General features: G+C 37.7%; 1 protein-coding gene and 1 long non-coding RNA gene across 3 annotated transcripts; both read left to right on the forward strand.

Annotated features, from left to right (window-relative positions):
• Positions 1-7,029: 7,029 nt before the first annotated feature.
• On the forward strand, positions 7,030-65,101 carry BBOX1 (gamma-butyrobetaine hydroxylase 1). Of its 2 annotated transcripts, none has more exons than XM_004607961.2 (9): positions 7,030-7,234; positions 7,367-7,683; positions 9,854-10,109; positions 12,003-12,117; positions 26,518-26,716; positions 44,129-44,234; positions 51,425-51,621; positions 58,725-58,891; positions 64,718-65,101. In XM_004607961.2, exons 3-9 carry the CDS (start codon positions 9,891-9,893, stop codon positions 64,876-64,878), a joined length of 1,164 nt encoding a protein of 387 aa, XP_004608018.2. In that variant the 5' UTR covers positions 7,030-7,234; positions 7,367-7,683; positions 9,854-9,890; the 3' UTR covers positions 64,879-65,101. The 2 variants fall into 2 exon arrangements, with proteins under 2 accessions (XP_004608018.2, XP_054997897.1); XM_055141922.1 differs by having other exon boundaries at positions 7,032-7,234; positions 9,857-10,109.
• An 18,974-nt stretch (positions 65,102-84,075) lies between these two features.
• LOC129405601 (uncharacterized) lies at positions 84,076-93,966 on the forward strand. Its single transcript, XR_008630682.1, has 4 exons — positions 84,076-84,169; positions 88,214-88,336; positions 92,168-92,269; positions 93,108-93,966. It is a non-coding gene; the product is annotated as an uncharacterized LOC129405601 (long non-coding RNA).
• The last annotated feature ends 50,213 nt before the right edge of the window (positions 93,967-144,179 follow it).

A 144,179-nucleotide genomic window follows, 5' to 3' on the forward strand; every position in this document is an offset into this window, starting at 1 on the left:
GGGCTGAGCAGTTATACAGTCAGTAGGGATCTTTTCTTTCATAGGGCAACCCGGGTTCAATACCCGATCCCCTGCACCCCACATGGTCCCTCAAGCCCAACCAGGAATGACCCTTGAGTGCAGAACCAATAGTAAGCCCTGAGCACCTCTGGGTATGACCCCAAAACCAAAAAAAAAAAAAAACTAGACAATATACAAAATACTGCTCTAAATGAGGTGGAGGTACTGGGACTTTATTATTTGTGATAATGTGTGCTTAACCTAACAGCACTTTACTGTAATCTTTTGTCTTGTGTTCAACAGTATTTGAATGAATGTGTTGGTTTGCAAATGTAAAGCTAAATCAGGTATCACTAGAGAGGTGCAGGAATTACTAAGAGTTAAGAAAACCTGGGAGGTGAGCTGTTCCCTGGACATGAAAAATGAAGGGGAAAAGAAGTTGGTTTCTTCCTTAACTTTTCCCTCTTGTATATTTGACTTGCATTCAAGAGTAGATGTTGCACTGCTGTTCCTGTACCACCACAAATAATTAAAAACGTGACTCCTGTTATCTACGGCCATCTACCCCCACTCTTCTTTTCACTAACTGCACCCCAGTGATGTATACTTCAACTTCAGTCATTGGATTCTCATTTCACCTTGGGATTTCTCATCTTCCTGCCTACTATATTTTCAGTACTTTGTTTTCCCTGCCTGCAGTGTTTTCACATTGTCTAAAAGTCTAACTCAGTCTTAATTCAGATCTTAGTTTAAACATTTTCTCCATAATGCTTTTAAAAAAAAAAAGCTTTCACTGACCGGTATGACTGATATCTGCTTATTCAAATTCTTCCTACCCTATTTTCCCTGGAAAATATTTTTACATCACTTATTACCATCTGAAATTATAATTTATGTATTGTCCCTAATATCAATGGAATCATTGCCCATTGAGAAGCATCTGTAAACCTTATAGCAGGATCTTAAATATGTATATATTGACTGAATAAATCAATAATACAGACACTTTCAGGTTTTAAAATCAGAGCTACATTTGAATTTCAATTTTGCTAATTACTGTCACTGTATCACTGTCATCCCGCTGCTCATAGATTTGCTCAGGTGGGCACCAGTAACGTCTCGATTCCTAGATTTGCTCAGGTGGGCACCAGTAACGTCTCGATTCCGAGACTCGTTGTTAGTAGCTCAGTAAAATTGGGCATGTTATCTAATTTGACTGAACTTTATTTCCTCAACTGTAAGGTAGGAATATAGAGTTTACTTCATTCATTTCTGTGAAAATTTATTAAAATAAGAAATAAATCTCATTTCAAAGTGTCTGTTCTTTGAGAAATGCCCAATAAACGTTAGTGGAAAAGTAATGTATACTAAGAGATTTCTTTCAAAATGCTTCTCTCAATGTCATTTGCATTTGAAAATGTATTAGGAAGAAATAGAGTCTTTTTTTATAGATATATTACAACTTTGTTTTTAAGGAGTAAAATTGCATTATAAGGCTACATAAGTTTCATGTATGTGTTATCCTACTCATTCCTATCCATTCTGGTAACCACTAAATGATCTCATATTTCAAATGTTTATTAATGTTGTGTATAGTTTTTTCTAGATATAAATAAAAGCATGCATTTTCATTGTCTGACTTATTTAACTAAGCATAACATCTTGTAGATCCTACATGGTATTGAAAATGGCAGTATTTTTCTTTATCATTGAATAATATTTCATTGTGTATATATACCACAACTCTCATACAGTACTTGGATTGTTTCCAACTCTTAGCTATCACAAATATTGGTACAATAAGTTTGAAAGTTCATATATATTTGATTTTTTGTTTTTATAATTTTTGGACAAACACAACACAAAATGTTATATGAATCATGGAATTCCTATTTCTAGATTTTTGAGTAAACCCCACATAACTTTCCATACAGATAGTGCAAATTTTTATTCTCATAAATAGTATATCAGATTTCCCTTCATTCCACCACCTCTCTAATACATATTGTCCAAGGAGTACATAGAAGCTATATTAAAACAGTTCATAAAAAATTGTCTTTAGAACAAAATATCTGCTCTTAGGATTTGTGGGGGTGGGAGAATGCTTTTACGACTTATCAATTACCAAACTATGAAGTAATTCATAGATGACTTCAATCTCAAATATAAATAAATAGCTGCCCATACTTAAGCTTTATTCAATTAGCCAACAACTGTGGATAATATCACTGATAAAACTTTACGCCCCCTTATTTCACAAATATTCATCTTGAAATGTAATATATTGCTTACTAATGCATATGGAATGACTAAATCTCAACTATCAATTCAATGACATTTTTCTCCTTATTATCCCTAGATAAAAAAATATAACTGAGAACAAAGTTGAAGCATTAAACACAGTCTTTCTTTCCCTAGACTCAGATAACAGAACAGCAGCCAAATGGAATTCTATCAAATTTTCTAAACTGAGTTACATTGTGTGAGCTCTATTCCCTTGGGAACTGTATGAAAGTGAGAGGTTTCTTCAAGAAAAACAAAGGTTTCTTCAAGAAAAACCCTAAAAGAAATGAGCATTTTGCGTGACTTGAAGACAACTGCAGTAAATAACAAGCACCTAAGAAAAATTTTAACTAAAAAATTGAGTTTTCCCAAATACAATAATGAAAATATATTAAAAAGTACTGAATGTCTATTACTCATTATTTCAACATTTCTTGATTCTGTATAATGTGCCAAGAAATGTGTGCGAGATGCTTTCATAGGAACTGTATCACTTGGTCTAGAATTCTGTAGAGATTAATTTGGAAATACTTGTCTTACCTAATGATATGAAGCTAAGAAGGCCTTTTTAAAAATTATTTTTAATCTTTTGTTATTGTTTTATTTGGGGCCATGTCCAGCAGTGCTCAGGGCTTACTCCTGGCCTTGCACTTAGGGATCACTCCTAGTGGAGAGACAAATGGTCTTCCTCCTGTACTATCTCTTTCGACCCAGAAGGCCTTTTATTCAGAACATATTTATTAGGAGTCTATTAAATGAAAGTTTTTTTCTATGCAGAAGAGTGTATCATTTACATTTGGGATGTTTTGGGTTCAAAATGCTTATAAAATTTAGGCATATGATATAGCATTTCTAAACACTTAAAATTATAAATATTAGATTGCGGCTTCAGAAGAAGCTGTTATTAGCTTAGGAGGGCCATGTTTTCCTTTCTAAAAGTCCATCTTTGTCTCTTGCTATCTTTTTTTGGCCAGAAGTCTATTTTATTATAGATGGTATTTTTCTTTTTTTGTTGTTATTATTTTGTTTACAGAAAGTTTAATACATGTAAAATATAATTATTGGATTGGCAGCCTGAAATTGCAATGATACATAGGTAACATAAAATTTTCTATAGTTGGAGCATTTGCACAGTAGCAAATGGCCAGCAATATGGCTTGGGTTGCTCTTCTCACTTCCAGAGAACCTATTTTTAAAACATTGTTAGCATACCATTACTTATAAACAACCTAGTTATTAAGTTAAATATGCTCTATCTTCAATATCAAACACTACACCATCGCAGGAACCTAGAAGGCAAAGTTTTAATTTAGACTCCTCAAATTCCTTATAGTTTCACACCAGAATTTGTTAGAAAATGGAGATCTAGAGCCTATATGATAACTATAGCCTAGAACTGAACTCCACAGTCTTCTCCATGTTTTTAACTGATCCCAAGTTTTATCAGCGCAAGGAAAGAAATCACGTGAGCACATATGGATCTAGCACACATACACAGCTAGGCATAATCCATCTATATATTCCTCAGACATATAATGCTTACCTGAACCACTTCTTGAGTTCAGCGTCTGGATGCATAAACAAGTCTTTAGAGATTTCAAGGTCCAGGCTACAGACAATCACTTTCCAGAATGGAGGGATGATGTACGCTCCAGATGGATCCTTTAGCATCTATGTAAGGGTATAAATGAAGGAGTGTCAAAGTAGAGTACTCTAAAGCACAGGGCCACAGTAATGGTCTCTAAGGTCTATTTGTTTTTTTTTTTTTGCTTTTTGGGTCACACCCGACAATGCACAGGGGTTAGTCTTGGGTCTGAACTCAGGAATTACTCCTGGTGGTGTCCGGGGACCATATCAGATGCTGGGAATCGAACCCAGGTCAGCCATGTGCAAGGCAAATGCTCTACCCGCTGGACTATCGTTCCAGCCCCTCTATCTATTTTAAGGAAAGAAGTAAGTACAAAGCTCCAAAGTCCTGACAGAATCCATGTTCTGCTTAAATGAAATATCACAGTTTAAATATTAAAAACCAATGTTTTCAGGATCAGTTTGATTATATCACCTCTCTTTTTTAGTTTAAGTAAAACAATATTAATAATCACTATTTATTGACTGTGTATAATTTATTATCTATTCAAAATTACTGAGACTGATAACTGAAAATTTAGAGCTTACCATTGATTTTAGTTAGAAAGATGATTATTGATATTTTTTGTTGTAGTATTTGTCATTGGAAGGACTCAGTTCGGCTTCCCACTTACTGTAAGTGAAACTTCTACACACTCAAATGAATCATGCTGCAGATTCTGGACTAGACTTACTCTTTTCATATTGGTCCTATCAAAGTTGTTAATAAATGCTTTATGAGTTTTTGCCTGAGGATTAGAAACACGTGTGCACAGAGAGCTGATTGTTCAATGTTTACCAGAAGACCAATGGATTACACATATGTATAGTAAATACTTTGGTATGGGCCCAAAAAATCATTAACAGTAATTACCTTTGGGAAAATAAATTTGAAAGAGAGAGAAGAAATATTTTTTACTTTACACACACACACACACACACACACACACACACACACACAGATATGCTCAAGGCTTACTTCTGGCTCTGTGCTCAGGGATCACTTTAGAGGCTCAGAGGACCATATATCTTAGTAGAGATTGAACCAGGGTTGGCCACATGTAAGACAAGCACCTTACCCACTATCTTTCCAGCCCCTGTATTCTCCTTAATAATACAAGAGCAGTCAAATTGTGGACCTCTCGTTCTTTTTTTTTTTATGTAGAAGTATAGAGAGATCAGTCTTTTTAATATTAAAATACTTTTTGTATTTTTAAAACTTTTATAAAGTGAATAAAAATTCAAGAGGATATTCTGTCTTCTGTACTGTTGCTCTGGCCCCTATTTTTTCCCTCTTTCTGCAAAGAGTAAGGGCCCTAAAGCCTGAACACTGTCACATGTCTGAAAATACATATCTGCCTCCTTGTTCCTGCACGCTGCCATCCGGTTTGACACATGCTGTGCCACCAAGATAGTGAAATACATGCTCCTTTTTTTACAGAAATTTATTATTCTTTTCTTTTTTGCTTATGGGTCATACTTGGCAGTGCTCAGGGCTTATTCCTGGCAGGCTACGAAGTACCAGGGTTTTGACCCAGGCTAGCCAAGTGTCTTGCCTGCTATACTATCTCTCCAGCCCCTACTAATATTTTTAATTTTACAAGCATGTTGAGTACCCTGAGTACTCAGATTCTACTTTATTACTAATTATTATGGGCTGGAGCCATAGCACAGCGGGTCGGCCTTGCACATAGCCGACAGGGGTTTGATTCCTCCGTCCCTCTCGGTAGCCCAGGAAGCTACCGAGGGTATCCTGCTCGTGTGGCAGAGCCTGGGAAGCTACCCATGGCGTATTCGATATGCCAAAAATAGTAACAACAAGTCTCACAATGGAAACGCTACTGATGCCCGCTCGAGCAAATCAATGAACAACAGGAGGACAGTGCTACATTCTGTCTGCCAACTGGTAGTATTGGACGGAACCTGCAGACCTCACAATTTTCCTCCTTCAAAATAAGAAACGGTGTATGATGTACATAATAGAATTCATTGGTAATAGCTTTACTACTGTTTGTTTTCAATGTGAGAATTGTTTCTTATGTGTAGTTTTATAATTTTAATTACTAACACTTTTTTACTTTCTTATTTTGTGTAATTCTATTATTAGCAACTATTGCACACATTACAATTTTTTCCAATAATGCTCTCAAAAGTAGAACATATTTTAACTCATTTATTCTAGCCATTGTTAGTAAAAGATGAGGTCTGAAAAATTAGTGGACTGCATTTCGGTTATGTCATCTGAATTTTCTAAACGTCATTCTAGCACACCTAGTTGCTCAGTTGCTATGGGTTCACAATGCTGACCTCATGGATGACTGCCCCCCCCCCCCAGCCCACACATCCTACTCCCATACCCGGAAAACAAAGTACACCATTGTTTTCACTAGACGCTGGGAGTCAGTAATTTGACCAGGAGACTAGGGACAGGAAGTAGACAGGAGGAGAGCACAGACTACAAGGGCACAATTTAAATTTTACTCTGAAGGGCACTGACAGGAAGCACTTCTGGAGGGTAGATTGTCCTGAGCAAGAAACCATAACTCCTTGTTTTCTTTTGCCCCTAGTTTCAGACCCCTGGAGAGTAGTAGTTCTGCCTTTTCTCTTCTCTTTTGTTCCCGCCTATCTGAGCCTCTGAGCTGTGGGAGCCCTTCCAGGCAAGAAGCAACAAGTTGCAGGTTGGGGCTGCTTCAAGTCTTCCTGGGAAGGGAGGTGCAGGTGGGAGGGAGGCGCATGACACATGAATCTCTTTCCTGGACTTCAGTTGATACCGTCAGGTTTGCTTTAAATAGACTGATCTCTGCGAGGAAACTGGCCTGAGGCTTGTCCAGCCCGCCTGTGTGCTGGGCTCTCTCCAGCTGAATGCCTGAAAGCCAAGCTCTGGGTCCCTGGCATGCTGCCCACCTTGGACTTTTTTTTTCTTTTTATTGCCCTAAGGGCTGTGTGTTGTTAGTCAAGTCACTGGGCAACCAGGTACCTTCAGAGAAACACTCGTGTGCTACTCTTTGTGTATTCCAGTCGAAGCTGTAGAGAAAGAAAGGCACTGACTCAGGGAAACATAGTCCAGCATATTCCAGTATTCCTACAGGCCTCTGACATCTCTTCTCTCCCTTCTAAGAAGCTCAAGTGGAATATTCTTTGAGCAAGTAGTTGCCCACCTGGCTTTATACTCAGATGGGAGCTGGTACAGGTCTCAATGTCTTTTCTCCAAATGAACGTTTCAATAAAAGATCTGTCACTGTGAACAGGTGTGACAGGAGTGAGCCTATCCCTGTCCTTGTTTCTGTTGCTGCTGGTGGTGGTTCAGGCCTTAGAGACTGGACAGGTGGGAACTGCTCTTGCTTTTGTCAAGAAAGATTCTAAATGAGGGAATTTTTTTTTTCTGCATTGAATCCCTGGGTTTTGTGGTTTCAGACACTTGTAGTAATGAAAGCATTTCTTTCTGCTTCCTCTCTAGGCTTTGAAAGCTCTTTATTTTTATTTTAATCTTCCAAACTGCCTTCAGGAGTTGCTACACCTTTAGATTGAGACATCCTTCCTCATTTGCAAACCTCAGCTGTGTCTGGGGGCAGGGCACAGTGGAGCTGCCAGGAGTAGAAAGAAACGCTTCTAAATAGCCTTGCAACAGACATGGGGAAAACAGGAGCAGATCAATCTGGGATATTACAGGCTCCAGGAAGCTCCTTACCCAGAAGAAATTGAAGACCAAAGCTGATCTTTCCTTGCCTTGGTAAATAGCGCATGGTTTGGCACCCAAATCACATCTGAGAACAGGTATGATTGAACTCAGCCTTCTTTTATTAGAAGAGTTTGTGGATTCCAGCCTATGGTTTTGGGGTGGGGGTAGGGAACATCCATTGGAAAAAATCAGTCATATATCAGACTTGTGGGCTGTGTGCAATGAGGATACTCTATCGGGCTTTGGAATGGGATTGATTTAGTAATGCAACGGATATGATTGTGCCTTGGCAACTTCCTTTTCCCAATATTGTTTGGCCTTAGTTTTATTGTCAAATTATTTTGAAGTCCCTAAGGTGATCTCTAGATCATAGAGAGGGGACAGAGTGGAGTACTGTCTGGGTGGTGAGGAAGGAAGGGCTCTGACTGGATTTTGGAAATGTTTTCTAAATAATTCATAAGCCAGTCCAAAAATACATGATCACTTATTATTATACCATAGTTCTTTTGTAACACCCTTCAAAAGCTGAATGCATCCTGCTTGCTCAGAATACTGATCACTTAATTCCATTTGCATGCTTTTAGTTGCTTTGCTCCCTGAATGTAGCCCAAGAAGAGATATGACAAGTATTTTTAATTGATTTTATTTCAAGCATAATATTGCTCAATATTATTCCAAGTTATTTTTTCAATATTCCTAAAACCTAGTTAGTTTCACTACTCTACACCTCACCAGTGACTTAATATTTTGAGTTTTGATCTGACAGTGGTAATTCCACCAGAAGCAAGCAAAAATGTTCTTTTATAAGTTAGCAAGTATTTGTACAAAATTTTGTTCTTTAAACAATTAGAGGGTTGAATATGAAACTACTCAAGAGAGTGAAAAGGGGATCAGTTCTTCTAAGAATTTTATAGACTTTATTGTTCATATGAGGATATATAGATGAATTATTAGTTCAGTCATTTATTAAATTAAAGTTTTTAAAAATATCTTCTAAATTGAAGGGCCTTGGCAATGAGTGTAATGAGTATGCATACATTCAAGCTATATTGTTTCACATATTACAAATGTAGTCTTGTCAACATGCTATATTACTATTATAGTATATTTTTCTTGCTAAGTTGAAATTAATTTTGTGATTTGAAGATAAAATTATTAAAAAATAGTAATATTTTAAATCTTTATGGCATAAAGTCTGGAAAGCTTTTTCTAATATTTGCTGTCCAAAGAATAAAATGTCACCTGGCATGGTCAATTCACATTTTTGAGATTTATTCTTTTAATAATGTGTTTTTGGCATATAAAAATTATTACTAGAAAAATATCCAGACTTAGATTCTTCACAATGTAGTATTGTGCAGTGGTCATTTTCCCTCCATTTTCCTCTTAGTTTCTTTACAGGCACAAAATCATCTGTGAAATGGAATTGATGGCACCAATGTAACAGGGTTTTCTGGAGAACAAGATTAATGTGATAGAAAGCATCTGCTAAGTGGCAAGGACATAAATGCTGAATAAACAATCACACATATGACTCACATTCCTATACCCGTACAATTGCTTGTTTTTTACATTTTCTGATTCCATCACCTAAAAGCAGGGATCAAAAATAGTAGAATATTGTGTTATATGACAGTAGTTTTGATTATTTGACTGGAAGAAGAGAATTAATTTATAATTAATCAATTTAATTTATATTAAATTAACAGATACTAACATTTGAGACGTTTGAGGAGGATTAGTATTGGGGTATTTGGGAGAAGGGTGGGTACACTGGTGATGGGTGTGGTGTTGGAATTATGTGTGTGAGAAATCAGATTAATAGTATTATAAACCATGAAATATCAATCAGTTAAAAACCATTTTTAAAAGAAAAACAAACAGATACTGACATTTAGTACCACAAACCCATTCTACTATTGTTCCCATTGCAAAAAAATATCCTTCTAGATCTTTTGCACAGTTGTCACTGTAAGGTTGTGTACATGATTAGTCCAGCATTTATTGTCTAAAATTTCTGTGAGAAAAACAAAGGATTCTATTCATCTGGATCCTGATTCGGCATTTATTTACTTTTTGGTCACTATGTTTCTGTTCACAGGGTATGCAGTGCTCCCACCAGAACAAAGCTCCCAGCTCTGATAAGTCAAACCACATTGGCATCTGAGAGAATAGCAGAAGCCAGAGTCCACTTGATTGCTAGCACTCTTAGAGTTAAGGTCAGATCCAGTCTGCTGACCGTCAACTAACACTGATTTGTCCTAGCAGGTAGCTGACAAGATTTACCCCAAGGATCGGGAAAATGCACTGTGCCATACAAAAGGCAGACGTTGTTGATGGGGCTCATTTGATGCGAATCATCTGGGACGATGGTGTGGAGTCTCTGTACCCGTCTGTCTGGCTGAGAGACAATTGTCAGTGCCCAGACTGCTATCTAGACTCTGCAAAAGCGCGGAAACTTCTCGTTGAAGCTCTTGATGTGAACATTGGTATTAAGGACTTGACCTTTGACAGAAACCAGGTAATTATCTTTGAATGAACTCTTTCTCCTTCTGATTTAAGTAGAAGGGGAATTCTTTTTTTTTTTTTTTGCTTTTTGGGTCACACCCAACAATGCTCAGGGGTTACTCCTGGCTCTGCACTCAGAAATCACACCTGGCGGTGCTTGGGGGACCATATGGGATGCTGGGAATCAAACCCGGGTCGGCCGCATGCAAGGCAAACGCCCTACCCACTGTGCTATCCTCCAGCCCCTAGAAGGGGAATTCTTAATAATGAAAAGAATTCATGATGCATGCCGAAAGTAGATAATGGACCAAACATGATGACCTCTCAGTGTCTGTGTTGCAAGCCATGATGCCCAAAAGAAGGGAAAGAATATGAGGAATATTGTCTGCCATGGAGGCAGGGGGAGGGTGGGAAAGGGGAGGGTATACCTGGGATATTGGTGGTGGGGAATGTGCACTGGTGGAGGGATGGTGTTTGATCACTGTGTGATTATAACCCAAACATGAAAGCTTGTAACTATCTCACAGTGATTCAATAAAATTTAAAAAATTTTTTAAAAAAAGAAAAAAATAATTCATGAATGTCTATTCAATTACACATAAAACTATGTTTGATAGTACTTATGAAAAGTAAGTTATTCAGTTAATTAAAACTTCCTTATTATTACAATTTTTATTACTACTACTGATATGTTTTAAATAAATTTCCAATTTTCCCAATATTCCCTCATGAAGTGGCAGCTTTGAAGACATAAACTTTTCTATCATAAAAGAAATTCTTCTAGGCCTCAGTTTAGTCATCTGTAAAATAGGTATACTGACAGAATTTTTTCACAGAAATAATGTGATGATTTAATGAGATTATATTGGTTGAAATGTTTAACATAGTGCCTGGCATAAAATCAGTGCACTCAAAAACTTGTGTTGACTGACATTATTTTTGGTGAGACTACTGAGCAGATGGTTATTTGGAGATGTTTACCAGGTTTATTTGGAGATTCCCAAAAGCATAGCTGTCAAAACCACGAAACCAATATTTTTCGCATTCAAGTTTATAAGGATCGTGTTCAGAAAATTCAATGCAAACAGAAAGATCATTTCCCACTGTTTTTTTGTTTGTTTATTGGTTTGTTTGTTTTTTCAGTCAGGTGTGAGCCACACCTGAGTGTGCTTAGGTCTTGCTCCAGGCTCTATCCTCAGAGATCACTTCTAGAGGGATTCAAGGGGCTCTCTCCGGGGTCAGGGATTGAACCCAAGCAGGATGCAGCAAGACAAGTTCCCTATCTACTGCGTGATTGCTTCAACTCATCTCTACTCTTCATCTTAGCTTGAGAACTCACTCTCAGGATTTACTGCTTACTAGAAATGTGCCCTAAGATTTGTTGTTTTCTCTTGTAGTCCCTACATTTCAAGTGTGATTGTCAGTAGTATTTTCTCCTTAGAATTGTATGAGGAAAAAAAGTGAGTTATGTATGTTGTGCTAATTATCTAATAGACATTCGACTGGTGTTATTGTTAATACTATGATTATTCTGCCTCATCATCATTATTATATTAACATTTTGGACAGGAATTTAGATTGACATCTAACTTCAAATCATCAAAAATTTGGGGGAATCCAAATTTAGAGGACATAAAACAAGAACTTCAGATATCTTAAGGGTATTAATTTCTTGTGTGGTATTTAAGGGAGTTAAGACCTCAAATGTGTCACTTTGACTTTTCATTTTCTAGTTTTTCAAAGGTTTTATCTACCACTGTGAGTACATTATTTAGAAACAGGTGAGGCAGTATTAGTTGCAATAGTAATTATTTTTAAATAGCATTTGGAAGCAGGGCAATAGAGGGACTAGAAGTATATAGTAGCATAATTTACAAATAGATAATATTTGCTTTCTTTGTACAAGGTTCATATCACGTGGCCAAATGAACACTTTAGTGATTTTGAAGCTGACTGGCTGAAGAAAAGATGCTTTTCACAGAAGGCCAGAGAAAAACTTCAAAAAGAATTGTTTTTGCCAGGTAATGCTGACATTGTCTTCAGTATCTTTTTAAATCCTTATAGTAAGAAATTCTAAAAAGAATAGAAGCAAATTTAGTCCCCTATACTTTGAATAAATATTATTGTGATTTATGTAGAATGTTCAAAGATTTATCAATACTTATCATTTGAGTAGAGATGAAGTGAAGTATAGATATTGAGACATTCTAAAGAGGTGAAGGAAAGTTGTATATTAAATAATTTATCTTAATCTAATTGCAAAACCTGGCATTTATGGAAGGTGATCCCATAAGTGTTTGCTACAAAGGTACAACACAATAAAGTACAGGTTGACTGGCCGTTCTTAAAAATTGTTAACTAAGGCAAGAAACAGAAACTTAATCAAGTAGGAATTATCATGGCATCAGATATAAAAGTATGTGTCCCATGAATGCACTGAAAGGAAATACACATATTGAGAGATGAGTACATGAGAGTACATGAGTGTGTGAGTGTGTGTGTGTGTGTGTGTGTGTGTGTGTGTGACCACATGTGGCCACAAAAACATTGGTTTGGGAAAAGTTCATATAAGTCTTGAGGAAATTTGCGACCAAAAATTTTTTTTACAAAATCTTTAAAGACAAATTGAATGAAAATATTAATGTGCTCTTGAGCCAAGAGACCAGTTACTTAATACAAATAGAAATTTAATTTTTTAAGTGTGGCTTTTAGGAGAAACACTTTAATAAAAATCAAAGCAGTTGGGAGTAGTGGGAAGGGTCAGTAATTGGCTTACAGCCTGTTTTGAAATTTTGTTACGAAAGATTATGTTGGTCAAAGGCAGATTCTTTCAAAAAAGATAATTTGTCTTTGCCAGAATCTTGACTTCTGCAAACACATGAGCCAGGGCAAGTTTCTTTGAACTTTCTTTGCTGCTGTCCTTTGAACAGCTGGACAACCTGATAACTTTATAACACCTCTTATGAGCCTTCTGGGTCATGTGTCAAGATAAAGATTTTACCTGACACCTTTCAAACATGAAATGCTCTAGGATGAGTGATAATTCTTTGTGATTTTAACTAGCAGACTTTTAACAGTTTACTGTGCTAGAGATGTTTCTAATACATTAACTTACCTGTTAACCTTCAATCTGTCCAATGATTATCAGTAGTGTATGCTGTTATTTCTTCTTTTCAATGTACGCCAGTAAACAAGGGTTCTTCAGTTCCTTACTCTCATCACTTTTAGAGCTGACACAGTTCTGCTCTAGTGCCTTCTTTCTGAACCACTTTGGATACATTTTCAGTTTTATCCAGCTACCTAGTGGAATCCAGATGAGTGCCCATGGGGGAATGTTTTTCTGCCTCTTGCAGTAAGTGAATCAGGCAGTAGCAGAATGAAAATGATACTATAGTCAGCTAAATGGTGGGAAAAACTAGTCACACTGAGAGACTGTGATCATGAATGTGAAGAACTGATTGATACTTAGACACTAGAAAAAATATATATACATATATAGAATCACCATGTAAAGAGTTACAAAGATTTCAGGTTTAAGTCTCAGACATACAATGCTCAACCCCCCATCCCTTCACCAGTGCACATGTTTCACCACCAAGAACCCCAGTACACCTCTCATCCCACCCACCCCCACCTCTGTGGCTAATGATCTTCTCTTTACTCTCTCTATACTTTGATTACATTCAATATTTCAACAGAAAACTCTCTATTATTATTTGAAATTTTCCCCCAACAATCAAACCTGCTGAAAAGGCATCATTTGATAATTGCTTTCCATTGCTGAGAATGAAGAGTATATGAGGTTGTGCGGCCACTCCTGCGGCCACACGGTTTTGGATTTCTGGTATTTTAGTAATTAAGTCCAGAGAAATTTCTTCCAGAAATTGCATCACTGCAAGCTTGTACCTCCGGTTACTGGGCTCTATAAGATGACACTAGAAAATATTTCAATGGTTTAAGGGAGGAATGTATTTTTTACATATAGAAATAATGCTATTTGTTCAGTCTCTGATTAAGCAGATTGAAGCAGGCATGAATTTTGTAAAATTATTTTTCACAAAAGTTGTTCACAATTGTTTGCATTCAATATCTCAATACCAGTCCCACCATCATTGAACCTTCCCACCACCATTACTTTGAATCTTCCCACCACCACCCCAGCCAACCCCTTAGGCAGATGCTAAATAATTTATTTATATTTCTTGCTTCTTCCGCCCAGTTTCCCCATTTTCCAATAGCTAGGCGGTCACACCCAGGGACTGCCCCTGGCACCCAGTAATCCCACCAATGACCCACATCCAGAGACTTAAAACCAAGCTCCTGGAAGTAGGCAGCCGCTTCTCGGCTGCACGACATCTTATAGCCTAGTTCTCCCTGTGGGAGAACCTGGCTAGCTTCCAAGAACTTCCTGCCCACATGGGAGAGCCTCGCAAACTCCCCATGGTGTATTCATATGCCAAAACCAGTAACAATGTTGGGTCTCATTCCCCTGACCCTGAAAGAGCCTCCAATGTGGCATCGTTGGGAAGGATGAGTAAAGAGAGGCTTCTAAAATCTCAGGGTTAGAATGAATGGAGACATTACTGAGACCACTCAAAGAATTCGACGATCAATGGGATGATGATGATGATGATGATGATGATGATGATGATGATGATGATGATGATGATGGTGATGATGATGATGATGATAATTGCCATGAGTAGTACGAGGTATCACATGACTGTGAGAGTGGCCATGGGCTCCTGGAATTCTAAAATTTTTAAATATTTGGAGTCCAGAGACATATCCATGGCACGTTGTTCTCTTCCAAGATTCATTTGTGAGTCTCTGAATCCTGGCTTATAATATCCTTAAATGGCACCCAGAGGCAGTTTTTGAGCATGACTGTGAGGAAACTGGAAAGGCAGGGATATGGGGGAGGTTACCCATCCCCAACTCTGTGAAGCCTGGAGTTTTCAGTCACTAGTCCCACATACCTGGGTTTTTCAGAGGGTTCATTCTCATGAAGGTTGGCCGTTAACATGGTGGCGATTGGGTTCTGGAGGTTTGCAACTGCCAGTGTTCATTTGGGGCAGACAGAGGGACACATCTGCCCCCTTCCAAGGTGCCCTGGTAAAATCTGCCTGGCACAGGGTGAGGAGACATCTCTGCAGTGTTCTGTTCTCCTCTGAGATTCATTTATGAGTCTCCGAATCATGGCCATTAATGCACTTGAATGGCCTGCTCTGGATTTCTTTCAAGATTTCTTTATGTGTCTCTGAAGCAAGTCAGATACATGAGCTTGTATAGCTGAGCCAGCGGTGGTCTGTGGAATTGACACCCACATACCTAACTTTTTGCCCTTTAATTTCTTGAGAAACTTGGTCTCAAGTTGCTGGGGTCTTACCATAGGCTCAGAGGCAATTTTGGGGATATCAAAAAGCCTGAAGGCATCATCAGGCTGCTGATTCACTTGCCTCACAGGTACAGGTTGACCTATTGGGCAGCACTGTACTCCCAAGAGGAATATTTATTAAAAATATGCTCTCAAGTAGTACAGTTGGTAAATTAAGAAAGAAATTAATGAGTTATGGTTTGAATCCTATTTCTATATCCCTTTGCCTGTCTACTCTGGTAGCTTATTTCACTGCCACTGCAAATTTGTAAGCATTCATGCTCCAGAGCATGTAAATAAACTGAGTTATGTTATGAAAAAAATTGTTTTTCCTCAGTAGTATAGTTTTATCTTCTGCTCTTTTTTTCTTCCTTAGAATGAAAACTGAGACTTTTAAACTCTAGTATCAAAATGCAGAATACGTTTCCTTCATCTCCTCCTGGCACTAAATGTTTAATTCAAAATGAAAAGAAATTATAATTCTTAAATAAATCACTTTCATACCCTGGGGACATTCACATATGAAAGAAAGACATGGAAAAAACTCACTCCCTCATAAATTTTTATTCAATCACACATATATGGACACTTATTTTATGGTATAAGCTCTTCAAGAACATATTAAATTTAAAAACACACAGATTCTCTGAGTACTTATCAAGTTTAGGAAGGGATATTATTAATGAAACAAACAGGTTTAATAATAGACTGTATGAATTAAATTAGAATTAGAAGGTTTGTCATAAAAAAAGCAATTTGGAGAGAGAAAATGCTTCACAGAAGGGAGCTGTTTGAGAATGATTTTAAAGAATTATTTGGGTCAGGCAAAGATAAGATAGTAAGGAAATTCTTGACAGAGGAAAAGAGATTGTCAGAATTGTTATAAGTGTAAAATCACAGAAAAGATTTAGGAAAAAGTCAAAATTATTAAGGAAAAGAGAGGAGGTACCTTGACCAAGTGGTTCAAGGGCTCTCCTTACAGGCTCACATCTAAATGCTTAGACAAGAAAACATTTTTTCAATATAAATCTCAGGTTTACTTTACCCTTCCACTCTTTGTTTCCCAAACTTATATTTCCTATTGTGAATCCAACAAAATGAGCATAGAAGGGCCTAGGACTTTTCTATAAAAGACTGAGAAGATAACACTTTGAAAGTGGTAGAGAAGAAGGCAGTAGAATCTGTATGCCAATTGACCTAGAGACAAGGGTTTGCTGGCAATGTTCTTTTACCTCCAGATGAAAATCTGATTGCTGAAGTCCAGCTTGTGGACATCTCCAAACACGCAATGAAAGCTGATAACTTTCATCACAAATCACACGAATCACGAAATCCCATTAATCGTCGATTTCTCAAGCGGGCTCAGTAACCTCTCCATTTGTCCTTTCCCTGAGATATTAGAAGTCTCTCTCGACTCGGCCTTCCCAAAGATGTCACACTGGAGGCTCTTTCAGGGTCAGGGGAATGAGATTCAGCTGGTTACTGGCTTTGGCATATAGATACACCATGGGAAGCTTGCGAGGCTGTCCCATGTGGGCAGGAAGCTCTCAGTAGCTTGCGAGTTTCTCCCAGAGGGAAAAGTAGGTCATATGATATCTGGGAGCTGGCTTTTAAGTCACTGGCTGTTGGCCTTGATGGGATTACACACACCTGGGTTCCTCTGCCGGTACCTTTATGAGTGAGGCCTGTCCGATCATGTGGAGAGGGGCCTCGAGCATGGCTGTAGCTAGGTTCCGGTGGTCTTCAGCTACTGGGAGCTCTGCTCAGGGTGGGGAGGGAAGCTGGAGCTCATCCCCCTCTGAGGGGCCCCGGGGAAGACAGCCAGGCATGTGGGCAAGAGATTCTGTGACAACTTTCATATAACTTTAAAAATATAATGATCTTTAAGTAAATGTATTTTGAGCATCGCTGGGTGTGACCCAAAAAGCAAAAAGAAAAATGAAAATTTTTTAAAATTTTTTTAAAAATTAAAAAAAAATCAAAAACCTAGAACAGACTAATAAAGCAACCTAGTCATGTACCAAGACGCATCCCCTTCCCAGGAAAAACAAATAAAAATCCCTTCCCAGAAGCCACTGAGGTTTTTTTCTCTGATGCACAAATGAAAAAATAATAGTCTTCATAAAATTAAGGAGCAAGTCATCTTTAATCTGTTTTGTCTACCATATGACTACCATACTACCAATTTACTTTCAGAGAAATGTCTTTGGGGTTTTGACAAAATGAATACAGGTATCTTAAATATTAGTTTATTAATGTGTATTTTACTTCATTTTTTCACTTTGTGCCATATTGATATCTTCCCAGTGTTTTATTTATTTTTTATTAATTATCATTTATCATCCCACTCAGTTTTTACATTGTATTTGGTAAATATGTGCATCCTAACCGAAAAAGTGTGGGGCCTTTGTTCTGTCAGTGAGTCTAATATGACAGACTTAGACCCTGAGAAATGCTCCACATATTCTACAGCTGAGGTGGATCCTATAGCAATCAATCTTACTAAGTCTTTCATTTGCAATGTAGGTTAGAATTTCTTTCTTTTTGTGTTTTCTTCTCTCTTGCAACTGGACATGTTATAAAAACAGGAAAAAGTCCTATATGCTACACTGTCACTTTAATTTTTTTCTCAAGTAAGAGAAGTTAATTGTCTTATTTAAAAAAAATTAATTATTTAACAATTTGCTAAAAGTTCAAACATTATCCAATATTAGTGTTAAAGAGAATTTTGAAACGTAATGTCCTTTAAAAGCTAGTGTCTTTAAAAGTATTGTAAAACTTTAAGGATATTTTTAAGAAGCTAAAGTAAATCTGTTTCAAGGAAGATTTATTTCTTCTCTTATGTTCATTATCTTTTCACATTTTTTTCAGCATATTTGCAACAAAGGAACTCAAGGAAAATATTGTACATTTTTATGTTAAAAATGTATGATTTTCTCTAGTTACTCTAAAATAAGTTTCTTTTCTTTTTCTTTTGTAACAGAGCTTTTTTTTAAATGAGTGAAAAGCTTCCACTTCTCACAAACAAGGCTTACATTTTCTTGTAGCCCAAGAATGAGTCTTATAACACTGCCAGTTAGATTGTAAATTTTAAATTCATAAATCTAGAAAACCTCAAAACGTGGCAATTTCGAGATGGATTGCAGGATTTCGAGATGGATATGCAGGCCTCGTTTGTACCAAATGTACACGAGTTAAAATTTCATCTACCATTTTTTTCTAGTGCCTACACATAATTTAATTCATCAACAAAATAAACAAAATTAAAACAATAACCTCACTGATTAAAAAGCTCTTATTTCTCACATCTTGTTCCTCATTGATTGAAAAAACAACCAAAACCCTAATATTTCTTATTTTAAAAGCCATGATTTCACGGGGGCCAGAGATAGGATTGCATGCAACCAGTCTGGTATCCATCTGTGGCATCCATATCAATCCCTGAGCCCTCCAAGAGTGATCCTTACGTTCAGAGCCAAGAGTAAGCCCTGATTATTGTCATGTATAGCCCAAAACTACTATAGCAAAAGCCTTGATTTCTCATATCTGATAGCTTATTTGAGTTTTTAAGTTAATACAGAAAATATTAAGTTAATATTTTAAATTAAATATACATTCTCTTGATTTGTCTAATTTCTTGTAAAGGAAATTAGGTGGAAAATTTGATCATCGAGAATATGAGAAATAACTGGAAAAGCATCAAATAGAGTTAGTGAGAGATCAGAGGTCATGCAAGACTAGTCATTATGGCAACTTTTTCTCCTGCCACATTCAGCTTTTCTGGTTCAACGGTAGATTTTATCATGTACCCTAGGCTAAGTACTTTATGCTAAGGACCTTACAGATGAGTGATTTAAATTATACACCAAACCAGCAGGTTCTTCATTCTTTATTTTCCATATGAAGAAACAGAACTGAGAATGACTACTTTCTGAAGGACATTCAGAATTGAGATTCAAGACTAGTTTGTGACCTTCAAACCTTGAGTTATTAATGTTAGCAAATGTGCTACCAAATCTTAGCTTCTCATCACACTTGCCAAGTATACATCCACTCTGCAGGGAGCTTTTTCTGCTTAGCAAAGTACGGTTGGCTGGCTTGGGGAAGGCCAGAAGGAGCCAATGCTCAGAGAAGCAGCATTCAAAGTAGGTGTGCATGCCCTGTGCCAATCAGATGCCATGCACCAGGATGGGACAACTCTGAAGCTAGTTCAACAGTGTTGCCTTGAACTCCAGTGGTCTCAGCCCTTGTTGCCAAATGCAGTAGCCCACTCACTCAAGTATCTTCAAGAGACTCTCTTCCCCATCTAGTAACTCTAGCAGGGATGAATAAATTGTTACAAATTTTCATCTCAGTTCAGCTTCTGAAAGATTTCTTTTTAGGAGAGGACAATGACCAGAATCTTGAAAGATAAAATGTGAAAAACATCCAAAGACCATAAGTCCCCTTGAGTCAGAGAAGAGAACCAATGTCCTATTTCTATTTAGGTCTCTTTGCTCAAGTAAGGGTCAGATTTGGGGTTTGGCTGGTTGGTGCAAAGTATTTATAGGAAAAGATATTAAGAGTTTGGCTGATAGTCAGCACATGAGGTTTACTATTTTAGTGCCAACAGTGCATTGCAGGTGGACAGAAGGTTCCAACTCTTGAAATAATACATTGCAATCCAGCATGCTGCGCTCATGCATGAATCTTTAGCTAAAAGGCTTCTTTGTGTCGTTTTCCTTTTTTGAAATATAACTCATGATGCAGGAATGTCATATTTAACCCCAAAAAGGAAACAGTGTACAAATGGTTCCTTGAAAGCCAGCATGTAGCCTGTTCACAAAGTTTATGATGTGTGAAGCACATGTTCATGGAAGGATTTATTAGGAAAATTGTAAGTTAAATTAGAAAGGATACTTCATGACTTAAATATTCCATCGTTTTCATACTGTTTATGTATCGAGACCCGAGGGTGAACTTTAAATTTCTATAACATATTCAACTGAAAATGAATTTACCCTTGTGATATGTGTTTTATTTGGGTCCACATTCATTATGAATTGCAGTTGGGGCAATGCTGGAATAATTCTTTTAATTACTTTTCCAAGGGAAAAGTTTCTGGACAGATATCCTAGAATTATTTTTCTGGTGAATTTGATTTTCTGCCTGAAGAAGAAAGTGTTTACATTCTAGGCATTGGTGAATTTGGAAACTTGTTGGTCATGGTGCTGTCTCTGAAAGTCACACTTAGAAGAATAAGCAGATGGGCAGCTCAGATTAGGACATAGTTTTTATACTGGTCTCTGGTTTGGGGTCACTAATTTCTGCCAAAATGAAAGCTAAAATTGGGGGGCAAAATGTAAGTCTTGAAGAATTTAAAAAGCCATTTTAAGCACACTCTGGTTGTAAAACACTGTACATGTGAAATTATGTATAGTACCAACCACACTTTCTAGAGAACTTATAGCCTAGTTTTACCCTGGAATTTCTTTTTGTGAACTTGACTAATTTTACACATGCTCAGAGGAATGCAACTGTGGAAAAATATCAATTTCATTCTGTATTTTTAAAACAACAATGTATCTGTTAGATGGAAAAAATAATTGGTGAAGAAACAAAAAATTATTAAAATACACAATATACTTATAGAGCCGATTCTAATACTTTAATCAAATCCTTCTTGAGTCACAAAGCAGTCAAAACACAAAGTCGGACATTTTAAGACATTTAGAGCATGTGAAAATGATTTTTTATTTTCTATGTGTTAATATTTCCTTACATGTGGTCGACCCGGTTCCATTCCTCCGTCCCTCTCGGAGAGCCCGGCAAGCTACCGAGAGTATCTCACCCGCACATTAGAGCCTGGCAAGCTACCCATGGCGTATTCAATATGACAAAAACAGTAACAACAAGTCTCACAATGGAGACGTTGCTGATACCCACTCTAGCAAATTTATGAACAATGGGATGACAATGATACAGTGAATATTTCCTTACCAAATAGCTGCAAGAACAATATAAAAACAGATAGCACCCTTAGGTAAAACCAAACTTGCCAGGATGCTAACATTATTCGAATAAATTAGAGAGGCTAGCTGACTTTTATTTATTTTTTATTTTTTTTTGGGGGGGGTCACACCTGGCGATGCACAGGGGTTACTCCTGGCTCTGCACTCAGGAATTACTCCTGGCGGTGCTCAGGGGACCATATGGGATGCTGGGATTTGAACCCGGGTTGGCCGCGTGCAAGGCAAACACCCTACCCGCTGTGCTATCACTCCAGCCCCAAGAGGCTAGCTGACTTTTAAATCTTAGTTATTTCCACAAAAGGTTAATGATAATAATGTTGCACTGTTGTGCAACAAAACCTGCTCCTAATGTTTCTGCCTTTAAACTTTCTGACAGGAAGCCAAGGTTTATCTATAAACATCCAGGCTTGAGCAAGTTCAAACAAAGTGTTTCTAATTGTAACTCGCCCTGGTTTTTTATTTAATAGAGTTCCTTTGTAAGGGTCCAGATAAGTATGGATATTCAAACATATGGCATAAAAATACACATGTCAACAATATTTCAAGATATCGTACCTTTATTTTATGTATAGGTCTTAAAATTACAGAATTTGCAATTGGTTACCTGAATCTGACCAACCAGCTCTGCAGCTCATTAGCTGCGTGTCTGCATGTTTTTTTTACCCTTTTATCTACATGGGAAGACTGAAGGCATGTTCCCATATCTATCTCATTGTGGGCATTTAAAAAATATTCTCCACCACATACACACATAAACACACACAAACACACACACAGAACCATTGTTAATATATATTTTGTCCTCACTAAAGAGTGGCTTAAAATGCAATCTGTTATATCTAGGGGTGAAAATCATGCCAGAACTATGCTAAGTATCAAACAATAATACTGATATTATTATAAATCATTATATTTCTGGGCTGGAGCAATAGCACAGCGGTAAGGCACTTGCCTTGCACGCAGCCGACCCAAGTTTGATTCCTCCGCCCCTCTTGGAGAGCCCAGCAAGCTACTGAAAATATCTTGCCCGCATGGCAGAGCCTGGCAAGCTACCCATGGCGTATTCGATATGCCAAAAAAAGTAACAACAAGTCTCAAAATGGAGATGTTACTGGTGCCCGCTTGAGCAAATCGATGAGCAACGGGATGACAGTGACAGTGACATTATATTTCTATTCAAATTAATATATATATTCCGTGTAAAACACCTAACACTGTGTCTGACTCCTAGAAAGTACCCGTCAAATATTGTCTACCACTATTATTGTTGATGTTGCTATGGATCTATTGCTCATCACACACTACCAACTCCTTGCATAATCAAAGATGGCCAATGAGGTAAATATAACTCTGCTCCTTCAGAAATTATGAGAAGAGACTTAGAAATGAGTTGGGAAAAAGCTCAATGATTCCAACCCAAGACATTGGCCTAAATGATTTTTTATCCATGCCTGGTATCATATAGTACCAAAGATGTGTGACTATTTAAATTTTAAGTTAAAATTCAATAAAATTTGATAAATTTTACAAGTAACTCTCTAGTTCTGTCCCACATTAATTTAACACATCATGTTGTTAGTAGCTACATAGTACTGAATAGTGCAAACAATATTTTTGTCTTCTCAAGTATTTTTACTTGAAAGTAATGCAGTTTATGTCATAATTTATTTTCAAGGACTGTTTGCATCAATAGTACACAATATTTTCTACACATGATAAAAATAGTTAATAAACAAATTATCTTTTATAATAAAGATAACATACTTACAATGGATGGCAACATAGACAATAGCTGATCCATCTAATTGTCTATACAGGAATAGAAACCATGTCATTGGTAATATCACAACACAATGATCAAGAACATGGAGAATGCTCACTGATAATTTAGCAACTTTTTTCCCAATAAAAAGTTAGTGCTGGTATGGGAAATTCCTAATCAATGTGGAAATGCCAGGTAAGTCTCTAATATCATAGTCATCTCTATCAGGACTCAGATTTCCCTTTGGATATCAATAAGTTCATAACTTTTAAAATATTCTTTAATTATTTGTGGACCAGTTTTCTTACTGATCATCTTTGGAAAAAGAAAATGGCAGATTCTTGTTTGTATTTTTAACAATTGTGTCTTTTGCCCATGGACTGGAGCAATAGCACAGTGGTAGGATGTTTGCCTTGCACACGGCTGACCCAGGTTCGATTCCTTCATCTTTCTCGGAGAGCCCGGCAAGCTACCTCTATAGTATCCCACCTGCACAGCAGAGCCTGGCAAGCTACCCTCGGTATATTTGATATGCCAAAAACAGTAACAATAAGTCTCACAATGGAGACTTTACTGGTGCCCGCTCAAGCAAATTGATGAACAACGGGAAGACAGTGTTATAATGCTACAGGTTTGTCCATGAAATTTTTCTCTACACTGGAAGCCAAACGATTTTTCTTGTTTGTAAACTTATTATAAACTTCATAATAAGCAGTATTATGAAGTTTCTCACCTTTATTGGTATCAGATATTAGGTAAGGGATAGGGAGTAGGGTGGAGTAGGAGTGAAGGGGAAGAATGGGAACCCTGGAGGAAGGGAGAAGACACTGGTGGTGGGACTGGTGCCGAAACAGAGTAGGTCTAACAACTATGAAAACTTTGTAAGTCATGATGCCTTTTTTATTTAAAAATAAAAGTAAAATAATTTGTAAAAATCTAAAGAATTTAAATGTAGTGAGAAAACAGGAGTGGCAAAGAAAATAACCATATAACCTATTATTCAAAATTAAGCTAAATAGATTAATTTGGCAGATAGCCTCTTTGAGAAGACACTCTTTCATAGAAAACCAACCCTGCTTTATTGCAGAAGTAGGAAACGTCTGCATATAAAGGAATTCTGGGCATCAAAGAAAGAAGTTTAAGTAAGGGATCAGAAGATCTGATGCCTCATGGTCTCCTGAGCATACTCAAATTCCAGCTTCTATTATACTATGTTTACTGAGCTTTGATGTCCAATTTTCCCATTAAACTCTGAGCTCTTTAAAACCTATTGCATATCACAGTGCCTTGTGAAATGGTAAAATACTAGGGTTATTAAGGAAGTAAACCAAAACAAAATCATTGAGATATGTAATATAAATTTTAAAATATCAAAGTTTGTATAATGAAGCACTAAAGAGCTCCCTGAAAAAAATGTAAATCATTATCCCCACCCTCTCACGCCTCTTTCCTATAGTTTTAGTCAGTACGATATGATATGACATAACAGTTTAGCTTCTGTAGTTAGCTTTTTTTTGTTAGCCAAATCAACTTGATTAATACTTAATTCAACTTTTTTTTCAAATGTAAGCAGCACTTGTTAATTCTTTTCTAAAAAATCACAATGAGAAATTAAGACATTAACTGTATAGGAGTTCAACTTCCTGAGAAGATACAATAAGTTATTTAAATTTTCTGTAATATATTGAATTCTTAAAAATAAGAATCAAGTCAGTTTAAAAGAATTAATATAGCTACCGGGAAAACCTAATTTTCTAGGGAGCCCTGAAAATTCTGCCTCATTATGTAAGATATTATGCTTAATAACCTAGATGATTTGGCAATATATGCATTCACTTTATGATTAAGTCTCCCTATATACACACACTCCCACAGATATCCTTACGCAATGGCCTGATTGAAGAATAGAAAGTGGCTCCCTGTTCCTCCAAGTATCTTTTCACTACTAAAGCCATGACCTGACTCTTAAGAAATTCTTTTCTGCAATAACAAACACTTGACCATCACAGAGGAAATAATTTCCAGTGCATCTAACTACAGTGGTCACTGACCTTTTGATGGGTGGGTGAGTAGTACTGGGGTCACACCTGGCATTACTTAGCACTACTTCCAGCTTTAGTTATAGGGCTAGTGGGGAGAAGGTCACTTGTTGGTGCCTGGGAGAACATTGCGAACCAATGATCGAATTAGAGTCTGTCACATATCTGCCACCCATTCTTCATTTTTAGTTTTCTTGATACTTAATTTTGGATCACTCCCAATGGTCCTAGGGGATCTGGGTCATAGTTGTCGCTTACCTGAGATCAAACACAGGGTCTCACACAACAAGGCATATTCTCTATTATTGATCTATTTCTGTACCTCACATGTGCATGTATTTTTTAGAGGGGCCACACATTATAGATCTTAGTGAGTCACGCCTAGCAAGGATTGAGGGAAGCATGTTAGGCATGAGTTTGATCACTGAGCTTTCTCTATTGCCTCCATTCTTCATCTGAAACTCGATTTTTGTTGGTTTTTTTTTTTTCATACAATAGACTCCAGTTAAAACAAAGTGAAGCATTGCTCAGGATGATATTGATACCTTAACTTCTCATTGTGTCAATTGTTAAAAAAAAAATGTGTTCCCCCCAAGTCAAAATTTTTCCTAGAGATGAAGAAATCAAATAAAATAGCTAACCTGTCTTTCTGAGGTAGCATTTATTAATATTTGAGTATTTTTTCTCAGCAAAACTAAATTTCCTCTCTATTACTCTTCCTTTGGTAAGAGACTTGTTTTGTTAGAAAATGTTTTTTTTATATTTATTTTACTTTCTGTTTTTAATAGTTATAAATATTTTTATAAGCATTTAATCATCTAGAGCCAGAGAGTTAAGGAGGATATTTGAGTTTATAGCTAATAGATACCGAAGGTGTTGGGCATTTCTAATCTTTACTAAAATCTAGTCAAATGGCTTGCTCTTCAAGTCTGTGTTCTTTCTTGTACATGATTCTTCCTTGCTTGTCTCTACGTCTCTTCTTGTTTTTTCCACACTGGGGAAATCCAGGGTATTGTCTCTTCAGTATGTGCTTCTCTTCTTTCTTTCCCCTCATATCTTTCTAATTTTTATTCAATTAAAAACTATCTTTCTTCTCTAAATAAATAGTAACATAAAGTTCAGTTAACTTCATGACAAATCAAAGGTCATTTCCAATTGAAATAGTCCCCCTCTGACTTGAACCTCTTTGTTACAAACAATGTTATTCCATGTTTTCTTTAATTAATTTACAGAATGTCAGTACTGGGGCTCAGAGCTCCAGCTACCTACACTGAATTTTGAAGATGTTTTAAAAAGTGATGAGCATGCCTACAAGTGGCTCTTCAACCTCAAGAAAGTGGGCATAGTGAGACTCAGAGGAGCTTCTGACAAACGAGGAGAAATTTTAAAACTTGGAAAAAGGATCGGTTTTCTTTATCTCACATTTTATGGGTGAGTCACCAAGTAGTTTATGTCATTATAAATAAAAGCTTGATATATTTCATTTTACAGGAAGGGCATTCTTTTGATTAGATATGCCAAACTTTCCATGATGTCTTGAGCACGAAGTCATACAGGATGATATACATAAAAGTGTGATTTCTTAAACAAGAAATCCCAAGAAATGGCTTTTATTGGAGGGTAGAGGCTGCGGGTTAGTTATTGGACCATGCCTGGTACTTGGTTATGCTCAGGACTCATTCCTGGCTTTATACTTAGGACACTCCTGATGATGCTCAGGATACCATATGCTGTGTGAGGATTTGAACCAAGGTTAGCCACATGCAAAGCAAGTGACTTAACTCCTGAGTAATTTCTCCCCCTGTAGACGGAAAAATTTTAAAGATTATAAAATATTGAAGACATTAAATATTTGGGGAGTTGGGATATGGGATTGGGGACTTATAGGTGACACCTGACTGTGCTCAGTGATCATATACAGAAGCAAGGATTGAGTCAGATTTGGCTGCTTGCAGGGCAAGTGCCTAAAAACCCTGCACTTACTCTCCAGGCCCCAGGCCAGATTATATTAGTTACTAGGACTCTCTTAACAGAAATACTAAGTACCTTTAACAACAAAAACTTATTTCCTCACAGTTCTGAATGCAGTGAAGTTCAGAATGAAGTTTACAGGTCAGAATGCAGTAAAGTTTGATCAATGGGCAACTAGGTTTGGTTTCTGATGGTCACTAGTTTGTTCTGGTTTGCGATGGCCACTCATTTTTTGTTCACTTAGCCTTTCCACTGTGCTCCAGTATGCCCGGTGTCTTTTTCTCTTCTTAGAGGAACAAATCAGAATCCCACATTTATGACTTTAACTTTAAAGTATCACCAGAAAGACCCAATTTTCCACCTATAATTATATTTCTGTTAATGCTTCATGATATAACTTTGGGGGAACAAAATTCTGTCCCTAATTGGTAAGATGGAAGTTTGTTTCTCCAAGATATTTATAAAATACTCAGCTTTACCAGTGTTTGCATTTATTAAAGTTTTACCTTTCGTGAAATTGGTGCAAAATAAAGTCAGACATTAGGAGAAATTTAACACTTGCCATTAGATATGTAAAACCAAACCAGAAGTTACAACTAACATGCAGTGACAGAGTGATAGAATAGTGGGTAAGTCACTTGCTTTGCGACCTGTCATCTCAAGTTTAATCTCTGGCAACACATATATTATCTCCTGAACCCCACCAAGAGTGATCCCTGAGCACACTGTCACCCCAAACCATTTTCATCCTCTTAAAAAAGAAAATTAACATACTGAAAATTAAGTCTATGCATTTTAGCAAATAACATGAAATGTAATTAACACTTTCAAGTTAAAACATTGTTTTCATAAAAATTGCTTGTAAAGTAGCATTAATTATTTTAATTATGGATACTGAAACATGAATAATTGGAACCTTTGCTCTGGAAATAAGGATTTGAATAAATTTTTAGTTTTTATGGGAAGACCCTTTATTGAGATGTATATTATTATTTTTGGCTTCATAGAGTAGAAGACTTTGGAAGTGAAACATTCTTCAAAGTTCAAAGTTTGAAAACTGGTAGCACACTGGTTGTAGCCAGATATATTTTATTTGGCCCATCTTGTGTTGAAAGAAAATGGAATTAGTCATTGACACTTTAAAACTAGAACATTTTACACTAAATATATCATGTCTTTAATATCCAATGTGGTAATAACTGAGACTAAGTCCAACAAGAAGATAGAGATACATAAATATCATCCCCTGGATAGAGCATTTTCTCATTCTTCAGTTTGCCAAATCAGTTCACCACTTACATGTTTTCCTCAGACCTGCAAGGGTCTTGATAGTTTCTGGGTTTGCCACCCATAAATACAGTAAGAACAGATTTGTTTATATTAGATCAAAAATGTTGTTGTTTCACTTGTCCCCAGTAAGTTTAATTTTTAGAAAAAAAATAATAAAATTTGTGTTTCAACACAGCACAGAAGACTGATTGCACCATATTTAGGCTTAAACAACAAAACCCCAGCCCAAGGACTTTGAACCATTTAAAATTTATGTTGTATAAAATTTCAATTTCCCCTTCTTCCATGAGAATTTGAACTGCCTCAACTGAGAGGCATGGGGGGTGATGAAAAATGATAAAGTGTTATGTATGAAACTCTATCAGTAGCAGTGTTATAAATCACTGCCAAAAGTTTATTTTAAAAGTGTCTGTCATACATACAGATTGGTGGGTGAGAGGGAAATCATAGACATTGGTGGCAGGAAGTGAACATTGGCGAAGGGATTGGTGTTGCAACAAAGTATGCCTGAAACCCATTCACAAATAACTTTGTAATCTATTGGAACTAAATGAAAATTTTAAAAAATGTAAAAGAATTTGAGCTGCTTAAGAAAACACAGAAATAACAAGCAAATAAAATAGGTGGGAAAACCTTGAAATTTTTAAGAAACTAAATAGTAGTATTTGTTCTTTATTTAACTTCTACAACACTCTAAAATATTTACTATCACCCCTGTTCACTGATAAGGAATCTGAAGATTCATATTATACCATCACACAAGATCATTCTGGTAGTTTTTTTAAAAAGCAGGGCACAGTGATTAAATGAAATTTTAAAAATAAACTAAAATATTCTCATATTTTGGGGAATCTCTCTTTCTCTCTCTCTTTCACCCACACACACCACACCACACATCTCTCTTTTTCTCTCTCTCACACACATACACCAAATCCATCTCTTTCTACATCCATTTCTCTCTCTCTCTCTCTCTCTCACACACACACACACACACTCACACACACCATAAACCTGTGAATTTGTGGGGAAAGATCTGTGCATTGAAAATTATAGAACACTTTAGAAGAAATAGAAAACACAAAAGAATGGAAAGCTGTTATGTACCCATGCATTGAAAAACAGAACTGACATTACAATGAATATCTTACCAGGGTCAAGTATATAACCAAGTAGTTGGATGTTTTCTTCATAAAAATGAGAACCTGAGTTTAATTTTCAGTACCCACTGTATCACTGTAGTACTGTGATTGTTGTTCAACGATTTACTGGAGCTGGCGCCAGTAATGTCTTCATTCATCCCAGCCCTGAGATTTTAGCAGCCTCTCCTTACTCATCTTTCCCAATGATTGGAGGAAATTTTCTTGCCAGGCTCTGCCGTGCCAGGTTTGCCAGGCTCTGCCGTGTGGGAGGGATACTCTAGGTAGCTTGCCGGACTCTACGAGAGGCATATATATATATGATATGTATATGTATATACATTTCTCTTTATGATATCCAGCACCCATCTTCAAATAATCATCCTACCTAAAGTAATATATACATTTAATACATTAATTAATAATATGGATTTAAGGTGAGCATCAATTATAATTGCATTTTTCAAAGAAATAGAATAAACATTACTAAAATCTGTATGAAAGCACAAAATACCCCCCCAAAACTCAATTCATCTTAAGAAGAGGAAGAATGGTGATAAAGCATTCCCTGATTTCAAAGTCAGGGAGTAATTAGAACAGTAATTAGTAATTAGAGTCAGTAGTAATTAGAACAGAACAGTACTGGGGCCAGTAAGATAGTACAGGGTTTGGGGCACCTGCAGGCTGGCCCCGTCCATCTATAGTATTTCATATGGTCCCCCAACCACCATTAGGAGTCACACCTGAGCACAGACACAGGATAGATCCTGAGTTCTAATGGATGTGGACGAACGCCATATAAAACAGCAACTAAAGCAGAATAATACTAGAATGAAAATAGATACACAGATCAGTTGAATATCAATGAAAGCTTAGAAATAAACCTACGTTTATATGAACTGTTAATTAAGGCAACTAAATAAGGGGAATATAACGAAGAAAGAAAACTCTTCAGTGAGTGAGTTAGAAAGTTGGGAAGACTAAACAGACACAGTATGAAAGTAGACTACTAATTCATATCATATACAAAATTCAGTTTAGAATGGATCAAGGACTTGGATAAAAGTCTGAAACTATTGCAAAAAAATAGAGAAATCATAGGTAATATACTCTGTGACAGTGGCCTCAGTGATGTCTTTGGGGTCTCTATTCCACTAGCCAGAGAAACAAAAGATATTGTAACAGCCTAAATGCCTAACAACAGGTGACTGGATAAAGATGTGGCATATATCCATAGTGGAATGCTAGTAAACCATTAAAAATATGAAATTCTACTATTTGTAAGAACATAGATGTAGAAGAATATGTGAAGCAATGTGAGGAGAAAAAATAGTACTGGAGTATTCACCTCAAAATGTGGAAGATAAAGAATACAGCGAAGGAACACACAAAACCAAACCAGATCAAATTTTGTGATTCTGAGTGTAGAACTAAAGTGAACAGAGTGAGAGAGAACAAAGGGTTGGACCCATATTTTGAAGAGTATTTTGATGATGAGCATGCTGTTTTAACATACATTTGAGGAGATATAAACTTCTACTCTAAAAACATATATGTGGTCAGAGAGATAATACAGCAGATAGCTTGCTTGCCTGGCACATAGATGACCTAGGTTTGATCCCTGACACCATATATGGTCCCCCAATTCCCGCAAGTAATGATCCTTGAGCACAGAGTCAGGAGTAATCCCTGAACACCACTGGGGGTGGCCCCAAAACATTTTTTAATTCTTTAAACAAACAAAAACATACATAATTGTAAGCCATGTTGCTCAAATTAAGAACATATACATTCTGTAAAAATAAATTAAAAGTTATCACTCTTGTTAATATATTTTTAAAATAAAATGTGTATATAAATACCAAAAAAGTAATTGTGTAATAAGATTTATTTAGATATGTACCACTTACATTCCTGTTCTTCATTTTCAGTTTTTGTGGCTATAAGTATTCATTTTCATTATATCTAGAAAAATACACTGCTTCCCTTATTGCTTCTTTACATTCTTACTATTAGCTTTCTCAGAAAATAGAAGGCATAATTAGAATCTGGTCTGTTCCATTCATTGGCTTCCTAATATATCTATCAAGAACATAATGGAAAGCCATGGAAAAGATGCTTGTAGACACCACTTTAAAATGAACCTCTGTCACTTACCAACAGTCCACTTTTTGTATCCATTGCCTCATATTTCACTATTTCCTAACAGTGGTCAGACTTTAGATCTCTTTGTTGGAGTTCCATAACTTCCACCCCCCCCATACAACACATTAAGTCAAAATATTAATCCTGATTTACAACTTGTGTGTTGTTTTGTTTTACAAGTTCTAAAAAGGATTTATAATTTGGCCAACAATCTAATATTGTGAAATTCATTGGAATGAATACTAAAGTTTTATTGTCAAAACAAACCAGATTTCCTACTACTATTGCATTTTCTTTGTCCAAAGTCTCCGCATCTAACCAGATACGTTTAAAGTAACCTGTCAGAGATTGTTCTGTTTCTTCCCCGAATCTCTCAACCTATATCAAATATCAGCAACTGCCTTCATTTTCACCTTACCGCTAAGTCAGCCAAAGATTACTAAGCGCCCTTCATTATAAACCTACCTTAAACTACAGATGAAACGAGTTGGTTTTGCTTTGTATGGGGGCCACACCCAGCTAGCTGTGCTTAGAGCTTCTCCTGGCTCTATGCTAAGAATCTGTCCTGGCAGAGCTCAGGAGATCACATGTGGTACAACAAATGGAGCTCAGTAAGGCAAGTTGCTCACATGCTGAACTATCTCTCCAGCCCAAGAACAGTTGTTTTGTTGCCGTTGTTGCTTTGTTTCTATTTTTTAGTTTGCTTGTTTCTTAGGATTATTATTTTAAAATATATTTAAAAAATTAATATTTTGCTAAAACTACTTCCATTTTATGCTCCCCTTCATAGTAATGTGGAAAACTATTGTTAAATTTGGGTTATTGAAAATAACGCTGCAATGGTCGTAAGGGTTCATGGATTTTCAAATCACTGTTTTTTGTATTCTTTGGCTAGGTATCTTGGATTACAGTTTCTAGATCATACAGGAGTTACATTTAAAAAAAATTTTTTGAAAACTCTCTATACCTTTTCCTGTAGAAACATAACTGGTTTACATTCCCACCAACAGAAAATCAGGATCCCTTTATTTTGTAGATATTTTCACCAATATTTACTGAATCTTATCTTTTGATACAGGGGTTCTCATAGACATGAGGTGATATCTCATTGCTGTGTTGCTTAATATTTCTCTGACAGTAAGTGATGATGAGTGTGTCTTTCATGTGCTTGTTGGCCTTCTGTATGTCTTCAAGAAGGAATACTTAGAGCACTGGTGATCACCTTAGGCTACATATAAGAAGGGTCAAAGTTTAAAAATTACTTACATATGGAACCATCTTCAGAGATTTTTCATCAGTACTGAGTTTGGTCTGAATATCAGGATTTTATAAAACTCTTTAGGTAGGGACTGGATCGACAGTGCGGTGGATAGGTTGCTTGCTTTGAACATAACTGATTCAGGTTCAATCACTGGCACCACATGTGGACCCCGGAACCCAGCCAAAAGTGATCCCTGAGCCCTACCAGCAGTAACCCACAAATAAACAAAACAAAACTCTATAGATAGTATTTATGTGCAGCAAATATTTAGAACCTCTAGCTGAGAGGATGGGGGTACTTCTTAACGACAAAACACATCTCAACTGGACTGAGACTTGAATGTTGTACATCATCTAAACTCCCACAATTATGTACACAGAATGGCATTGATCATGTTCCTCATTTTGTTGCTGAACATGATTCAGCGTCCTACGGAATCAGAAGCTGCTTTAGCCAGGAAACTCTCTTACCTGCCTTTGCTTCTCCACTGGTAAAGTGCTCTAATCTTGTTTGAAATAAGGTTGGTTAGTGAGTGAAATGATAAAATAAATAAATGAAAACAATAAATAATCAAGAATAGACTTTTAAAATAGGAAATAAAGAATGTAATGAGGGGTAAATCAAAGTTATGATTGCCTTCATGTAAATAATTTCAAGGAGTTCATTTCTATTCCTTATTTCTATTTAGAAACCAGAAACAATAAGAGTGTTGCTTCAGCTATATCTCCTTTGGAAAACAAATGCCTAACTATCATTTTTTCATTCAAATAATATTATATATACATCAGAAATTTTAATTAAAATTGTCTAAAATTAGAATGATAACATCAGACTTTGGTTATTGGCTGTCATCTCCATTATTAAATGGTTAATGGGATAAATAAAATTAGTAGATTTCAGAATTTTATGTAATAGCAAAGACTATTTCATGAATAGTTTAATGCATACAGGAATTATTTTATAGATTTTAAAAGCAAACCTAAATGATTTTAAAAGACATAAAGAAACAAATGAATGCAATCATTAGCAAAAATATACAATACAAAATTATAAATCAACTACTAAATCAATCTGGTAAAACCTTTGAAGACAAAGTATGTCATCCCCACATCTGTATTTTCTCAGATGCATGTGATTGTTTTGTCAATACATAATATGTATGATTTTATTGTTTAATATTGTGAAGGGCTGGAGTGATAGCACAGCTGGTAGGGTGTTTGCCTTGCAGTGGCTGGCCTGGGTTCGATTCCTCAATCCCTCTTGGAGAGCCCAGCAAGCTACCGAGAGTATCCCACCCGCACAGCAGAACCTGGCAAGCTACTCGTGGCATATTTGACATGCCAAAATCAGTAACATCAAGTATCACAATGAAGATGTTACTGGTGCCCGCTCGAGCAAATCAATGAACTACAGGATGACATTGCTACAGTGCTACCATATTGTGAAATGTTCAGTACCTTAGCTGGATTAATGGTGAAGGCTTTCATTAATTAGGGAGAAAAATCTTGAAAAATAAAGAAAATCTTTCTTTTGGCATATGAAAAGATGTTATCTACATTATTATCAGGGAGATTAAAATGACAGTAAGACACAACCTCACACCGATAAAAATTGTTTATATCAACACTAATAATAATTGTTGGATAGATAACAATTGTTCGACAGATTGTGGAATCAAAGGAACTCTTACTATTGAGGAGAATGAAATTGGTGCAACTACTTTAGAAAGTGATATAGAGCATCTTCAAAACTCTATAGATCGGACTACTATATGTTCCAGCAATGTCACTACCGGATATCTAAAGAATGTAAAATTATAAACACAAAAAGTCACATCTTCCCCAATATTTATTGCAGTTTTATGGATGATAAAATAAAGAAGCATATTTTTACTATTGTAATGATTTACTATATATATGATTGGAAAAAAGAAGGGCTACTTTTATATACTATTTTACTATTTTTTTTTTCGGCCGCGTGCAAGGCAAACGCCTTACCCACTGTGCTATCACTCCAGCTCTAGATCAGTTTATAGTGCATTATTTCTAACTCTTTTTTATTTATTTATTTATTTATTTATTTATTTATTTTTATTGAATCACCAAGTGGAGGGTTACAAAGTTCTCAGGATTATGTCAGTTATACAATATTCAAACACCCCTCCCTTCACCAGTGCCCATCTTCCATCCCCAACCCCCCCAGTATATCTGCCGCCCCCTCCCACCTCCCTAGTCCCCACCCTTGTACGTGATAAATTTCACTTCATTTGCGCTTATCTCGATTACATTCCATGTTTCAACACACAACTCACTACCGTTGCTGGGGTTTCCCCCCAAAAAGAAAAAGACAGTCCTATTGCCAATGATAATTCTCCATTACTAAGCATATAGAGATATTAAGTCCTGCTGTTTGTTACATAACTTTTCTTTTTCCCCCTTGCCCCGCGCCACCGAGTTCACGCCTGTTTAGTAATCGCCACGCTGTCTGACAAAGGGAAAAAAACCGAAGAGGATGGTTATTTCCCGTCATCAGCCGGCGTGGGGCTCTGGCTTAGTTGATAGTCTAGTAGAGTGTCTGCAAGCAGTTTCTGGAACCAAAGCTCTTGCGCTGATATCAGCTCCGGCTCGAGATACCACCAGCGTCCCGCTGGTCCATGTACCTAATTTTTCCCCTTATTTCCCATTCCCACGCCACCAGGTCTGTTTGCTTAATGGATATCACACTATGTTTGACACCATGCCACGTTTCTTCCCGAGAAAGAAGGATATTTCTTCTCAGCCGGCGTGGGGATATAGCTTAGTTCAGTCTAGAGAGATGGCTACCACTTTGATTGCCTTCAATATTTCAACAAAATACTTACTATTCTTGTTAGGATCACCCACAAAAGTCTGACCTATTAAGAAGGAACCATTACATACTGCTGATACTAAGATGACATTAGGTCGCACGGCCGCGGCAGCGGCCGCGCGGTTCTGGGTTTCTGTCTAAAGTCCAGGGAAAAAGTTGAAGGAGAGAGAGAGAGATTTCCGCACGGGGGACCTGGCGGAAACTCTCAAGTCACATACTGCAGGTTGCTGGTGGGCTGCCGGTGTCCCAAGCAGCTCCATCCTCTTCGTCAGTCATTCTGGGGGTGCGGGCGCGGAGAAATGGTATTTTACTATTTTTTAAAAGATAAAATTTTACCAGTCACAATAAAATGGAAGAAGATTAAGGGGATTATGTGAAGTAAATTAAATCAAATGAAAAAGGCAAGCATTGTATTATTTTGCCTTAGTGTGTAATGTAAGCAATCAATATATATTGATATATATATATCAATACATGTTGATAATATAAGCAATGCAGAGTCTTTTGACCCCTGCGCCTGGCTGTCTTCACCTAGGCCCCTTGGAGGGGACGAGTTGCCATTCCCTCCCTGACCCAAGCAGAGCCTTGACAGTTGAGGACCTCTGGAACCCAACCACAGCCATGCTCAAGGCCACTCTCCACACATTGGATGAGCCTCAAGCACGAAGGGACTGGCAGAGGAACCCAGGTGTGGGGGACCCAGGGCTCAGATTTTCAAGCCTGCTCAGATCAGGACTAAACCTCCTCCACCCAGTCCCCCATTTTCCAGTAGCTAGGCAGTCACACCCACAAACTGCCCCCGGTGCCGTGTAATCCCATCAATGGCCAAGATCTAGACACTATAGAACAAGCTTCTAAAAGCAAATGACCACATTTGTGGCCAAGCAATTTCTTGTAGTCTAGTTCTCCCTCTCTGAGAACTTGGCAAACTACCGAGAGTATCCTGCTCCCACGGCAGAGCCTGACAAGCTTCTGTGGTGTATTCGATTAGCCAGAAACAGTAACAATGAAGAGTTTCATTTCCCTGGCCCTCAAAGAGCCTCTAATGCAGCACCCTCAAAGCTCCCAAGTAAACCTGCTATACATAAAAAGATTATTCATTAGTCTTGTCAATCAGTTTAGGCTAGAAAATCAACCTTGTGAGCAATTCTAGGTGATCTTTCTTCATCAGAAAGTTTCGCAGGAAAAATTGCAAATCTCAATTTTAGCTAGCTACAGTGCCTTCCTATCAGAAGAGATCTCAGAAATTCAGATGTTTTTCTAAGAATGCTTTATTTTCAGGCATATGCAAACTGAATTAATAGATGCCGCAAAGACTTGACTAACAGGAACAGTGATGTGAAAAATTTTTTAAAATATCTGAACATCAGGATCAGAACTATTATTAAGATGATGAGAGGTATTGAGGAAAAGCAATGTAACAGCAACTTGGTGGCAGTTAAATTTTATGTTAAAGAGACAAAGTGGAAATTATATAGTTGCTAAATAAAACATGAAACCACAAACTGAAATATAAATAAGTACATTGTAAATACATTGTAAAGCTTTATTCTGGGCTGGAGCAATAGCGCAGCAGGCGGAGCATTTGCCTTCCATGCAGCGGATCCGGGTTCGATTCCTCTGCCCCTCTCAGAGAGCCTGGCAAGCTACCGAGAGTAAGTCACCTGCATGGCAGAGCCTGGCAAGCTACCCATGGCATATTCAATATGCCAAAACCAGTAACAAGTCTCACAATGGAGACGTTACTGGTGCCCACTCGAGCAAATCAATGAGCAATGGGATGACAGTGACAGTGACAAAGTTTTATTCTAAAACGTTTGGGAAAGAATTAAGTACTCAATCCCCAAAATTATATGTCTTGTTTACAGCTAGAAGTTTCTCATAGCACCAATCAGGAAACAGAATTCAATCATCATTTTATCTCAGACTATTCACAGGTGTGAAGGTATAATCTGTTTTCAATGAAGTTGTTCAAAATTCTGTAACTCTTGTCTACTGAAAACTTGCTTCTCTCTTTGCGGAGAAAAAATATTAATACTTATAATACTCCATGAGGTCTTTGAATGAAAGTTTATTGAAAGATTGGAAAATGCTATCACCTCTGTTCACTTTTGCATCATCATGAGTGCCTTCCATGCAGGTTCCACAGATTTGTGAAATAAAGCTTAACAGAAAAGGATTCTAGTTTGTCAGATATGCTATCCAGGGCAGTTAAGAATTAGCAATATTGAAACGACCTCTAGGGAATATGCCAGATTTCTGCTAATGTTTCTGTAAACCAGTCCATCAGCATTTCACACATTTGGTTGTACTAGAGATTAAGAGGGTATGAGTTGAAAATTTTTTGACACCTAGCCCATTTGAAGTTTTTCCTACCATTAACACTACCTCCAAATCTGACTTTGAAACAGTTACTTGCTTGATATACATGTTACTGGGAACATTTGTAAAATGTTGACACTGAACAGCAAAAGGAATTCAAATTTATCCATTTTGTTGTGGACTGTTCCTAAACGTTGTATAGGAAATACAACGTTTGAGAAAACCAGATAGCCCTTCTTGAATAAAAATGACTTCTGGATTATAAAAATCAAACCTAGACGTAATAATTCATACTATAGAAGCAAACCAAAAGAATTGCCTGAACTATAAATTTGTAGTAATTCCTTCTGCCTAAAATTCACATAGTGATTCATTGTTTTAGATTTAGTACTGACCATAGTTTGTTGGGAGAACAAGTAGGAAGAGACTTTAAAAGGTGGATTCCTGTGAGTAATAGGGTTTTCTAAGTAACAAGTCATGAGCTTTTGGTCATTGTGAACCTTAGCTTATTATATCAGTTAAGTTTCACAGTAATTAAATGCTGCCAATAAAACCACTTGAGCATGAGATCATCTCATAAATGAAAGAAAAACAATTTGAGTTGCCTGCTCCTTTAGAAGTCAATTTAGGAAATTTTCAAGTACATTAATACACAGTTGTTCCTCTTTGGCCCTTTGACCACTGCCTCCTTGGTTTTTACTCAGTAGTCACAACAGACAGCTATTACTAGTTTAACACCTATAATAAAAAATAACATTAGACATCAGAAAGATTACTTTCATGCTATTAGTTTGTGTTCAAAAAATATTAATTCTCACCTAAAATCAGTATGAAAACGTTCAGAAATTTGTGCAATTAAATGTCCATAATATTAAGAGAACTTTTAAAAATAAATTATAGCAATTTGTCAAGTACTCTAATATTGCCTTTGAAATAAGACAAAAGCCAATGATTGGCAGCTAAAGTACTCATGACTGAAAGAAGCCTTACCTGTTGTTTCTCTCCAGAATTCTATATTCTATCTTTTAAAATAAAAATAACATGTAAACATTATATTTTGGATGCAATGGAATAGATACAGATCATCAAAAGAAAGCATTCTTTCATAATCTGAGAAAAAGTTTACAACACTTTAAAAATGGAAGATTGTCCCCAAATGTTCAATAATACATGAATAGATAATTATGTTGTGGTACATACACAATGGAATACTACACAGCTATAAGACATGATAAATAAAATCTTTCAGTTCTCTGCAATGTGGATGCAGGGTACAATGCTAAAAAAAATAAATTAAATAGAGTAAGAAAAATACTAAATGATCTCACGAATCACTGATATGTATCGAAACAAAGTAGAAAATAGTATCAAACCATGATAAACTCTTAGCTGACGATTATAAAACACATTATAAAACAGTGAAATAAAATGAGGTGTTAGGAATAATTAAGAAATAGATTAGAATTAACATAAGGACATTTTTGGAGTGTCTTGCACACTTTGGTAGTGGTGAGTTATAACTATAGTAAGGTCACAAATATGTTAATTAATATGTAAACATGTTAGATAAATTATAAAATTTAAAAATTAAAAAAATGAATAAAAAATTTTAAAAGAATGAAGAGTTGTGGCTGTTGTTAATAATAAATTTGGGTTACAAGTGGAGGGCATCTTATCATTTAAGTGTTAATCCAAAAAATAAAATATTTAAGTAAATCCAGTATGACTTTTTAGGGGTGAATTACTAACCCAGAGTACTAAATCCAAAGTAGAGTACAAAAACTTCTAACAGAAACAAGTATTTAAGTACATAAAATATTACTAGTATCATAAAATTTGATAAATATCTATAAGTAGTTACAGATAAAGATTCAGTGAATCTAGTGAATTAGCAGTCAAACTGAACCCATAAATTAATCTCTAATATCATTTCAATAAGAGTTTTTAAAATACCTTAAATAGGAAAGAAGGTATGAAGAAAAGTTCTAATTAAATGCTTCGACATGACTAATTCAACTCAAAGTTTGTTTCATCAACAACATTTTTTTAAATAGATTTTTTTCAAAACAGGATTATTTGTACATTTCAATGATCTGTCCAGGAAGAAAATCAATCAAATCTTTACCATTTGTTTAACATTCTGTACTGAGCTTGCCCTTTACTTTTAGAAAACTATGGTCCTCCACATCTGCTTTAGATCTGATGATTGTTAATAATCTACTTAGATTATTTCTTACTTAGAATAATATTAGAACCTATGTCTAATAAGATGCATGTATACATACCTTCATTTCACTAAGACCTCACAACTGAGCTTTTAAAAAAGTTTCAACACAAGCAGATGGATCATGTTTGCATTGATTCCTTTTGTATTTCCCTTGAATTTTGAGAGGAAAAAGCGAAAGCTTAAATTACAATCAACAAAAGCCTTGTTGGCAAGACTCATTTGTAGAAGGAGGTATAAAGGTAGACCAGATGACATTTATAGGATTTTTCCCCCAATTTATGCTATATATACTAAAAGAATGTTCCATGATTGGAATTGGTGCTCCTCTTTGCTGAGATTTATTAGTTCCTATGTGTGAGTATAAACTTTTAGGTTACATATTGTGCCTAAAACACTGTAAAGCTAAAAATTGTTTATCATCCTCTGCCAGTTAGCTCAGAGGGCTGGAGGACTCTTCTGGATGAAGCCAAGTCACAGCTCCATTTCTGTAGAAGCCACTTAGTGTCAAACAAATAAAATATCTGTTCCCTGCCTAAAACTTTTACCTTGAATGTCAGCCAGCTCCTGACTGCAGCAAAATTCAGTCAGTTTACCCTTGATCATAGGGAACTCTAAATGATAATGTAAGTTAATCAATGCAAAAAACAATTTTTCTCACTTGAAAAGAAAATGTGAATATAGCTATTTCTTCTCAGTATAATCAATGTCATCTTAGAATATGATACCTATAAGTTTTTTTATCTTCTTAAATCTCTTCCTATATATTGATCATTCTTTTTTTTTCTTGGAATGTTGATTTTGGCAATAGTATAATGCATGGGCTATAGCGTAACATAAACTTTGTGAGAAATATATATTTCTTGGCTTGAGTCACTAAAATTAAAAATATTGCTTGACTAACATTTGAAATCTGTTACAGCAGGTTATAGATAATCCTCCTTTATTTTGATTCAGTCTCTTTCCAGTTTGTGATCACATATGGATGACTCTTTAAGCTTTAGTGACACATAAGCCAGGGTTTCCATCTTAAATGTAATGAGGGTAAAAAAATGGAACAACCAAGTTAGTTGCATTCTTAGTCCCAGAGATGGGGAAGAATCCCTAACATTTTATTTTAAAAATAAAAAGAAATTAACATTTCTTCTCTTATTCAAGTTTCTATGAATATTTTCAGATTTTTCTAGAATACTTCCCAAAATATCATCTCTGCCATGATACTTTTCTGGCCTCCAACTCAAGTCTCTTAATCTTGTTTAATCATTGTATCACTTAGCTTTAGGTCTATATTCAATTTGGTGGGTATTTGTGCTTTTAATTATCTTTTTTAAAAATATCTAACATCTCTCCATCCTCAGAGAAGCCTGCATTCTCTATTGAGAGCATCACTCCTACTGTTTTTCTTTTCCGCTTATCCCTTCCTCCATCCCTCAAAACCCTCTAAATAAAATCTGTTACTTCAAAAACAAAATATCTAACACCTAGAATCAAATAGGTTTTCAATATATATTTATTAATGGCACTATTCAAGTAGTTATAACAAATGCTACAAAAATCTATATGGGGCCAGAAAGACCTCAAAATAGTCAAAGTAACTCTGAGGTGGAGGTATATATATATTATTTGAGAAATATATATATATATATATAGGATATATATATAAATATATATATTCAAATAAAAGCAGATTAGCAGATTCTCAGACTAATGTAATAGAATTGAGAACCCAGAATGGACCCTCAGATATATGCACAGTTAATTTGTGGATAATGAACCTGGTCAAAAAAAGGAAGAGCAAAGTTCTCTTCAACAAATATAGTAGAAGAATTGATTCACCACATGTAAAATTCTGACACAGTACTCCTGTTTCACATCATGCACAAAATATAATTTGAAATGGACTCCAGACATTGATGTTACTCCTAATCCAATGAAATAGTAAGGATAATGCAGAATCCTTCTTGGTACTGATTTTAGGGGTGGGGGGTCTTGAATGCTTCTGCTCCACCAACAAAGAAAGCAAAAGCAACCATGAAGAAATAAAGCTAAGGTCTTAATGGAAAGATTCAGCAATGCATAAGAATCAACCAATAGCCAAGTTGATGAGAGAAAAGTTTCAATCACCATACATCTGACAAAGGGCTAATTGCCAAGATATGTAAAGCAATCACAAATGTTCACAACCATTAAAACAACAACAGAAAAAAACAATTCCATAAAAATAGGGGAAAAGTGGAACAGAAACTTCCTCAAAAAATATGCAAAGAAAATCAATGAGCAAATATAAAGTTTTCCTGATTATAAGGAAAAAAATGAGAATCAAAATGACAACGATATATATATCGTTAATATATATATAACATATATATTATACCAATGAGAAGGGCAATATTTGAAAGACTAGAAGCAGCCAATACTGTGGGGATGTGGTGAAAAAATAACTTCTCATTCACTGTTAATAACATTATAAATCAATTTCACCTCAGTGGAAAACAGTGTGAAGATTTCTCAAAAAATTAAAAATTAAGCTGCCACATGATCTCACAATTGCACTCCTTGGCATCTGACCCAAGAAAATTTTTAAAAATTAACTAGAAAAAAAATTAACTAGAAAGCATTTATGCACATTCATGTTTATTACAATTCTATTTACAATAATCAAGATATGCAAACAACTCAAGCACCTAATGGCAGATGTCTAACTAAAGAAGTTGCAGTATATATACAAAATGTGATATATTTGGCTACAAGAAAAGATGAATTCTTACCTTTTGCTAATACTTGGATAAAATTAGAGGGTATCATGTTAAATGAAATGGGTTTAGAGGCATAAGGTGAAATAGGTTTATAGGTATAGGACTTTTAACTTTGGTGGTGGTTGTGGTAAAGTGTCATTGCTTACCAAAACATAAATATTCATACTATGAGAAAGCTACGATACCTTGGTAGTAATATTAAAAATTAATGAATCTCAACCCCCTTCTTGGACCATCTACAGAAATTAACTCAAAAATGGTTCTTACACTTAGCTAAATAAAAGAACTAAAGTCACAACCCCCCCCCCCCAAAAAAAAAGAATAAATCTTCATCTCAGTGAATTGGATAATGGACTTATAGGTATGACATCAAAAATACAAGTAACAAAAGCAAGCTTTAGGGTTTGGGAAGTAGATAGTCTGGCAGGACTGGGAGAAACAGAATGGAAAACAAACTGCTTAAAGAGTTTATTTTGGAATAATGGAAACATTTTGAAACTAGATGTAGGTCACCAACTTTGTACCTGTGCCCAATGTCACTAAAATGTTCTTATTTTAAAATATTTTTTATCTTATATGATTTTCACCTTGTTATATTATTCTTTAAATGCACCAAACTATTTAAAAATAAGCTAAAAGTGTTTATACACTTCTTTCTAAACTTTGTAAGGTTAGACTAAGCTATAAATGTACTCCTCTTTGGAAACAAGATGCTGATCCTGAAATGGTTACTTTGGACCAAAAAAACTTCAGACTTTCAGACTCATAGTCATTATGGCAATTATTTCATAAAATGAAAAGTTTCCATTTTCCCCATGTATCAAGTTATTCTAACAAATTTCCTCTGTTTAGTGACAGCCTGTTTGAACATATGTTTCTTATATTTTACAGACATACTTGGCAAGTGCAAGACAAAATTGATGCAAACAATGTGGCTTACACAACTGGAAAGCTAAGCTTTCACACTGATTATCCAGCTCTCCATCATCCACCTGGGGTAAGGTGAGACTCAACATATTTCCACAAGGCAGGCCACAGACCAACATCTCCTTTTTGAGTCTAGGAGAGGATATGTTTCACCAATTTGCATTATCTAGACCTTTCTCCAAACACAATCCAAGCACAGAATGTCTATACAATAATCCTGAATAGTTTTAGAGTTCCATGTATTTGGAGAGAGGGGGTGGTTGGGAGACACACCTGGCATTACTCAGAGCTTACTCCTGGATAAGTGCTCAGGACTTGGAAAACCATACCTGCTGCTCTTCAATTAACCCAGGTCAGCTGCATACAAGACCAGCACCTTACCTACTGGAATATTTCTTGGCCCCTGTCTATATATTTTCAAACATTTCTCTTATTTTTCCACCTAGGAATAATTGTCATATTTTGCTTGTTTCAAGAAGATTTTATGAGTAGTACCCCAGCTTGAGGTTCCTATGTACATTTACCACTCTTCTGCAGATTATTGTTTAGAACAAATTTTCACAGTATCTTTTTGTGTTCACATGGGAAGTTTTTCTATTGCTGATCCCTCCAGGAACTTGTGATCTAGAAAGACTTTGGCTAATATAATCTGTCTCTGCACCACTTGACCTATCATCCTAAAGCTTACTAGCAGCTCAAGCAGATGCACATAGTTGGCAGAATTTCCAGAAAGTAAGCAAGTTTGCAAGATATTTTGAGTCCTAGGCTATCACTATCACTATCACTATCATCACCATTGATCCTTGATTTGCTCGAGCAGGCCTAGTAACGTCTTCATTCGTCCTAGCCCTGAGATTTTGGCAGCCTCTCTTTACTCATCCTTCCCAACGGTGCCACATTAGAGGCTTTTTCAGGGTCAGAAGAATAAGACCCATCATTGTTACTGTATTTGGCATATGAATACGGCACAGGAAGCTTGCCAGGCTCTCCCATGCGGGCAGGAAAACTCTCAATAGCTTGCCAGGTTCTCTGAGAGGGAGAACTAGCTACAAGATGTCATGCGGCCGCAAAGCGGCTGCCCACTTCTGGGAGCTTGATTTTATAGTCTCTGGATGTTGGCTATTGACGGGATTGCATGGCATCAGGGGGAGTTTCTGGGTGTGACCACTTAGCTACTGGAAAATGGGGGATCTGGGTGAAAGAGGCCCAGTCCCGATCTGAGCAGGCTCAGAGATCTCAGCCCCAGGTCCTGCACACCTGGGTTCCTCTGCCAATTCCTTCATGCATGAGGCTCATCCAAACATGTGGAGAAGGGCCTTGAGCATGGCTGTGGCTGGGTTCTGGAGGTCTTCGGCTGCCAGGGCTCTGCTTGTGGTGAGGAGGGAGACCTAGGCTAGTAAGTTAATTTATCTGTCCTGTGTTTCATAGTCAAATCAAGTCATACATTTATTTCACTTTTAAAGATGAAGAAATAGATACTTCTTTCAATGATAGAAATTACAAAGACACACTACAGAGCATGCCACTATAAGGAGAAACATCAGTGATATTGGAAATCATTTTCTCTCCCACCTAATCAGGGTTGGATTTCTCATCAAGGATGGAAATGTTCAGGACTCAAACAGAAATTCTCCAGCAATCACACTTTTTCTATTTCACCTTTACAAAATGTCATTTTACTAAATCAGCTGCTTTTTCACAAAAGAATCATGTTGCTAAATTAAAAAGTGAATGGGGCTGAAGAGGAGTTAAGTTTCTTCCTTGCATTGCATATAGTCACACTGGTTCAATCCCCAGCACCATGTGCGGTCCCATCTCAAGTATTGCTAGGAGCAGTCCCTGAGCACAAAACCAGAAGTAATCCTTAGCACTACCAGGTAAATCACCCATATAAAATTGTGAGCCAGAAAGATAAGTACTTAAGGGACTTATCCTACATGAAATCAACCCAGGTTCAAATCCCCAGCTACATCTCCAGTTGCCAAGCTGTGTTTAGGGGTCACTTCTAAACATAAACCAGAAGTTTGGAAGTTGTCATTTCCCAGTATGACCCATTACCACTTGCTCCCTCTGTTCCCCCCAAAAAATATATAGCAATAAACAACCTTTGAAAGATATTTGTTTCTATTTTAAGACCTAAAATGGCACTAAGTTAAATAACCACACTGAACTATTTATCTGAAAGGGAAATTAAAGAGGAAATTTTAGGCAGTTCTCATTAAAGGTTAAAAAAAAAGGACAAAATCAAAATAAGATTTTTTTTCAATTGTATTTGTTGTTGTTGTTGTTGTTGTTGCTTGTGGTGACGGGGATGTGGGGAAAGGGTATTTGGACTACAACAATAAATTCGGGGATCAAACCAGGCAAGTTTCTTACCTCTTTCTCTAGCCTTTTTCTATCATGTTTATGAAACAAATATTCTCTATGCCCTTACTATTAATTATTATTCTCAGAAGTATAATTCAGCTAGTCTATTATTGTGTTCATGCGTTTTAAGTTACTTTGTTGATTGGAAAACACCACATGATTTCTTTGAACTAAATAACAGTGAAGTGATTTTTCTCACTCTTTTGGTTGGGAGCAGAGGGTGTGGAGAGAGAACAAATACAATGTAATTTGTTCTAAATATAATCCATAGATTCTATAAGAGTCTGGGGGTTATAAACCAAAACAATCAGCTCAATGATTCCACCAAAGATATGCTGAAGACGTTAAATAGGATAAAGTCTAAATATGAATCAAAAAATTTTAATTATAAAAGCAAATTTTTAAAAAGACTATAAAACTAAAGGTTCTAATTTGAATATTTTAGTTGTCTGCTATTTATTATGAGCTTAGATTTTCCTTCTGTGTTAAAGTGGAAAGACTAAGAAAAAGTGATTAGATGACTTCATAAATATTCCTGAGGCAGGGTACAAAGTTATTTTTATCCCATTTTATACTTAAAAACTTATTGTATGACTTTTCGATCCTTCTTTATATTCCTTTAAGATAGACATAAAAATCATGTCTTTTATGTTACATGAGGAAATAATTCAAGCAAGGTTAAATACTTTCCAAGGTGACATGGAATAACAGAAAACTTGAAATTGAATCTACCCTCTATCTAATTTTTTAATACTATTCTGACTTGGACTTCATCATTAAAATAATTTATGTATTATAATTATAGACATTGTAACTCATTATAAACTTCTTAAGTACAGTAACTGTGTATCTTATATTTCTCGCTACCTCAAGCTTAAACCAGTATCTTACATGTAATAGGCACTTCACAGAGAAGCTATGAAAAGCAAAGAAAAGCGCAAGACACATCAGTCTCTAGCAGAAAGTGAAACATCCAAAGCTTAGTTCACCAACAGAAAAACTTAAAATAATTTCTGAAATGTCTATGTTCTTGTAGGAGATTAATCATAAAATTGGCAACTGTTTGTGCTATTATTCAAGTTTCCATTTTTTATTGCTCAAATGTTTATATACCAAAGCTTAAGCTTAAGCTTTGTCACTGTCACTGTGTTGCTCATCGATTTGCTCGAGCGGGCACCAGTAATGTCTCCATTGTGAGACTTGTTGTTACTGTTTTTGGCATATCGAATACACCACGGGTAACCTGCCAGGTCTGCCGTGAGGGCGAGATAGTCTCGGTAGCTTGACAGGCTCTCTGAGAGGGGCGGAGGAATTGACCCGGGTCGGCCGAGTGCAAGGCAAAAGCCCTACCACTGTGCTATCACTCTAGCAAGTATATGTGTATATATATGTATATATACATATATATATATATATAAAACAAATTCTGCAAGTCAAGGTAGAGTAATAAAGAAGAAATAATGTGAATGAAGAGGTACCTGTGAAAATTCGTTTTAACCAATTTGGAGCATGTGAGTAAAGATAAGCAGTCACATATTGAATGAGACGGGTGTTGCTTTGCTTGCTCTCCTCTGAGGCAAAAGTCATACTGACATAAAGTAACATCCAGAACCAAAATATTTTTCTTCTAAATAAAACTGATACAAAATAAAGTTGGGTTTTATACAGAGCAGACATATATTTACCGTTTCACATACACACTGTATGTGTAATAAAGTCCCATCATCTTTTCTCTTTTACAATAATGGATGAAATTTAATTCCACAAAAACAGACAGTTACTAGGTCTAGTCATAGACCTAGTAACTAGGTCTATGTAAAAGATATCAACTTTGTAACTATCAACTATGTAACTATGTAAAAGATATCAAATGACTTTTTAAGGAGTTATTTTTGAAAAATTCTATGACTTCATCATGGCAAATCTGAAAGGACTTTACAATAACAGGCTAATTTTCTCAAGACAAAGTTATACTTTTGATTATCTTCTTGGAGTTTGACAGATTTAAGGTTAACATTTTCTTCGTCATTGTCTTTTTAATCATGCAGCTTCACGCCTCATTGCCCTGATGATGACATGATTTTCAAAATGAAATAGTTTTCTTATGAACATACTTATTAGCTTCTAAAAAGGCATCAATTTAAGACATAAACTCTATTGAGGCTAGTTGTCTCCTTGCTTCATGAAATCATAGCTCATTAGTCTGAAATGGCTGCTAAAAGCACACAGTATTTGAATTTTTGAGAGTAGCATAAGGATATTGTTCTCTTTATCATAAAGTAAAAGAATTTTCCTACAAGAATTTTGAGTCAGATTAAAGTTTGAATATCACTTTTACCATTTGTTAGCTGAGTTATCACCAGCTGTACAATAAATTTATTTCTCAGTCTCACTTTCTTTATCTATAAGATGGAAATTAAAATATCAAATTCTAAGGACTTCTATGGAATTAAGAAGTAAATGTAATTTGAGAACAATGTATGTGTAAGATTTAAAATATTGAGAAAATTTGTATTGTTTGGGGGTAGCAGGAGAGTCACTAGTTATGTCTTACTATACAAATTTTAATTCAACTTAGCACTTAGCTAACTAAGTTTTCCTTAATTATTTTAAAGACAGTCATTTGCTGAACATGTCATTCATTATATCTTTTCATTTAAAAATTAGAAATTGTCGGGGCTGGAGAGATACCACAGCAGGTAGGGCGTTTGCCTTGCATGCGGCCGACCCGGGTTCAAATCCCAGCATCCCATATGGTCCCCTGAGCACGGCCAGGGGTAATTCCTGAGTGCAGAGCCAGGAGTAACCCCTGTGCATCGCCAGGCGTGACCCAAAAAGAAAAAAAAATAATAATAAAAATTAGAAATTGTATAGTATCAGTAATGTACCTTACCAGGAGAGCCTTTGTTTTGTACCAGTAAGTCCCTTGGTTCAATCCTAACACTGAAAACCAAAATAAAACCCAAAAAAGCTGTCATTATATTAAAAATATATATTAACATAATTAGCCATAGCTTACATTATGACAACATAGCAAAAGCATGATTATAACATCTTCAAATGTTATAATTCTGTGAATTTAGGGGTAAAATTAATTTTTAAATCTTCACTCTGTATGTACATAAGATTTTTATTGAAGTAACATTGCATTATAACATTTTATAATTTTAGGTGTGCATCATTAAAAATATAGGTATATAAAATATATTATTTTAACTCCCAAAAGTTTATTTTATTCACCATATAATTGCTTTTTTATTTAGATAAAAATTAAATTTTAATTATTGAGTCTCAATAATCATATTTCCTTAGAACAGTATTTATATGGGACTAGTGACCACAATATAGGAGAACATAGAAGAACATTTTCATCATCACAGAAGTTTCTGATAGTCAGAATAATCCTAGATCTTTTGTAAGAAGAACCAAGCTAAATGGGTATTTGTTTGCCCTTCTCAAACGGGCTCCTACTCTGTATACTGGATTATGTTATCCTTTTCCTGTCCACAAGATCCACCAAACATTTATTTTTATTTTCATTTTCCCTAATATGATGGAAATTTTCACAGTTGAATAATGTTAGTTTAAGTAAAAAGTCAGTCTAATTATAGAAACACAACTCCATTCAAAATATTTTATTTTTACTGGTAGACTTTTCCAAACAAAATAAACTTTAACCTTTGTCCCTTAATTTTAATTAAGAAAATCATAATACTTTAATTTTGATTCCTCATTTCAATGTTTCCTGGGTTTACCCCTCCTCATAGCCCCAGTCGACCTCACTGCACTTTTATCCTTACACTGAACACATTCCACTCCCAGGTGGTTTCTGTCTCACTAAACCTCAGCTTTTCAACAATTTACCCTATGTAACACCACTGGACCAATATTCTTTTTTGTTTTATTTTGCTTTGTTTTGTTTTGTTTTGGGGTCACATCCAGCAATGCACAGGGGTTGTTCCTGACTCATGCATTCAGGAATCCCTGACAGTACTCAGGGGACTGTATGGGATGCTGGTTATCGAACCCGGATCAGCCACATGCAAGACAAACACCCTACCTCCTGTGCTATCACTCCAGCCCCTGGACTAATATTCTTTAATACAGGCTTGACTACATTACTTACATACTCAAAAACCTTTAACTCATTTATGCTTTTGGTTTTGGTTTTTGGCCACATCCGGCTGTGCTCAGGCTTTTCTCCAGGCTCTGATTAAGATAGGAACTAAATGTGGAGTGTGCTCAGGGATCACTCCTAGCTAGGCTCAGGAGAGATATGAGGAACCGGACCAAAACAGGTTGACCACATGCAAGGCAAACGCCTAACGTGCTATACTATTGCTCTGGCCCCTGGAAAGCCTTGAATGGTTTTACACTGTCCAAGAGGAAGTTGAAAACCATGTGACATTAAAAATTCTTCCTAACAAGCTAATTTTCTACTGAGTCTACTATTCTACCACTTGTGACCTGCAAATGTAGTCAAACTTTTTCATACTCAGTAAAGTATGCATTTTGGTATATCCATTATTATTGCTGCATTTTTTTTGCTTTCTGCATTCTGTTCTATATATCTGAAATCTTATCCATTCTTCTCTGCCATATTTAAATCAAGCCTCTCTGTAAAGTCAGTATGAAAGGTTTAATACTATAATATGAAATACACACTCCTTGAAGCTATTACGATAATGTGCCTCTTGTTTATTAAGGAAAAGTTATCATGTCTGTGCCAGTCTTTAATTATTAACTATAGAATATTAGCAACTTTTCCTACAACCCCTTTCTCTTCTGACACAAAGTAATTTACTTAGTTCATTTTTTCTAAATCTTTCTTTTAGTGCATATGAAAAAAACATAAGTACACATCATTAAATGTATTTGTCTCTATTTCTATAGGTTCAACTTCTTCATTGCATAAAACAAACAGTCACTGGGGGTGATTCAGAAATTGTAGATGGATTTAACATATGCCGAAAGCTCAAGGAAAGAAATCCTCGGGCATTTCAGATTTTGTCCTCTACCTTTGTGGATTTTACAGACATTGGAGTGGATTACTGTGATTTTTCTGTGCAATCCAAACACAAAATTATAGAGTAAGTACCATTTACAAGTTTCTCAAAGCAATCAAAAAGTAAAAGATGTATGAACCTAAACTTTATATCAGTTTCCACTAATGCCAGAACTTTACTTTTAATAAGTTTAATAAAATTTTAAAGGAAAATAATGAAATATTTTCATAATGAATTTTAAAGAAAATTTTATAAATTTTATTAATCACTGATAATTATAACTGGAATATGATGAATACTTAATTTTTTAAGTGAACACTAGTGGAAATGTTGGTGTTGGAATATTATATGCATGAAACCCTATCATTAACAGTATTGTAAATAATGGTAACTCAACTTAAAAAAAATAACACAGGGAAAAGTATATAAATATGTGTGAAGTTTTAAACACTTCATTTTTTTAAAATATACTTTCAATAAAGCTATGAATGATTACACTAGTCCAATTCTTTCCAGCTAGAAGCAAAGGACTATCCAGGAATTAAACAATGTCATGTAAAATTTATTTTTTTCTTTTCTTTTTGGTTTTGTTATCCTCTGTGTGACTTCATTTTCAACATTTGTTAAAATGTCTAAGTTTCCATTCTCTGAAAAGACCACAAATGCATTATTTTCCCCAAAACTACAACAAAACTAGATGATTCAATGCTAAAGGTGTCCAACTGTATCCTTGAAGCATAACGAGAGCCAGAAAGCCAGAGTTCTTTTATTGGCTACTCCTGGGTCACATATTCACCTCTGAAACAAAATCACTCTCAGATGAATCAAACAGCTGAGAATAAAACAGAGTTGCCTCTCAAAATTGAAAAAAAATGAAATGTTCCCTACATAGAACATTTTGTTTTCTTTTTTTCACTTAAAATTGTTTTATCCTTATTTTTCCAAATACCTACGAATGTCATAAATTCATCCTTTGATTTAATAATTATCTTACATTGTAATTCTACAGCATAGTTTATTTAACCAGACCTCAGTTGATTAATTTTAGGGTTTTTTCAATTTTAAAACTTAATTTGCATTCCTCTTTTGAGAGATATAGCCAGATAGCATGAAAATAAGCTCATTTAGTGGCTGAAGTAATAGTACAATAAGTAAGGTACTTGCCTTGCAAGAGACTCACCTGGGTTCAATTCCTGGCACCACATATGGTCCTTGAGTCCACTAATAGAAGTAAGCTCTGAGCACCACTGGGTGTGGCCCCAAAACAAACAAATAAACAACCCCCCCATTTTAATAACTAATCAAATCCCTGATACATTCACTCAGCTATCTACTACAGCTATCTACTACACACGTAAGTATCACTGTAACACTGTCATCCCGTTGTTCATAGATTTACTCAAGCAGGCACCAGTAATGTCTCTACTCCTCCCAGCCCTGAGATTTTAGCAGCCTCTCCTTACTCTTCTTTCCCAATTGTTGGAGGCCTTTTCAGGGTCAGGGGAATGAGACCTATCATTACTGTTTTTGGCATAATGAACACGCCATGAGTAGCTTGCCAGGCTCTGCCCGGCAGGATATTCTTGGTAACTTGCCAGGCTCTCCGGAAGGTGTATGTATATGTATATACATATATATATACTTATATATGTGTGTATGCATATATATGTATATGTGTGTATATATGTGTGTATATATATGTATATATGTATGTGTGTGTAGCTTGAAATCTACTTTCTATAAATGTCTAATTTAGGTACAATGACTTGATAAAACTAGGGTTGCACACATATGATTTTCATTTATTCTCTCACGTATAGTAAATTGGGTTCAGCCACTCTTGTTTGTGATATATTAGTGCCAAACAAAAATCCCTATTCTCAAGTACTTTACAACTTGATAGGGCAGGTAAGAATCTGAGTTTTTTAATATGTATAAATTATCATGAATGTTAAAAAAAATAAAGTGCTTGGGGAAAGAAAGTAAAAGCAGAAGAGGATGAGGGAAATCTATAGAACCAAAGGCATAGGGAGGGTGGGTATTGTATTATTGTATAATATGTAGAAGAAAGCTTTACTGAGTAGATGACTTCTGAGCAAAAACAAGAAGGATGGCTATTGAAAGAGTTTCCCAAAATCTGCTAGCACCAAAGTCCTAAGAACATGTCTGATGTGTTCAAGGGACAACAGGAGAGGCTGGATAAATAGGACAGATGGTAAAGTGTTTGTCTTGTGCACAGAAGACCCTGTTTCAATCCCCGGTATCCCAAATGGTTCCTAAAGCACTGCTAGGGATGATTTTTGACTGCAGAACAAGGAGTAACCCCTGAGCACTATCAGGTATGGCCTCAAAACAAACAAACAGAAATAAGAACAACGAGAAATCCAGTATGAAGCAGATTAATGAAGAAGGTGTTTAAGGAGGAGCCAGCTGGCGATAAATTTGTATCAATTTCTGTTTATCATTGTAAGATCATCAACTTTAACCCATAGTCAACTATAGAAATGCCACCAGATTTTGACAGATCTATATTTGCATAATTACAAATTATCCTGGTTACAGTATAATTGGGTGACTGGCTGCTATTATAAATAGCGCATAGAAGAGTAAGGGCATGAGCAAGGCCAGTTGAAAAGACTGCAGACTAGAGGTGAGGGTGCCTTAAACATGAGTACTAAACCCAGTGGCAGCATGAAGAAGCTTCTGTTTGGGGGTTTGTTTTGCAGAGAGAAAGAGCTATTTTGATGACAAATTGGAAGAATAGTTCAAGAGAAAGAAAGGCTTAATAAATTGTAGTTCAGCATAAACCTGAGACAATCTCTAAGAGGCCAACCATCAAAGAAGAAAAGAGAATCAATAACTGAATTTCCTGATTTTTAACATGACAGTTTCAACTACTTCAAAACTACCTTAAAAATCAAGAACAAATTGTCATTCAGTTATAGTACACTATACAGATCCTAACAATGCTAGTAAACAAAAGCATAGAATATATCTATTAAATGTGATTAACTAAATGGTTACCATCTGAATCAATACTGAGCTTTGTATTTTTTATAGTAAAATTCCAGAATCTGGTTATTTTCAAGATCTCAGGAATATCCCTAGAGTATGCCAAGTGGTTACCATTAATCCACTTTAAAATGCATTTTTGACAACAGGAAATAAAACAAAGAGAAGTTTCACTTAAGGGGAGGCTTAATTTCCTGGGTTTCTCTAATTCATTTGATTTTCCTCAGGGCTACATATTTTAATTATTTTGAGATCCTCATGCTTTATCTCATATAAAAAGATTTTGAAGGCTGCTGAAAGAGTTATTGTTAATGGAGTCTAATAAAAAATAAAAAAGAGAACTGGAGCAAAACATAATACTTATGAGATTAAGCTATCACAATACATCCTATTGAATCCAAGTTCAATCATATGAAAACAACTCCTATTCTTACTAATAGTGCATTCTGGACCAAGAAAGATGCTTATGAAAGCATCTTTGCCAGTATAAATGAAATAATGTTAATGCCTATCATAAAGACTTGATATTATCCTATAATTTCAATATCAAAATAACATTTGAACCTCCATACTATGGAGCCTGATAAAGGGCAGAATAAATGCTAACTAACTAATAAACATTAACATTTGCTGCTGATTTCAAATTCACATAATTTTTAATGGCCAAATCAAGAACGATATGTAATCAGTTTGAAAGATTCAAGGACCTTTGATAATCTGAACATTTTTCTGCAGAGCTTAATTTAACATGAGGGGCCATTCCATAGGGATCTTTCCATGACAAATGAAAACTGTAGCACTGTCATTCCAATGTTTATCGATTTGCTTGAGTGGGCACCAGTAAGGTCTCCACTGTGAAACTTTTTGTTACTGTTTTTGGCATATAAAATACTCCATAGGTAGCTTGCCAGGCTCTGCACTGCGAGCTGAACACTCTAGATAGCTTTCCAGGCTCTCCGAGAGAAAGGGAGGAATTGAACCCAGGTTAGATGCGTGCAAGGCAAATGCCCTACCTGCTGTGCTATTGCTCCACTCTGACAAATAAATAATCCCACCAAATATCTCATTTCTCAAAGAATCAACCAACCAGGAGTAATCACCATACCAATTTTTCCTCAAGAGTTTGTTCATAAAACGGAATTTTCTTCCAAATACATGAACTTTAAGAAATGAAAGCTTAATACGCTATAAGAGGGCCTGGGAATTAGCTCAAAGGGTGGTTTTGCATGGTGGAGTCCAAGAACATGATCCTGGCACAGCATAACCCATGGAGCACTTCCAGAAATAAGTCCCTAATTCGGAGGTAGAATTAGCTCTGGAGCAACACTTTGTGTGGCTCCAAATCCAAAAAAGAAAGAAAGAAATACCCTGCACCATCAGGCACACAATTGTGATTTCATTAAAATAGTGAGTTGCAAGGTTCATTTCACTGGTATGTAAAGAAACAGAAAGATTATAGGAAAGAGTTTGTAACATTCACATCAAGGAGTTGCAGGGATAAAAGAAATAAATCTGGACTGGTGAGATGGTATCGAGGCAAGTGTGAGATTCTGGTCTATGTGGGAACTGGTTTGATCTGCAGAGCATGATCCTTCAAGAGTATCTGAGTGTGGCCCTGGAGACCCTCCAACACTAACAGAGAGTCTGGTGGTCCCTCACACTGCAGGGCCCAAGCACCAATGTGTCCTCAGGTCTTGGCCTTCAACTATAGGGGCCTCTTGACTGATAATTGCCAAGAGTGGCTCCTGGATCCGCTGAAAGTCATCTGAGAAATTGCCTTCTAGAAGAAAAAAAATCACCTAAGTGACTACTAAAAGAACCCTCAAAAGTTTCAAACACATCACAACCTTACCAATAACACAAAGAATGGCAAAAAAGAGAGAGAAAAATGAAATAAAGAGAAAAGAAAAGAAAAAGATATAACTGACAGATATAGAAAATGATACAGAGAAAGGATAGAAAATAGATCAGAACAGTAAGACTAGAATTTGATATCTGAAATTAAAAGGCAAAGTTTCTTAGATTTAGAAACTGTTAAAGGAGTCCCTCAGTGGCAATGTACTCATATTCTAATTGTAGATCACAAAGTATTCGTGTTGACAAGATGTGGGGGAGAAGAGGTTGGCTAAAGAAGTCACTTCATTGAATATTCATTCATTTAATATTTTTGTTTGGTTGTTTTGGGGCTACATCCAGCCATGCTCAGGGCTTACTTCTGGCTCTGTGCTCAGAGTTTACTCCTGCTGGAGCTTGGAAGACCATATGGGGTGCTGGGGATCAAACCTGGTGAGCCACAGGCAAAGCAAGTATCTTGCACACTGTGCTATCTTTCCAGCTCTCCATTTTTATATTTTATTATATGTACGTAAGTCTTTGCCTATTTTCATATTTTAAGAATCTAGGATCCTTTTGAAAATCTATTCCTTTTATTTATTTTCTTTCCCTATGTTGATTCAACAGGTAGCTTCACACATTCTTTGAGAAGCAGAGAATTGTTTCTAATGATCCTTTCTTAGTGTTTACCATGGTCTTAGGTCTTACAGCTGATTATGATTCAACATCAACCCGAGGCACAAGTCACAGACAAAATGGCACAGTTACAGTTTTCCCCCCCTATGCAACCACATACAGTTCTTCTGTACCTAAATTAATAATAATAACATACTCTATGACTTGTGACTTGTGAGTGCTTAGCTAAATGTAATTCAGACATCCTCCACACCATCAGTGTCACCAAACACTGGAACATGTAGAATTTTTATTTGATCCATCAGTTTGGGACGAGAGTTGTTAGTTCATATTCTACTTTCTGGCTGGCCCAGGAATAATCTCAGGCACTTAACCACAAGCCTTCCCCATCTTCAGTTCTTATCAATTCCTCCTGGTTCTACTTAGAGAATAGGTGATGTTAGTTGGTGATTTATGACTAATTGAAAAGCCACTCCATTTGTATCTTTGTTTTTTTGTCTATAACTAAACAATGTTCATGCATTGCTATTTGTTATTAGCATAGCTTAAATTAATTAGTAATGCTATGATTTCTTACCTTATAAATGGTATTCTTCTATACTGTTGGGTTCATGATCCATAGGTGGTAAGAAATATAAAGAGTTGCATATTCAGTAAATATTTAGTAGTGTTCTTCTATGTCCAAGCTTTGTGTTAAATGCTGGTAGTTCAGCATTAAAGGAAATACAATATTTTGAAGTTCACATACTAAAATAAATAGTATAGGTATAAAGATACAAAGAATTTGCCTCAGTCTCACCTGTAAACTAGAGACTGAATTAAAAAGAAATACATTTTAAATATTCAAAGAATAAATTTTATTTTCTGTCCAATTAGACTCTCAACAAATAAAAACTGAAAATCCAATAGCTAAAACATATGCACAGTGGGCCTCTGGATTTGTAACATAAAAATATTTTAATTATGCCAAATCTATTTTTAAACAATAAAGAATAATCATTTTCCTACATATTAAAATATTTTTAAATGGCCCCTCTCAGTAACATTTGTTTTACATTAACTTGAATCATTCTGGTATATAAAAAGATTTCAAAGATACTTGCCTGGACCAGGGAGACAACTCAAAAATACATTCCTAGAATATGTAAAGCCATGAATTCAGTCCCCTGGATTGCATGTGTCCCCTGAAGAGTGTCAGCCCAAGTACTTAACTTTATAGCTCTAGGATCATGGCTTTGAGTAACTCCAGCATTTCGCAGAGGATTAACTCTGTTTAAAATTTTAAAAAAGAAAGAATTTTCCAAATGAGTGAATAAAAAATCAAATGAATATCATGTTAGATCATCTTTATACCTTTTGTATGTTTATTTTAATTATTTAATATTATATTCCAGAAACTTCCTAAAAGCAATTCACCTTTTATTTTTTATTTATTTATTATTTGTATTGAATCACCGTGAGATAGTTACAAGCTTTCATGTTTGGGTTACACTCTCACAATGAACAAACACCCATCCCTCCACCAGTGCACATTCCCCACCACCAATATTCTGGGTATAGCCCCCTTTCCCACCCTCCCCCTGCCTCTATGGCAGACAATATTCTCCATACTCTCTCTGAATTTGGGGGCATTATAGCAGCAATTCACCTTTTAAATGTAAAATCTTATGACTTAAACACTAACTTTTACTCTTAAAAAATTTTAGATTAGATGATAAAGGTCAAGTGGTTCGCATCAACTTCAATAATGCAACTAGAGACACAATATTCGATGTACCTGTGGAAAGAGTTCAACCTTTTTATGCTGCTCTGAAGGAGTTCGTTGACCTCATGAACTGCAAAGACTTCAAATTTACTTTCAAGATGAATCCAGGTGAGCATTTTCCCAAATGTAAAGAGTGGAATTTATATCATTAAACATGGAAGAGAATTTTCTAAGCAGTTTTTCTTCAGTATGGTTTACAGATCTCTAAGATGAGAATTTTGAGGAGCTGTGAACCAGCTTAAAGAGTAAATTTCTCTTTTCCTTCTATTTTTTTGGGGGGGTGTTTTGTTTTGTTTTGGGGGACACCCCCAGTGATGCTCGGGGTACCTCCTGGCTCTGTGCTCAGAGATCACTCCTAGAGGTGCAAGGCAAAAACCCTACCCTCTGTATCATCACTCTAGTCCATAAAGAGCAAATTTCTGGCCCACCATAATAAATTGGTTCTCCAGATTTTTCTTTGTTTTGTTTGGGGATGGGTTGTTTTGTTGTTGTTGTTGTTGCTGCCATACCTGGGAGTCTTTAGGGACAGTAGCTCTCTGAGTAACTCTTGTCTCTGGCTGGAGGGTCACTCCCAGTGCTGGTTGAAGGACCCAAGCATTGGACCTGGACATCCAATTATTAATAATTATATGTTATTGAGCTATTGAGTTATTAATGTCATTATGTTAATATGTTATTTCGCTTATTGAGTTATCTCTTTGGCTCAAATTCTCTAGACTTTAAAAACATTGAAACAAGCTGCTAAGTAAGCTTTAAGCGCACCAAATCTAAAAATCTATAACAGAGGAATAAATGTTGGGGTCGAGACGGGGAGATGGAATAAATTCCTGAAAGAAAAGTTATAGATCAAATAAAATTTCATGTCTAATATGGAGACTGAAAACTTATGTTTTCTATCCTGATACTAATTAATTATTATAAACTGAGGATTATTCTACCCTTATAAACAAATATAGTCATCATGATAATTCTGTCTAAAACAACTGAATAATAATTATTAATAATTATTAATTAAATTTATCTGATCTGGAAGATCAGTAATAACAATGGGCCTCATTCGCCTGACACTTAAAGAGCCCCCAATACAGCAGAGTTAAGAAGGATGAACAAGGAGAGGCTGATTAATCTCAAGGATGAACTAGACTGTCAAAACGAAGAAGAACTAAAATGACTGTCTGTACTTTCAATGCAAATACGCTGGCATCAGAAGCATCCATTGAAGATCTGATGGTGCAAGCACAGAAGATGAAGTACGACATTATTGGTCTGACCGAAACGAGAAGGCATCAATCACATCATGCTATTTTCAAAACTGGAGAACTGTTTCTTGGAACATGCAACAATAGAGGCATCGGTGGCATCGGCATCCTTGTCAACATGAGCTTGGCCATGAGCATTGATTCATTCAAATACCTAACAACCTGAATTGGACGACTAAGCTTCAATAGATGTGGCTCACTGCCGGCAGTTTCTATCTTCGTCATCTACGCACCAACATCCAACTACCATGAAGAAGAAATTGGTAAATTGTACATGAAGCTGGAGAAGTTCTACAAAGAAGACCACACCTTCTACAAGGTGATTTTAATGCCAAGATAGGACTGAGAAGGTCGCCTGAAGAACTCCACATTGGGACCCATGGCCTAGAATGGAACAAACAGGGTGAGAGACTGTCTGAGTTCATCATGTCAACCAAGACCATCCATGGTAACTCACAGTTCCAGAAGGCCAAATCTAAATGTTGGACATGGGAGTCTCCACAATGAAGACTCCCATGAAGACTTTGGTGGACAGTTCCACAATGAAATTGACCACATCATATTCAATCGAAGGTTTTGCCTGACCAATGTCGCTGATGTCCTAAAATTCCAAACAGGATCAGACCACCACTCCTTCATGCAAAATTCTACTTCCCAGAGTGGGGAGAAAAGTATGCAAAGTTTAAATTTAAGAACAGAACTCCCAGAAAGACCACCAACTGGGAACTCTTTGGCACTATTGCGGCAAGTGGAAAGATGCCATCCTTGACAACATCAACGAGGAATACAATCGACATGGAATAACCTCCATGACTGTGGGAAGAATGCTGAGAGTGGAAAAGTCACAGACACCTGTCTTAGGAAACTCTCGAGCTCATTCACCAATGTGGTTTGGCATGAGCCTCAGACAATCATAGGTAACGTCCAAACTTGCAAAGCTTTGCAGAGAAGCAATAAAGGAAGACCCTCAAAGAGAAAAGTGTAGCAGTGTTGGCCGATGTGGCAGAAGCTGGGAAAAGTATTCTCAACTCTCGCCTGTCCTTCACCAATTACAAGACCAAGATAACTGACCTCTGATGTTCTTATGGACCTATCACATCTTCCAGAAGAGCAATGGAGAGGATTATTCATGACTTCTACTCATATGTCTTCAATAGCCATGTCTACCTGCTCAAATACCAAATTCCAAAGGATGGATATGTCATTCCCAATGTTTTCCCTTCCAAAATCCGACACGCCATTTCATCAGTAAAGACTCGTACAGCACCCAGTCCAGACAAGGTCAGACCCAAACACCTAAAGAATCTGCCACCAGTACTCATCAATACACTGGCTCAGCTCTTCACACACTACCTGTCCGAAGACAAAGTTCCATCCCAATGGAAAACCAGCAGAACCATTCTGTTGTACAAGAAGGGAGACATCCACGGCATTGGCAACTAACGCTCAATCTTCCTGTTGTCTGTTGTCTGCAAGCTGTTCACTCGAGATATCCTGAATAGGATTGGCAGAACACTAGACAAAGGACCAGCATTTGAGCAAGCCAGGTTCCAAAAGAATTCAGCATGACCAACCATATCCACGAGGTGACCAAGCTCATTGAAGTTTCTCAAGAGTTCAAGATGCTACTCTGTCTAATGTTCATCGATTTTTTTTTCTTTTTGGGTCACACCTTGCGATGCACAGGGGTTACTCCTGGCTCTGCACTCAGGAATTACCCCTGGCCATGCTCAGGGGACCATATGGGATGCTGGGATTTGAACCCTGGTCGGCCGCGTGCAAGGCAAACGCCCTACCCGCTGTGCTATCTCTCCAGCCCCTAATGTTCATCGATTTAAAGGAGGCCTCTGATTCTCTTGAGGCTGAAGTGGTCATGGAAGCCCTAGCCAAACAAAGCGTTCAAATTCAATACATCAGGATCCTCTGCAAGCTGTATTACGGATTCACCACCAGGATCTCACCATTCTACAAGGAAGCGATCATCAATGTAAAGAGAAGGGTTGGGCAGGGTAATCCCATTTCACTGAAACTCTTTAGTTTCACCCTTGAGAACATCATGCTATGACTGGAATAGGAAGGAATGGGAGTGAAGATCAGCAAGTATACCACCTCCATTTCACTGATGACATTGTTCTAATAACACCAAATACTAGCCAAGTGGCACAAATGCTGACGACTTTAACCTTGAGTGTGGATAGGTCGGACTGCAGCTGAATCTCACCAAGACAATGTTCATGAAAAAAACGAACTAGTCCCTGACATTCCATTTGCTCTCAGTGGAACAAACATCTCTGAATGCCGCAGCTATGTGTACTTGGGTTGAGAACTCAACATGAGGAACGACTTGGCGCCAGAACTGCGCAGAAGGAAGAGAGCATTGTGAAATGCATTCAAGTGCATCAAAGAATTTGTTAAGAGAATGAAGAACCTTTGGCTCTGGGCACATCTTTTTGACTCCACAATTCTTCCTGCACTAACATATGCCTCAGAGATCTGGGCCCTACGAAAACAGGATGAGAACATTATTTGGGTATCCCAAAGAGGAATCCAAAGAGCTATGCTTCGAATATCACATTTCACTCAAGTGAGAAAAAAAAATCCAGAGTTTCGAACTCCATCAACAATCAAGAATCAGGGACAAGGAATCTGGAGTTTTGACCTCCAGATTCAGGGACACTGTCTTATTTGCCAAAGCATCGAAAATCCAATAGGCCAGACATGTAATGCGATTTAGAGAGGACCGCTGGACTGGAGATGTTACCAACTGGATTCCATGGGATGTCAAAAGACTGCATGGCTGCACACCTACAAGAAGGTCATACTTCTTCGTCAAGACCCTGAACGAAAGATTTGAGGCTCTTCATGTTCTTGGAGTGAGCAGATACCATTGGGCTACACTAGATGCAACAGGGACGAATGGAAATGCTACTGGCACCTGCTCGAGCAAATCGAAGATCCATAGGATAACAAGTAACAAGTGACAAGTGATCTAGAAGAGATATTACTACCTACCTCTGATATGTCTAATATTAAAAATGTTTACAATAGAAAAGAATTTATTCTGTCTTTTTCTGGACAATCTTTACTCAGTAAAGTGACATCAATCACTGTATCAGTGTCATCCCGTTGTTCATCGACTTGCTGGAGTGGGCACCAGTAACATCTCCATTCGTCCAAGCCCTGAGATTTTACCAGCCTCTCCTTACTCATCTTTCCCAACAAATGGAGGCTCTTTCATGGTCAGGACATAAAACAAGATTTTTTTATATTTATAGCAAGAAATCACAATATTTTTCTGCTGATGATTTGGTCAGTGAGATTTCACTTGAGTTTATTGATAAATGATCTTTGAAATAATAAAGAAACACTGAAGTCTGCATGAGCCTATGGCTATCAATCACAACAGATTTATTTTTAAAGCAGTAGTTGGTAAAATAGAATTTCCTTGGGAAAAAAATGCAAAGGGGAGAAAAGAGTTGGAATCCATTCTCCATGTAATAACAGTGTAGCTTAGGGGGAAATCTTTCAACTTTTCATAGCCTTATTTTTCTCATGTACAAAAAATATTAAAACTTTTTTTCAGGGTAGTTTTCTGTTCTGTCCTAATTTATTTTGTTTGAGGGGTTCTCACTATCAGTGGTTGGGCTCACCAAGGCTGTACTGATCATGTTTAGGGAGCCATGCAGTGCTTGTGATCATAGCTGGGACCCTGTGTGTGTCAGCCCTTTGAGTTATCTTCCCACCCACTTTACAGGATTTTTATCAAACTTACATATAATGCACATAAAATTCAAAACAAGCATATCACTCTCCTTAAATTATTTTAAGCTTTTAAACTGTAAAAAAAATTTCTAAGAGATAAATGCTGATCAGAAATAAAAATTAATTTGCTTTAAATAGCAATATTTTAGTGTGAATTATAATGGTGTCTATAGGAGCCTGATAGACTATTAGATTAAATTTTAAAAGCTTAAATCAGGGTAAAATGTGGCTCGGTAATGGAGTACACCTTGAATGTGTAAGACCCTGGATTTGAGCCCCATGACTGTGGGGGATAAAATTTTAAATACATTCAATTGTCTGATTTTATATATATATACACACATATATATGCATGCTCTATTTATATATGTATAAATATAAAGCTACTATGTATATGTATATAAAGCTATATGTATTTATATGCAAGGGTATATATATATATCATATAAAACATATGTGTATATATTTTTATGTGAAGAAGCATATTAGTTTTTGTTTGGCTTGTTGATTTGGGGAGAAGGCACTTAGACAGTGCTCAGGATGTCCAGGGTCCTTGCAGGTGATTTTTGGCCAGTCAGCCAGACGATCAAAGTGAGGGCCTGAGGAAAAAGTTCCAGAGACTACCAAGGTTACCCATGCGGTGCTTGGAAGCTTTAAGAGTCAACCCCAATGATGTGTGGGATGTCAGGGAATTTCTAGGGGTACATCCAAGGGTGTTCCAGGCACCATACATTACTAGAAATCAGAGTGGATTTGCTACATGCAAAGTATATACCTTAACCCAGTACTATCTTTCTAGCCCAAGCATACTTTTTCATGATATGAACTAAGTAGCAATAAAAGTTGGCATTTTCTAACTTCTCAGATCATTCAAACTCAAGATTATTCATGCTGAACCTTTTTTTTTGTCTAGGTGATGTGATTATATTTGATAATTGGCGCTTACTTCATGGCCGACGCAGCTATGAAGCAGGAACTGAAATATCTCGTCACTTAGAAGGAGCTTACGCCGACTGGGATGTGGTCATGTCAAGACTTCGTATCTTAAAGCAAAGCATAAAGAACATAAACTAAATCACCTATAATTTCAGTAAGATTCCAATGTGTGTATTTTCGGAGTGATGGTATGATTATTCTTGTCCACAGACCATAAACCATGCCATTTATATTTTTATTTCTTTGGCATTGCATACATCACCTTTCTCACAAGTTTTCATTATAATCACATACAATTACAACTTTTAAAATAATGTCATAGTCTTTACTCTCACCGAAATAAAGCATCCTTCTTCTGTGCGATGTGAATAATATCCTATCTTCACACATATGAATCTTAAGAATGCCTGCAAATACATTCTGTCAAATAAAAGATTTCTTCAATTAAAGCCTTCTTAAGAGTAAACATTTCTTCAAATACATGCTTCTGCTCAGTCAAAAATATATTTGACTGCACCCTAGCTCTCTCAGGGCTTGACTCGTTTATGGTTGTCTCCTCTTGATGAGTAGGATTGGGACCCAGGCCCCATTTCAGAGATGCCCAAACGAGGCTAGTGGATGTGCTAGCTGGTGGCATTCAGCTGTACACATACCTTCTGCTCCTATCCCAAGGCACTTAGCCCCAACCTTCCCCAAAGGCGGATGGAACAGGAACAAGCTCTGGAACCTTGGAAGGAGCCCCTTGCAAAAAGGTGGCTTGTCACTGGACTCCATGCTAAGCTGCTTCACTCGGGGCACCCCAGAGGGGGGTGGGTGGGAGCACTCCCTGCCCCAAGGGACCCAGCCCCGGCAGCTGAAAACCTCCAGAACCCAATCACTGCCACGCTCAAGGCCATTCCCCATAGGCTCCGTCCGAGACTCACATACGAGCGAACCTATTCTTAGACTGTGCGGCCGAGACACATCATAAGACACTCCCTACCCATTCTCCATAAGTACCACACCACATTTGATGGGGCTCAAATAGTAGGCAACTAATCATAGAGAAAAAATATGCATATATACATAGTTTCAGATATATATACATATATATATATATGAAAACTCACATCACTCAACCTTTAACAACATGTTAGTGATATTCTAAAGAATGTCTTAATGGCCCTTGGCAAAATAGAACAACTTCACACTGTCTCCTCTATGGATACTTTTTTGTAGCATTTTCAGCGGTTTTCCATAACAGACAATACAAAATATATTATTTTGGTTGTGTTTTAGGATAGGGCTTGGGGCTTGGGATGAAAGCATCCCACATTTGGTGATAGGAAGGTGTAATAGTGGTGGGATTGGTGTTTGAATATCAACTGTAATCAAATATTGTGAACCACCTTGTAATATTTTTAAAGGTGGCTTGTGCCTAAAAGCCCTTTAGAGGGCTTAGGCTTCTGCTATGCCCACCCTCTCTGGCTCAGCTGCTTTGCCCACCCTCTCTGACTAAGGGGATAAGTGGGAGGGCTTTCAAAGGATCATGGACACAGGGTAGGCTGGTCCACAGGTTCCAGACAGTTTATGCTTTTCCCTACAGATGCTTACCCTGGAGCAAATGAGGCAGAGCACAGGAGGCTGGTCCCTGTTCCCTGCCTACTCTCTCAGAACTTTAGTGTTCTCCAGAGGTGTGAGGAACTAGCTACTGTCAGCCTTGCACTGGGTCTTTGTTGAACCTTTTGTCGCAGTCTCAGAGCCACACAGCTTTCAGCGTGGAACCCTTTCTTTAGTCTGAGGAGCAGTGTTGGATTACAGGCATTTTAGTAGATGACGACCAGTCTAGCTCTCCGATAAACTGGGAGGTTTGCAACCTCCTGTCCTGATTTGAAACAAAACTGCTTGTGACAGCAAATTCTAGGAGCTCTGAGCATAGTGACGTTGTTGAGGGACCATTGGGAGTTTGTACCCACATCTCCCTCTCCTCCCTCCAGGGAGCACTGGGGGCTCTTCCTGCCTGAGCTCCCCCAGTGACGATGAAGAAAAGTTCAGTTCCTCCAACTTCAGCCCCATCAGAGGCAGCTCACCCTCAATGTGCAGTTCCCAGGCAGATTCATGTGACTCTTGGGAGAGCTGCTGAAAACGAGCTTGGATATATGGAAATAAAGCTGAATTATAGCCCTGAAAAAATATATATACATGTATACATGCATATATATTTAATAGTATATTTCTCCATAACAGGTTTGAGGAAACAAATCTTCATATTTTCAAAGATCTCTTTTATTCACTTTAATTACAGAATTTATTAGCCAGCTTTACAGATCTTGCCAACCAGATGATCTTGACATTTCCTTATATTTTTTTTTACAAAGTTGTTCATGATTGGATTTCAGTAACATAATGTTCTAACACTCACCAGTGAACATTTCCCACCACCAACTTTCCCAGTTTTCCTCCCACCACCCCCACCACCCTGTCACAGTGCTTGCCACTATGGCAGCAGTTCTCTCTGTATCTCTCTCCCTCCCCCCTCTCTCCTCTCTCTCCTCTTCTCTCTCTCTCCATCTTTCTCTCTTCTCTTCTCTCTGCATCTTTCTCTCTCTCATTTGCTCTCTCTCTCACTCTGTCTCTCTTTCCTTCTGGACCTTATGGTTTGAAATACAGATAATGAAAGGTTATCATATATATCCCTTTACCTGTGCCCTTCACCCCCAAACACTCTCGTGGCAAGTTTCCAACCATTGACCTTCATCTCACACCCTACAGCCTTCTTCAGTACCAGATAGAAAACCCAGGGCTTCCTATATGTAAGGTGCATATTCTACTGAGTCACATCCCAAACCCATATTTAATTATTTTGAATATCAAATAGAGAGAAATGCTTTCTCAATCTTATCTTTTCTAAAACACTCCTAGAATGAAGTGAAATGTTAGGGCGATTTCAACAGGGGGATGGCCTGATTCTGAGAGGCAGAATTCAATATCTAAAATAATTTTCTGGAGTGATCCTAGATTCATTCACTCACACAATCTTTTTAAGCTAGAGTGTTTTATTTATGTAGTGTATATTTAACACATATTTGATATGTAATAGGCACTGAACTAAGGATTTTATAAGGACTTAGAGTTTATCTGCTTATAGTCTGATAGAAGAAAAGAAATATATTTGATGATATATTAGCATCATTGTTCAGAGGAAGGCAATCAAGCCAGGCTTGATTGGGGATTAAAGTTTTGGTCTCTGTTAAAGGACGAATAACATTGTTTTTCCAGGAAAAAAAAAATAACTTTAAGTGCAAAGACAGAAAAAAAAATGGAAAGTGAACATAGCAAATATTGATTTACAAGTGAAATATCAAAGCAATGGTATTAATTATAACACTAAATACCTGTACTCAAACTATAGTGAAAACAAACAGTAACTATGTCATTTTTAAAACAAATTACTTCTTTCGGTAATCCTCTGTTTTTCTATTTATAAATTAAATCAAGTTCTTATCTTAATAAATTTTAGTAAGAATTTAATGCAAGTTTATATAAAAAGTAGTGTTTAACCATAATTCTCATGAGTCACAAAGTGTCAGTGCAGTATTTTGTATTTTTATAATACAACTTTCAAACTTCTTCACTGAAGAGAATGACTCTGTAAGTCTGGAATAGCAATAGGAATTCTGTTTTTAGCAAGAGTCTTACATGACATGGACCAAAGTCTTGGAAAATATTGATATAATACATTCAGCATAATTTCTAGCTTAGGCAGAAAGTCTCTTCCTTGCGCGCCTGGCTGTGTTCTCTGGGGCCCCTCGGAGGGGATGGGCTCCAGCTTTCCTCCCCACCCCGAGCAGAGCTCATGGCTGCCAAAGACCTCCGTAGCCTAGGCACAGCCTTGCTCAAGGCCCCTCTCCACATGTTCGGACGAGAATCACACATGAAGGAACCTCACACACAAGAGGAACCCAGGTGTGTGGGACCCGGGTCTGAGACCTCCAAGCCTGCTCGGATCCGGGACTGGGCCTCCTCCGCCCAGATTTCCTCTTTCCCAGTAGGTAGGCAGTCACACTCAGAAACTTCCCCGGTGCCCAGCATCCAGAGACTTAAAAGCAAGCTGCCGGAAGTGACATCTAATAGCCTACTTTTCCTCTGGGAGAACCAGGCAAACTACCGGGAGTTTTCTGCCCACATGGGAGAGCCTGGCAAGGTCCCCATGTTGTATTAATATGCCTAAACCAGTAACAAGCTAGTTCTCATTCTCCTGACCCTGAAAGAGCCTCCAATGCAGCATCGTTGGGAAGGACGAGTAGAGAGAGAGGCTTCTAAAATCTCAGGGCTAGGACGATTGGAGATGTTACTGAGACCGCTCGAGAAATTTGACGATCAACGGAATGATGATGATGATGATGATGATGAAGGAATGTTGATAGATGTTAACTATATTAGTTATAATGGCAAAACCTGTAGAAGGATAATGTATATATGTATGTGTGTATGTATATATACATATAGGTGTGTATATGTATATATATATACATATATATATGTGTGTGTGTGTGTGTGTGTGTGTGTGTATTTGGATGAGCTTCATGCTTGAAAGAACCAGCAGAGGAACCCAGGTGTGCAGGACCCAGGGCCAAGATCTCCAAGCCTGCTCGGATCCGGATTGGACCTCTTCTAGACAGATCTCCCATTTTCCAGTAGCTAGGCAGTCACACCCAGAAATTGCTCCCAGTGCACTGTAATCCCATCAACAGCCAACATCCAGAGACTATAAAACCAAGTTCCCAGAAGACATCTAATAGCCTAGTACTTCATCTTGAAGAACCTGACAAGCTACCAAGAATTTATTTCCCATTTAGGAGAGCCTGGCAAGCTCCTCGTGGTGTATTCATATTCCAAATACAGTAACAGATATATACATACCAGTAACAAGCTATGTGTGTATGTATATGTATATATACATACACACATACATATATACATATGTGTATATATGTGTGTATATGTATATACACATATATGTGTGTATATGTATATATATGCTATATATATGCTGTTAAAGAGTTAATACTTTATCTTGAAAGCAATGAGAAGTTATCTAAATGTTTTTAAGCAATAGCATATTCATATCAGGAATAAATGTTTTTAAAGCTTCATCTGGATACATTGTGTAAGAAATTGTAAATGAGCAAGACTAGCAGCAATCAATCTATATATGTGGTTATAACTCTTCAGGAAACCAGATGATAAATTAAGAACAGACTGAAATAGATGCTAGGAGATGGAATAGGGAAGCTCTTAGATAGTATACTCTAGTGGATTTGGTGATCCACTGAATGTAAATGAGGATGTCTCCTGGGTTTCTAATCAGATGAAATAGATTGACGATGACATAATGCATAAGGAAGAAAGCTACAATAACAGAGTAACCTTGTGAGCAAGAAAATGAATTCAGTTTTAAACAGACTGAACTTGAATTACCCTATATTAGTCCACTTGGCCCTTAGATATTTACACAAATACTTCTCAGCACAGAGACCTTGATTGGAATCCTGCCTGTGTAGTGAAAGTATATAGATGGAATCATAACTCATTACCTTGTAGACATATAGTGATTGTGAACAAGATCACATTCATATGATATGAGTATACAGTATGATACTGGCGTCATTTGTGGAATCACTTGCACACAGAAGATAAAGTATCAGATGTGGCTGATATGTAAAATCAGCATTATGGCTAATATGAAAAATCAGCATTATACTCTAATTTGTATCTAGAATACATCATCTTAAATAAGTACCACTAATCCTGTTTTTATCAGTTTCATTTCTATTAAAATTTTATCTTTTCTCTGAAAATGATGGGATGAAGAATTGGATATAGTTACAAAATTTCTAAAGTGCTATATGTGAAGATATCATGGGCTGCAGCAACTGGTGCCGATTAATGATTAGTTTTCCTGGTTAAAATAGTACAGAGGTTTGGCTTTTTCCCAAACTCATAATAAATCTTATATTTTTTAGATTTGGAGTTTTTTCTATTTGACACAGTGATCCATACTAACTATACTATTTCTCTGATTTTACTTGGAGAATACTAGTTCTGTGGGAGGTTAATTAGAGTGACTCAATTAATTAGGTCACAATAAAGACAAATGACAAAGTAACTTTCTTAGTCTTTCTACCCCTAGTCAGATAAGAAAGTGTGTCAGTGAACAGGGATAGAGTTAGCTGATGCAAAAAAAGTAACTAAAAGAAGAAATTGAGTGACAGTTCAATACCTCTATTGCAAACCACAACACCCAAAAGGAGAGAGAGAACAAAAGGGAATGGCCTGCAACAGAGGTGGGGTGGGGTGAGGAGAATGGGGTTCGGGGTGGGAGGGATACTGGGATCATCGGTGGTGGAGAATGGGCACTGGTGGAGGGATGGGTACTCGAGCATTGTATGACTGAAACACAAGCACAAAAATATGTAAATCTGTAACTGTAACTCATGGTGATTCACTAATAAAAAAAATTTTTAAATAGAATTTTAAAAAATTGAGTGACAGTAAGGGTGATTACATAAACTAGAAAGTGATATGATTTAAAATTATTTTATATAAAAGTGTAATTTGAAGATATATTTGAATTAAGGAATTTTACAATGTTATTTAGTTGGAAACAATGTCTTGAATTGCATCTGTAGGTCATCACACATGTATTTCTAGCTACCTGGAATACTCTTTCCTATGACCTTTAACACATGGAAAATTTTCCTTCTTCAAAATTTAGCTTAAACTCCTTTTCTCCTGAAAATTCTTCTTATATAATGTATGTTTTATTATAGTGTTAATAATATGGTTACAATGAGGTTTGAATTATGATGTTGATTTGCGGTTACTGCACCCTACCACCACCCTATTCCTATGTCACCTCTAATTCACTCCTCTATTCTTCCCTGATTTTCCCATTCACTCTTTCCACTGGCTTCCAGTGAGTTTTAGGTTTGTTTACTCATTCACACATTCTATAACTATTCATGAGCATCAACACTGCCAGATACTATTCAGTGCACTGTTAATATAGTGATGAAAAAAAGACAGAAAATAATTATAAATTTATGGATGCTATAGATAATAGATGAAAAGTTTAAGAAGTTAGAGAGCATAAAGTAAGGAAATAGGAAAATTTAAGGGTATTGGGGGCTCAGGAAAATCTCACCTTAAAGCACCATTTGAGCGATTTGATGAATTCTATACAGTTATGAACAGTGTGTGCCTGAATATTCAAATATGAATTACTTTGTAAACATGGTGCCTTAATAAAAAATTATATATAACTATAAGGAAATGCTTTATCTTATAATACACATCATGAATCATGAATTACAAAATCCCCATTAATCCCCGTTAATCGTTTATTTCTCGAGTGGGCTCAGTAACCTCTTCATTCGTCCTTTCCCTGAGATCTTAGAAGTCTCTCTCCACTTGGCCCTCCCAACGATGTTGCACTGGGGTTCTTTCAGGGTCAGGGGAATGATATCCAGCTTGTTACTGAGTTTAGCATATGAATACACCATGGGAAGCTTGCAAGGCTGTCCCATGTGGGCAGGAAACTCTCAGAAGATTGCCAGTTTCTCTCAGAGGGAGAAGCAGGCTACAAGATATTGCGTGGCCGCAAAGCTTCTGGAAGCTTGCTTTTAAGTCTCTGGATGTTGGCCATTGATGGGATTACACACACCTGGGTTCCTCTGCCAGTACCTTCATTCCTGAGGCCTGTCCAAACGTGTGGAGAGGGGACTCGGGCATGGCTGTAGCTAGGTTCCGGTGGTCTTCGGCTGGGAGCTCTGCTTAGGGTGGGGAGGGAAGCTGGAGCCCATCCCCTCCGAGGGGCCCCAGGGAAGACAGCCAGGCGTGTGGGCAAGAGAGTTCAGAAATAATGCAGGCTCCTTACATCATTCTATATCCTCAGTCCCACACGCTCTCTTGACTGTCTTCATTCATTTATATGCTTCAATCTCAAGCTGGTAAAGTGCTTCACAAGATCCAGGCACCACATCTGTAAATGGTTACATGGGGAGGGAGAGACACTCTTTCTGTGTTTCTTTTTTGGAAGTAGAGGACCTTTTCCCAGAAGTCCTCTGAAAGATTTCCTCTCTTGTCTCTTCAGTGAGAATTGGTCAGATACACTCTTCTAAACTAATTACAGTCAAAATAAAATAAGATTTACATGAGCTTCATTGGATTTAAACTTCCTCTCTGATTGAAGACCTTTATCCCTGTTCACAGGACTGCAGTGTATTGCTGATTTCTAAAACCTGATGTGAAAGTCGGTTGACTATAACCAAGCAGTGTCTTCTCTAAATAAGAAACTTAGCTAGGTGAAGAAGGAAACAGACCACATGAGTGTGCCAGACAGAGCAAACAATAAGGGTTTTCAATAGTGCCATTGGAAAAATAAATGAAGGTCATTCAGCTATAACTTGGGTAATCAATCTACTTTGCAGTAGATGGAGAATTCTTTAGCCTATTTCTTTAGGCTATTCTTGAAGATATTTTACATTTGTATTTTTCCACTATCTAAATAGTGGTGGAATGAGTGAGTGGAGAAAAGTACATTGCTTATATGACTGTCCTCCATTTTATGTTATTGATGAAAGTGATCATATGCCCAGGAACTCAGTCATCCAGAAAAGTCTCAGTATTTGTGCTATGCAAGTCCTCCTTACTTTTCTTTCTTTTGTTTGTGGAAAAATTTTCTCAAATGTACATACCTAATTTAACATCAAAATTTTTCTCTTTCTCTAGCAGCCTAGTCACCTATGTTTAAAAATATGCCAACAGGAAACCATAGGTTCCAATAGAGCAAGAAATGTGTTTTGAAATCCTTAGTGTAATTTATCATGTCAAATGTTAAATAAACTAAAAATAATCAGCAATTCTTTTTTATTGAATCAAGAAATTCTTGAATTCAACTGACGATTGAGATCACAGATAAAGTACTGCCCCAAAAATTCTTGAGAGAGAGAGGAGATAAGCAACACAGAGAATCAATTTATCAGAAATCTCAAGAGGAATGAATATCAGGAAACTGAGCTATAATTGACAGATGTCCCATGTGAACAAAGTTCAAAGATAACGACTCCAAGACAGACATAAAAATGTCCTTGAACTTTTTTATTTTTAGTTCCAGGTTTTCTATCCATTTCTATAAAACATGGAATAAAAGCACCCGTTCTTACAGCCAGGGTAAGAGAAAGGGAGCCATTTTTAAATGTGCCTAGAGGTCTGTCTTCAGGAGAAACTATTTTAATGAAAACAATTTTCTGGAATTTTATCAGTGTTTAAGTTACCTGGGGGGAAAGGGAAATAACTCCATGCCCTCCAATAATTTTTTTCCACCTCAGCTGGAAAAGAGCTAAGAAGAAATGTTGAAGTTGATGGTCCAGGCTCAGAAGCTCATCAAAAGACTGAGATGCAGCCCAGAATTATAGGACATTCTCTCCACTCACTAACCGCTCTTGGTATCACATTACTAAGCCTTATTAACTTCAAGTTCTTTCAGCTTTGACATCATACCCACCTTTCAACAAAAAATTCTCAGGCACACTAAAAGACTAAAAGCAGCCAGAAGAGGCTAAACAAATAGCATTGATGGTAGAAGTGCTAAAATGATTAGACCAGACATTTAAAAAATGTAGATCTCATGTGTTAATGACCTTTCTGGGAAAAGTAAACAAAATGTAAAAACAGGTAAATGATGAAAGCACTAAAACATAAATTCTCAGAAAGAAATTTTTTTTATTTTTTTAATTTTTGCTTTTTGGGTCATACCCAGTGATGCACAGGGGTTACTCCTGACTCATGCATTCAGGAATTACTCCTGGCAGTGCTCGGGGGACCATATGGGATGCTGAGAATTGAACCTGGGTCAGCCACGTGCAAGGCAAATGCCCTACCCACTGTACTATCGCTCCAGCCCTCAGAAAGAAATTTTAAATGTGAAAAATAAAAATCCCTAAAAGAGAAATGAAGAGTGTCTCTGACAGGATCACTAGTATTATGGACAAAACTATAGTATGGGAACACCTTTATAAATAAAAGGAATATTTCTTCATTAGGTGTTCATAAGTATTTTTGATTCTCTAAAATTAAAATTAAGAGCTACTATTTCTTTAATTTTTATCGAGGTGAAATTGACATAGAAAGTTATATTTGTTTCAGATATATAGCATACATATTTGGCATAAGATGACCATCACAACACATACATATGTAGTTGTAATTTTTCATGCTTTATCTTTGACACAAGATTATATTTCAATGAAAAATAACAATCTTTTAAGTGAAGGGTTAGGATCAAAAATATCAGTCACAATGGCTAGTACAGAGATAATTTGGTGTTAAGTTACTAAACTTGCTGCTGCAGCTTGACTGGTTCAAACTTCAACACAAACACCAGCATGGATGGTCTCTGAGCATCTAACCAGGAATAAATCCTTAGTACTACCAGGAATAGCACCAACACACAACCCATACACACATAAACAGAAAAATAAGTAAAAATATCCCAAGGGAGATCTAGTTTAGAATGTATATGGAAAGCCAGTCCAGTTGGTGAGTTATAAGTAAATAAGAGAAAGAAGCAAACAGTGATATTGGAGCAAATAGAACCCAAATTAGTACACTATTCTTACCAAGTTCTCAATTAGTCCTCAAATTAAATCAAATACAATCAGATCATCTCTTCCCTGATGATCTTTTTTAAAAAAATTTTATTAGTGAATCACCGTGAGGTACAGTTACAAACTTATGAAGTTTCATGTTTGCATTTTGTTTACATCCCTCCACCAGTGCCCATTTTCCTCCACCAATGTTCCCAGTATCCCTCCCACCACCCCCACCCCCACCCCCACCACCCAACCCTGCCTCTGCAGCAGGGCATTCCCTTTTGTTCTCTCTCATGTTGGATGTTGTAGTTTGCAATAGAGGTATTGAGTGGCCATCATGTTCGGTCTATAGTCTACTTTTGGTATGAAGCTTTCAACCTGAGTGGGTCCTCCTAACGTTCTCTACTAGGTGTTCCCTTCTCTATCGCAGCTTCCTTTCCCCCAAGCATGATGATCTTTTTAATGCTTTCAAAAACATCTCTATGCCATTATTTTATTTATCATTATAAAAAGGTTTCTGAATGAGGCAATGGTTACTCCATTCTTCCTGAAAGGAAACAGTCTTTCCATTTTGCTTCGGAGGACCCCACATCCAAATGAGATGTGCTTGAGCTTTCTTTCCTTTTTTGGTTCTTCTAGTTATATAGAATAACAGGATGAGAAGACTTGTTCTTCAAGCCCCTGTTTTCCCTTGAACGCATATCTCACTTGCTTGTCTCTGTGCTTCATTGCTTGCCTATTTCTACTCTGAAGAAGCCTGTGTTCTTTTCCAAACATGAACTTACTTCTTCCTTTCTCTCCCCTCATACCTTTCTAAATAAGTTTCAATATGCAACATTTTTGATTCACCAAAAAAAAGAAGTGGATGAGAAAATTAAATACCTTAAATGGGAGCTGCCTAGGCCCCAGAGTCTATATAGGAGAACAGATAAGGAAAGAAATCAAGAAGGGAAATAAGAAGAGACAGATGGGAAGCAACAGGGGCAGGATTCAAGGGGACTTGGGTATGTGGGTATTATAGAAGAGTGGTATAACTAAGCATCCAAACTACAGAGTCAACAACACTGAAAACATAGGAGATCCAAACTTCAGCAACCAAACTACACAATGTGCCTGTCTTTTTGTCCCGGGATAGATACCCAAAAGTGAAATCTCTGGGTCATATGGAAGCTCAAGTCTGAGTTTACTGAATACGCTCCATACTGTTTTCCACAGGGGCTGGCCCAGACAACATTCCCACCAGCAGTGGACGAGGTTCCTTTGCACCACATCTCCGCCAAGAGAAATTGTTCCCAGTATTTTTAATAGGTGCCATCCTCACATATCTAATCTTATATAATGATATAATACTAGATCTCATCGTTGTCTTGATTTAATTTCCCTGATAATAAGTGGTGATGTACATCTTCTCATGCGCCTGTTGGCTATCTATCAGTCTTCCTCAGAGAAGTGTCTGTTCATTCTCCCCATTTTTGGATGGGGCTTATAGTCATTACAGTGACTAAGATTTGGAATCAACCTAGGTTTCCAACAACAGACAAGTGGATCTTAACAACGTGGTACATATGCACAATGGAATATTACACAGCTGTCAGGAATAACGAAATCATTCCATTTGAGGCAACATGGTTGGAACTGGAAGATTTCATGTTAAATGAAGTGAGCCAGAGAAGAATAAATACAGGATAGTATCATTCATAATGTGGTATTTAAGATAACTGGACAATGAAATGCAATGGTTTAAAAGTAGGGGGAATGCCCTGGTCAACTTTGGCCCCAGAGTGAAGGGAGAAGACAAAAAAAAGTGGAGGGGAGGGAGAGAAGAGACAGATAAGAAATGATTGGGCAAGCTCAGGGGAGCCAGATACAAGGGTGACATTAAGGAAATATAGAGCCAAATACTCAAATCATAGAGTCAACAACACTGAAATAAAGAGACCCAAACTTTACAACCCGATTTACAAAGGTGCCTGTCAGAAGGGGAGGCTGAAAGTGTTGGGGGTTGGGAAGGAACCTGGAAACACTGGTGGAGAAAAGTTGACACTGGTGGTGGGATCATTGCTGCAATATTGTATTCTAAAGCCAAACCATGTAAATTACTGCTTTACTTTTTTTTAAGTGGGGAAAAATGTGACTGTGGGAGGTGGAGAGGGAGACAAGGTGGGAGGGAACCTGGAACACTGGTAGGTGGGCTTGGTGGTGCTGGAACAGTATATGTCTAAAACTCTCCTATGAATATTTTTTTTGCTTTTTGGGTCACACCCCGTAATGCACAGGGGTTACTCCTGGCTCTGCACTCAGGAATTACCCTTGGCGGTGCTCAGGGGGCCATATGGGATGCTGGGAATCGAACCTGGGTTGGCCGCGTGCAAGGCAAACGCCCTACCCGCTATGCTATCACTCCAGCCCCTCCTATGAATATTTTTGTAAATTGTGGTATTTAAATATTTTTTAAATGATGGATTTCTGTCCCATTGTTATTAGTCTGGCCATCTAATTTTGGCTATATTTTTATCTTCTGAAGTGTAAAACTCTTTAATTTTTAATTTTCACAGTAAATCTTGATACCTTTGTTTATAATTATTGTGGCAACCCTAGTCAAAACTCTCCCCTTTTTACCACTCATGCAATATGAGTAGAATAATGTGGACCTCAAAACGTTAGTCTAAAATGAGGAATTTTCCCTTTAAAGGTTACCTTCCTCATGGATGAAGGGATTGGTGTTAGAACACTGTAGCCTAAAAACCGATCATGAATAATTTTGTAATTTACAGTGACTAAATAAATTTTTTAAAAGGTTACCTCTCAAAAAAAATCTAAAGCATGCACACACACACACACAAACACACAGAAAGAGAGAGATCTTCTAAGCTTTTCCAACTTCCCCTAACCCAAAGTGCAGTGAGAAATGACATCATGAAAAATTTAATAATTAAATGAACAAATAGAAGAAAAAGATAGTAAGCTTAAAAATAACATGGAGTTGATATCTCTTTGTCCACATTGATCCATCAGCAATCTGTCAATTCAGCAATTTGTCAATCTGTCATTTCTGTCTAATTAGTGATGTATCTAAGAATACATCACTCTTTTCATCCCCAACTTAACACAAAAATTCAGCCTCTATACTCAATAAGTGCCTCTGTGGAGGTTGTGGTGCCTAATAGCAGAGGCTGAGGGACCCAGGAGTCTTGCCCATTTGTGCATCAGTCAATAAGCCAGTCTCAATTCTCATCTGGCAGGCGACAATGAACCAACTCTAGCACCCCTTCATGAGGCCAGAATATATGACCCCCCGGTAGAATTCAGTTTTCCAGAAGATAGATGTCAGCACTCTACTGGAGAAAAATTATTAGTTTGAATTGAATGGAGTGAGCACAAGAAACAGCTTGACTTTGTTGGAATCACGCTTCAATTAAGGACTCCGTTTAAAGCTCTACAAATTAGCCAGTGCTCTCTCCTGTGTGAAAGGGAATGTTGTGGAGGGCTGCCCGAATTCCCCAGCTGTGCAGGACTCTGCCAGAAAGATTCATTTCTCTATTCAAGCACGCACAATATTAAATCAGAAGCCTCATTCCCAAAGGACAGTGATGGCATGCAGCTCATATTATCTCATTTTAAACTTTGCAAGGAAACTCACCATAAAACAGAGAATCGCCCATTCATGGATCCCCCAATTAACTTTCAGTAGCCCCAGTACTAAAATCATATACATAGACCCTCTGCAGCCTGTTTTCTATACAGGCTCCTGAGATCCATGAGAGTATGCTTTAGCCCACAAAGAGCAGGTGCCAGGGACTGTGAGAAAAAGAAAAAGGATAAACTTGAACTTTACTGAGCAGCTTCAGAAAAGCAAAGAAGAGATGATTTCCAGCAGGCCCAGGGTGCTTATGTTAGACAGAGAGAAGACAAACAAGTTAATGAATTCTGCCACAGAGGAAGTTTCACTTGCTTCACCACGTGTGTCCATGTATGGTCTGAGAGAATCTAAAATCTACAGTAGGACTGAGAAAAGGATTTCTAACCTAAAGACAGATATTAAGGTTTGAACAGAGTCACAACTAATTCAGTGTGATCAAAGGAATATTAAATTTGAAGGAATGTAAAAAACTAAGGAAAGATAGCATCAAAATAATATAAGTCAACCATTTTTTTCTTCACTTAATTTAAACAGCATGGTTTATAAAGTTGTTCATAATACGGTTGTCTTGGGTATTCAATATTCCAGCACCAACCCCATCAGTCATGTCCTTCCTTTCACCATTGTGCGCAGTTTCCCACCCAACCATCAACCTACCTTCTTAGAAGGCTCAAAATCATCTATTTTATATTGCTTGTTACAACAGAATGGCAACTAGGATTATCAAAAAATAGGTCAGTAAAAGAAAATTTGTAAAAATGGTTATATCTCACAATGGTGATATTAAAGTCTAAAGTCGTTGTCTGAGGATTTACCGAACTGTGCGTGTTACTCCTTAAGCCTCTGTGTAGTTTTTGCTTATTGAGCTTACTTGCTTCAACTCTGCTTTCTCATATAACTCATTGTGCTCCTACTGTAATGTCAGTATTGTGGAATTTGGAGTTGTTGCACAGCCTTATACGCTGTTGTGTGCTCCAGGAGCTATAGACTGGGACAATTCTTTGGCTTCGCATCCCTTAAGATTAGTTGTAAAATCGTGAAGTTGGGCTATGCTGGAGAGTTTGGCACTGTGTCTATGACTGCTTGGACTTTAGCAGGGTGGGGACTTGGTCCATCCCCCACCTGAAAAGGTCACAGTGTTGGGTTTGGGGTTTTGGTTGGTTGGTTGGTTTGGTTTGGAGGCCACACCCAGTGATGCTCAAGGGTTACTCCTGGCTCTGAACTTAGTAATCACTCCTGGCAATGCTCAGGGGGCCATAACAGGTACTGGGAATCAAACTCGGATTGGCTGCAGGCAAGGCTAATGCCCTACGCACTGGAGGACTGTTCTGAGCCTCAAACGACCCAGAAATTTTCAACCTAGTTAGGTGTACCTGTGAGTTCCATCCCATATACCCTAGTAATTTAAAACTATCCTTGCATATTGGATATGCCAAAAACAGTAACAAGTCTCTCAATGAGAGACATTACTGGTGCCTGCTCAAACAAATCGATGAGCAACGGGATGACAGTGTGTATTATGTAGAAACCTTGATGTACCAATGAAGAACTCCAAATAACTATATTAAGAAAATTGAATGAGCTACAAGAAAACAGTGCAATAAAATCTGGGGAAAAATAAAACAGAGCACCACCAGGTACAATCCTGGAAGCCTTTGACATGGTAGGGCTTGAGCAAACCCTAGCATTGTTTAGCCCAGCCCAGTTGGCAAAATATTGTTAGGAGTCAACCCCCTCCCCCCCAGTAATGCCTAAGCACTGCTTGAATTTCTCCTTCCCCTTCAAAAAATCATAAAATTAGCCCAGGGTCAAAATTAATCACTTAAGTTTCAGGAAATGGATCAGTGGGCTAGAGTCCATGCTTAATACACAGGAACTCCATGTTTTATTCCCAGCACTAGCTAGGTGGTGTCATGCATGGCCTCTGAGCACTGTGAATAGTACCAGATATGGTTAAAAAAAAAAAGAAAAAGAAAGGTATAAAACAATTTAAAAAATAAAGTATAAAACAATTAAACAAACCAAAGAATAATGCCCAAACTGAAAACTTTAATTAAGTGAAAAAATAAAAGAAAGAGCTGGTAAGTTAAAAGAAAGGAACTTTAAAACAATCAGTCTGAAAAAAAAAAGAAAGAAAGAAAATTTGCAATGAAAGCTAACATGGTCTTTCAGAATCATGAATCGCGAATCATGAATCAAAAAATCACAAAATCCCGTTGATCGTCGAGTGGCTCGAGCGGTTTCAGTAACCTCTACATTCATCCTATCCTTGAGATCTTAGAAGCCTCTCTCTTCTCGGCCATCCCAGTGATGCCTCATTGGAGGCTCCTTCAGGGTCAGGGGAATGAGATTCAGCTGGTTACTGGCTTTGGCATATAGATTCACCATGGGAAGCTTGCGAGGCTGTCCCATGTGGGCAGGAAGCTCTCAGTAGCTTGCAAGTTTCTCCCAGAGGGAAATGTAGGTTATAAGATATTTCGAGGCCACTTTGCAGCCGCGCGCTTCTGAGAGCTTGCTTTTAAGTCTCTGGGTGTTGGCCGTTGATGGGATTACACAGACCTGGGTTCCTCTGTTGGTACCTTCATGCATGAGACCTGTCCGAACGTGTGGAGAGGGGCCTTGAGCATGGCTGTGGCTAGGTTTTGGTACGGCCAGGACGTGGTTTTTCAGACACCAAGAAAAAAATACAATATCCCAAATTGCATAACTTCCAAAGAGAAGAGATAGAATAAGACGTAAAAACATTATTTAAATAAATAATAGCTAATAACTCCCCAAATCTGAAGAGTGGTTTGAATATACATGTACATGAAGCTAGTTATTCCAATATTAAAATCAAAAGGATCTTCTTAAAGATACATTATGCTAAAAATAACAAAAATCAAAGGTAAAGAGAGATGATTAAATGTAGCAGAGTTTAAAACTATTGTAACCTACACAATAATCCCATTTTGCTTCTTTTGGGGAAGTCCAAAAATTCTACTAGCAGATTTTTTTCAACAGAAACCTTACAAGCTAGAAGTATAATATATTTCAAGGACTAAAAGAGAAAAAGAGGTCAACCAAAAATATTCTCATGGGTAAAGTTAGTCTTCATAAATAAAGAAGGAACAAGTTTTTCCAAACAGAGGCTGAGGAAATTTATCACCCACCACTAAACCTTCCTGTAAGAATGTTCAAGGAATTCTTCACTTTTATATAAAAGGATGCTAGCCAATAACATAAAAATAGAGAAATTTTGCAGTATGCTGGTAAAGGCAAATACACTGTTAAATTCAGAAAACTCTAATATATATAATATAGTGGATAGATGGCCATTTAATTATCATATAAAAGTTAAAGAATAAAAGTTAAAGAATAAAGTTTATGTGACAACTTTTATCATATAAAACTTAAAGAACAGCTACTAAAATTTATTAACTAATACATAATATAAAAAGATGCAACTTTCAGTGTTAAAACCAAAAATTTTAATAAAAGGGTAGGAATTTTGTGTATAATAGAAATTGTTATATGTATAAAATATACTGCTATTTCTATAAAATACCTTAATGTCAGGGGCTGGAGCAATAGCACAGCAGTGGGGCGTTTGCCTTACATACAGCTGACCTGCATTTGATTCCTCCACCCCTCTCAGAGAGCCTGGCAAGCTACCGAGAGTATCTTGCCTGCATAGCAGAACCTGGCAAGTTACCCGTGGTTGTATTCAATATGCCAAAAACAGTAACAACAAATCTAAAAAAAAAAAATGGATATGTTTGGTACCCGCTCGAGCAAATCGATGAGCAATGGGATGACTATATAAGTGAGTAGTTACTAAATAACTAGTAAATGCAATACTTTTGGTAAACAGTTTCAACTTCCATTAGAAAATAAGAAGAACAAGAACCGTTCAGTATTATGATTCTAAATGAATTGTGTTAATTGTATTGCATTTTTGGAAGTTTACCTTAAATATTCTCGCCACAAAAGGAAATGTAACTAAGTAACATGATAGATACACTGCAATAGTAAGCATGGCAATAATACATGTATCAGAACATTACACTAGAACTTATCCTTTGTCTGAACTGTAGAGTCTCATTTAAAAGATTTGTTGTGAATCTTATGAGAGTTCCTTTGTAAGTAAGTTTCTTCTTTGATCTTGCATCTTTCAGTACTCTATCTTTAGCTTTTGTCATGTTGATCACTATGTGTCTTGCAGTTTTTTTCCTTGGGATTATTTTGGCTAGAACACTTTGAGCTTCTTAAATCTGAGTACATGTGCTCCTTAGCTCTAGGAAGTTCATCATTATAATTTCTTTGATTAGTAGTTCTTCAATAATTGTGCCTTTTTATTCCTCAGAAATTCCTCTTGAACTCATCCCATAAATCTCTGATATGTTGTCCCTTTTTCTTCAGATTATTTTTTTTCTATACCTGTTGTTTTCTGGGAATTTCCTATATTATATCATTGGGATGGTTAATTTATTACTTTAACTACCATCACTCTGCTCCAAAAAGCTTTTTATTGAGATTTCTAGTTCACCAAGCATGTTCAGGTGTCATTTCTGATTCTGCGTGTTTTCCCCTCTCTCTCATATGTCCTTGTGCTTTATTGACTGCCTGTACCATTGATTCCCTGTGCTTATTAAATATTCCTTCATGGAACCTCTAAAGTCCTTGTCTGGAAGCTATAGAGTCGATTGGTGCTGACAGAGCCTTCCAGGCTGTTTCTGTCATTGAACTTGGTGGGCATCCTCACTTGACCATTTTAACTGCTGTGTTCTGAGGGATATAGATGAAGATCGGTATTTGTAGTCCCCAACATCTCCTTTTGCTTCAGTCATTGGATTCAGAGTTTAAGATTACCAGAATTCAGGGACCTCACAGGGACCTTAGTTGGACTTTAGTTGAAACTCAAAGCTTGGGGGATAAAGGGAAGATGGGGTAAAGTATGATCTCTTGAAATTGTCTGGCGCCACCTAGTGTCATAATTCTTAGCTTGCGATGTCTACCCAAATGTCCGGCAGCCATTGTATTTGTTTCTGAGCTTTTTTTTTTTTCTTTTTGGGTCACACCCAGTGATGCTCAGAGGTTACTTCCGGCTCTGCATTCAGGGATTACTCCTGGAGGTGCTTGGGGGACCTTATGGGACTCCGGAGATCAAATCCAGGTCAGTCGCGTGCAAGGCAAACGCCCTACCCACTGTGCTATGGCTCCAGCCCCGCTTTTTCTAATCTTTTCTGGCATTTGACTGACTGGCTTCCTGATCAGGCTTTGTGCTGTTAGAATGCTGAAAGTCCATAGAAGTGACTGGGATCCGCAGTTTCACTGCTCTTTCTTAGTTCATGCCATGGACTCTCCTTCCAACTCCTGTATGTTGGTTTACTACTTTTTATTCAGCTTCTTTACCCTCCCAGCCCAGTGATCAGTTATTCACTTCAATGTTGTTGTTCTAGCACAGAAGTTCTCTGGTACATTTTTTTTTTTTTGGGGGGGGGGGAGGTTTGTACTTCCTTTCTCTAGGGCTTCTTAGAGAATTGATTGCTGTTTCTGTTAGGGTCATTTTGTTTCCCAGTGCAATTCACCAGGCCCCTTTCTCTGCCATCTAAGCTCCACCTCTCTACATTAAATCTTACCCAATGTTATACGTTGACTACATATATATAAATAAAATTAAAAATGAACAAAGAAAGCACATTGAGTATATTGGGAACAGATTTGGAATTTCAGCTAAAACTGTAATGTTTTTCCAATTCCAATCTAGTTTTAATGATTTTAAAAAAGAAACAGATGGTGTTGGCATATGTTATTAAGGAAAATATTTCTTGCTTAATCACTGTATACTTGATATAAGCGCTTAATTAGATGTTTGAGTTGCATTAAAATCTAGTTCTTTTGAAGAAAAACTGGCATTTTATTATTTCATGACATCTTTGCCTGATAATCACCCAAAGTTAATTTTTCAGAAACTGCTCATTAACTTGAACATTTTTCACAGAAATAATGAAAAACTTTTTATAATAGTCTAATAAATATATTTATATTTAACTGTATCACTGTCATCCCATTGTTCATTGATTTGCTTGAGCGGGCACCAGTAACTTCTCCATTCATCCCTGTCACATGCTAGTGTAGCCCAATGGTGTATTGGGGGCTCTTTCAGTATCAGGGGAATGAGGACTGTCATTGTTACTGTTTTCGGCATATTAAGTACACCACAGAAAGCTTGCCAGGCTGAGCCATGCATATTTATACTTATAGACACTTAATTCACTATTTCCCAAAATATGACAATATTAATATTGGTAGATGAGATTATTTTAGTTTGACAAGTGGTTTTTTGCAATATATCATATATTTTATTATCACTTTCTAATTATAGTAAGTAGTAATTTGTAATCCATTTAAGTAGCTTTTCAAATTAAACTTAATTTGCTTAAGAAAAAAAGTATTTATAATAATTCTGGTATAAAATACTCAAGCAGCCGGCCTGAGACCCTGGCCTAATCCCCTGCCCTTAGAAACAGGAGCAGGCTCTATTCACAGAGGCCTAAGGCCCTGTGCCAGCACTATACCCAGAAAGGTGCTCTGGTTGAGGAGATAATGGGATGAAACCTGAAAGTCACCACTTTTCTGAGCCAGCATACCCTGCTTTGAGAAGCGGGAAACATAAATCATTAGCTAACATCTGTAAAGGGCACAGCAAAGGGTATGTAAAGAGTGTGATAACCAGGTGTTCCCAATATCTAAGCCGCCCTGAAATTGTGTATAAATATCTTGTGTGGGAGCTAATAAAATGAGAGCTGCTTGACCTCCAGCTTTCCCCCCTCTGCGTGGTTCTTTCTCAGTGGCAGTGGGGAGTCCTCGGTGCGCAGAGGGGCTGGGCAGAGGCTTCTCCCTCTCCCACTCCTTCTCCCATAAGGAGTAAGTCTGGTGGCTTGGGGGGATCATACTCCAGTTTGCCGGGGTCGACTGGTTAGGACCCTGACAGTGGCACTCTAATGACTGAAGTTTGAAAAATGCTGATTACTTTAGGAACAAGTAAACAGAACAAAAGAGGGGAAATTCTTTTCTATGGTCATATGTCCTCAGTGACAAGGCCAGAATTCAAACACAAGTTTGTTTCTAGTTCAGTTCTCTTTCCACTTCCCAACATTGTGAGAATGTCAATTTCATGTGGAATTAGGTTGACTCCTGGCAACTTTGCAAAGTCTAACCAATGACTTTATTTTGCCATAAGTAAATAAATCATAATCTCAGAATTTATTTAAAGAGAAAACTGAAAGAGATCCAGATATCATGAGAGATCTAATAAACAGGAGCACCTAAATTGGTACAGAAATTCTCTAATTATGGAGATTCTCTAATTATGGAGAAATGATAATGAAAAATATATATGTATATATTTTTTGCTTTTGGGGTCATACCTGGTGATGCACAGGGGTTACTCCTGGCTCATGTACTCAGTAATTACTCCTGTCAGTGCTCGGAAGACCATATGGGATGCTGGGGATCGAACCCAGGTCAGCCACGTGCAAGGCAAACGCCCTATCCTCTGTGCTATTGCTCCAGCCCTGAAAAACTTATTTTAAAGGCAGACTCTAACTACATAAAACTCCATTTGAATTCAATAGGACTAGTCCTAGGAATCTTGATATGAAATGACCATTCTAAGGATTTGACTGTAAGATGTCCACAGACCACCAACAAACAGTATTCAGAGTCTACAGTTCAAAAGCAGCATTTGAGGCCTGGAAAGATGGCTCAAAGGGCTAAAGTACATTTAGAAATTCTGGGTTTGATCCCTGACACATGTGCCCCAAGTATTACCAGAAGCAATTTCTGAGAAGTTGCCTCTGACCACCATTTATAGTATGGCCCATAAAGCAAAACACAGAACTAAATAAAGAATTCCAGTACTGACTGAAAAGATCTCTGAGTTATTTAATAGTCATTCCTTGTCATGTACTTGCTTCAGATTCATCATTAAAAAATTTCCCTTGTCTCCTTTGACACAATAGTAACAAAAAGGGGCATAAAAAGAAGATAATCTCCTTAAGCCATCTCTGTTATTCAGGTTCGAGATTCTTCTATCAGCCACAAGATGTCATTTTCTACTTCTCTTCTAGCTCACTACATACTCTCTTTATTATATGAATTTTTCCTTGAAAGCATTTACCATGACTATAATCAAAGGGTTTTCTCTGCAATTCATTATCTAGGGTTTTATTTTCCTCCCGTGCCATTGCTATATCCATGATATTTAGCATTTAAGAGACACTTTGTGAATAAAGATGCAATTATCACTCTAGGTTACAGGACTTTTTTTCTTTTAAAAATCATTCAAATATCCTGTTTGATAATAAGATGAGAGGAAAATTTTCCCATCCTTGTATTTTTGGAGAAAATGGCATATCCAATGTGTGACCAAGAAGATGCTGGTTATAAATACTTTTAAATTGCTAAAATCAGCATAATAATAAAAACATTAATAATGATTTCAAAAAGTATGATTTTGGCTTACTTATGTATGATGCAAGCAATGGCTCAAAAGTAAACTTTACATTCTTTGGAAGCCATATGGAAAATATCACTGTCAATAATACTTGATGAGCCCAAATATTGCAATGGTTTCTCTCCAAGAAATATCAGTGTGCTGGCTCAACTGCTTAGTGTTCTTTTATGTTCAAGCTCATAAATCACATGGTTTTTCTATTAACACATTCATGAAAAATTACAGATCTTGCCACCCGAGTTGTTCTGGGTTAAGTCAGAAAGAGAGAGACCTAGCTCATTGACTGGGGTGGGTAAAGAGTGTACATAGATGGAATGCATACAGATATGTAGTTCCGTTAAGGCATAAATCATAGAATTTCCTTTTTAATATACTGGGTAAAATTGCAGTTCCAGTTGTTTTAAGTTAGGTCACACGTATAGAGTCCTAATTCTTGGACCAAAGCCAGGTAGGAAAAGGGATGTAATGAATATAAATATCCACATAAAAGGAAAACTTATTTAGTGGTTTTTTTGTTTGCCCCTATGCAATTTTCTTCCAAATTTTGGACAGTGTCTGAAATATTGGATTTAACCAGAATGAAAACAGAACTCTCATGAATGCCAGTATCTAATGATATCTGGAATAGCCTAGCATTTTTTTTTTCTTGGAAACAACGGAAAGTATTGGTGAGGATGAATAATGTACTTTCTTTTCCAGGAACTAAAAGAAGACCTGATATCTAGTTTAAAGAACCCTGAATCTGAAGTCATCATCAAGTTATTTCCCAGCAGGATTATCTACAAAGAAACTGAACTAGGATCCAAATGGAAAATTTATAAAGTAAGATCGTCTAAGATACCATTTGCTTCCCTTTAGTGGCCAACAGTAATTAAAGAATTTTTGGTAACTTCAGTTTAATTGTATTAATAGTATCCCATGTATCACAACTATTAAATTAACATTTAATCAAAAATATTTCAGGTGAATTTGAAATGGCCCAAGTATTTTTCTAAGTGCTAGGTAGGCACCAAATGCCAAAATTCAAATGCCAAAATTCAAAAAAGGAGACGTCATGAAGCTTTATTTTTTCCATTATAGAGTGGTCTGAGGCTATGGAGGCATGGAGAGAAAAAAACAATTTAGCAATAAGTACTGTCTTAAATGTTCTAAAGAAAAACAGGTATTTGTATAAAGACTTATAAAAATTAGAACAAGTATTGAAAAATATCAATAAAGAAGTGTATTATTTGAAGATTGAGAAGAGAAATATAAACCTTTTCCTTTTGAGGGGTGGGGCTTCTATCTAAAAAGAAAAATAAAAAAATTATATGAGATGATCTTACATGATTATTTTTGATCAATTTTACCTTTCACATTTGGCATCTCAAAAGACTGACATATTTCCAGTTAAAATGGGAAGCTATAGCTAACATTGATAATTCAGAAACATTGCCTTTATTCCATTTTACAGAACTATCCTTAGAGTAATTTCAGCTCAGCCATCAATGATTCAAGTTCTTAATAAGCAATCACTTCAATCCATTCCTTATAGTAATAGTCATAGATATCCAAACAACTCAATGAAATAGAATTGAGAATCTAGAAATAACAGTCTATTGAATAAAATTTTTTATTGTATAACAAAATGGTAGCCTAATCCTAAAGGAAAAATTATACCTTGTGTAGCACTAAAGTACCAGAACATTTTGATGATAAGGGTGGGAGTATACAGGAACTCACTCTAGATTCTACTTTGCTTTTCTATGAACCATGATGAGGCAGAATGACAGAAGGACACTGAGAGAATATCAGAGGGAATCATACACTCTGGTGGACAGTGTGGTGCTGGAACATTTTGCTCATGAACTCCTACCATTAGCAGTACTGTAAATCACAGTGCCTAAAATAAAATAAAAACACTCACATAATATCAACTGTCACCAAAAGCACATTTAGGCAGTTAGCATATCTACAGTCCTTCGGCTACAGAGCTAGTAGACATATAAAAACTGCAGGCTCCCGTTATTGCTAAGTTACTAGATGGATTTCACATTTTAATATTTTATTTTATTCTCTAAAGAGACTTTCAGCTGTACTATAGAATATTGCTCCTCCAGTTAAAAGATGGAATCATGCTTTTTGGGGAAAAAAAAATAGGTGAGACTTGAGATGATTATACTAAGTGAAATAAATAAGGGAATAAAAAGACAACTGCCAGATGGTTTCACTCATAACTAATCTAAATAACAAAAGCAATTAAATTTGAAGAATGCAACAAAACTAACGCAGACAAAATACTACATTAGTTAGGAGCAAAAGGAAGGGAGTTAGAAGGAATGGATTGAAGGGTATCTTGCTATCCCAGTGTGACAGTGTGGGGTATCTTGCTATCCCAGCGTGACAGTGTTGGACTTTGGTGATAGGTATAATAAATTCTATACACATAGAGGTGTAAAATTAAAGTCCTCAAATTCTACAGTATTGTAAACCAATAATAAATTAATTAAAAATAAAGGATGCTAAGTTTTTGCCATAATGTTTCAGTGGCGGTAGAGGCAGGGAGAGAGAAGTTTTCAGCCCTGTTCAGGGCTTACTCCTTACTCTGTGACCAGGGATCACTCTTGTAAATGCTCTGGAGGGCTATATTAAGTGCTGGGGGTCAAACGGAGGTCGGCTGCTGCAAAATGAGCACCTTAACCTCTATACTATCTCACTGACCCTGATCCAACCTCTTAAATGAAAAAGAATCCATACTGAATCAAAAGCTGCACTTTATTTGGGAAGGTTTTGACCAGTTTCCATGATTTAACTCTATATAAATGTACCTTATGCTCTTTCTTTTCTACTTTGGGAATTTTAGGAATTAAATGATTTTTAGATTTCTACACGACCATTAGGGCTTTCTGATAGAGTTAGACAAGGGAGAGAAGTAAGAAGAGAAAGACAGGGTGGGGAAGAACGGGGAGGAGGAAAAGAAAAAAATACATAAGCCAAACGTTAGTTTTGCCATGTACCTTTTCTGCACTGTTCTCTCAGGAAATTGCTCTCTGTAAAATCACAGTAAATGTAACCAGCATGTGTGTATGTAACAGGGCTTCTAGAGTATATTTTGAAAGAAAATAATTGTAGATGACACAATTTCTAACAAAATCAGAATAGATTTGTGTGTTTACTTTTATGTGATTTTTTTTTTTTTGCTTTTTGGGTCATACCCAGCAATGCACAGGGGTTACTCCTGGCTCTGCACTCAGGAATTACTCCTGGCAGTGCTCAGGGGACCATATGGAATGCAAGGAATCGAACCCAGGTTGGTCACGTGTAAGATAAACTCCCTACCCGCTGTACTATAGCTCCAGCCCCAGATCTTAAATGAAATAAATAGGACTACTTAGAGACAAAATAGAGGAGAATTATTCAATTATATGGCACCAAATTTAAGAAAAATCTGAATTTGGAAATGCTAGAATCAAGCAAGAAGATTACTCAGTAAGTATTTTCATTCCCTTTACAATATGTACCTTTTCAAGTCCCTCAATTGCACAAAACAGAATGGAATATTAATTGCAGAAATATTTGTCACTTATATATATGAAATATTGTTTCCTACAATACCTAAGCTGGAGTGATAGCACAGAGGGTAGGGTGTTTGCCTTGTACGCAGTCAATCCAGGTTTGAATCCTCTGTCCCTCTCGGAGAGCCCAGCAAGCTACAGAGAGTATCTTGCCTGCACAACAGAACCTGGCCAGCTACCCGTGGAGTATTTGATATGCCAAAAACAATAACAACAAGTCTCACAATGGAGACATTATTGGTGCCCACTTGAGCAAATCGATGAGCAACAGGATGACAGTGATACAGTGACAGTGACAGTGATACAGTGATGCAATACCTAAGTGTTAGTATTGTTTCCTACAATACTAAGCAGTTAAGAGAAAGACTCCAGAAGCTGACGCAATCTCTGATCTAAATATAAAAATTCTATATTTTCCATACATACTCGATATCTGATTCTTCACCCTGTCTCCTAACTCAATGAAGAGTTCCATCCTGCTTTCCTTTACCAAAGCACATCATCTAAAATAATTCATACTGCTTCCTCTCCTCCAATTTAGACATCTAGTCACTTGCCATATCTCCTGAAAATTCTATGTCTGAAAGAAAATTTGATTGTATACTCTCTCCTTCGTCCTGTCACTCTCCATATAGAGGCCCAACATTGCTTTTCTAAATAATCTGGTATGGAAGTTTCCAATGTATTCAGCGCTTGACAGCAGCTGCCTAAACTTCCCAAACACAAATGTAACCAATCCTCAGCCACAAGCTGCCATTAATTCCATAACAATTGTCTAAGACACTTCTCAATAGGGAGCCATATAATAGTCCCCTATCCCCAGGACATGCCTGTAGTAGGGACACAGGCCAAAGTCACATATATAAGCAGGGGGTGAAGAGGGCAGGAACACATTATGAGACTAGGAAGCAATCAGTAGAACAGAGAGGTCATAGAAAGGAAACAAGAGTGGCAGGGGGTCAAATGGGGAAAAGTTTGAGAAATGGTGGTTGAAGACTACACAGTTTATACATATGCTATTTGTTAAATATTGGATAATCTCCTGGTTGCTAACCATGTCACTCTTGTTCTCATTTAAAATTTATGGACTAATTGGTAGCCTGCCTCATGATCTGGGGGAGAAGGCAGCTGGAATAGAGAAGGGATCCCTAAGACAATGATGGTTGGAGGAATCGTTCGGGATGGGAGATATGTGCTGAAGGTAGGTAAAGGACCAAACGTAATAACTGGTCAGTATCTGTATTGCAAACCATAAGTCCCAAAAGTAGAGATAAATTATGGGGGAAATTGTCTGCCATAGAGTCAGGGAGAGGGATGGGATAGGGGTATATTGGGGACATTGGTGGTGGAGAATGTGCACTGGTGGAAGGATGGGTGTTTGATCATTGTATGACTGAAACTCAAACATGAAAGCTTTGTAACTGTATCTCACGGTGATTCAATTAAATAAATAAATAAATAAATGGAAAGAAAAAATAGATAAAATTTATGTACTTCATAATAAAGTCTAAACTATCTGCCAATACAAATAAGACAAGGTATTTTTCTAAAATATCATTTTTCATCACCATTTTAACATAATGCTTATTCCAAAATAGTAACCAAATGTTCTATTTATTGAAGATGAAGTATTTTATTAATGTTTAAAGTTTTTAAAGAAATTAGAGGGGCTAAAGTGATAGTACAGTGTTTCCTTGCATGTTGCCGACCCGAGTTCTATTCCCAGCATCCCAGGTAGTCCCCCAAGCACCACCAGGAGTAATTCCTGAGTGCATGAGCCAGCAGTAACCCCTGTGCATCACTGGGTGTGACCCAAAATGCCAAAAAAAAAAAAAAAGAAATGAGATATGTCAGATGCCTAGGAAGTAAGGTGCAGAGTGCTGAGGTCATTCAAAACTAGACTGGGGAGGGGAGAGAGAAGTCAATTAACAGTAGGAATGCAAGGACAATGCTTCTAAAAGTACAACAGTGAGCAGAGAAACCTTGAAGAGGAAGGTATGAGAATTCTTAGCTCAAGAATTTGTCTGCTTCCCCTCCAGACGAGACCCTGAGTGGCTGCCCACGAACGGCTCCTCCACTCCTGAACAGCTATGATCCCAGAGGCACACAAACCAATCTTGGAACACAGCGGCTGCTGGCAGAAATGCTCCTGGACTGTTAACTAAGCTATGGCCCTGTGCCGCCCTGGGAGGAGAAGGCCTTTTGTCCCTCGGCCTTTTCCCCTTTGCGGCAGCATGGTGACCGCCACCTTTCAGAGCCAATTGGACAGAGAGGTAGGAGCTTGCAGTGATGAGGCACAAGGGAAATCTCACGATGCGAGGGCGTGGGGGTCCTCAGTATTTCCCATGCGTTTCATTTCCTGTTGTTTTGCCTAAGCCCAGGAGTCATTCATGTCCCAGGTTCCAAAAACATGCTTTTAGGCAGAAAACCCCTTCAAGAAGAAGACCTAACTGCGCTTAGTGTGAAAGAAAGCCTAGTATTTTTACTAAAAGTCCCATTGAAGATATAGATGATTGGGGCCAGAGCAATAGTACAGCAGATAGGGTGCTTGGCTTGCACACAGTTGACCCAGGTTCAATCCCTGGCACCACATATAGTTCCAAGCTCTCTGAATGCAGATCCAGGAACAAACCCTGAATATTTTGGAGAATAGCCCCAAAAGAAACAAACAAAAATATTTAAATGGTTTATACAATTTTGCTCTAGGAACATAATTTTCTGATCATTAGTTTAGTGATGATCTAAACTCACAGAAGATCAGAGTATATATCTTTCCATTAAAAAAAAAAGGTGAAAATTCGCTGAAATTGGACTAGTGTCTGAACATGATGGCCACTCAATACCCCTCTTGCAGACCACAACACCCAAAAGGAGAGAGAGAGAACAAATTGGAATGCCCTGCCACAGAGGCGGGGTGGGGGGGGGGATGTGATTAGGGGGTGGGAGAGATACTGGGTTCATTGGTGGTGGAGAATGGTCACTGGTGGAGGGATGGGTTCCCGAACACTGCATGAGGGAAAAACAAGCACGAAATGTTTGAATCTGTAACTGTACCCTTACTGTGACTCATTAATTAAAAAATAAAAATTAATTAATTAATTAATTAATCGTTTTTTTAAAAAGGTGAAAATTTGTCATCAATCCTGAAAAATGAAGGATTAGTAGTGAATAAAATTAAGGAAATTTGTATGTTACAGCAGACAAAATTTAATAGTAGGTTTCTAGTGCCTGAGCAGACAGTAAGTAAGCAAAATCAATAGAATCCAAAACTGATGCAGGTACTGACCAGTTTGATGTCCATCCTAGTATTTAGTACCCAAGTATGTGCTAAACTTACGTTTGCTCAATGGACATGTCTGCTGCCACAAGTTATATTCAGTCCTTAACTGCCTTCTTAAATCAGAGGTCTAACCTGCTGAAAACTCTAAGGAAGCTGATCTAGTCATCCTTAAATGCAATCATAGGCACCGCCAGCTTCTAGCTCCCAGCAGGAGCTAGAATTTTTAATGATGCAATTTGGCAAGGAGATAAAATGTCATTTGCTGAAAAGATAGTGGAAAATGCTCTTGAGATAGAATAATAGGTATCTTTAAAGATGTGCACGTCCTCATTTGTGGAATATAAAATAACGTAATATGAGACTAACACCCAAAAACAGTAGACATAAGTGTCAGGAATATTGCCCAATCATTGAGGGCCTGTCTCATGAGCTGGGGGAGAAGACAGCTGGAATAGAGAGGGGGTCACTAAGACAATGATGGTTGGAGGAATCTTTCGGGATGGGAGATATGTGCTGAAAGTAGATAAAAGGACCAAACATGATAACTTATCAGTATTTGTATTGCAAACAACATTGCCCAAAAGTAGAGAGTATGGGGGAAATCGTCTGCCATGGAGGTAGGGGAAGGTTGGAAAGTGGGGGTATACTGGAGACATTGGTGGTGGAGAATGTACACTGGTGGAGGGATGGATATTTGATCATCGTATGATTGAAACTCAAACATGAAAGCTTGTAACTATCTCACAGGGATTCAATAAAAATTAAAAAATAAAGATGTGCACATTTAAATCCCCTGAAAACTGCAAATGTTTTCTTCTTTCATGACTCAAGTTAAAGAGTCTGATCAAGTTAAATATTTTTCTCTGGATGATTATCCTGGACTGTCTGAGTGAGCCCATTATAATCACAAAAGTTCTTTTAAAAATAACACAGGTGAATCTGAGTAGGAAGTAGAGAAAGGGGAAAGCAAAGGGGATGAAATGTCCAGGGGGAGTGTTTTAAAACACTAAGCTAATGACTTTGTAATAAAGAAAGCAGTCAGACAGAAGGGAAGAAGATAATCCTTAGAATTTAGGATTGACAAGGAATGTATTCTCCCCTAGAATCTACAGAGAAATCTCATCCCACCAGCACCTTAATTCTCTTGCCTCAAGCTCAGTTCAGATTTCTGAATTTCTTATTTATTGTTTTAAAATACTAAGTTTGGGGTTGTTTTGGCACAGCAGTTGGAGAGTTGCAGCATTTGAAGAGAATGTAAACATAACTGGCATTATTGAAGGTCCGAGAACATTTTAGCATGTATCATAGACACACTAACCTGTACCACCAGCTCTCTGCTAGGAACCTTCTGCCCAAAAGCAACTGTGCCACAATACCCAGATACCGCTTGAGAAACTAAGTGGAATTGGGACCAGCCCAGGAATCCAGCTGAATATGCACTTTCCTTCCTCCTGGAAACGTTATCTCTGGCTTGTCTACTAAACACAGCTGAGATTCTGTAGAATGAACCTCCCTACCCCTCCGAACTCACCACCTCTTCATCAGCTCTGATGGACCCGAAGCCAACAGGGCTTTCTGTGTCTTTGATAAGAAACTACTGTTCCATCTGCTTCGTAGTTCCATATGCTCAAATTAGAAGTGCAAGAATGGATTCAAGGAGGCTCGCTGCCCCCTATGCACGACAAACATACTTATTTCAATTCTAAAATTTCAGATACAAAAAAAGAAGATGCATTACTTGTGAAGATGCTAAGTGCAGGATCTTTAACTGAACAGGCTGTGTTGCCAAAAAAAAAAAAAAAACAACTTGTGTTATAACCCAATTGCAATTAGACCTTGTTCTCTAATAACTCTTGTTTTAAAAATTATAGAAGGGGTCTGACGAGACAGGACAGCAAGTTGGGTGTTTGCCTTGCATGCTGCCAACTCAGCTCTGGTTCCTGGCATCCCATATGCTCCCCCAAGCAACACCAGGAGTAAGTTCTGAGTGCAGAGCCAGAAATAACCACTGTGTATTGCTAAATGTGGCTCAGAAAACAAAAAATTATAAAAAGGACTAAATAGGTTTTTTAAGGAACCATCTGGTACACCATGATCTGTGACCTTATTAGTCAGGCCTAGGAGCTATTTTTTTGCTGAACTGACTTAAACTGAATTCTGGCATCCGCCTCGTGGTTCTGGGGTCCCTCTGCCTGAGTGTTCTTTCCAGGGGCCTATAATTTAAAGGTCTGGCTGAGTCAGAAAAATCAAGATTGCTATCACAAGGCAAAATGAGATAAAGAAAACATATAATACTGCTGTCTCCATACTTTAATTGATTTAGTTTTATAAGCCTAAGCCTAAGTTGCTTACTTTCTATCTTTTTATCTAAATTTACTCCTTGAATCTTTTTATTGTTTCATCTTAAAGTCTTTTTTTATGTTCTCATGACCCTTGTTCTATTTTGTCTCTTAATTATTATTTATACTGCTTTTATATCTTTATTTTTTAGGGTCGTATCATGATTCAATTTTATTTGGTTCTTTTATCCTGATTTTATTCTAAATTTTAATTGATTTTTATTGTTTCATCTTTTAATCAAGTTTTGTGTCGAATCTTTTCTGTTTATCTAAGTTACATAATTTGAAGACATAAAGATATTTTCTATAGAAATTTTTTTCTCGCTCTAAAATTCCTACAAAAATGGCAGACCTAAATCTGCTATCCAAAGAACATTTGCATTTTCTGTACATTTTTGGATCAAATCTATAAAACACTAACTCAAGTATGCCCCAAAATATTCTCTTTTTATGCCTCAATTTAATATATATGTTATATTAAAGACACTGTAGTCAAGGAAAACTGTGTCTGAAGATGCTTTGACCAAAATCTAAGAATCTCCACTAATTAACCTCTTAACTCCTAGCTGAAATTTTCTTTTGCTTCATAAATCCTTCCAAAAGGGGGTTGGAGAGATTTGACTTGAATGCAGTTTGAGTTTGATTCCCATACCATATACAGCCTCTGGAGCATAGCCAGTAGTAATCCTTGACACAGAGACAGGAGTAAGCCTGAGCATAGTTGGGTGTGGCTCCAAGCCCAAAAACAAAAACAAAAACATGCATGCCCAAAGAGAAGTAAAATCTGAACTCTGGGTTTGGACTATTAAAAATTTCAAGGATGTTTCTCTATCTAAGAAATCTATAAAGAAGTTACATATAGGTTGAAGGGGCTGGAGTGATAGCACAGCTGGTGGGGTGTTTGCCTTGCATGCAGCCAACCCAGGTTCGATTCCTCTGCCCCTCTCGGAGGGCCCAGCAAGCTACCGAGAGTATCTTGACCACAGGGCAGAGCCTAGCAAAGCCAATGGTGGTGTATTCCATATGCCAGAAACAGTTACAACAAGTCTCACAATGGAGATGTTACTGGTGCCCACTTGAGCAAATGGATGAGCAATGGGATGACAGTAATACAGTGACAGTGATACAGGTTGAAAACACAACCAAATATCTCATTGTATATTTACAGACACATTTATGTGTGCTTCAAATGAAGAATCCACAAAGGACATAATTAAACATACTGGTACCCACCAGTATATAACCTGTCCTTCCAAAACTATACTTCCCAGCTTTGTAACATTGTATGACTGAAATCCAATCATGAACAACGTTGTAACTGTATCTCATGGTGACTCAATTAAAAATAAATTAATTTAGATATTTAAAAAAAGAGCACCCAGACAGCTTCATATTGAAGAGATAGTAAAACTGTTTTTAACTGAGGAAAGGAGTCTTAAAAAGAAATATATATAAATACAGTTATTTGGAACTTCACTAGGAGTGTAACTGTGAAGATGCAGTTCTACTGTCACCCAAGAGCCATCAATCAAGACACAGTGATGTTTAGACAAAGAGTTTCACTGGCTAGGCTGCAGATTGGAAGATGGTGGACTCTTTCTCAAAACAGCCATCTTGTCTGCATGGTCACAGGAACTGCTTCTTACAGAAAAAGAACAGAAAAGAATGGGTGACTTTCAGATCCTGTGAGTTTTAGAACCAATAATAGATTATTTTCCTGCCCAGGTCCCCCAAGGCTCACCTTATCTTATTTACAGACCTAAACACAGTAAGGACAAGATGAAGAACTTATCTTAATCTTTAGAGTTTGAGGCAAAGAGAGAGTACGTCCAGAACAATTGCCCTTCCCTATGAATTTGTTGTTCCTAATTTATTTGAGCTGGTTTCAGGATCAATTCCTCTATAATGCTTAATTTTGTCCCCACACAAGAGACCAAAAATGTAGAATCAAAATGATACACTCAAGAGGGGCATTACCGGCACCCCCTCAGCCCAGATGGGATCCAGAGCTGCTACTCTCGAAACAGACCCTCTGCTCCTAAAGACTATGATCCAAGAGTTCTTCTAACCCATTTTGGCACCCAGAGTGGCTTCTTACAGAAATAATCTAGACTGTGAACTGAACTAAAATATCAGAAATCCAAAGCCACGCAGCCACTGTCATGGCCGTGCAAGGTCATAGAATCTTCATTCTCAGCAATGAAAAGAAATTATTAAATGATGCCTTTTCAGCAGGCCTGATTGTTGGGGGAAAATTCCAAACAATAATAGTGAGTTCTCTATTGAAATATTGAATGTATTCAAAGTATAGAGAGAACAAAATGAAGATCATTAGCTACTTAGGTGGGGGCTAGGTGGGAGGGAGGTATATTGGGGTTCTTGGTGGTGGAACATGTGCACTGGTGAAGGGATGGGGGTTCAATCATTATATGACTGAGACTTAAACCTGAAAGCTTTGTATTTTTTTTCATGGTGATTCAATATAATAAAATAAAATTTAAAAAAAAAGAGGGGGTATGGTCAGGAACCAAATGCATGTGAAAACACATGTGCTTGGTAGTAATACATGGGCACAGACAGTAATACATGGGCATGGACAGTAGTACATGGGCACGGACAGCACCTGAGCAACTTCTTTGTTCCAAGTTGGCTCTTTATAGGGTTTCTCCTAAGCTGCCCCACGTGGTACTTCCTGTCTAGGTAAGACTTCGTTGCCAGGGTGGTTGCCAAAGGGTAGGGAAGGGAGCAGGTGGCGGTCTCCTTTAATATTCCCTTCATGGCCTTTGTTCTGCTGGAGCTTCTCTGGCAAAGGATTCCATCCTGTTCTGGGTCTGTGCTGGCACCAGGCCTTAGTTCCTGCCTCCAAAAGGTGAATCCTGGCCTCTTGGCAGCCTTAGGGCTAGTGACAAAATAACTTCTTCAAACCCATCTCTTGGTTTTATTAGGTCCTGAGAAATTATTGCCACAGGGAGGGCATTGTCTCTCCTTGCCTCCGGCCTGCCTACCTGCTTCAGAAGCAAACTAGAAATCTCGAGGATGTATCAGTATCAGAAGCACCTGCCTTAGGGGCTGGGAGATATTTAACGGGCTGGATGCACATTTCAGGTCCTAGGTTTAACCCTTGCACTGCATAGTCCTCCCAGCACTCCAGGCGTAGCCCTAGAGGACCACTGAGCATCACCGATTGTAGCTCGAGTGTCCCCCATTCTCCCAAACACCTCCAGGTGACTCCCATTGCCACTGGACCTCAGCAGCATCACATCAGAGGATCAAGTGTCATAGATGATTCGTGTAGACCAGGGAGTGAAGGATATTAGTCTGCATGAGAGACATTCACACAGACTCTCTCTCATTTACGGCACATACAGAAATATAGTGGCCATGTAACAAATGCCAAAAGGCAACTGAGACTAAAAACTGGTCTTCAATGGGAAGCTTACCACAGGCCAGGGGATGGGAGTGGGGGATAGTAGTTGGGGGAGGGCCACTGGGACAACAGTGAAAGATAGTGGACACTGGTGGAAAGTGTGGTGCTGGAATGTGTTATATATGGAACCCTATCATTAACAGTATTAGAATCCACAGTGCCTGACTAACTTTTTTTATTCTAAGAGGAAAAGTCAATAAATTAATTTTTAATATGTATGTTATTACATTGAATTTTTATTTCCCACGCGGTCTAATATAAGTTTGTTCATTTGTCCAGCCAGAGAGGATCTGGGAAGAGTGTGGATGTTTTCTCTAGTGTCTTTACACAAAGTGACAAACGTGTGCCCTGCTGCTGACTGCAAGACGTACAGAGATAGAGACATAAAATGGTGATTAAGGTCCCAAAGGAGCGTGGAAGGCATTGGAAAGTCAGTTCATGCCGTTTCCCTTCAGCACCTTGACTGGATTAGACCAGAGTTTCCTCGGTAACAATAGTTCCCAGGGCTGACATTAGCGTAACCTAATTCTTGATCTGCCTAAACTAGAAAACAAACCCTTCTTTGTCAAATGCTGTTGTCGCCTTCTTCATACAAAAGGAAAGTGGATAGAGCCTATGAATTGTCAGTTCACCCATAAATCTCGTGTGAAGCTTTTATTGGCAAAAAATGTCAAGTATCTGTGAATTTATAGCTCCTTAAATCCATCTACAGTATGTTTCAATTATCGGAGGTTTTATTTGCAGGGTAAAGGCACATTTGCTTCTAGTAATCCTTGCAATAAAAACAAAGTCTGCCCCAAGTTCTAGAACTCTCGAATAATTGGTTTAAATCCAAAAAAACTCAATCTAACCCCCAGAAAGAGAGGTTAGTTACTTTTAGACCTGGATATATTTACTACCTTGATGGAGCTTAAAATTCTAAACTGGGGGAATGAGCAAAGAACTGTTTACAGGACAGGCAGAACATAAAGCTTCTGAAATGGAAAATTTTAAAAGGCCAACAAGATTGTCCTCTCACACTGAGAGGAGAAAAGGTCCTTAAATAGTCAACATTCCTCTTGCAGTCTAAGTGTAAGTGACCCATTAGGAACCAAATGACCCATGTTTGCAACAAGTCCTAAATAAGACAATAGAAAATTACTGAAGCAGTTTGAGAGAAATGGTGTTCAAAAGAGAAAATTTCAGAGCTCTTTGAACAGATGGGGACTTTACAGTGCTCCCAAATCCTCCATTCACCTGGAGTAGAAAATTTGCAGGCTAAGTGCCTGAGCCTTGTAGTATGTTCTTTAGGCAGGACTCCCACCTAGTGGTTCATACTGGAAATTATCCCATGGTCTGTGGCGATATGCACACACACTCCTTTCACAAACTATGAAAAAAGAAAAATTTCTTCCTATTGTCTGATATAATCAATTTCTGAACCTATTGCAGAGTTAACCTATTTTTCTATGCCCTGTTATTTGGCTCACCTTAGGTTGCAGAGAGGAAAAATTATTTCTAATAATCAGAAGGATGTGTGTGTATGTATGTTTGTGTGTGAATATACACATGAGAGAGAGCATGTTTGGCGTTTGCTGAGAAAGAGCTCATTAGTGTGGTAAAACACATGAGTTGCTAAAGATTGGAGCATTGGGTACATCTCGTACTGTAGCACTGTATCACTGTCATCCTTGCTCATTGATTTTCTCCAGTGGGCTCCAGTAATGTCTCTCTCCATGGTGAGACTTGTTGTTACTGTTTTTGGCATATCGAATATGCCACGGTTAGCTTGCCAGGCTCTGCTGTGCAGGCAGGATACTCTCGGTAGCTTGCCGGGCTCTGCGAGAGAGATGGAGGAATCGAACCCGGGTCAGCCACGTGCAAGGCAAACGCCCTACCTGCTGTGCTATCACTTAGCGATATGTCTCATACATCTCACCTAAATGAATATACAATGAGTTCAAAGTCAACATACAACTTTTTAGGAGAGAGACCAAATAGTGCCACAAAGGACCAGTAAGCAGAGTTGTACATACGACCAACTTGAGTCATATAAGTGTATAGTCTAAGGCCCTGATCAGATGACCTCAGTTTGCCAGAATTTCCTTGCTCCTACCATGCACCTTTGAACAGGCCCATCTTCCTCAGAGCATATGACATTCTTTATCAATGCCTCTAGAAAACTTCTTTGACCACCCTTTTGCAGTTCTGATAAGTACTATAAAACCGATTATTTTATATAATTTTACATGCAATTTCAGTAGTTTAAGGATGTCCCCAAAATTCTAGGTTCACTATTTCTTTTTTTAAAAAAAGGCCTAGAAAAATTGTAAGAACTTTCATAGTTTTATTTATTCTTTAATATTTTCTTACTACCATTACTATCACTTTTATGTAATTTTAGTCACTTATTTATGTGTGCCCACATATTATTCGCACCAGTGATCTTATTTTCCTCATCATGTTTTTTTATTGGCATTGTCTATTTTCATTTGCACCTTTTCTCTCCATTATCATGTGTTCCTTATTTGTCATGTCTTCTTTCTGCCACAATAAAAGCAAACCGTTTTTTTGTTGTTGTTGTTTGGTTCTGCTTGTTTAGTCATGGTTACTAGGGACTGGGGAGGAGGTGAGGTGGAGTGAGCAGTTAGTGTCATTTTTGTTGTTGATAACATTTTGTTTTTGTTTTGAGGTGTCAAGACTTGAAACTCAGGGCCTCAGGCATGCAAGGCAGGTGCGCTTCCACAGAGCTACATCTCCAACCCCAAAAGTAAACAGTTATTTTAAGGGAACCCTCTATGCCCATCAATGCAAAAATCTGAAAACGCATGTTGGAAAGCAGATAGATGATAGTGGATTGGAAAGAGATTCTAAGAAACCCCTGAGAATGTGAAAAATATACAGCAAGATACAGAGTGATATCAGATAAAGATCATTGATTTTAGGGCACCAACTTTCGCTTTATGGCGCATTTTCAAATGCTAGAAATCTTGGCAACATAACAAAGGTGAGAGTGTGGCAGAAAATTTCTCTGTTGATGATCAAAACACTTTCTCTCATTCCATAGAATCTATTTAACATTCGACACTTTATTCATTTGTCGTCTTTCCTTAAAACTGAGTAGTCCCAGACTGGAGAGATGGTCGGGGGCTAGGTGCTGGTCTTGCACACTGAAAACCCCAGTTCATGCCCGGTACCAAATCTGGCAACCCAAGCATTGCCAGGAGTGAGCACAGAGCTAAGAGTAGCCCTGAGCACTGATGGTTGTGACTTAAACCACCACCTCCCCAGCAAAACAAAGGAACAAAGTATCCTGGGAATTTGATTCTGTACTGCAGTTGCCGCGCAGATGGTTTGTGGTTTTAGTTTGAACCATCCGTGACAAAGAGGAGGAAGGGAACAACTATGAAATTGAATATATAATGAAAACTGCTATTGATTACAGTCTTGCCAGTGAGGGGAGGAACAGGAAAAGCCCAGAGGGTGAGCTCCATGATATTCTCCACTTTCATGGCCTGTCACTACTTCTACTTGTGCCAAAAATCTGTTTTGTAGTTCTCTGTCTCTGTAATCAATGGCTTGTTGTTCATTGAAAGGAATTGGAGCATGAAAGGAGAATTCAGAGTGTCCAACTGCCTCTACCCTGAAACACCAGGACTCAGGGTTGGATTTGGTGTGGGCGAGAAGGTGATTGTTTCTTTGTCTCTCAACTCAGTTTCGGCCAGAATCACTGTCTTTTACCTCCTGAAGGAATGTTAGATCATTATTCCTCCCGTCCTAGCTTCTCTCCTACCAGGTGGGGTCCACCAGCAATATGGTGACGGGGATGTATTTCCCTGCAGAGGGGTCCCTTCTCATACTGACACCATGCCACAAACACACTCCACATATGAAAATGCTTGTGTCTCCCCGGGAAAACCAATCCATGAGCTGTTGGGGTTTTTTTTTGCCATATGTATTTGATTTCTGCTTGTACTTTACCAAAGATCTTTGTCCATGTCTATTGCAACATTCTCTCCTCATTCTAAACCAATAAATTTTGAAGTGATTTGTAAGATAGTTGCAAGGAGTTGGAACAGAATGGAAGACTTAAAACAATATAAACATTATAAAATAAATAATGAGGATGCAATATACAGTTTGGTAACTAGTTAAGAATGTTGTACTGCGTATGATGTAGTTGCTGACAGTTAAGTCTTTTTTTAAGTTTTATTAAGACACCATGACTTACAAAATTATTCATAATAGAGTTGTTCCAGGCATTCAATACTCACCCGTCTCACCATCAATGTCTTTTACCTCCACTGAAGGTCCCAGGTTCCGTCCCAGCCCCTAGCCTGCCCTCATGGTAGGTGTATAGCAAATCTATTTTAATGTCAATTGCTTCAACAAAATGTGAAGGAACAGCAAATGGAATTATCAAAATTAATTAACAGAGGTCAGTTTGTGATGATTGATTTACGTAAGATTTTAATCTATGTAGATAAATAGATGTGAATAATTTAAAGCAATAGTATACTGCTTAGTCTCATTTATGTGACTAAACTTTCAACTCTAGCATCTAAAATATATGGCATTAAATTTCATTTCATACTTGGATCATATTGTAGTAATTTTTGTGTCTTTCCTGTCATAAACAAAGTTATTTTTCAAATTCTGTGTTAATATATCTTAAAGTTCTCATGAAACATGTAAAACCTGTAAGTGTAAATTTTATTAAGAATTATGAGAATTAAGAATATTTAAATGGAAAAATATGAAAGGTCTATACAAATAAAAAAGGAGAGAAAGGCAATGTTGGTTTTATATGAGAAAATATTGATGTATTAAGTGTTTGCATTGTAAGTAAAATATTGCAATAAAAATCTCTGGTTATAAAAAAATCTGAGAAGCTTTAGTTCAACTTAATAATATGTTAATTCATTATTGGAAGTGTATGAATTCCTTAGCAAGCTAGTAGTAAATATATCTTTCATAATCTAGTAGGGGGCATATCTTTCTTAACCTTTCTTTCTTAATCTAGTATGGCGCTCACTAATGGGATCATACTCAATTCTACAACTTGGGAAGTTTTCCCTGTCATTTAAAGAAACTTTCTTAATGCTTCTTTCAAAAGTGGTTTTAAGGCTATAAATCCCCTAAACTGTTGCCTATCATGAAGTTCTGCATCATTCCTTCAAATCAGAATGATAATCTAGTTTGATAGAGTATTCTTTTATTTTTTATTGTCAATGCTACTAATTTTTTATTTTATTTATTTATTTTATTTTTTTAATATTATTAAATCACCATGAGATAGTTGCAAGCTTTCATGTTTAGGTTACAATCACACAATGATCAAACACCCATCCCTCCACCAGTACACATTTTTTACCGCCAATATCACTAGTATACCCCCCTGTTTCCACCCTCTGCCCCTGCCTCCATGGCAAACAATATTCCCCATACTCTCTCTACTTTGGGGCAATTTGACTTGCAATACAGATACTTAGAGGTTATCATGTTTGGTCCATTATCTACTTTCAACACACATCTCCCATCCCAACCGATTCCTCCAACCATCATTTTCTTAGTGATTCCTTCTCTATTCTAGCTGCCTTCTCCCCTCTGCTTATCAGTCAAGCTCCAGCTATGGAGCAATCTTCCTGACCCTTATATCTACTGTCTTTGGGTGTCAGCCTCATGTTATGTTGTTTTATACTCCACAAATGAGTGCAATGTCTGTCCCTCTCTTTTTGACTCATTTCACTTAGCATGATATTCTCCATGTCTTGGGTAGAATATTCTTAATGAGGTGTTTATTTTATTAAGTTTTTGGACTATATCCCTCCATTCTCATCTGGCTTATAGAGTCTCATTTGATAAATCTGTTGTGAACTTCCCTTTGTATTTAAGTTTCTTTTTCAATCTTGCTGGTTTGAATATTTCATTTCTGTATTTGGATTTTGTCATTTTGAGTAAATTGTGTCTTGAAATTTTCCTGGTTGATTCTATTTTTACTGGAATCCTCTGAGGCTCTTGGATCTCAGTGTCTATATTCCTCAACTCTGGGAAATTCTTATTGATTATTTTTTAACTATTGTTTCTACATGAACTTTACCTTCTAGGGGCCGGAGCAATAGCACAGCAAGTAGGGAGTTTGCCTTGCTTGCAGCCGACTGGGGTTTGATTCCCAGCATCCCATAAGGTCCCCTGAGCACCTCTAGGAGTGGTTCCTGAGTGAAGAGCCAGGAGTAACCCACGTGCATAGCCAGGTGTGACCCAAGAAAGAAAAAAAAGAAAAAAACGCTACCTTCTATTCTTCAGGGACGCTGATAATTCTTATATTATTCCTCTTGAACTCATCCCATAGTTCTCTGGTCTACCGTTCATTTTTTCAAACTATTTTCTACCTTCTGTTGTTTCCTAGCAGTTTCCTCCTTTTGATCTTAGAGCAATTTGATCTTTTCTCCACTTCTGTTATTTTCCTGTGCAGAGTTTTTATTGATTTTTTTATGTGACCTACCATATTCTTCATTTCTGTCATTTTTAATTGTAGCAGTTTTCACAATTTGACTCTCATGCTTGCTTGCACTTTGCAAACTACCTGTGCCACCATTTCTTCAAGCTTATTGAATGTCCTCATCATGGTATCACTGAAGTCATTGAGGATCTACTGAGCTTGTTGGTGTTTTTTTTTGTGCCTTCAAGTGATACTGTATATTGAATTACTGAATTCAGTGGGCTTCTACATGTTTTCCCCATTGATTTTCTAGTGTATTACTGTGCTAGGAGTGAGTCTTTGTAGCCAGACTTCCCCCAACGATGCTGAGGGAGTAAGCTTGGGAATGTCCTCTTCCTTCTCTGCCCATCTTCACTGAGTAACAGGAAATATAACTGTAAACAGACAATAATTTTCTGATGACTGCACAATTGAGGAGCTGTGGAGTGGGCTCATGAATTTGGCACAGATCAAGATAGTGCAGAGACTTCTGGGACCCGCCCTGAAGAGAGGGGTTTCGCCTCTGGATCCCAAATACACTCAGTAATGTTAGCCTGTGACTAGCCACACGTGTGATGGCTAAGCAGAAAGCAGATGTCAAGCTGCTGAGAGTAAATCTCAAAAGTTGTCATTGTAAAAAATGTGTGGTGACAAGTATTAACTAGGCACAGTGATGCTTATTTTGGTATATACATAGAAATGCCTATTTATTATCTGGTACAACTGAAATAAATACGATTTCCCTTCTCCCTCTCCCACTGCCAAAACCAATGTGATATTATGAGTCAATAAAATTTATTGAACATCTAACAAAATTTGAATGAAATAATTACTATAGAATCTTTTTGCTTGCACTGTCTAAAAAGCAAGCAAAATGTCCTTAGCAAGGTTTTGCTTTGAGAATTCCAAAACTCCAGGAAAGCCTCTTTATATGATCTGACCTAATATTATTACCCTATACTCTAACCTTCTGAGTATCTGAGTATCACTAAACAACTCAACTTTCTTTCACTAAAGAGGCATTAACACAACAGCAAATATATTGGAATTAAAATCTGCTCATCCTGTACTTACATATTGGTTTCTAAACACATTCTTAAATAGTCACAAAAGAGGCTCCTTGTTGAAATAGCTGGTTGTAGACATAGTACAGATAAAAATATAAAGTGCATCTAGAGGTACTTGTAATGCCAGAATGAAAGAACATACTCAAAAAACTAAAAAGATGGAGAAATATTGAAGGTAAACAGGATTCAAAGTGAAAGAGCTCCTAGGGGCTGTAGCTGAAACAAAATCACATAGAATTAGATTAATACCTAATTTACAAAATAAAATAATCTTAAACCCCCTCTTTTACAAGTAATAGTTATATAATAATTATAGTTAATACCAATAATTGCTTACTATGTGAAACACAAAGGAACATGCTGATGTTTTTTAAATATTGAACTAAAACAAAAATCACAAGTCAGTGGTTTTCTGGGGTCAGAAAAAAAATTCAAGGTTTAGTCTTTTTTTCTTTTAAAACCTTGAATGTATAAATCAATTTAATCTTTACTGCATCCTCTGGGATAGATATAGTATTATCATTTTACAGCTAAGGAACCCAAAATTTGTCCTGAAAGGGACAAATAGAAAATAATTTCAATATTTAGAAAATAAAACAATAACATTAGTATATTGTATTTAATGTACTGGCCATTAATAATTCATCCATATGATGCTTTCTAGGCCTTGGGAAGGCATAAATGTAAATTTTCAAAACATGTAAAGAGGGGCTTGTATAATTACTTTCAATGTTCCACAACCTAGCACTAAACCTGGATCTATATAATAACAAAGTGTAATCTCCTGAATTCTATTCCCATAACTAAAATAGCAAATGTCAATATTATGATAATAAGTATGTTATGTTTATACAATGAGTTTGAATTATATTGTTTCCATATGGAGAAAAAAAGCTGAAGTCTCTGATATCTCTGAGGAAAATTTAATCATTAATTTATAAAGTAAAAGTTAAGTGACCAAAAGACCAAAACAACCTGTTCAATGAGAATGCACAACCAAACCTTTCAAGCAGAACTCAGTTAACCTGAGCTCTCCTTTCCCAGAATTTTAACTGAGCTCAACTTCTACAAGAAACACAAGGAAACACTCTGATATTTTATTTTGTTGTTGAATTAAACAAAGATCACAACAGTCCAGGGGTCTCTGGAGTCAGGAGAAAATTAAGGTCAAGTCTCTTGCCTCTACCACCACACTTAAATTATTAGAACAAAGACTACCAGAACAGATCTGGAAGCAGATAATGCACAGGGTGGGTCGACTATCAGTTAACTGTATCACATACCACTAACATCACTTTGTTCTTTCTCACAGTAACCTATTGAGAGAGAATTAATTTTTCCACTGAATTGATCTTTTATTGAGATATCACCATTTAAAATACTATTGGAGTCATTGTTTTATGGTTTTGCAGAGCTACTGCATGAATCCCTCTACCTGTCTCAATATTCCTTCATTTTTACTATTACTTTGCACATGAACCCAAGTCTCAGGGAGATAAAATAATTTTGATGCCATGCAGATTAGAAGATAATGTTCAAGCCCAACTTGTGATTGGTTCCTATCCACTGTCACATCATAAGACCATAACCAAATAGATTAGTGAAAGGTACGGGCAGAACCATATGTTTGAAATAAGGTTAATCCCTAATAGTAGAGTTCCACAAAGAATGTCATAACACTGTGATCAGGTCCAAAACTCCATTTAAGTTGGGTTCATGGAAGTGTAGTCCCTCTAAGTAACTTAGAAGCAAATGATCATATAGAGAGATGCCAGTGAATCCTCTTAACATGCTGGATTATGGAAGCAGGCTTCCTGTCTCTGGGAAAGCAGAGAATGAGTTTTACTGGAACATTTGAAAGTCTCCCCTAACTATATTTATTGAATATAAATATTCAATTTTTATGGAAAAGATATTTCCTGGTTTTGCTTTGTTTTATTTAATTCTCTAACAGTCCTATTAAGTCCTAAGAGTTTACCATTATCTAATTCATAGTCACGATCACTGTCATCCTGTTGCTCATCAATTTGCCCAAGCGGGCACCAGAAACGTCTCCATTGTGAGACTTGTTTGTTAGAATTGAAAATTTAATCATTTAGGGGCTGAGCGATAGCACAGCGGGTAGGGCATTTTCCTTGCACATGGCCGACCCGGGTTCAATCCCCAGCATCCCATATGGTCCCCTGAGCACCTCCAGGAGTAATTCCTGAATGTAGAGCCAGGAGTAACCCCTGAGCATCGCTGGGTGTGACCCAAAAAGTAAAAAAAAAAAATTAATCATTTAACTAAAGAATTTTATATTAAGAAAGGTAAGGTTTCTTACACCAGTACCCACATTCTTAACCACCAGCAAGAAAGGAACAAATTTTGAATACTGATGTTCAAACAATATTATTATTGAGAGGCTGAAGTGATAGTACAGAGGGTAGGCTGCTTATCGAGCTTGCTGTCAACCCAGATTCAATCCCTGGGAACCCATATAATCCCCCAAGCAGAGCCAGGAGTCATCTCTGAGCATAGCATGAGGAGTAAATCCTGAGCATAGCTGAGTGTGAACACCCCCCCAAAAAAAGAAAAAACAACCAAACAATTATTGAGTCTATTTAATATATTGCTTTATTGACACTACTATAGAAAACTTTTATTTTATTCTAACAATGAATTCTATTAATCTTAAATTTTATTATCATATTCTTAAATTCTATTATTCCAACAAAACTTGGTTTCTTATTAATTTTCTATTGCATATTTTGGCAGTTCTGGGGATTGACCCCCATGTCCTGACATATACAAGGCAAGTGCTCTATTGGTGAGCTATATTCACATTCCAATATTTCTTATATTATTTAAGTACTGCATTTTTGATAATTATTATTACTACCATAGTCTAACTTTTATTATTGCTGCCATGTTTGCTGGTTAGTAATTAGTTTTAGGATGTCCTGGACAGGAGGAAATATGGAGAAATAGCAAACATGATACAAAAACAATCTACATATGTCAAATGAACAATGAGTACATACAGTATTGTGTCACTGATACAGCAAATATGTTGACCTAGTACCTACTCAAAAACATTTTTCATACAAGGGTGATGACTCAAAGGGCTAGAGTTTATGTCTTGGATTAAAAAGCCCTAAATTCAATCCTTGGTAACATCTGGTCCTTTTTGCATTACCAAATACCATCTGGTGTGATCCCAAATACTTCCTCCCCAAATGTGTTTTCTTATAATTACTAGAATGTGAGGGAAACTACACTTCCCAGAATCCTTTGCAGATAGACTAGCCACAAAACATAGTCTAGGAATAAATGCATCTGTTCATTATTAAGAAAAATGAACACAAGATAGAATAATATGATACAGTAGTTCTTGATTCTTCTGGATAGTAATGATTAAGGTTGGACATCAGTATTAAAAAGTGTAGGATTAATTAACTGTGGAATTTTCTCTAGATGAATTCAAATTGCTATATGTTGCATCAAAAATAATTCCATGGCCCTTATTTAAATTTAATAAACTAAGGCAAGGCCATGATGCTCAAACAGAGAACTCAGATTTGCCTCTTGGTACAATCACAGCTAATCTACACTAAAACCTGAATCTGCACAGAGACCAAACCACAAATAATCGAAACTTCTGCAGCAGGCTATAACCCACCCAGAGATGAGAGTGAGTGAGTGAGAGAGAGACAGACAGAGACAGACACAGAGAGACAGAAAGAGAAATGAATGAGTGAATAAGGAGGGCATGAAAATCCTGTGGCAGAAAAACATGGGTCCTCAACATAGCTCACCTAGTGGAAGATACCATTTCAGTCCTCAATCACCATAGCAACAGACCCTGAAAGCAAATTTTTGAATTGAGCTAGACTCACCCTTAGTTGTCTGGGGGAAGAGATACAATGATCAAGGCTGTGTGATTCCAACAGATCTGGCACCTACCAGCCCATAACTGGTTAACTAGGAAGCTAGTCACACGTCTTTAGACAAAGCACCTTGTGGTTTTTAGCACTCTACATGAAAGTGGAGAGAGTTAATAGGGAGTTAGGGGACACTGTCTTTTCTGTCCCCTGCTGTCCCTTGGTCACCCAGTCTATACTGTCAGTCTTGGAGTGTGCATTGTATCAGCAGCTGGAACTGCAGCCTTCCCTTCTATAGTGTTCCTTCCCTCTATCCCCATCCCAGCTCTGGGTTTTATATACACAACTATCTAGAAGATAATGAGTACTTGCCACCTAGAAATTCCTAGTTGCTGAACCCAGGACACACTCATGGCCCCTTGTGAGCACTGTATGCACCAAGCACTGGTCCTGATCCACTACTCAGGTCTATGAGGCTGCTCAGTTCAACAGCTACTGAATGTTGCTAAATACTCAAAACCTATAGCCTCCCAGCTGCTAAATTCAGCTCACATCCACCACAGTGCTCTTCTAAGTGCACCCCCAGCACAATTCCTGAGCTATCTAGCCACTGCTGAGGTTTTTATGATCAAGAAATCTAATGACTGCTGAATATTCCAACCCACAAACTATAGATCATTAAACTCATACACAGCTACCAGCATCTGCCCGTGAAAGCACACACCAAGTTGCTGCATAGACAAGCTCTAGACACCAGTAACCCTGCATAGACACCAGTAACCCTGGATACTTATAATAGGTTTGATCCCGGATACCATACATGATCACCTGAGCAACACTAGGAGTGACCCAAAGCACAGAGCCAGGGGTAAACCTTTGGCACCACCAGGTGTTGAACAAAAACCAAGAGGAGAAATTGTGATTGTTTGGGATCCAAAGATTTTTTTGCTTCCTCATATAACATCACAGAAAAAGACATTAATTGCCTAATCTTAAGATTAGTCCTGCTTTTGCCCAATAACCCAACTCAAAAGGAATTCTGCTAAGATTTTCTGGACAGTGACCTGAATACTATTTCCTTTTTCTCTTTTTTATTGGACAAATCTGATGTGCAACATTATGTAATTTAAGGAGTATAGAATGTTACTTCAATATATCACATATTGAAATACAATTTTTGTAGCTGCATCTATTCTAGTGTCCCTGGTTTTATCTGTTCTGTGCTCAATAACCCGCATATTAGTTAGATCATCAGTACTTGACTTTCTTCTCCTTCTGACTGACTTCACTTAAAAAGACCTCTTTCAGTTCTATCTATGCCATGGGAAGAAAAAACAGATTTTCATTTTTTCTATGACTGAATAGTATTCCATTGTGTACCTGTATCCCTTTACCTACTTTCAACACCCATTCCTGACCAAAATGATCATTTCCAACTATTATTGTCATGTTGGTCCTTTCTCTTTCCTAACTGCCCTTCGCCCCTCATGACACACACTCTTGTGGCAAGATTCTAATCACTGACCATTAAGCTCCTATATTGATCGTAATTTCTACCTTAGTCATTTTCAAGTTATGATAACTTATTGGCTGTTTTTCAGGGTCTTGATATATTTTCTGTGTTCTAGTTATTCATTTTATAGTATGTGTCTCCAATTGGTTCCAGCTGATGTTTTCTCACTGAAGTGAAATTAGGCTCTGGTCAAACTGTTTACGTGATGTTTGGCTTTGAAGAGAGAAGAAAAACCTGCATAACAACACTTAACTGCATGCACCGGTCAAAGGCATAGAGCCAGCTCAGATTCAAGGAGAGAAGGATGAGAGGATCCACCTCCCAGCTGACCACCAGGAATGGAAGCAAAGGTTGCCATCTTTGAAAACCATCTCCCACAACCAGGTTTCTAAAAATACTTTTAAAATCCACTTAACCAGGCAACCATGAAGCCTGGGAATCAACCATTATCAACACGGAGCACTTAATTATCTGAAACTTCTTCAAAATAAGTATAATAGTACCTGCTCTGCCTACTTCACAGGGTGTGGCAACCATGGACAATTGCTGCTGTGATCTCCACTAAAGAGGGAAAACTGCCGGGAGGAGGACAATTAGCCAACAGCTTCCAGCTGCCACATTTTGGCATCTGCTACAGCTGTCATGCCAGGGCCACACCCTCCCCACGCTGCTTTGAACCAGTGACTGGGTATGGCAGGGAACTTGAGTCAGATTATTTCTGCTCATCACAGGATTCTTCTAGCACACTCTTGCTCAGGAACTCCCCATCAGCCCAGCATGGCTGCCGCTAGGGCTCTTCCTATCTGAGTCTCCTCACTGCTGTCCTGCCAAGGCTGTCAGATCTGCACTGTATCTGAAGATCCTTATTTCCTACTCCAGTTCTTTCCCCACTTTATCTTTCACAGGTATTCCCCCTAATAAATCTCTTGCCCTTTTAACTTCATCTTAGCATCTGCTTCCAGGGGGCCCTGACTTGGCATACGGGCTGCTATAGGATCACATGAGATCATGGATGCAAACTTCTTTTGAAGACCCTACCTGGTAAGAGGAAGAAGTATTAGATACTATCAATGAGAACAAAATACAGAGAAAATTTTAACAGAACTCAATAGCTTTTTGAAACAATGCAGCACCACCACCTTCATTTAATATTGATAATCTTTTTGTCGTTAATTCAAAGAATACTAATGTTCTTAGTGATAGCTCTCAACGACAAAGTGTATACTATAGTTCATGGGTCCCAGTAGAAGCAAACATTAAAATCTGCAGAGAACTGAGAGATTTTTTTTGCAAAAGATAATTTAGTTCTTTAGGGATGTGTTTCAGCTATTTAGAGTATTCATTGAAAAGAAAACACAAAGATTCTTTCTGTGTTTTGATTCTCTTCTTCCTGAGCCTTGTGTGTGTGGGAATAGGGAGAGAGTGGGTTGCCCTAAATGAACAAACTTTAAGACTGAAACCACCACTAGGAGAATATAAGATGTCAAAGACCATTTCTTCTCTTTTTATTACAGCAACTCACAGGAATCTCTACAGTCTGCCTCTTCCTGGATACACACAAAGTTTTCACCCTTCCATTCTATTTATTTTAAACTCAGCAGTAAGTCTTATCCTGCCTCTGCTTGACACAGTTATTAGCTTAACACTTTTAAGACTAAGTTGAAATGTCTTAAAATATTTTCTATGACCACAGGGTACCACTTGCCTAACTGATCCTGCCCTCTATAACACACACACAGACACACACACACACACCACATTCTCTGCTTCAGCCATATTTCATCATTCTGGAAGATGCATACTTAAACATTCTTTTCAATATTGTAACACCCCCGAAATTGGGACACATCACAAAAAGGCAACAGTTATCAACTAATTGGGTTTTTGTACTTCACATGCATAACATAAAAAACACCGTCTTCAATACTCTTAAATGGATATCAGCTTGATATAAAATTCCAGAAATAACAGATGTCAAATTCAGATGTCCTAAAAACTAAATGCTATTGTGAGGAGGTATGTCAGAAGTGGAATGTGAGTCCATGGGCTCATAATCCCAGTTTAGAAAACAGTCCCAATGGTTTGAGAAACCTTGTATTACTGATGCCCTTGACCATTTTGGAATGGAAAATAAAAAATAATTTTCAGAAGAATTCGACTTTTAAAGTGATTTTTCAAAACTACTGAAAGAAAATTTTTCAGATATATTTTATTTTGCTAAATTTGATAGAAAGCTAATGTGTAAAAACACAAAAAAGAAAAGAAAAGGGCGCAGTGGAGCGCCTCACCACACCGCACCGGGCACTGGGCACAGGGCAGTGGCGCTGACTCTCCCGCCACCCGCGTAGTCTCCAGCCACTTCTCCCACCCCGGGGAGGTTGATGGCGATGAAGAGGCAGGCGAAGGAAGGAACGGAGGCAAGATGGTTGGTCTCAATCGCAGTTTATTCCATTCCCATCTCCATTCTCCTCTGATTCTCCTTCTGCTTCTTCCTCTCCCATCCTACTTCATTCTCTCTCTCCTCTGGGTCTCAATCTTGATTTAGCTTCTCCAGATCTGGCCCTGGTACTGGCCCTGGAATTTGACAGCACTCCCCCCCAGCCCCCTCTCACAGCCACCTTAAATCTTAAATCCCCCCCTGCATCCAGGGCGGGGCTTATGCATAGGTGTGGTTGCAATCAATCTAGGGGATGCTTTCACTAGGACAGAATCTCTTTCAGCAGGACATCCGCCCAAGAGCGGAATCCCATGGCTGTGTTTCTCCTCTCTTTGTCCAACTAACATATAAGTATTCATATTTTAAATCATTTTGCATGGACATAGCAAGAGACGCATTAAGCTTATAGAATTGCTCTCCTGGGGCCACCTCAATCTCAGACTACAATGCTCAGGCCAGATTAGGCTTTCCTAGCCCTAGCAGGGTCCTAGTCTCGTCGTTGCTTTTGGATCATGACATGACATGCCCATGACCAAGCTCTTAACATATAGTTAAGCATTAGGCACTTTGGCCAGGCCCATCTCAATGCCAGGGTAGCACATAACTCACCGCTTGCCCCGGGTCCGTCCCATCCCTCATCGGGACCCTGCTTTTGGGGATGCTAGGAAGCAAGGGCAGCTGAGGCTTAAGTCCAGAAAGCAGATGCCCAGGAATGAATAATATTTGTAGCCAATTAAACCCCATGTTACCAAAGCATATTAACAACTGTCTTTCTTTGTCCTTACAAAAAGCATATTGTTTTAAAGTAAACTATTCAAAAGACATAAGAGAGGAGAAAGACAATATTAACTTACAATACAAGTACACTGTCCTAGCAAGGTCTGACCTTACAAATTAACAGAGTCTGATTAGAGGAAGAGCAGATAAACTGGTAGAAGTGGTTACAGATAAACAAAGGAATGGGAGTGACTCGGAGCACTTTGATGGGCGTGACTGATATATCTAAACTCCTAGTGGCAAGGGGAGCAGGACATACCAATGTAGTCTAGAACTGTTTAGAGATTATTACCAGATAAACCCAAACTCTGTGGCAAGGGAGAAAGGACAAACCAATGATATCCAACAGCTAAAAGATAAAATACATGCTCAGTTAAGAATGAAAATTGTTCTGAGATTGGAAATCTAGTACAGTAGGTAGGGTGTTTGCATTGCACACTATTGATGGGATGGATCTCTGGGTGAGATGACAATTATCAGAACAATTGCCATTTTCTTTATTTGGGGGACCACGCCCAGTGGTGTTCAGGGATTACTCCTACTTCTCTTCTCAGGGATTGAACCTAGGTCAGCTGTGTGCCCGATCTGCTATACTCTGGCTCTAACCCCAGAACAATTATCACTTTTTTTGGCAACTGCTTCTGAAGCTTTTTATCTTCCCCACAATCTGTAAACTCCTTGGAAATTCTCATCTTGCTCACATGGTGCCTGGCACAGTTTGTATGCAATAAATACCCCATTTATCAATGAATAAATTAGAAAATTAATAAGTGTTATTCGTTACATGACACATACATAGACTCATTTAAATTTTTTTTCTTTTTGGGTCACACCCGGCAATGCACAGGGATTATTCCTGGCTCTGCACTCAGGAATTACACCTGGCAGTGCTGGGGGACCATAGGGGATGCTGGGGATGGAACCCGGGTCGGCTGCATGCAAGGCAAACACCCTACCCACTGTGCTATCACTCCAGCCCCTACTCATTTAATTTTAAATAGCAACTCGTTTAATATATTATTTCACAAGTGAGAAACAGGGACACTAAGATTAAGATGTCAGTTTGTGATAGTCAAAAATCCAATTTTTTTTTTTTTGGCAGGGGGGTAAGGCAACAGCATTCTCAATCAGTTGGGTGTAGTTCAGAGCCAGGACCTGAGATGAGTGCTGTTTGGGCCTTGTGATGCCAAAGATACCAAGATCAGACACAAACTAGATATGTTCCCTAACCTCAGTACTGCCTTCTGGTTCCAGAACTCATATATCTTTAGGTTCCAAGTAACAATCATAACACCTTACATATTTTAAACATCCACTTTTGCCTGCACATTCTGACATCTACATATGTATAATCTTATGTAACTCTCGCAATAACTCTGTTAACAGCTGTTATTAGTATTCCCATTTTATAAAAAGGAAAATGGAGGTGCAAAGAAGTAAATACAATGTCCTAATATAACAGAGCTTACATGGGTACAGCTGAGAGAGAAACCCAGGTAGACCCCAATTGATAAATTATTAGCAGCTAATTTTTTCAGAGCTTTCAAGCTGATCCAAGAGAAATAACTTTTTTATACCAAATTTCTTGATACCAATAAAACTATAATGAACTTAGTACAGCAGAAAAGAAGGCACCCTAACACAAATTAACAGTTTCTGTTTGTGCATATCACACTCTTCCAGTAGCTTTTCCTTTCCATATTTTAGGTAATAGGGTTACAACAGTGTTCAAGTTTTTGGTATTGATGCACAAAACTGCTCCACACTACCACCACCCAAGTGCCCATGACCCTCCCCCATCTCCCTAGGCCTCCTACAGTATGAACTTCCTTCCCCTCCACCCATTCCCCCATTGTTTATTGATTGACAGTTGTTGTGTATACTGTTGCCTCCCTTAATTATCACTTAGTATCAGGGAAACACATATCGTCCAGTAGTTTTATAAGACTAGATGAATCACCTAATTCCTCTATGACCATTTCTCCACTAGTTAAAAACTGTTGGTATGATACAAATTAATTCTTTCGATATCTAGGGTCTGTCACTTTATCCCAAAGTAATTAACAGTTCCACCAACTGGGAGAAATCAGCAATGATTATTATCATATGCCAAACATTGAATTTGAGGATGTAACTTGAACTCCAGTGTTTGTTCTACAGAATTCAAATAATGTTTGGCAATGTGAAGGGCCCTTGATCCTCCATCTAAACATATAGGTTTTCAAATTCCAGCCATGAACTCTTTTTCATAACTTGCTATTGACAGTGTTTGCCTTAGCGAGGAGAGGGAAGCCCAGACTTGTGTTGACAGAGTTTGACTGTTAGGGAAAAGTACATACCTGGAGGGGGAACAATGTTTAACAAGAAACAAGGCTTCAGTCTCAGCCTGACTCATTCCACGCCAGGCCTCCCTCTGCTGTTGCTTTGTTCCAACACTAGATCACAGAGGCTCATGTGGAGACTTGCTGAAGTCAAACACTATCAAAAAAAAAATAACAAAAAAAAACCCAAAACACCTCCAGTCCAGCTCTTCTGGGGAGGCAAACAAGATTCATGCCAGATGCAGGTTAGAGCCAAGAAAACTGGGAATCACTGGGGACACATACCAGGGCTCCAGGGTGTCACCAGCCCTCACTCTTCATGCTCTCAGAGCTGTTGAAGTGATTCATATTTGTCCAAACCTTGGGGAAATGATTCTTTAACAAGCAACAGCACCATTTATTTTGTTGGCTTGGTAAGAACAGAAAGGTCATAGTAAATCATCTCCAAACTGTGGTCCAAAAGTCATATTCTGATTCCACATCATCCAATATTTTCATGTTTCATGATTGTACTTCGACTTAGACAAATTTGGGTGAATTGTCCAACCTCTTAAAGGTAAAATTTTCTCACCTATAAAATGAAAATAATTATGCCCACACTAGATAATTAAATGGGACAACAAAGTACACCCTACATAGTATGCTTAATAAAAGGGAGTTCTTTAATAATTCCTTTTATGAAGAATACCACAAGGTCAATCATTTTCAGATCATCTAAAACTAACTAAATTTTGGCCAGTGTTATAGTTCAGTAATAGAGCACATGCTTTTATGTATAAGGCCAAAAGTTCAAGCTCCACTAGCCCCCAAATGATAAATAAATAAGAACCAAGTAAATTTTTTAAGCACTCTCTTCTACTGCGGTTTTCTGGAAGATTTTGTTCCTGTTGTTCAAATGATCCTTCACAAAACTTTGTTAATAAGTAGGTCAAGAAAAACATGAATTTAATTCCAATTAAGTATGTATCCATTCAACAAAAAGTGAAGAGACCAAATATTTAGTACATTAACATTAACTTCTTTCTAGTAGACTTAGAGAGCTATGCAACTCTAGACATTGAACCAGGATTAATAGAATGCAAGTTGATTAATCACCCTAACCCCTTACTATCTCTCCATCCCAACAATACCTTACTTGAAAAACTTAGTGATTTTGTTGTTGTTGTTGTTATTTTTTAAATTTATTTAAGGTGTCATAATTTAAGAAGTTATTGATAGTTGAGTTTAAGGCATATAATATTTCAACACCAGTTCCACCACCAGAATCAACTTCCCTCCACCAGTGTTATCATACTCCTTCCCCAACCACACTCTCAACCTCAACCCCTGCCAATCACCTTGACAGGAATATTATAAAGTCTGGTAGTTGCAGCTTTGATCTTGTATTTTCAGTGATGTTGAGTCTGTGTTTAGATATACAGATATACCACTTTCCCACATCACCAGTATAACTGAAACCCTGACTCCTGTTCAACAATTACTTTCCTTTCTCTTCATCTTTCCTTTGATTTCTTTCCTTCTCTGTCCTTTTCCTCTCTAAACTCTGAGGTCAAGTGTGATGTAGAGATCTCCCCTTTACTACAATACATCTAGTTATTCCTCATCTATTTCTTCTATAAACTACAGATAAGTGAGATAAACCTGCATTTGTCTTTCTTCTTTTGGTTTACTTCATTAGCATGATACCTTCTGGTTCCAACCAGGTTGCAGCAATTTGCATGAACTTATCAGTCCTTTGAGCTGCATAGTATTCCACTATATATATATATATATATATATATATATATATATATATATATCACTATCACTGTCACTGTCATCCCGCTGCTCATTGATTTTGCTCGAGTGGGCACCAGTAACATGTCCATTTTTAGACTTGTTGTTACTCTTTTTGGCATATTGAATACACCACAAGTAGCTTGCCAGGCTCCGCCGTGCTGGTGAGATACTTTCGGTAGCTTGCCAGGCTCTCCGAGAGGGGCGGAGGAATCAAACCCAGGTCAGCTGCATGCAAGGCAAACTCCCTACCACCGTGCTATTGCTGCAGCCCATATGTGTGGATATATATATATATGTATATATATATATATATACATGTGTATGTATATATGTATACCACATTTTCAAAATTCATTCATCTGTTATTGAACACACATAGGTTAATTTCATATCTTAGCTATTGTACTAATTGCAACAATAAATAATGGTGTGCGTATGTCCTTTTGAATAAGTGTTTTTTGTGTCCTGGGGGAAGATGCCCAAAAGTGGAGTTGCTGGGTCATATAACAACTTAACTCTAGATTTACTGAGGACTCTCCATACTGTTTTCCACAAGCTAAAACTTATGTTGTTTTTTAGGGGGGGGCCAACCTGCAATGCTCAGGGATTACTCCTGGCTCTGTCCTCAGGAACTACTCCTAACAATTCTAACAATTCTTGGGGCATCATAGAGGATGCCAGAGTGCAAATCCAAGTTGGCCATGTGAAAGGCAAGTGCTCTTCCTACTGTTCTATGGCTTCAGCTCCCATACTGTTTTTAAAACATTCACTTATTTGATATCTGGTCATACTGCTTGTAGATGGATGGTGATCCTTATCTGTCTACTATAGTGGGGGTGAAAAATCATTAGGCTATAGTAAGTGGTATCAGATCATGGTCCTTGAAATAAATTCTGAGTTTCAGAACTAAGCTTGAATTAACTGTGTCTGTGCTTTAGAAGTTACATTTTTGTAACTCTTTACCTCATGTGTGAAATGGGAATCATATGCCTATCTAATAATTGTCTATTATGAAGGTTAAACAAACACACAAATCAACACATTACCAGTGATCATCTTTCTTACAGTTTTTGTTATTATTCGAAGTCATATGGCTAAAATAAAGAAAACACAACTAAAACTCATCATTTCTGATTTCCAGCCCCAAGACACTTAAAAGATCAAATACCACTATAAAACAGTATCTGAGGGTCTCTAAGGGATAGTTTAGTGGCTTGGAATGACTTACTTGAAAATATATGGTCTTGAATTCTCTCCCTGATCCTGACAGCTCGCTCTGCTGTTTGAACCTAGCAGCTCTGCTGTCTGTTACACTTAGCGCCAAAACTTTCTAGCCTTATCAAAACCAAGAGCGTGTAAGTACACAACAAAATGATTTGAGCCCCAACGAGTACCAGGGTTGTGTGTAAACATGTCATCACAACACCAAAAGGAGGTAAGGACTTGAACAAAAGAAGTTCCTGGGAAATAGTTCAAGAGTAAGTCTTTTGCCTTGCGTGATGCTGACCCAGATTTGATCCCAGGTACCGCATATGGCCCCCTGAGCACTGATGATAATGGTCTCTTTACACAGCCAGGAGAAGGAAAAAAGGAAGAAAGGAAAGAAGGCAGGGAGGGAGGGATACAGGGAGAGAGAGAGGGAGGGAGGGAGGAAGGAAGGAAGGAAGGAAGGAAGGAAGGAAGGAAGGAAGGAAGGAAGGAAGGAAGGAAGGAAGGAAGGAAGGAAGGAAGGAGGAAGGAAGGAAGGGGAGAGGGAGGAAGGGAGAGACGGGAGGAATGGGGAGGGAGGAGGAGGGAGGGGAGGGACGAGTAGGGGGAGGGAGGGTGGGAGGAAGGAAAGAAGGAAGGGAGGGGGAAGGAAGAGGGAGGAGAGGGAGAGGGAGAGAGGAGGGAAAGAGGAAAACATACTACATGGGAAATTATTATGTAGCACAGCAGAACTATCCTTGTAAGCATTGAGGTGGGATCCTACATTGCCTTCCACCCATCCCAACACCACAGGAACAATCTCGCCATGCCCCTTACATGTAGGTCCCATTGCTTGATATTTTCCATGAGTTAAGAGGCCAGTTGGATGACAAGGCTTTCATTTGCCCTGACATAAATGCCATTTGCTTCTTCTCTTACTCAGCTTGTCCTGCTCCTAATTTCCTGTAGGTCTCTTCATTTATTGACCTTACCTCTTTTATTGGATCATGAGCCCCATCAACATTACCATAGTCTGTCTAATAGAATTCAATCTTTTCTATTTATTTCTGCACCCCAGACTTTGCTCCTTCCTGGTTCATGGAATTCATTTACTTCCTACTACTGCCTGTAGAACAAAATTCTCACATCCCTCTTCTCAAGCCATGCAATCTCTGCCACGTCTTCCTAGTTCATTCCTTCACTTTCCAAGAAGAACATTTACTAATCTGAATGGCCAAAATTCTAGGACCAGAATGATATCATAGTGGGTAGAGTGTTTGTCTTATGTGGCCTATCCAGGTTTATTGCCCAGTATCATCTATGGTCCCGAGATCTCTGCCAGGAGTGGTCCCTGAACACAGAGCCAGGAGTACGCCCTGAGCACTGCTGGGTGTGGCAAAAAAAAATAATAATAATTGGCAACATTTTTCAATCCACATTTTTCATGTCAAAACACTATGTGTTAAAAGTGAAACACTTCACTTTATGTTACTGGGAGTGTATATCCAAGCAGGCCAACCATATCATATTTCCATACACATTCTGAAGCATGCTGAATCTTGTCTTGCTTTATAACTGAGCTGATCAGAAGGATTCAGACTCAAGGTTTTGTGAGATTTAAAGCTCAATTTGCTCTTTTTCTGTTTTTTCCCAGATCTTCAGAACTGAGAGTTGTGTACTAAGGCTAATTAGATTCCCACTTAGTTGCTTGGAAGAGAAGTGACTTGTAAAATAGATATAAGACATTCTACAACCCTAAACATAAAAATCATTAAATTTCCACCTCAAGTTCTAAAACTTCTCTGACCTTCCTTTTTTAAGCCTGGCCCATTTCCTCTCTCCAGAGGCATTCACAAGTCTCTCCATCTACAATCATCCCCTGATGAAATGGAACATGGCAGAAATCCTGGCCTACACTTCTCCACCCAGGCTCGGTGCCCAGAATACCTCTGCCTGGATTTTTTTCTATCTAACTCCTACTTCCGTTCAAAGCCCACTTACACATTCCTCCTATACCTGAAAGCTTCCATTATTCCTGTCAGCCTGCATTCTTTCTCTGATTCACATAGCACTATTTCATTCCATTGTAAAACTTACCTCATTCTGCCACACATTCCAAAAAAAGTCTTTACGACAGGTCAGTCCTTCCCACAAGACTAGAAGCAACTCCAAAAAGAATCCTGGCTTGATCACTTTTGATACCCCTTTCTCTATATAAACTCATAGGCTATTCATCTCATATATATACACACATGTATTGAAATACATATCTAGATCTTAATAGCTGTATTTATGTGCACATTATATATGAGTGTACATATTATATATACTATGCACTTATGTATGTTATATATATATACATATATTTATATGTCAGGATGGATTGTTAAGAGAACCCAGTATTAGGAATTCAAAGGGCCTTAGACATCTTCTGCCTCGTCTGAACTATGAATGGGAAACTCTTTGCCAGGGGCAGGAAGGAACTCATCAGAGCAGCCATCATCTTTGGCCTGCCTGTAAGTCTACTTGTTTTCCTGTTTTTTGCCTTATTTTTAATTACAAACAAGCTGCCTCATGTGTTTCCTTTTTCTGCTACTGGAACACACTGTCAGTGAGCTTGAAATGTTGACCCAAATAGACTCAGGAAGTGCTCGTCAGAAAGACTGGGTCTTGGTTCCGGAGACGAGCTGAGGAATTCCAACACACCAGGCCAAGAGTCAGACTTCTTAATGAACTCCTGCCTCCTCGCTTGGCTGAGTTTGGCTGTGGTGGGGGTGGGGAGAGTAGGAGGTAGAGCACTGGTAGGTGGTAGTGGAAAGAACATGAGCTATAGAGACTAGAGATTCCATTAAAGTTTCAGCCTTGTCTCTGCTTCTTACATGACCTTGTGCAAACACTGTAACCTTTTTGAAACTCGATTTTTTTCTATCCAGTCAAATGGGAGCAGTAAGACTTAAATGAGTTCTCAGGAAAAGACAAGCATGAACATAGTTTGTTGACAGTCTCTGAAATATAAGATACTATCATTCTTATATATCAAAGAACTATGTTTGGTAAAAGAATAAATATGTCTCTCTCTGAGAAAAATGCCAAGACCCAGTTTTAGATGAGACAGCTACTCTTTGGGAATGAGTACTATTACGAAAAGTACTATTACTAGAAAGTACTATTCCTTTTACTGAAACACAGTTGGTGCAAAAAAAATCAGATAGTCAGTCTCTTGTGTAGATTCAGCAAAACAATTTAAGTGTTAAACAACTGAAAAACCTGCACTGTAGTAAGCATGTTGCACCTTCTCACTTTTTTTTTTTTTTTAGTTACTCTATGTATGAAACTCCAAGTAAAGAGGAGCTCTACCTGTGAGGAGCGAAGCTCTATCTTTGAGGAGATTGCCGTGTCTCTGTTAACATCTGGATGGTTCTTCATTTGCCATACGCAAGCCAGTCCACATAGCCAGACAGCTGTGTTAACGCAACCCACCAGCCAAGTTCATTGACAAAGATCTGAGCCTGTTGCATGTTCTGAAGAGATATCTGTAGTATCAAAGGCTGAAAGATATCCCCACAGGAGAGTCTCCCAGCACTGGCATGCTGGCTTGTATCGGTAGCAGTGCAGGGTATGATGTAGGGATGGCTAAAAAGGTGTTTTTTAAAAAATAGAAAGTAAAACTTGTGTGTGAAGGCTAACCATTGGCTTTTCTCATTCTGTAATTGCCAGTCAAGTTCAAGGATGCTCTCAGCTTTCCATTATTCTGAAGACTTGACTCACAAATTAACAACTAGACAGTACATTTCACATCAAACATCATACAAATGTCCCCCAATGATGTGAAATCAAATTAGGGGCACTCTCATAGAAATATACCACATTTCCTCTGGTTTGTAAACAATTCAATAAAGCCAATCATAAAGGAATAAAGAAGCAGCTACAAGGCAGTTCCAAGGGAGGAAAGAAGTCTGTCTCATTTTCTTAAAAAATGCAATTTAGTATAAACACAGTCCTTGGAAAGCTTCAAAATGGGAAGCAGAGTTAGAAAAAAGGAAGTCAAGAATTTTGTAGTTAAGTGGATGGGCATGAAAAGTTTCATGCTGAGTGAAATGAGTCAGAAAGAGAGAGACAGACATAGAAAGACTGCACTCATCTATGGTATATAGAATATCAGAGTGGGAGACTAATACCCAAGAACCGTAGAAATAAGTACCAGGAGGTTGACCCCATGGCTTCTCGGCTGGCCTCACGTTCCGGGGAAAGGGCAACTCAGAGAAGCGATCACCAACTACATTGTAGTTGAAGGCCATGTGGGGGAAAGGAGTTGCGGGCTGAATGAGGGCTAGAGACTGAGCACAGCGGCCACTCAACACCTTTATTGCAAACCACAACAGCTAATTAGAGAGAGAGAACAGAAGGGAATGCCCTGCCACAGTGGCAGGGTGGGGTGGGGGGGAGATGGGAGTGGGGAGGGTGGGAGGGACGCCGGGTTTACGGGTGGTGGAGAATGGGCACTGGTGAAGGGATGGGTTCCCGAACTTTGTATGAGGGAAGTATAAGCACAAAAGTGTATAAATCTGTAACTGTAAAAAAAAAAAAAAAATGGGAAGCAGAGACATTGAACTAGGAAATGACCTTAGTCTTTATAGCTATGCTCTCTGGAACACAAATGCCTGTGTGACTGCAATGGCAAATGGATTATATCCTCAAAATAGGTTGTTCTACGTGATTTGAGTCAAACACAAAGAGCGAAAGAACAGAGAAATCACCATAAAATATTCATGATGTTTTAGATTACCACGAGCAGAAAAAAAACTTTAGTTGTCTTTTTTTAAAAAAAAAAATTATTCCTGCCTTTTGGACTGCAACCAATATAATGAAGTCTTCGGGATTATCTAATAATGCCTACAGTACCAGATGCCAAATGATCTACTAGAGCCCGAAGTTCACATTCTCCTTTTGGCTCTATCACCAGCCAGCTGTGCGACCTTTAAGTAACCCTCCAGTCTCGTCTTCATTTTCCCCAGCTGTAAAATAATAGTAGCAACAACACCTGGCCTGGCTCCTTCACTTCCTAGCGTAGTTGATGGATGGAAAACTATTTACAAACATGAAAGATTACAATGATGCTCAGTACTGAGTCCTAGGGCCATTTGGAAAGTTCTGTTGTCTTCCTCCTAGGAACCTTTATAGTTTTTAGTTCAAAACCTATTTTTAAAATAGGCACTTTTTCATTTTACTGTGCGGTTTTGGGGTTATGGACTTCAGAGTTTTATCCAGGGGCTGGAGAGATAGGAGCAGAGAGGATGCTTGCTTTGCACATGGTCGACCTGGATTCAACTCCCCAGCATACGCTCTGGAATCCTGAGCTTCAGCAGTAGTGATCTCTGCGTGCAGAGCCAAGTTACTCCTGAGCACCACCAGGTGTGCAACCCCCCCCCAAAAAAGAAGGCTATCAAAAAATGATTTTTGAGGAAGAAACATCATCCTTAAGTATGCTAAAGAATTAAAATAAAGGAAATGTTACCAAATAAATAAAATATGGATAAGCATTTTCTGAAGTAGAACAAATGTCAAGTGGCAAAGTAACTCAAGATTAAGTGTGTGGGAAGTGAACTTGGCACATGCGTCCTATCTGAAAGAACACAGACATGACTTGTTGATATATTCCTGGAATAATTTAGACTCACTACTTCTCTATGATGCCACAACATTTTACTAAACAGAATTTCCTTTGCAGTGGAAAAACCAAGAAAGAAAATGTGTTTGAAGCCCAATTATGGAAGGCTGAGTGAAAGCCAGTTTCAAAAGGTGACATTCAGTATGGTGCTACTTCTGTGACAGCTAAAATTAAAAAAAGACATTCTCAAAATAAAATAAAACTATGGTGGTCAACAATTTATTAGTGGTTGGTGGGGGGGGGGTCAGTATGTGGACAAGACAGGCCTAGAGAAACTAGCATAAAAGTTTGGGATAATTGACTTTTTTTGTATTCTGATATGACAGGGACTTGCAAATTTATGCATATGTTAAAATTCACTGACGAGTTCACCAAACATAAGTCTATATTAATATAAGCTTATTTAAAATAAAATCAGTAAACAAGGAAAAAGGAGAGATTATCACAGCCCCAGTCAGGTGCAGAAAGAAGCCATATCTTCTGAAATGTCAATGTATTTGTAAACCTGCTTTACAGAAATGTTTGTCTGATTATATTGAATGCAAAAATCACTTCAGGCTTTAGCCCCACTGGAGGTACTGATTCATTAGATCTGGAATGAGGACTGGGGTTCTGCATTTTAAAAGGCTTCCAAATGCTTCCCATGCTTCTGTGTCTGCAGACAGCACTACAGAATGAGAAGGCTTTGGAGAACTTATTTAGAACAATTATGACAAATATGTGCCATTACACCAAAATTTGTTGATTCCTTTACCCACAGCAGAGCCTGGTAAGATACCTGTGGTGTATTCGACATGCCAAAAACAGTAACAAGTCTCACAATAGAGACATTACTGGTGCCCGCTCGAGCAAATTGATGAACAATGGGAAGACAGTGCTACCCACAGCAGACATTACTAATCAATTGTTCAGACACACATTTCTCCTAAGCCCAAACATATCATTTAGAAACAGCACTGGAGAGACCCGTGTGCCTTCCAAAGGAGTGACCAGCTGAGATGAAACCTAATAGTCCCCTTTGACCCAACATGCTGATGTGAGTTCCATTCATCAATATTACAAAGAAAACCCACTTAGCCAACCCATTTCCTTCTCAGGCCTTGTGTCCAAACTACAAAACTGTGCCCTAAACAAATTAACCACAGTTAATTATAGATAAATCTTTCCTCCCAAAAGAGATAAATAAACTTGTCATTCCTCCCAGCTGTAAATGACTTGATGGCAAGGACACAGCTTATATTTTTTTAATTTTGATTTTTTTATTTAAGGAATCATGGTCTACAAAATTGTTGTTAGTTGAGTTTTAGACATAAATATCTTCTTTTAATAAGTCCCTTACTATCACATTGAGCCACAGTTTCTTTAGCTTCAAAACATGCATAATAGATTCCCTAAGATCTTTGTGAGAATTAATAAGAAAGAAATTTTAATCACTCAGTATTGAGCTATTTAAGATAAGACTTGGTAACCTTAGTAAGACTTAGTAACTGTTATCATTATTCCTTAACAAATGTGCATTGTGGTGCCGCACCTATAAGAAGTGTTCAGGAAAAGTACAATAAGAAACTAAGAGGCAGCATGGAACAGGCATTGGATTGGAAGCTGGAGATGGGGGTCACAATCTGAGTATTAGCCCTCTACCTCACTGAACTTTCATTTTTTAGACATAGTGAAAAAAATGTTTTAAGATTAATTTCAGTTGATATCCATACATAAATTATATAACAGCAATTCTGTATTATGCTATATTGTTCTTTATAAATATATATGTAATGACTTCTAGCTAGCCTACTTCTGTCAAAAATTTTGTTTTCCATTTCCACCCAGTTTGTTGGCTGTCTACCACTGGAGGGCGTGCGGTACTCAGCAGTAAAATATCATTCTGGGTTTCAGTCCCTTTGCTCTAAGGCTCCCTCATTTCCTCATTTGGCAAATAGATGAGGTGCAGCCTGAGAAATTATGTGTGCCACCATTTTCAATACAAAGATCTACTTATATCAGAGTGCCAGTTCTATCACCTCTGTTTCCCCTTCCTATTAACTCCTGCATGCCATATACCCTCAGCTTGATTTTTTTTATTTTATTTTTTTTTATTGAATCACAGTGAATACACAGCTACAAGGTTGTTCAAGATTGGATTTGGTCATATAATGTTCCAACACCATTCCCTTCACTGGTGTACACTTCTCACCACTAATGTCACCAGTTTCCCTCCTGCCTGCTTCTGTGGCAGTCTTGCTTGCTCGCTCTCCCTCTCTCTCTCTCTCTCTCTCCCTCTTTCTCCCTCTCTCTCCCTCTCTCTCTCTCTCTGTCTCTCTGTCTCTGTCTCTCTCTATCTCCCTCTCTGTCTCTCTTCTCTCTTCTCTCCCCCCCCCCCCGTATTCTGGTTTGCAACACAGATACTGAAAGGTTATCATATATATCCTTTTGCCTACTTTGAACACTCAGTTATTGTCCTGAGTGATCACTTCTATTGTTGTCATATTGGTACATTCTGGTCCTAACCGTCCTTTGCCCCCCATACTTGGCCCCTCACTTTGATTTTGAGTTCATCTCTTCTACTTCTCCTGAACATAACTTCTCCAAGTTTTTTTTTCACAAATATCTAGCCAAAATTAGATCCCAGCCCTTTAAAATATGATCTCATACACTGAATGAATTTAGTTAACCAAGAGTCATATTACTGAAATGAATTTGGAATAGGAGGTGGGTGCATGTATTTACCATTCTTGATTTCCAAAACATATCTCACTTTTTTTTTATTTCAGGAGTAACTGAGTAACTAAGGTTCAAAGAAGAAAAGGGAAATCTTCAAGGTCATCCATCTTAGTTACAAGGAATAATTTTTCAAAGCATTATAACCAATGCAAATTTGATCCCCATCATCCCATGTGGTCCCTTGAGCCTGCCAGGAGTGATTCCTGAGTGCAGACTCAGGGGTAAGTCCTGAGCATCTCCTGGTTTGGTCAAGCAAAGCAAAAACAAAAAAGAGGTTTTGAGATAGACATAAAATTCATATTATGTGCTCCTTAAAGATTTTTTGTTGTTAATTTTTTGTATTTCTCTAATGGATTGATATTGTATCTTAAGTTATATTTGGACTTTAAGGTATGTACCAGTGCAATTAACAGAAAGCGTTGAATTGGAAACCCAATTTGAAAAGCTATTCAAAAAAGCTTGGTATTTCCCTACAAATTAATATAAGCACACTTAAGAGAGATTGTAGTTTCAGTCTCTGACCAAAGAATAAAGTAACTATCATTACAAAAGTAGGCAACAAATCATAGAGAGTTATATATATATATATATACATATATATATATGTATTTGTACACACACACACACCCCTCTCACAGAGTCCTGCAAGCTACTGAGAGTAGCCTGACTGCCCAACTGCATGGGCAGAGCCTGGCAAGCTGGTGTATTCGATATGCCAAAAGCAGTAACGATAGGTCTCATTCCCCTGACTGTGGAAGAGTCTCCAATTGTTGGGAAAGACAAGTAAGGAGAGGCTGCTAAAATCTCAGAGCTGGGAGGAATAGAGACATTACTGGTGCCCGCTCGAGTAAATGGATGAACAATGGAATGACAGTGATACAGTGATTATAACCTGAGGTAGATGAGGACATGGGAGGAGTACTCAATGCTTTCCATTCTGCAAGAAACAGGTGTTGGAACATTGTATGACTAAGACCCAATTATGAACAACTTTGTAACTGTGTAACTTTGATTCAATTAAAAAAAAAAAGAAAAGTAAAGAAACAGGTATTTCTGGCACACTTTAGACAAATTTGATTCTTCTTCCAAAACCATCCACGATTTCTTCTTCCTTTTTCATTTTTCTCATGGAATTATTGCAGCCTATAAAAGAATGTATGCAACACACATAAGCAATATAGCATAAATATTATGACTCGTAAAACAAAATTTAACAAACAGGAGCTCCATTTTTTTTCTTTTTGGGTCACACCCAGCAATGCACAGGGTGACTCCTGGCTCTGAACTCAGGAATTACTCCTGATGATGCTGGGGGACCAAATGGGATGCTGGGGATCGAACCTGGGTCTGCTATGTGCAAGGCAAACAGCCTATCCACTCTGTATTGCTCCAGCCCCAGGGGCTCTATTTCTATGCCCCTATTTCATCCCACCTCTCAATCTCCCTGGCAAAAGTCATCCACTGTCCTAACCTTTGCTTTTTTTCCCACATTTCCTTAGTTTCTGTTTGGGGCTTTAAGTATACATCTATATACAAAATAAGTACCCTCTATAAACAAAACTTTTTATTTCACTTGTTTTTAAATGGTTTTCAAATGGAAAACCATTTCATACACTTTCCACGAATTCCCTGCATTATTTTTCACTCAAAACCATATTAAAGAATTTCCAAAGTTGTACGTTATTTCTGCTTGCTGCTATACATTAGCACACACCAATACTACTAATGGAGTTAGTAGTATTCCATGTGTGAGTGCATCATAATTTTTTATTCTAGTCCACAATATTTTGAATTATTACTACCTCCTTTTACTGTTAAAACAATCCTAGGAGTGGATTAAGGAGTTAAGGAGCACGTCCCGTATGTGGCCAATAGCAATTCAATTCATAACACTGCATATGGCCTCCTGAGCATTGGGCACAAGGGACATCCCTGACCACTGTCAGATATGGCATCAAAACAAAAGCAACATCAAAAAAATAATAATCCCCGTATGAACTCTTGCTTTACATTTGTCTTGATATACACATGCAATATTTCTCTAGAGTACTAAGTAGTTCTCAATCTAGACCAAATTAACCTCTCAGAAGATAGTCAGCATTTGGACAAATAGATACTTTTTTCGTTGTCATATTCAAGGAGCCACTAACCCTTTGTTCTGACAGCTTCTGCTAAACTGTGACCAGCTCTGCTTCCTTAGTGTCAGACAAAAGTGCTTTGGATCAAGCATTGCCTCGTTGGCAGCTGGCATTGAATGCATTCTTGCATCTGGTGAAGGAGTAGTCATGGATTTTGCTTCCCTGTACTTTGAGTCACTGCCCTTCCTTCACCCAAACTGTCCATCATGAAAACTGCACTTTGCTTTCTTCGCTTTGCTCCATTTTTTTCAGTTATCTATCATGTGTCCATGGGCTGGAGCGATAGCACAGCGGGTAGGGTTCGATTCATCTGTCCCTCTCAGAGAGCTCGGCAAGCTACTGAGAGTATCCCGCCCTCACAGCAGAGCCTGGCAAGCTCCCCATGGTGTACTTGATGTGCCAAAACCAGTAACAAGTCTCACAATGGAGACGTTACTGGTGCCGGCTCGAGCAAATCAATGAACAACTGGATGACAGTGCTACAGTGCTATTCAGGGAGTACTGTGAAGGTAGTCAGGGCAGAATATTGTTACTACCTAGTTGGTAGGGGCTAGGAACAAAAAAACAAATATGTCTAAAATACACACGTATACAAAAGTTTTGTACAAGTAATACAAAAAAGAATGATTCTATACAAAATATCAATAATACCAAGAGTGAAAAACTTAGTTCTAGAGGATACACTAAGTCGAACTGCTAAATTACAAGTATGCCCATTTTCAAATTTACAAGATAGCAAGATAGTGTCAGTTTACCAAAATTATTATTATATAGGTTTTATATGTATATACATATATATCCCATTACTCCACATATTTAGAGTACCTGGTGATTAGATATTTTTAATACTATCCAGTCTAGTTGGAACAGGAGGAATAGCATACAATACTGACTGCTAATGAGGTTTAATATCTTTCACAGACATTGGCCATTTAAGCCTCTTCTTCTATAAAGACTATTCATGTCACTTTCCCATTTCACTTTTAACTCTATTAGTTTACAACCATTGTATATAGGTTTTTAGGAGTTTTGATGTTAATCATTTTATAGTTAATTGTGTTACAAATATCTTCCAATGTGAAGTTCATTTTTTGTTTTTTTTCATGGTGCCTTTTGATGAGCAGGAGTCAATTTTAAAATAGTTTGAATGATCTCTTTCACTTGAAACACTTCTGAGTCTTTAAATCCTTTTTTTCCATAGGTCAAAGCATGTTTTCTGTGTTTTCTTTTAAGAGTTTTAAGGTTTTGCCTTGGACATGGCATGCCATCTGGAAGTGATTTGGGCTCTAGTATGAGGTAACGTGGAATCTTTTAGACCTGTCCTGGAGCCTCCTTTTTCCAGCCCAGTTAAAAGCCGTTTCCCTTTAGACAGCCAAACTCTTGTGACTAGGGGTTTCACCCAAGGACTTCAAGGTCAGGAGAATCTAAATGACCTCTGCCCCTATTCTGTTGGAAGATTTACACAGTAGACACCGAGGAATGAAAACGTTCTCACTCAAGATCATCACTGTGCTCTTCCAGTTTCCTGAACTCTTCCCTACTTCAGCCCAGGATCTCTCTCCAATCTCACAGACATGCTCAAGTCAAAGTGCTCGAGTCTTCAGAGAGCATTACAGGCAAAGACAAGAATGATTTATGAATGACAGGACTTCAAGCACAATGAAGATACTGTGTGTGCGGCAGTGAGCAGGGGAGAGTGTTAAAGGAGGGCTCAGAAATAACCATTCAGAAAGAGCGGAAGCCAGTTGCCTACCTATATGGGTGGACCGTGTTTCTGCATTTCTTCAAACTGCAGAATAGGCCATGATAACTAAGTCTTTAGCTCCTGCTGCCCAGCTCACAGCAAATGGGGAAGCACTCAAAAGTTTAGTGAAGTTGAACAAACAGTAGCACTGACTGTAGAGAATCGGATTGTTACCACCCTTTCAGTGCTGTTACTAAGTCATCAATTGCAGTGTGCACTTGGTCATTGTGGGAGATTTGCAGAGCTCAGTTGGTGAACAGTAAATCAAGCCCCTGAGTCAACCACTAAATGCTGACTTTCACACTCACTGCTAAAAGCACACAGCACCTTAGTCAGCTGTGGCTCTGGAATTATCCTAGATTTCCTGATATAATCTTCATCCTTAAGGCAGCTCCACGTCCAAATGAGTGAGTGAGTTCCGACTCCACCTTAGTCGCTTCAGGGTTCACAATACAGTCGTTCTTTTATTCCTTGGACAGGTAGCACCTCGTTTTCAAGTTTGTGTTTCTTCATCTCCACAGGCAAAAGAAAGCCCCATGATGGAATCAGCTCTGAATCTTTCATCCTTAGATCTGGGTTAATCTGATGAGTGTATCAAAGAACTCAGAAGAGAAAGTGGTTAGCATAGAAATTGTTAGTAACCTCTCCAAAGTAAATCTGGCCGAATTCTAATAGTATATATGGAGTTGGTATGGAGTTGCTTGGTTGGCTGACTGGTTGGTTTTTAAGAGTGTTTATTCAGACAAGAGCCTTACCTCTGTAATAACTCTCCAGTCCAAGACCACAGTTGCTCCTTCAAGCATTTGTTTGTAGGCAGAGGGAAAATCTAGCACACAGGAGATTCTTATCCTGGCTTAGCCACTAACTCACTAAGCAACCTTGGGAAAAAACACTTTCTATTCCTCAGTCTCAATTTTCTCAGTTCCCAAGTATGAAATTCAATTAATTAAGGGATCAGTCCATGAATTTTGGCAGTGAAAATGTACAGAATATAACCTTGTACCCAACTCTAATATATGAGCAGTGGGTGGCAATACCCCAATTTTACTATTGTAAAATTGAGGGAAGGGTCAGCCCTCTTGGGATAGAAGGGGAAAGAGAACCCAAAGGGGTGTTTGAAAACACTGGAAATGTAACAAGAGACTAGGATAGAGGTTGAGACACTTTCCTTGCATGCAGCCAATCCCAATCGATCCAAAGCAACATATATGTTCCTCTGAGTTCCACCAAGTGTGGTCCTTGACCACAGAACTGGGAGTAAACTCTGAGCATCACTGGTGTGGCCAATAAATCCCTCCTCCACACCCCAAAATGGACCCATTTTAAATATAAAAGCTGTGTAGTTCTTTCCCTAGGATTCCTCCTGACAATACAACCTGGTATTGGAGGATCATTGGGATAACTACACAAATGGGATGAAGACCTTTCACCATGACACAGAAAGATCCAACACAAATAAAAGGTTTAAAGTTGCTTGATTTTTTTTCCTAAACTTTGTGGGACACGAAATATACTGTTTTTTTTTATTTGTTTGTGTGTTTGCTTGCTTTTTTTGTTTTTTTGGTTTAGCCACTTTGCAAGTTTGGAGCCAGAGCTAAAGTGCTTGTTATAACACAAAGAAACTGAAAATTATGTCCTTTTATACTATCTCAAATGCTTTCTCATATTTGAATAACAGACAAAAATGGAAAGACAGAGTAATCATTTCCAATTATGACTATCATACAGGTCCCTTCTGAGTGCTAACAGTAAGTTAAAGAGATATACATGATAATTTCTCAGTATCTATATTGCAAACCATAATGCTAAGTAGGAAAGAAGGGGGGGAGAAAGAGAGAGAAAGAGAGAAAGTGGTTGCCTTTAAGATAGGTTGGGCGAGGGGAGGTGGGAGAGGTGTCATGAGGGAAGCTGGGGACATTGGTGGTGGGAAATGTACACTGGTGAAGGGATGGGTATTAGATCTTTGTATGATTGAAATCCAATCATGTACAACCTTGTGACTGTGTATCTCACAGTGATTCAATAAAAAATAAATTCAATTAAATTGAATGAATAATTATTGTAATATGTGCACATTAACAAAACTGTTATTTCTTAATTTAAAAAAACTAGAAAGACAACCTGTCTCCAATGAGATGCAACAGTATCTATCTGTCCAGGATTACTCAGATCTTGATCCGGACCTGGTTTAAGAGGCACCAAGAGAGATAAAGCCCTTTACCTAATCAGTCCTCTACTGACCTCAACCAGCCCTGATGTCCTTTCTCTGAACCCAAAGGTTTCACATGTTAAACAAAATTCAAGACTCTTATCATTGACCCCCAGGCCCTGAACGGATCTATTCCCTCCCTATTTCTCCAAACATATCATCAACCATTCTTCTCCACCTCATTAAGTTACAGCATCATGAACTTTCCTTTGTCAAACTTGTTAAGGTATTTGCAGTTAGGTTATTATTATTATTATTATTTTTTGCTTTTTGGGTCACACCTGGCAATGTACAGGGGTCACTCCTGGCTCTGCACTCAGGAATTACTCCTGGCAGTGCTCAGGGGACCATATGGGATGCTGGGAATAGAACCCAGGTCGGCCGAGTGCAAGGCAAACACCCTACCCCCTGTGCTATTGCTCCAGCTCCTGCAGTTAGTTTTTAGTAGATGCATTGCTTCCCCAGAATCTTAAATGGCTCCTCTGTGCAAGGGTCACCTTCTCAAGAGAGGTCTTTATAGGGTTGTAAAGATATGTCAACAGCTGAGCTGAGTTCATGCTTTGCATAAAGTATGCAGAAGACCCAATTAGATCTTCCATACAATAAGATCATCTAAGCATTGCCAGAAGTGACCCACAAGTGCTGAGCTGGGAGAGTCTCTGAGGACAGCAGAATGTGGCTGGGGATAGGGGGGTAGAGAGAGGAGAGAGAGGTCTTCATTGAGGACCCAGTAAAATTCCACCCATTCCATACCCTCCCGCATAGCAAATATTTTCTTTCAGGCTACTCTTGTTTTCCTGCCATCCTTTAGCAATAACTGAAATTTTATTGTAATTGCTTTTTGCTTACATGTTTATTTTCTTATCTTCTTTTAATGGCCATGATTTATAATTCACAATAATGTCAGAAGTAGGATTTCATGCATGTTTATTTTCTATGGTTTCCTCTAGGATGTAAGCACCATGATGTGAATGACTCTATTACTATGCTCTAATTCGTGTTCCCAGTATCCAGATCAACAATGCCTGGTGCACAGTAAGCATTCAACAAAATATTTGTTGAATAAATTAATTAATTTAATATTGTTATATAAATGTTATTGTATAAGTGGTGACACCAAAATTGTCGTAATTCCCACAGAAGCTACATTTTCTCATTGTTCTTTTCTTCCAGTGGGTGGGTTCTGCTTAGTACTTATTTTTCTATCCCCTAAGGGAGATATCCTAACTTTACCTGATCTAACTTCTGACTTTCAAAGACAATCAAATGCTCTATAGTTTAAATAAAGCTACTCGGGTTCTTAACTATTCCCTTCCCAAGGTGAATTACTTTCCTGATTTGAAGGATCCTGGGAAATGATCTTAGAGAAACAGTTTGTCCTCCCTAAATCAAGCTACTTTATTAGGAAAATCCAGCATGTGGTCTTATTCCAATCAAACCTCATCCTCCATCTCCAATCGCAAGCTTCTAATTCCTGTTCTCTCCCTGACAATATGTGTGTTCCTTTTATTCTTTGCAGCAATTGCCAAAACTCTCATAATATTTTTAAGATATTATCTCTTGTTCTATTTAGTCATCAGATTTTTTTTCAATCTCAAAAGAAATCTAAATTAGGCAAAGCCAGTTTGTTCAGTTTAATTTTGAATCCACCTGAAGGGCAATTTGGTGTCAATCATGTGAGAAGATAATATTTTTTCCTCTTTACAGGGAACCCCAGTCCTTGGTCCGCACCCCAAAAGTCAACTCTGGCCTTTATAGCATCTTGCAATCTTTTAATTTTTGTCTTTAGCTCCCTGTTGAGCTGCTCTCAAGCACTCAGTTCAATTAAGATATTTTTAAAAGTGCTAATAGACATTCTGCATGATCATATAAACAGGTACTTGTTCTTCTCTGTTGTTCTGAGTTCTGCAAAGAACATTTCCTATATTTTTTCCTTTCTAATTCTGATGTATCCTACTAAGAACTTTGTATTTTGTATGCATTCTGTGTGAATAAGGAATAAGGAACTCTATTTGCCCACCACCCCTCATGCCCTGCCTCCACTATATTAATAACTTAGCAGGACTGTCAAGTGATTTGATATCATTTTACATTCTACAGACTACTACCTAAGTGCTATCACCTAAGGAACACACTAAGGACATGTAAGACTACTTATGACCAATTACTTTTTTTGGTAAATAAGTGTTTAACATTGCTAAAGAATCTTCAGTTTACTCTATCCCTAATAATGGATGTGACTTAGTTCTTTTGAAATCTCCCCTTTTTCCTGTGTAGCTTCTTCTCAATATCCTTTGTTGGTTCCATCTCATCCATTAGACTGCCAAGTATTGGATTCCACAAAATTTAGAGCTAAGCCCTTTTTTATTTCTCACTTAATATTTTAACAGTAAGGGTTTGTATTTATTCTTAGGACTTAAAAGATGATCTGTATGCCAATGATGACACATTTTTACATCACTAATCCAATGAACAACCTTGAGTTCCTAGTCAATGCCTTCCACGTCTCATTGCCTACCTGGTTCTTGGTGATATGCTTATCATACCCTCATTGAATTACTGACTATCCTCTAAACTTCTGGGTTACCCACTTTTCCATATCTCTTACTATTAAGACCATACATATTTCTAGTACTTGTACACTAATGAACTGCACTGACATGTTACTATCAATTAAAAAAATACATTTTATCCAGATATCTTTAATGTTTACCTAATATCTTTTATACATTTTTTTGTTTTTTGACAAACTTCACAAGTTTGTAGAATGTTGCCAGGTATTCAGAAAAATATTCTACTGAAATAACTTATATTTTATTTTCTTGATTTGATTTGGGGCTATATATTTGGAGGGGTAAGAACACAGAGATAAAGTGACAGTCATTTATATCAAATCATTTATACCAAGTCATTTATAACAAATGATTTCATTTGGTATACTTCATTTTGTATAAATGATTTCATTTTCATACTTCCAACAATATATCACTGTTAATATTGATCTACAAGGCCACCTAGCTGATCAGTATTTGTCAGATTTTTTTATGATTCATCATCATAATCATCATCATTCCATTGATTGTTGAATTTCTCCAGCAGTCTCAGTAATGTCTCCATTCATCCTAGCCCGAAGATTTTAGAAGGCTCTCTTTTCTCATCCTTTTCAATGGTGCTGCATTGGAGGCTCTTTCAGGGTCAGGATGAAATGAGGCCCATCATTGTTACTGGTTTTGGCATATAAATATGCCACAGGGAGTTTGGGAGACCCTCCCATGGGGGCAGGAAACTCTTGGTAGCTTGCCAGGTTCTCCCAGAAGGAGAACTTAGGATATAAGATGTCGTGCGGCCACAAAACTGAAGCCCACCCACTCTGAGGGGCCTCGGGAAAGACAGCCAGGCATGGGGCGAAGAGACTCTCTGAGTTTCTGTCTTCTGGGAGCTTTGTTTTAAAGTCTCTGGATGTTGGCCATTGGTGGGAATACACGGCACTGGGGGCAGTTCCTGGGTGTGACCTCCTAACTACTGGATGATGGGGAATCCAGGAGGAAGAGGCCCAGTCCTGATCCGAGTAGGCCTGGAGGTCTCAGCCTCGGGTCCCACATACCTGGGTTCCTCTGCGGGTTCCTTCATGCGTGAGGCTCATCCAAACGTGTAGAGAGGGGCATTGAGCATGGCTGTGGCTAGGTTCTGGAGGTCTTTGGCCCTGGAATCTCTGCTCAAGGCAGGGAGGTCAACTGAAGCCCACCCACTCCAAGGAGCCCCGGGGAAGACAGCCAGGCGTGGGGCCAAGAGACTCTCTTTTTACCATTAAGTCATTCTTTATTCTCTCTCTATATATTTTTCTCTTTAGGAGGAAATCATATGTACAGCCCACATGGAAAGTGTAGAAAGCTATGCTCCTGTTTCTTGAGGATGGAAGAGATGTATAAATATTTGGAATTTTTCTGCCAGGAAGATTTATCTTTTCTCATTTACTTATGTATGTATTCACTAACTTATTACCATTTATAATGATTCAGAGATATTGGCTTCATACTTTGGTTTGTAATCAGTACTACTATATTTGTTTGTTCATCAATCCAACCTTGATACTTCCTTCTCTATTACTTTTACACATTCAGTACATTACCAAATCCTATAAATTTCTATTTCTAAAGTATATCTCAGAATCATCCGCTTTTCTCTTTCACCATCACTATACCCAAGTCCAAGCTGCCATAATCTCTTTTTCTTGCTCCAAAGCATTAATAACACAAAGTAGTGAAGCTGGCCCTTCTTTAAAATTACTTGTCAACCATGTCATAACGCAGTTCCAATCAATGCACTTAAATTTCCAGGTAGTTTGGAAGGAAAACCAGAAAGCAATGTGACAATGTGATTTGGTCATTATCTCTCTCCAGCTTCATTTGACACTTTACCTAGCGTTCACTTTGCCCAGTCACTTTGTCCTCTATTTTCCTTGAAATATAACTAATTAATATAAAGAAATCTTAATGAACTAGAATGCTCTGGGTAGTTGAGCAAAAGTGCAAAAACAGATTCATGTTTCCATAATTTGTACTAAAATTCTTTCGAGATATTATGCATCTACTGTGGTGCTCTAAAAATCAAAGTAAAAAAAAACAGTAACATTCTTTGCAAATTGAAATTTTGGAAGAAAATCTTGGAATCATGTTTATCAGATATTATTATTCTGTGAAGTGGGTAAAAGTGGAAAAAAGGGGATCAAGAGAGAGTGCAGCTATTAGGACACATGCCTAGGATCACATGGTCCCACAAGCACCACAGGTGGCAAGTTACAGGACCCCTGAGCACTGGATATAGCCCTGGAGACCCACAGCACTGCCGTGGTGGCTCAGATAATCTCTGACAAATAGGGCTCACACACCTCTGAATCCTTGGGACTTTTCACTAAACCAGTGGCCTGGTTGACCAAGAATCACTGGTGGGATCTAGGAACTTTCTGAGTACTACTGAAAAGCCCCGGCACTATAAAATAAGTGGAGAGAAGAAAAAGGTATATTTACTCTTATGACAAAATTCACTGGAATAGACTTGTATGAGGGCTGGAGTGATAGCACAGTGGGTAGGACATTTACCTTGCACGCAGCCGACCCTGGTTTGATTCCTCCATCCCTCTCGGAGAGCCTGGCAAGCTACCGAGAGTATCTCCTCCGCAAGGCAGAGCCTGGGAACCTACTCGTGGTGTATTTGATATGCCAAAAACAGTAACAACAAGTCTCACAATGAAGACATTACTGGTGCCCACTCGAGCAAATCGATGAGCAACGGGATGACAGTGACAGTGATACAGTGAGACTTATACTACTTATTGTTATTGCATTTGTTGAAAGAAATTTTAAAAGAAATTATGCTACATGTTACTTTCTTAACGGACTACGAATTAACCTTTTACTCTTAATAGAGGACAGTAGAGAACAATTTTTTTTAGGTAGCACACAAAGTTCATTAATCCACCTTGTCTAGATAGCCTCATCTGTGCATTTATATACATATATGTATATATATATATCTGTGTGTAGAAAATATATGTATCATGTCTCTGTGTCATGGGAAAGTTATATAAAATTTTTACCTTCAAATAAAAGTGAGGATAAATAAATGGGAACTACATCATATTTAAAAGCTTCTTACAGTGAAAAATTATTATTAAAATGAAGAGACATTTCTATGGCTGAGGGAAATATATACACAGTATGTATCTAATGAGAGTTAATATCCAAGATTTATAAAGAACTTATAAAACTCAACAGCAAAGCACAACTAGTCCCATAAAATAATGGATAGAAGAACAAGATGACATAGACTGCAAGCAAACACATAAAAGTGCCCATTCTCAATTATATCAGAGACATGCAAATGAAAACTACAATTAATTATTACCTCACAACTATGAGAACATCCTATATTAAAATTATCAGTAACAAGAAGTGTTGGTGAGAGTATGAAGAAAAATGGAAACTTTGCACCCTGTTAATCGTACTGCAAACTAATACAGCCTCTAAGGAAAGCAGGATGGAGGGCCCTCAAAATATTAAAACTAAATCTACATATGATCCAAAAATTTCAGTCCTAGGTATCACCTCAGGAAATTTCAAAAAGTTTGATGCACTCTTCTGTTCATTGCTGTGTTATGCACAATAGCCAGTACATGAAAATGACCTAAGTGCCAAATAAAGGCAGTGGACAAAGAAGCTGTGGTAGATACACAGAAAAAATACTACTCAGCTATAAAAATAAAAAAGTAATCCTTGCAATTTGTGGCATTGCTGGAACTGAGGAAATTAAGCCAAACAAATTAAGTCTGAAGTAGAAGGACAATTATGTCCTTCTATGTTCAAGCATGCTCATAAATGCTTGAACTCTTATGTGACCCATGAAGAGACAAAGCAGGAGCAGAAAACCAAAATAAAAAAAAAAACATGGGTTATGATTTTATGATTGCTAAACTGAGATTTGCAGATGGGGAGGAAGGGAAGAAAGGGTAGAGACATTTCAGTGGATTGTAGTGTGAGAATTATTGATATGTTGGTGGTAATTATGATATGATTGCTTGTATTAGAGAAGTGTGAACCTCTCATTAAAAAAAGGGTGTAATAATGCAGTGTTAGCACAATTGCAGAACACACAGAATAGGAGGCAGGGAGATAGAGCAGGTGTTACAGGTACATTTGCTTGCCCAGGAGTCCTGCTTAATCTTCAGCACCAAATGGCCCCCCAACTATGACAGGTGTAACTCTAGGTGCTCCCCACTCCAGCACCAAGGAGTGTAGCCTTAGTCGTCTCTAGAATGCACAGTGTGGCATCCTTGGGCACTAGCATTGAGTTCTCCAATGCAGCATCAATTGAGGGCTTTCAGGCCCCCTGACTACTGTGTAGGTACCACCTATATACATACAAAATATAAAATCAAATGACTATATTTTGAGACAAATGCTAATTAAAAATAGCAAACTTTTAAACCTTCAGTTTTCTCATCTATAACTCTGATAAAATCAAAAGTTTAGAAGTCTATACAAACCACGCATAAACACATAAACCCTTAAGTTGCCAGCCACTATTAGTCAGTGGGGAAGACTATTCATAAATAAATATCCATCCTTATGTTTTACTTCACTTTCTCTAAAATCAAGATTACTTCATTTTTCTATTGCCAATTGTTACGTTTTTCGGCTCATAAATACAACCTAAGTCCCGCCACCCACCCCTCCTCCCCCCCCAGTGACCACTCTGTACTCTCCAAAACAGAAAATTCCAGTGTTGGCCATGTCAAAATCCCCTGCTTTGGGACCTTGCAAAATTCCTCTTTCTGGACATCAATGCTTTAAAACAATATACTGTTATCTCATGACCAGGCCCCTGCATTTTAGACAAGCTTCAACTTCCCATCAATCCTTTTTTTCTTTTCATAGTAAACATCACCTTTCTTGGTGTACTCTATCTCTCTTGTCGGCCTCCAAACAAGTCAGATAATCAAACAGAAACCTTTTGACACTGCCATGAAGAGGAATGGCTCTGAGAGAGGTTTTCCACGTTACACCAGATTGGAAAGGTCGAGGGGTTAACTTGGATACTTGGGTACTCCATCAATAACTCCACCCAAGATAGAATCATCAATCCTTTTCATTCTGATCAAGACCTATGGTCACTCTGTTGGACACTGAGTACATGGCCCTAGATAATCTATATTTTTTTTTCATTAAGCTAGCTTCAATTAGAACATCATGGGACTACCCAAAGTCAGCACAATAAAGAGAAAGTTGGGGATTTTTGATTGTATGTTAAAAAAAAAATTCTTTGCAGTATGGGAGATAAAAGTATTGGGAAGAAGTAGGTTTCTTTGGAAAAATGATAAACATTTTTAAGGAACACAGAAGATTTCTAACATTTAAGAAATTAAAATATGTTAAGCAGAACATGAAAGAAAGTCACAGGATATATCTTTAACTTATACTGTGTAAACAGTTATAAAACAACAGAATATTAAATCGACCTTTCCATTTTCTACAAATGTAAGATTAATACTAGAATATTATCGTTCACTGACAAAACAATACTTATTGTACCAAAAATTTCTAAATATAATGATTATGTTCAAGGTCACTCTTGCTTTTATCATATTTATTTTTATTTTTTTAATTTATTTTTATTGAATCACCATG

This window comes from Sorex araneus, chromosome 6 (genome assembly GCF_027595985.1).
Source record: "Sorex araneus isolate mSorAra2 chromosome 6, mSorAra2.pri, whole genome shotgun sequence".
Lineage (NCBI taxonomy): Eukaryota > Metazoa > Chordata > Mammalia > Eulipotyphla > Soricidae > Sorex > Sorex araneus.

Excerpts from the sequence above, each read along its gene's own strand:
- BBOX1 (XM_004607961.2), top strand. The coding sequence starts at position 9,891 with ATGCACTGTGCCATACAAAAGGCAGACGTTGTTGATGGGGCTCATTTG. Across the intron at positions 26,717-44,128 it reads CTTTATCTCACATTTTATGG|ACATACTTGGCAAGTGCAAG; the intron begins GTGAGTCACCAA and ends TATATTTTACAG. Across the intron at positions 51,622-58,724 it reads TCCAAACACAAAATTATAGA|ATTAGATGATAAAGGTCAAG; the intron begins GTAAGTACCATT and ends AAAAAATTTTAG.